Here is a 144,179-nt window from a genome sequence, read left to right as displayed (position 1 = left end):
GGATATGGACAGGTACACGGATAGGAAAGGTTTAGAGGGATACGGACAGGTACACGGATAGGAAAGGTTTAGAGGGATACGGACAGGGACACGGATAGGAAAGGTTTAGAGGGATACGGATAGGAAAGGTTTAGAGGGATACGGATAGGAAAGGTTTAGAGGGATACGGATAGGAAAGGTTTAGAGGGATACGGACGGGTACACAGATAGGAAAGGTTTAGAGGGATACGGACAGGGACACGGATAGGAAAGGTTCAGAGGGATATGGGCTATATTCATATTCCAATAACAAAAATGTCCTTTCCACATTAAAGTTCCGCACATTTGCTTGAGCAGTGAACCGCAATATTTCATGTCTAGCTGCCTGGAGCGCAAATGGATTTGACAATTCAGCCATCCTCCGATAGTCCGGCCTGATGCCGTGCTTTGTGACTCTGATTGGCCCGCATTGTTAAGCGGTGCCCCGACTGTGGGTCTGTCAAGGGGATCCCTGACCCGTTCGTTCCTGAGTCGGTTACATCCCTGCCCGGGTGTGTCTAGATAAGGAGCACGTGGTACGAAGGTTCCAGTTATTATCACGTTTATTAACGGTTTACAAAATTATGAGGGGGGAATAGATGGGGTAGGTAGAATCTTTTCCCCATTGTGCATTGTGATGTCCACGGGTACAATGGGGGATTTGTGGGAGTGGGGGCACCATGGCCACTTGAGGGCGTCCGTGGAAGAGGTGACTGTGTTCTGCCTTGAAGCCGTTGACCGGTGGAAGACTGCGGTGATGATGCTGTGGCACACCCCTCTTGGGAACAGGGCCCAGATGATCGGAGTTCCACTCTACCCAGCAACCGTAATGGAGGGGGAGTTTGCAGAGAATAGACAGCGGCCCCAGGAGTCTAACTCGCAAAGGGGGGGGGGGGGGTACAAGTAGGCCATTCGGCCCCATAAGCCTGCCTCTGCAATTCGACACACCCGTGGCTGATATACTCCAGGCCTCAACCCCACTTCTGCGCCAACTCCCGATCACACTGATCTCCCAAGGTCTGTGATTCTCATCCCGGGAACCAGCGTCCCCTCCATGGACTTGTCCACCCAAACAGACACACGACTGTCGGCAGAACTCGGCAGGTCTGGCAGCATCTATTCGGGTCGAGACCCCTCATTAGGATTCTGTTGTCTCTTCGCTTCCTGCTCCCTCAGTAAAGGGGGCAGCATAATCAAAGACCCCTCCCGCTTCGGTCGTTCTCTCTCCTCTTCTATCTCCCTCTTTAACCCCCCTCCTGTGATATCCCCTCCACAACCTTTCCGGGACAGAGACTTTTAGAGATTCCCAGGGCTGTCAGTCCCCAGACCAGAGACCCCGCCATCTCTCTCTTACTGCGTGTTTATTTAGCGGTTCCTGCAAGCCGCACTGCCCAGCAATGCTCCGGTTTAGCCCTAGCCGAGTCACGGGACAATTTACAATGACCACTTAACCTTCTGACCGGTACGTCTTTGGACTCTGCGTGGTAAGCGGAGCGCCCGGAGGAAGGCGCAAACTTGGCGACCCCGACGCCCGAGCTTCCCGCTCACCTGGCCTTTTTATTGGATTCAATTATCTCCACACCCGCAGCCCCACGTGAGGCCATTTATCCAACTGGCCGCTCCTCGCCTGAATTGCACAACAGCTTCTGCACCCCCTCCTTATTCACATCGGATTTCTCACCTCCATTTGCCTCCCATCGACCCGCTCTCGGCGCCTCGCGTGTCTCTGCTGGGGCGTTCGCAGGTCCTGTAAGGTCCCGCCACCTTTGCACATACTGGACCACACTCAGCGGCGCTTCTCCTTGCTTTCTGGCCAATCGGCAGCCACGCAACTTGGCCGCGCCACCCCGAGCGAGTCCCATTTGCCCGCGATTGCCCCGTACCCCTCTACACATTTCCTATCCGCCCATCTGCCTACATTGTTACGGTAGCCGCCTCTACCACCTCCGCGGGCAGCTCGTTCCACCTACCCACCACCCTCCGTGAGCACAACCGACCTCTCAGCTCGCCTTTAAATCTTCCATTTATGCGCTTTGGTTTTAGACTCCCCTACCCTGGGAGAAAGACTGTGGAGACATTGGTTCAGACACCGGGAGCGGGAGGCATGAACAGAGCTGATCTGAATCATCGATCACTACAGCAAAGCAACAGGCTCTTCGGCCCATCTAGTCTGTGCCGAATTGATATTTTTCCTAGTCCCATCGACCCTTTCCCATCCACGTACCCAAGCTTCTCTTCAGGATTACAATCGAACTGGCGGGACATTCCATACTCTCACCACTCTCCGACGGAAGAAGACCCCCCCCCCGGTTCCCTTTAAATATTTTACCTTTCACCGTCTACTTCAATTCTCACCCAACCTCAATGGGAAAATCATTTTCATTTACCCTATCGATACTCCTCATGATTTCGTATGCCTCTATGATAATTTTTAAACCTCTATCTTCCTCGTCCCAGGACCCATAGTCCTCCCCCCCTCCTCCTGATCTTCCAACAATGTATCTCCCTCCTCTTCAATGAACCTTCCTCCACAACCCTCCAGAGATTCCGCACTGGACCTCAGGAGCAGAATTAGGCCATTCGGCCCGTCGAGTCTGCTCCACCATTCCATCATGGCGACATTTCTATCCCTCTCAATCCCATTCTCCTGACTTTTCCCTGTAACTTTTGACACCCTGATTAATCGAGAACCTATCAATCTCCACTTCAAATACACCCAATGACTTGGCCTCCACAGCAACCTGTGGCAGTGACTTGGCCACAGATTCACCACTCTCTTGTATGATAAAATTGCTACAAGTCTCATTTGCCCCCTCTAACCTTGTAACTCTGACCATTTGTTGGAGACTCTCCCACTGGTGGAACCATCTCCAAGTTTTTAGCCATCTTATAGGTTTCAATAAAGTCATCCCCTATTCTTCTAAATTCCACAGAATATAGATTGATTTTTCTTCCAGCCTCTTGTGACAGGTCAAACTCTCTTTCCATCATCAAGAGGTCTCCCAGCAGAGAAAGGTTTGGGATTTTGGGTGAGAGCTGGAATGCATATCGGGGGTTTGGACATCTTTGGCTTGTCTCCTGATTGTCGATTCCTCCTCACTCCCCCCACCCCCACCCCGCGTCCCCAAGCCCCACCGCCCTGAATCTCATGAGTGAGGGGTACCAGAGGCACCCTGGGCATCCTCCTCCATCCACCTGTCCAGGCTGCGGCGCCGAGAGTTCATGAAGAAGTTGGCGACTGTGGAGAGCTCCAGTCCAAGCTGCCGGGCGATGCTGGCCTGGAGCTCCCTGTTGGGACGAGGATTCTCCCTGAAGATAGCGAGCAGGGTCCGCCGCTGGACATCAGTGAAGACCAGCCGGTGCTTCTTGGGCAAGCGGTGGTGATCGTCCTTGGTCTGTTCGTGTCCTTTCTGTCTGCAGGCTTTGGTGTCAGGACAGAGATGCAGTGAGGGTGGGATGCAAAAAACAAAGAGAACATTGAACCAGAAATTGGTTAGTGGGCTCATTATGGTTACAAACACCCATTGGCACTTTATTAGGTATACCTGTATCAATGTAATCAGCCAATCATCTAGCAGAAACTCAATGCATGAAAACATGTAGACATGGTCAAGAGGTTCAGTTGTGGCTCAGATTAAATATCAGAATGAGGAATAAATGTGACCTAAGTGACTTTGACTGTGGAATGGTCCCTGGTGCCAGACGGTGTGGAGCATCTCAGAAACTGCCGATTTTCACACACAACCTTCTCTAGAATCTGCATAGAGTGGCGCAAAAAGTAAAAAAAAAACAACAAAATCCAGAGAGTGGCCGCCCTGTGGTTAATGAGAGAGGTCGGGGGAAAGCCACCACACTCATTCAAGCAGGCAACAGTAGAGTCCCAGCAGGGGCATCTCCAGAAGCGGAAGGGACACGGCAGAAGACCACCAACGTACATTCAGTGGCCACTTTATTGGGTAAAGGGGGTACTTAATAAAATGGCCATTGAGAATTCAATCATAGACTATTAGAACGCAGAAACTGGCGATTCGGTCCATCTAGTCCATGCTGAACCCAGTTCCATTGAACTGCAGCTGGACCACAGCCCTCCGTAACCCTCCCATCCATGTACTTAACCAGACTTCCGTTAAGTGTCGCAATCGAACCCGCACCCGCCACGTCCAGTGGCATCTCGTTGCACAGAGTGAGCACCCTCTGACTGAAGAAATCTTTACTTCACCATCTACCTCGTCGTACCCCTCGCCCGTTCCCGCTGCACTTCCGCTGTAATTGTAATACTTTATCCTGCATTCTGCTTTTGTTTTTCTGATCTGTACCGGCAGGACGCTTCTCACTGCATCTCGGTACAGGTGACAATAATAAACCAACTTAAACAGCAATCAGAGTCTTGGCCCGAACAATGGCATTCAGCTTGCCCCGCCTTTTATTGTGCAGCATTTCACCACTCTGACAACCGACCCTCACAGCAACCTTGACCCTACCCTCTTAGGAATTCTCTTTGTTCTACCCATTCCTACTAGATCAGCTCCACTAATTAGTACTAATTTGTTCTCTCCCTCTCTCCTCTCTCTTACACTCACTTGCTCAGCCGTTCTCTCCTCCCCATTCTCTTTTATTTTATTTTTTTATTCCGAGAGATACAGTGTAGAACAGGACCGGACCGGACCTGAAGGGTCCAATGAGCTGTACCAGCCAGAAACTGACGTACTTAACCCGCAGGGTAATTTACAATGACCATCTGACCTGCTAATCTATAAGTCTTTGGAGTGTGGGCGGAAACCAGAGCGTCCAGAGGAAACCTACGTGGACACGGACACGGGGGAGAGCGTGCAAACTCCTTACAGACAGCTCTGAACTCTGACACCCGAGTGTCAGTGTCCTGACGTCACGGCAACCTCTGTGCCAGCTCTGATGGAGGGTCATCGCCCGAAACATTCAGTTTGTCCCTCCCTCCAAAGATGCTGCCTGACCTGCTGAGTGTTAAAACCATTTTTTTTGTTTGCTTTTGGATCAGACTGCCCACACCTTCGACAATAAAACCAAATAATATGATCCTGAGAAACCATGCACAGAATCAACACCCCACTGTGTCATGCACAGAACACGCCACTGTTTCACGCACACAATCAAGACCACACTGTGACACGCACACAATCAACACCCTGCTGTGTCACGCACAGAATCAACACCCCACTGTGTCACGCACACAATCAACACGCCACTGTGTCACGCACAGAATCAACACCCCGCTGTGTCACGCACAGAATCAACACCCCACTGTGTCACGCAGAGAATCAACACCCTGCTGTGTCACGCACAGAATCAACACACCGCTGTTTCCCGCACACAATCAACACACCATTGTGTCACGCACAGAATCAACACCCCACTGTGTCACGCACAGAATCAACACACCGCTGTTTCACACACACAATCAACACCCCGCTGTATCACGCACACAATCAAAACCACACTGTGTCACACATACAATCAACACCCCGCCGTGTGACGCACAGAATCAACACCCCACTGTGTCATGCACACAATCAACACCCCGCTGTGTCACGCACACAATCAACACCCTGCTGTGTCACGCACAGAATCAACACCCCGTTGTGTCACGCAGAGAATCAACAACCCGCTGTGTCATGCACAGAATCAACACACCACTGTGTCACGCACACAATGAAGACCACACTGTGTCGCGCACACTATCAACACCCCGCTGTGTCACGCACAGAATCAACACCCAACTGTGTCACGAACACAATCAACAGCCCACTGTGTCCCGCACAGAATCAACACCCCGCTGTTTGACGCACACAATGAACACCCCACTGTCTCATGCACAGAATCAACACCCCGCTGTTCCATGCACACAATCAACACACAACAGTGTCACGCACTGAATCAACACCCCACTGTTTTTACGCAGACAATCAACACACCGGTTTCACGCACAGAATCAACAACCCACTGTTTCATGCACAGAATCAACACCCCGCTGTGTCATGCGCAGAATCCACTCCCCACTGTGTCATGCACAGAATCAACACCCTACTGTGTCACGAACACAATCAACAGCCCACTGTGTCCCGCACAGAATCAACACCCCAGTGTGTCACGCATACAATCATCACCCCACTGTTTCACGCACAGAATCAACACCCACTGTTTCACGCACACAATCAACACCCCGCTGTTTCATGCACAGAATCAACACCCCGCTGTGTCATGCGCAGAATCCACTCCCCACTGTGTCATGCACAGAATCAACACCCTACTGTGTCACGCACAGAATCAACACCCCTATGTGACACGCACAGAATCAACACTCCGCAGTGTCACGCACACAAACACCCCACTGTGTCACGCACAGAATCAACACCCCGCTGTGTCACGCACAGAATCAACTCCGCTGTTTCACGCACAGAATCAACACCCCGCTGTTCCATGCACACAATCAACACACAACAGTGTCACGCACTGAATCAACACCCCACTGTTTTTACGCACACAATCAACACACCGCTGTTTCACGCACAGAATCAACAACCCACTGTTTCATGCACAGAATCAACACCCCGCTGTGTCATGCGCAGAATCCACTCCCCACTGTGTCATGCACAGAATCAACACCCTACTGTGTCACGAACACAATCAACAGCCCACTGTGTCCCGCACAGAATCAACACCCCACTGTGTCACGCATACAATCATCACCCCACTGTTTCATGCACAGAATCAACACCCCGCTGTGTCATGCGCAAAATCCACTCCCCACTGTGTCATGCACAGAATCAACACCCAACTGTGTCACGAACACAATCAACAGCCCACTGTGTCCCGCACAGAATCAACACCCCGCTGTTTGACGCACACAATGAACACCCCACTGTCTCATGCACAGAATCAACACCCCGCTGTTCCATGCACACAATCAACACACAACAGTGTCACGCACTGAATCAACACCCCACTGTTTTTACGCAGACAATCAACACACCGGTTTCACGCACAGAATCAACAACCCACTGTTTCATGCACAGAATCAACACCCCGCTGTGTCATGCGCAGAATCCACTCCCCACTGTGTCATGCACAGAATCAACACCCTACTGTGTCACGAACACAATCAACAGCCCACTGTGTCCCGCACAGAATCAACACCCCACTGTGTCACGCATACAATCATCACCCCACTGTTTCACGCACAGAATCAACACCCACTGTTTCACGCACACAATCAACACCCCGCTGTTTCATGCACAGAATCAACACCCCGCTGTGTCATGCGCAGAATCCACTCCCCACTGTGTCATGCACAGAATCAACACCCTACTGTGTCACGAACACAATCAACAGCCCACTGTGTCCCGCACAGAATCAACACCCCGCTGTTTGACGCACACAATGAACACCCCACTGTCTCATGCACAGAATCAACAACCCGCTGTGTCACACACAGAAACAACAGCCCACTGTGCCACGCACACAATCAACACCCCACTGTGTCACGCACACAAACAACTCCCCGCTGGGTCATGCACAGAATCAACAACCCACTGTGTCACGCACAGAATCAGCACCCCACTGTGTCTCGCACACAAACAACACACAACTGTGCCACGCACAGAATCAACATCCCACTGTGTCACGCACACAATCAACAACCCACCGTGTCAGAGAATCAACACCCCGCTGTTTCACGCACACAATCAACACCCCGCTGTGTCACGCACAGAAACAACACCCCACTGTGTCACGAACACAATCAACACCCCACTGTGTCACGCATACAATCAATACCCCACTGTTTCACGCACACAATCAACACCACACTGTCACGCACACAATCAACACCCCACTGTTTCATGCACAAAATCAACACAACACTGTGTTACGCACACAATCAACACCCCGCTGTTTGACGCACACAATCAACACCCCACTGTCTCATGCACAGAATCAACAACCCGCTGTGTCACACACAGAAACAACAGCCCACTGTGCCACGCACACAATCAACACCCCACTGTGTCACGCACACAAACAACTCCCCGCTGGGTCATGCACAGAATCAACACCCCACTGTGTCACGCACAGAATCAACACCACACTGTGTCATGCACAGAATCAACACCCCACTGTGTCACGCACACAATCAACACGCCACTGTGTCACGCACAGAATTCACACCCCACTGTGTCACGCACAGAATTCACACCCCACCGTGTAACACACAGAATCCACACCCCACTGTGTCACGCACACATTCAACACCCCGCTGTGTCACGCACAGAATCAACACCCCACTGTGTTACGCACAGAATCAACACCCCACCGTGTCACGCACAGAATCAACACCCCGTTGTGTCGCGCACAGAATCAATACACCGCAGTGTCACGCACACAAACACCCCACTGTGTCACGCACAGAATCAACACCCCGCTGTGTCACGCACAGAATCAACACACCGCTGTTTCACGCACAGAATCAACAACCCACTGTTTCATGCACAGAATCAACACCCCGCTGTGTCATGCGCAGAATCCACTCCCCACTGTGTCATGCACAGAATCAACACCCTACTGTGTCACGAACACAATCAACAGCCCACTGTGTCCCGCACAGAATCAACACCCCACTGTGTCACGCATACAATCATCACCCCACTGTTTCATGCACAGAATCAACACCCCGCTGTGTCATGCGCAAAATCCACTCCCCACTGTGTCATGCACAGAATCAACACCCAACTGTGTCACGAACACAATCAACAGCCCACTGTGTCCCGCACAGAATCAACACCCCGCTGTTTGACGCACACAATGAACACCCCACTGTCTCATGCACAGAATCAACACCCCGCTGTTCCATGCACACAATCAACACACAACAGTGTCACGCACTGAATCAACACCCCACTGTTTTTACGCAGACAATCAACACACCGGTTTCACGCACAGAATCAACAACCCACTGTTTCATGCACAGAATCAACACCCCGCTGTGTCATGCGCAGAATCCACTCCCCACTGTGTCATGCACAGAATCAACACCCTACTGTGTCACGAACACAATCAACAGCCCACTGTGTCCCGCACAGAATCAACACCCCACTGTGTCACGCATACAATCATCACCCCACTGTTTCACGCACAGAATCAACACCCACTGTTTCACGCACACAATCAACACCCCGCTGTTTCATGCACAGAATCAACACCCCGCTGTGTCATGCGCAGAATCCACTCCCCACTGTGTCATGCACAGAATCAACACCCTACTGTGTCACGAACACAATCAACAGCCCACTGTGTCCCGCACAGAATCAACACCCCGCTGTTTGACGCACACAATGAACACCCCACTGTCTCATGCACAGAATCAACAACCCGCTGTGTCACACACAGAAACAACAGCCCACTGTGCCACGCACACAATCAACACCCCACTGTGTCACGCACACAAACAACTCCCCGCTGGGTCATGCACAGAATCAACAACCCACTGTGTCACGCACAGAATCAGCACCCCACTGTGTCTCGCACACAAACAACACACAACTGTGCCACGCACAGAATCAACATCCCACTGTGTCACGCACACAATCAACAACCCACCGTGTCAGAGAATCAACACCCCGCTGTTTCACGCACACAATCAACACCCCGCTGTGTCACGCACAGAAACAACACCCCACTGTGTCACGAACACAATCAACACCCCACTGTGTCACGCATACAATCAATACCCCACTGTTTCACGCACACAATCAACACCACACTGTCACGCACACAATCAACACCCCACTGTTTCATGCACAAAATCAACACAACACTGTGTTACGCACACAATCAACACCCCGCTGTTTGACGCACACAATCAACACCCCACTGTCTCATGCACAGAATCAACAACCCGCTGTGTCACACACAGAAACAACAGCCCACTGTGCCACGCACACAATCAACACCCCACTGTGTCACGCACACAAACAACTCCCCGCTGGGTCATGCACAGAATCAACACCACACTGTGTCACGCACAGAATCAACACCACACTGTGTCATGCACAGAATCAACACCCCACTGTGTCACGCACACAATCAACACGCCACTGTGTCACGCACAGAATTCACACCCCACTGTGTCACGCACAGAATTCACACCCCACCGTGTAACACACAGAATCCACACCCCACTGTGTCACGCACACATTCAACACCCCGCTGTGTCACGCACAGAATCAACACCCCACTGTGTTACGCACAGAATCAACACCCCACCGTGTCACGCACAGAATCAACACCCCGTTGTGTCGCGCACAGAATCAATACACCGCAGTGTCACGCACACAAACACCCCACTGTGTCACGCACAGAATCAACACCCCGCTGTGTCACGCACAGAATCAACTCCGCTGTTTCACGCACAGAATCAACACCCCGCTGTTCCATGCACACAATCAACACACAACAGTGTCACGCACTGAATCAACACCCCGCAGTGTCACGCACACAATCAACACACCGCTGTTTCACGCACAGAATCAACAACCCACTGTTTCATGCACAGAATCAACACCCCGCTGTGTCATGCGCAGAATCCACTCCCCACTGTGTCATGCACAGAATCAACACCCTACTGTGTCACGAACACAATCAACAACCCACTGTGTCCCGCGCAGAATCAACACCCCACTGTGTCACGCACACAAACAACTCCCCGCTGGGTCATGCACAGAATCAACAACCCACTGTGTCACGCACAGAATCAGCACCCCACTGTGTCACGCACACAATCAACACACAACTGTGCCACGCACAGAATCAACATCCCACTGTGTCACGCACACAATCAACAACCCACCGTGTCAGAGAATCAACACCCTGCTGTTTCACGCACACAATCAACACCCCACTGTGTCACGCACAGAAACAACACCCCACTGTGTCACGAACACAATCAACACCCCACTGTGTTACGCACACAATCAACACCCCGCTGTTTAACGCACACAATCAACACCCCACTGTCTCATGCACAGAATCAACAACCCGCTGTGTCACACACCGTAACAACAGCCCACTGTGCCACGCACACAATCAACATCCCACTGTGTCACGCACACAATCAAAACACAACTGTGCCAAGCACAGAATCAACATCCCACTGTGTCACGCACACAATCAACAACCCACCGTGTCAAACAGAGAATCAAAACCCCGCTGTTTCACGCACACAATCAACACCCCGCTGTGTCACGCACACAATCAACACCCCACTGTGTCACGCACACAAACAACTCCCCGCTGGGTCATGCACAGAATCAACACCCCACTGTTTTTACGCACACAATCAACACACCGCTGTTTCACGCACAGAATCAACAACCCACTGTTTCATGCACCGAATCAACACCCCGCTGTGTCACGCACACAATAAATTCCCCGCTGGGTCATGCACAGAATCAACACCCTACTGTGACACGCACACAATCAACACCCTACTGTGTCACGCACAGAATCAACACCCCACTGTGTCACGCACACAATCAACACGCCACTGTGTCACGCACAGAATTCACACACCACTGTGTCACGCACAGAATTCACACCCCACTGTGTCACACACAGAATCCACCAGAATCCACACCCCACTGTGTCACGCACACATTCGACACCCCGCTGTGTCACGCACAGAATCAACACCCCACCGTGTCACGCACAGAATCAACATCCCACTGTGTCACGCACACAATCAACAACCCACCGTGTCAAACAGAGAATCAAAACCCCGCTGTTTCACGCACACAATCAACACCCCGCTGTGTCACGCACTGAATCAACACCCCTCTGTTTCACGCACAGAATCAAAACCCCGTTGTGTCGCGCACAGAATCAATACACCGCTGTGTCACGCACACGATCAACACACCGCTGTGTCACGCACACAATCAACACACCGCTGTGTCACACACACAATCAACACCCCGATGTTTCACGCACAGAATCAAAACACCACTGTGTCACGCACAGAATCAACACCCAACTGTTTCACGCACACAATCAACACGCCGCTGTGTCACGCACAGAAAAAACACCCCACTGTATCACGCACAGAATCAACACCACACTGTTTCACGCACACAATCAACACCCCGCTGTGTCACTCACAGAATCAACACCCCGCTGTGTCACGCACACAATCAACACGCCGCTGTGACATGCACAGAATCAACACCCCAATGTTTCACGCACATAATCAACACCCCGCTGTGTCACACACAGAATCAACACCCCTCTGTTTCACGCACAGAATCAACACCCCACGGTGTCACACACAGATTCAACACCCCGCTGTATCACGCACAGAATCAACACCCCACTGTGTCACGCACAGAATCAACACCCCGCAGTGTCACGCACAGAATCAACACCGCACTGTGTCACGCACTGAATCAGCACACTGCTGTGTCACGCACAGAATCAACACCCCGCTGTGTCACACACACAATCAACAGCCCAATGTTTCATGCACAGAATCAACACCCCACTGTGTCACGCACAGAATCAACACCCAACTGTTTCACGCACACAATCAACACGCCGCTGTGTCACGCACAGTAACAACATCCTGCTGTGTCACGCACAGAATCAACACCCCACTGTGTCACGCACGGAATCAACTCCGCTGTTTCACCCACACAATCAACACCACACTGTTTCACGCACACAATCAACACCCCACTGTGTCACACACTGAATCAAAACCGCACTGTCTCATGCACAGAATCAACAACCCGCTGTGTCACACACAGAAACAACAGCCCACTGTGCCACGCACACAATCAACACCCCACTGTGTCACGCACACAAACAACTCCCCGCTGGGTCATGCACAGAATCAACAACCCACTGTGTCACGCACAGAATCAGCACCCCACTGTGTCTCGCACACAAACAACACACAACTGTGCCACGCACAGAAACAACATCCCACTGTGTCACGCACACAATCAACAACCCACCGTGTCAGAGAATCAACACCCCGCTGTTTCACGCACACAATCAACACCCCGCTGTGTCACGCACAGAAACAACACCCCACTGTGTCACGAACACAATCAACACCCCACTGTGTCACGCATACAATCAATACCCCACTGTTTCACGCACACAATCAACACCACACTGTCACGCACACAATCAACACCCCACTGTTTCATGCACAAAATCAACACAACACTGTGTTACGCACACAATCAACACCCCGCTGTTTGACGCACACAATCAACACCCCACTGTCTCATGCACAGAATCAACAACCCGCTGTGTCACACACAGAAACAACAGCCCACTGTGCCACGCACACAATCAACACCCCACTGTGTCACGCACACAAACAACTCCCCGCTGGGTCATGCACAGAATCAACACCCCACTGTGTCACGCACAGAATCAACACCACACTGTGTCATGCACAGAATCAACACCCCACTGTGTCACGCACACAATCAACACGCCACTGTGTCACGCACAGAATTCACACCCCACTGTGTCACGCACAGAATTCACACCCCACCGTGTAACACACAGAATCCACACCCCACTGTGTCACGCACACATTCAACACCCCGCTGTGTCACGCACAGAATCAACACCCCACTGTGTTACGCACAGAATCAACACCCCACCGTGTCACGCACAGAATCAACACCCCTATGTGACACGCACAGAATCAACACTCCGCAGTGTCACGCACACAAACACCCCACTGTGTCACGCACAGAATCAACACCCCGCTGTGTCACGCACAGAATCAACTCCGCTGTTTCACGCACAGAATCAACACCCCGCTGTTCCATGCACACAATCAACACACAACAGTGTCACGCACTGAATCAACACCCCACTGTTTTTACGCACACAATCAACACACCGCTGTTTCACGCACAGAATCAACAACCCACTGTTTCATGCACAGAATCAACACCCCGCTGTGTCATGCGCAGAATCCACTCCCCACTGTGTCATGCACAGAATCAACACCCTACTGTGTCACGAACACAATCAACAGCCCACTGTGTCCCGCACAGAATCAACACCCCACTGTGTCACGCATACAATCATCACCCCACTGTTTCACGCACAGAATCAACACCCACTGTTTCACGCACACAATCAACACCCCGCTGTTTCATGCACAGAATCAACACCCCGCTGTGTCATGCGCAAAATCCACTCCCCACTGTGTCATGCACAGAATCAACACCCTACTGTGTCACGAACACAATCAACAGCCCACTGTGTCCCGCACAGAATCAACACCCCGCTGTTTGACGCACACAATGAACACCCCACTGTCTCATGCACAGAATCAACACCCCGCTGTTCCATGCACACAATCAACACACAACAGTGTCACGCACTGAATCAACACCCCACTGTTTTTACGCACACAATCAACACACCGGTTTCACGCACAGAATCAACAACCCACTGTTTCATGCACAGAATCAACACCCCGCTGTTCCATGCACACAATCAACACACAACAGTGTCACGCACAGAATCAACACCCACTGTTTCACGCACACAATCAACACCCCGCTGTTTCATGCACAGAATCAACATCCCGCTGTGTCATGCGCAGAATCCACTCCCCACTGTGTCATGCACAGAATCAACACCCTACTGTGTCACGAACACAATCAACAGCCCACTGTGTCCCGCACAGAATCAACACCCCGCTGTTTGACGCACACAATGAACACCCCACTGTCTCATGCACAGAATCAACAACCCGCTGTGTCACACACAGAAACAACAGCCCACTGTGCCACGCACACAATCAACACCCCACTGTGTCACGCACAGAATCAACACCCCACTGTGTCACGCACACAATCAACACGCCACTGTGTCACACACAGAATTCACACCCCACTGTGTCACGCACAGAATTCACACCCCACCATGTAACACACAGAATCCACACCCCACTGTGTCACGCACACATTCAACACCCCGCTGTGTCACGCACACAATCAACACCCCACTGTGTTACGCACAGAATCAACACCCCACCGTGTCACGCACAGAATCAACACACCTATGTGTCACGCACAGAATCAACACTCCGCAGTGTGACGCACACAAACACCCCACTGTGTCACGCACAGAATCAACACCCACTGTTTCACGCACACAATCAACACCCCGCTGTTTCATGCACAGAATCAACACCCCGCTGTGTCACGCACAGAATTAACACCCCGCTGTGTCACGCACTGAATCAACACCCCAACGTGTCACGCACAGAATCAAAACCCCGTTGTGTCGCGCACAGAATCAATACACCACTGTGTCACGCACACGATCAACACACCGCTGTGTCACGCACACAATCAACACACCGCTGTGCCACGCGCAGAAACAACACCCCACTGTTTCACGCACGGAATCAAAACCCCACTGTCTCATGCACAGAATCAACAACCCGCTGTGTCACACACAGAAACAACAGCCCACTGTGCCACGCACACAATCAACACCCCACTGTGTCACGCACACAAACAACTCCCCGCTGGGTCATGCACAGAATCAACAACCCGTTGTGTCACGCGTTGAATCAACAACCCACTGGGTCACGCAAAGAATCAACACGCCACTGTGTCACGCACAGAATCAACACCCTGCCTTTTCACGCACAGAAACAACACCCCACTGTGTCACGCACAGAATCAACACACTGCTGTTTCACGGATACAACCAACACCCCACTGTGTCACGCACACCATCAACACCCCGCTGTGTCATGCACAGAATGAACACCTCACTCTGTTACGCACTGAATCAACACACCACTGTGTCACGCGCACAATCAACACCCCTCTGTGTCACGCACACAATCAATACACTGCTGTTTCACGCACTGAATCAACAACCCAGTGTTTCATGCACAGAATCAACACCCCACTGTGTCATGCACAGAATCCACACCCAAATGTGTCACGCACAGAATCAACACACCCCTGTGTCACGAACACTATCAACAGCCCACTGTGTCCCGCGCAGAATCAACACCCCACTGTGTCGCGCACACAATAATCACCCCACTGTTTCACGCACAGAATCAACACCCCACTCTTTCACGCACACAATCAACACCCCGCTGTTTCATGCACAGAATCAACACCCCGCTGTGTTACGCACAGAATCAACACCCCATTGTGTCACGTGCACAATCAACACCCCACTGTGTCACGCACACAAACAACTCCCCGCTGGGTCATGCACAGAATCAACACCCCACTGTGTCACGCACACAATCAACACCCCACTGTGTCACGCACACAAACAACTCCCCGCTGGGTCATGCACAGAATCAACACCCACTGTGTCACGCACAGAATCAACACCACACTGTGTCATGCACAGAATCAACACCCCACTGTGTCACGCACAGAATTCACACCCCACTGTGTCACGCACAGAATTCACACCCCACCGTGTAACACACAGAATCCACACCCCACTGTGTCACGCACACATTCAACACCCCGCTGTGTCACGCACAGAATCAACACCCCACTGTGTTACGCACAGAATCAACACCCCACCGTGTCACGCACAGAATCAACACCCCTATGTGACACGCACAGAATCAACACTCCGCAGTGTCACGCACACAAACACCCCACTGTGTCACGCACAGAATCAACACCCCGCTGTGTCACGCACAGAATCAACTCCGCTGTTTCACGCACAGAATCAACACCCCGCTGTTCCATGCACACAATCAACACACAACAGTGTCACGCACTGAATCAACACCCCACTGTTTTTACGCACACAATCAACACACCGCTGTTTCACGCACAGAATCAACAACCCACTGTTTCATGCACAGAATCAACACCCCGCTGTGTCATGCGCAGAATCCACTCCCCACTGTGTCATGCACAGAATCAACACCCTACTGTGTCACGAACACAATCAACAGCCCACTGTGTCCCGCACAGAATCAACACCCCACTGTGTCACGCATACAATCATCACCCCACTGTTTCACGCACAGAATCAACAACCCACTGTTTCATGCACAGAATCAACACCCCGCTGTTTCACGCACACAATCAACACCCCGCTGTGTCACGCACAGAAACAACACCCCACTGTGTCACGAACACAATCAACACCCCACTGTGTCACGCATACAATCAATACCCCACTGTTTCACGCACACAATCAACACCACACTGTCACGCACACAATCAACACCCCACTGTTTCATGCACAAAATCAACACAACACTGTGTTACGCACACAATCAACACCCCGCTGTTTGACGCACACAATCAACACCCCACTGTCTCATGCACAGAATCAACAACCCGCTGTGTCACACACAGAAACAACAGCCCACTGTGCCACGCACACAATCAACACCCCACTGTGTCACGCACACAAACAACTCCCCGCTGGGTCATGCACAGAATCAACACCCCACTGTGTCACGCACAGAATCAACACCACACTGTGTCATGCACAGAATCAACACCCCACTGTGTCACGCACACAATCAACACGCCACTGTGTCACGCACAGAATTCACACCCCACTGTGTCACGCACAGAATTCACACCCCACCGTGTAACACACAGAATCCACACCCCACTGTGTCACGCACACATTCAACACCCCGCTGTGTCACGCACAGAATCAACACCCCACTGTGTTACGCACAGAATCAACACCCCACCGTGTCACGCACAGAATCAACACCCCTATGTGACACGCACAGAATCAACACTCCGCAGTGTCACGCACACAAACACCCCACTGTGTCACGCACAGAATCAACACCCCGCTGTGTCACGCACAGAATCAACTCCGCTGTTTCACGCACAGAATCAACACCCCGCTGTTCCATGCACACAATCAACACACAACAGTGTCACGCACTGAATCAACACCCCACTGTTTTTACGCACACAATCAACACACCGCTGTTTCACGCACAGAATCAACAACCCACTGTTTCATGCACAGAATCAACACCCCGCTGTGTCATGCGCAGAATCCACTCCCCACTGTGTCATGCACAGAATCAACACCCTACTGTGTCACGAACACAATCAACAGCCCACTGTGTCCCGCACAGAATCAACACCCCACTGTGTCACGCATACAATCATCACCCCACTGTTTCACGCACAGAATCAACACCCACTGTTTCACGCACACAATCAACACCCCGCTGTTTCATGCACAGAATCAACACCCCGCTGTGTCATGCGCAAAATCCACTCCCCACTGTGTCATGCACAGAATCAACACCCTACTGTGTCACGAACACAATCAACAGCCCACTGTGTCCCGCACAGAATCAACACCCCGCTGTTTGACGCACACAATGAACACCCCACTGTCTCATGCACAGAATCAACACCCCGCTGTTCCATGCACACAATCAACACACAACAGTGTCACGCACTGAATCAACACCCCACTGTTTTTACGCACACAATCAACACACCGGTTTCACGCACAGAATCAACAACCCACTGTTTCATGCACAGAATCAACACCCCGCTGTTCCATGCACACAATCAACACACAACAGTGTCACGCACAGAATCAACACCCACTGTTTCACGCACACAATCAACACCCCGCTGTTTCATGCACAGAATCAACATCCCGCTGTGTCATGCGCAGAATCCACTCCCCACTGTGTCATGCACAGAATCAACACCCTACTGTGTCACGAACACAATCAACAGCCCACTGTGTCCCGCACAGAATCAACACCCCGCTGTTTGACGCACACAATGAACACCCCACTGTCTCATGCACAGAATCAACAACCCGCTGTGTCACACACAGAAACAACAGCCCACTGTGCCACGCACACAATCAACACCCCACTGTGTCACGCACAGAATCAACACCCCACTGTGTCACGCACACAATCAACACGCCACTGTGTCACACACAGAATTCACACCCCACTGTGTCACGCACAGAATTCACACCCCACCATGTAACACACAGAATCCACACCCCACTGTGTCACGCACACATTCAACACCCCGCTGTGTCACGCACACAATCAACACCCCACTGTGTTACGCACAGAATCAACACCCCACCGTGTCACGCACAGAATCAACACACCTATGTGTCACGCACAGAATCAACACTCCGCAGTGTGACGCACACAAACACCCCACTGTGTCACGCACAGAATCAACACCCACTGTTTCACGCACACAATCAACACCCCGCTGTTTCATGCACAGAATCAACACCCCGCTGTGTCACGCACAGAATTAACACCCCGCTGTGTCACGCACTGAATCAACACCCCAACGTGTCACGCACAGAATCAAAACCCCGTTGTGTCGCGCACAGAATCAATACACCACTGTGTCACGCACACGATCAACACACCGCTGTGTCACGCACACAATCAACACACCGCTGTGCCACGCGCAGAAACAACACCCCACTGTTTCACGCACGGAATCAAAACCCCACTGTCTCATGCACAGAATCAACAACCCGCTGTGTCACACACAGAAACAACAGCCCACTGTGCCACGCACACAATCAACACCCCACTGTGTCACGCACACAAACAACTCCCCGCTGGGTCATGCACAGAATCAACAACCCGTTGTGTCACGCGTTGAATCAACAACCCACTGGGTCACGCAAAGAATCAACACGCCACTGTGTCACGCACAGAATCAACACCCTGCCTTTTCACGCACAGAAACAACACCCCACTGTGTCACGCACAGAATCAACACACTGCTGTTTCACGGATACAACCAACACCCCACTGTGTCACGCACACCATCAACACCCCGCTGTGTCATGCACAGAATGAACACCTCACTCTGTTACGCACTGAATCAACACACCACTGTGTCACGCGCACAATCAACACCCCTCTGTGTCACGCACACAATCAATACACTGCTGTTTCACGCACTGAATCAACAACCCAGTGTTTCATGCACAGAATCAACACCCCACTGTGTCATGCACAGAATCCACACCCAAATGTGTCACGCACAGAATCAACACACCCCTGTGTCACGAACACTATCAACAGCCCACTGTGTCCCGCGCAGAATCAACACCCCACTGTGTCGCGCACACAATAATCACCCCACTGTTTCACGCACAGAATCAACACCCCACTCTTTCACGCACACAATCAACACCCCGCTGTTTCATGCACAGAATCAACACCCCGCTGTGTTACGCACAGAATCAACACCCCATTGTGTCACGTGCACAATCAACACCCCACTGTGTCACGCACACAAACAACTCCCCGCTGGGTCATGCACAGAATCAACACCCCACTGTGTCACGCACACAATCAACACCCCACTGTGTCACGCACACAAACAACTCCCCGCTGGGTCATGCACAGAATCAACACCCACTGTGTCACGCACAGAATCAACACCACACTGTGTCATGCACAGAATCAACACCCCACTGTGTCACGCACAGAATTCACACCCCACTGTGTCACGCACAGAATTCACACCCCACCGTGTAACACACAGAATCCACACCCCACTGTGTCACGCACACATTCAACACCCCGCTGTGTCACGCACAGAATCAACACCCCACTGTGTTACGCACAGAATCAACACCCCACCGTGTCACGCACAGAATCAACACCCCTATGTGACACGCACAGAATCAACACTCCGCAGTGTCACGCACACAAACACCCCACTGTGTCACGCACAGAATCAACACCCCGCTGTGTCACGCACAGAATCAACTCCGCTGTTTCACGCACAGAATCAACACCCCGCTGTTCCATGCACACAATCAACACACAACAGTGTCACGCACTGAATCAACACCCCACTGTTTTTACGCACACAATCAACACACCGCTGTTTCACGCACAGAATCAACAACCCACTGTTTCATGCACAGAATCAACACCCCGCTGTGTCATGCGCAGAATCCACTCCCCACTGTGTCATGCACAGAATCAACACCCTACTGTGTCACGAACACAATCAACAGCCCACTGTGTCCCGCACAGAATCAACACCCCACTGTGTCACGCATACAATCATCACCCCACTGTTTCACGCACAGAATCAACACCCACTGTTTCACGCACACAATCAACACCCCGCTGTTTCATGCACAGAATCAACATCCCGCTGTGTCATGCGCAGAATCCACTCCCCACTGTGTCATGCACAGAATCAACACCCTACTGTGTCACGAACACAATCAACAGCCCACTGTGTCCCACACAGAATCAACACCCCACTGTGTCACGCACAGAATCAACACCCCACTGTGTCACGCACACAATCAACACACCACTGTGTCACACACAGAATTCACACCCCACTGTGTCACGCACAGAATTCACACCCCACCATGTAACACACAGAATCCACACCCCACTGTGTCACGCACACATTCAACACCCCGCTGTGTCACGCACACAATCAACACCCCACTGTGTTACGCACAGAATCAACACCCCACCGTGTCACGCACAGAATCAACACACCTATGTGTCACGCACAGAATCAACACTCCGCAGTGTGACGCACACAAACACCCCACTGTGTCACGCACAGAATCAACACCCACTGTTTCACGCACACAATCAACACCCCGCTGTTTCATGCACAGAATCAACATCCCGCTGTGTCACGCACAGAATTAACACCCCGCTGTGTCACGCACTGAATCAACACCCCAACGTGTCACGCACAGAATCAAAACCCCGTTGTGTCGCGCACAGAATCAATACACCGCTGTGTCACGCACACGATCAACACACCGCTGTGTCACGCACACAATCAACACACCGCTGTGCCACGCGCAGAAACAACACCCCACTGTTTCACGCACGGAATCAAAACCCCACTGTCTCATGCACAGAATCAACAACCCGCTGTGTCACACACAGAAACAACAGCCCACTGTGCCACGCACACAATCAACACCCCACTGTGTCACGCACACAAACAACTCCCCGCTGGGTCATGCACAGAATCAACAACCCACTGGGTCACGCACAGAATCAACACGCCACTGTGTCACGCACAGAATCAACACCCTGCCTTTTCACGCACAGAAACAACACCCCACTGTGTCACGCACAGAATCAACACACCGCTGTTTCACGGATACAACCAACACCCCACTGTGTCACGCACACCATCAACACCCCGCTGTGTCATGCACAGAATGAACACCTCACTCTGTTACGCACTGAATCAACACACCACTGTGTCACGCGCACAATCAACACCCCTCTGTGTCACGCACACAATCAATACACTGCTGTTTCACGCACTGAATCAACAACCCAGTGTTTCATGCACAGAATCAACACCCCACTGTGTCATGCACAGAATCCACACCCAAATGTGTCACGCACAGAATCAACACACCCCTGTGTCACGAACACTATCAACAGCCCACTGTGTCCCGCGCAGAATCAACACCCCACTGTGTCGCGCACACAATAATCACCCCACTGTTTCACGCACAGAATCAACACCCCACTGTTTCACGCACACAATCAACACCCCGCTGTTTCATGCACAGAATCAACACCCCGCTGTGTTACGCACAGAATCAACACCCCGTTGTGTCACGTGCACAATCAACACCCCACTGTGTCACGCACAGAATCAACACCCCGCTGTGTCACGCACAAAATCAACACCCCACTGTGTCACGCACTGAATCAACACCCCAACGTGTCACGCACAGAATCAACACCCCGTTGTGTCGCGCACAGAATCAATACACCGCTGTGTCACGCACACAATCAACACACCGCTGTGTCACGCACACAATCAACACACCGCTGTGCCACGCGCAGAAACAACACCCCACTGTTTCACGCTCGGAATCAAAACCCCACTGTCTCATGCACAGAATCAACAACCCACTGTGTCACACACAGAAACAACAGCCCACTGTGCCACGCACACAATCAACACCCCACTGTGTCACGCACACAAACAACTCCCTGCTGGGTCATGCACAGAATCAACAACCCACTGTGTCACGCACAGAATCAGCACCCCACTGTGTTTCGCACACAATCAACACACAACTGTGCCACGCACAGAATCAACATCCCACTGTGTCACGCACACAATCAACAACCCACCGTGTCAGAGAATCAACACCCCGCTGTGTCACACACAGAAACAACACCCCACTGTGTCACGAACACAATCAACACAACACTGTGTCACGCATACAATCAATACCCCACTGTTTCACGCACACAATCAACACCAAACTGTCACGCACACAATCAACACCCCACTGTTTCATGCACACAATCAACACAACACTGTGTTACGCACACAATCAACACCCCGCTGTTTGACGCACACAATCAACACCCCACTGTCTCATGCACAGAATCAACAACCCGCTGTGTCACACACAGAAACAACAGCCCACTGTGCCATGCACACAATCAACACCCCACTGTGTCATGCACACAAACAACTCCCCGCTGGATCATGCACAGAATCAACACCCCACTGTGTCACGCACAGAATCAACACCCCACTGTGTCATGCACAGAATCAACACCCCACTGTGTTACGCACAGAATCAACACCCCACCGTGTCACGCACAGAATCAACACCCCTATGTGACACGCACAGAATCAACACTCCGCAGTGTCACGCACACAAACACCCCACTGTGTCACGCACAGAATCAACACCCCGCTGTGTCACGCACAGAATCAACTCCGCTGTTTCACGCACAGAATCAACACCCCACAGTGTCACGCACAGAATCAACACCCCGCTGTTCCATGCACACAATCAACACACGACAGTGTCACGCACTGAATCAACACCCCACTGTTTTTACGCACACAATCAACACACCGCTGTTTCACGCACAGAATCAACAACCCACTGTTTCATGCACAGAATCAACACCCCGCTGTGTCATGCGCAGAATCCACTCCCAACTGTGTCATGCACAGAATCAACACCCTACTGTGTCACGAACACAATCAACAGCCCACTGTGTCCCACACAGAATCAACACCCCACTGTGTCACGCATACAATCATCACCCCACTGTTTCACGCACAGAATCAACACCCACTGTTTCAGGCACACAATCAACACCCCGCTGTTTCATGCACAGAATCAACACCCCGCTGTGTCACGCACAGAATTAACACCACGCTGTGTCAAGCAAAGAATCAATACCCCTCTCTGTCACGCACAGAATCAACACCCTTCTGTGTTAAGCAAAGAATCAACACCCCACTGTGTCACGCACAGAATCAACACCCCACTGTGTCACGCGTTGAATCAACACCCCACTGTTTCACGCACAGAATCAACACGCCACTGTGTCACGCACAGAATCAACACCCTGCCTTTTCACGCACAGAAACAACACCCCACTGTGTCACGCACAGAATCAACACACCGCTGTTTCACTGATACAACCAACACCCCACTGTGTCACGCACACAATCAACACCCCGCTGTGTCATGCACAGAATGAACACCTCACTCTGTTACGCACTGAATCAACACACCACTGTGTCACGCGCACAATCAACACCCCTCTGTGTCACGCACACAATCAATACACTGCTGTTTCACGCACTGAATCAACAACCCAGTGTTTCATGCACAGAATCAACACCCCACTGTGTCATGCACAGAATCCACACCCAAATGTGTCACGCACAGAATCAACACACCCCTGTGTCACGAACACTATCAACAGCCCACTGTTTCACGCACAGAATCAACACCCCACTGTTTCACGCACACAATCAACACCCCGCTGTTTCATGCACAGAATCAACACCCCGCTGTGTTACGCACAGAATCAACACCCCTTTGTGTCACGTGCACAATCAACACCCCACTGTGTCACGCACAGAATCAACACCCCGCTGTGTCACGCACAAAATCAACACCCCACTGTGTCACGCACTGAATCAACACCCCAACGTGTCACGCACAGAATCAACACCCCGTTGTGTCGCGCACAGAATCAATACACCGCTGTGTCACGCACACAATCAACACACCGCTGTGTCACGCACACAATCAACACACCGCTGTGCCACGCGCAGAAACAACACCCCACTGTTTCACGCACGGAATCAAAACCCCACTGTCTCATGCACAGAATCAACAACCCACTGTGTCACACACAGAAACAACAGCCCACTGTGTCACGCACACAATCAACAACCCACCGTGTCAGAGAATCAACACCCCGCTGTGTCACACACAGAAACAACACCCCACTGTGTCACAAACACAATCAACACAACACTGTGTCACGCATACAATCAATACCCCACTGTTTCACGCACACAATCAACACCAAACTGTCACGCACACAATCAACACCCCACTGTTTCATGCACACAATCAACACAACACTGTGTTACGCACACAATCAACACCCCGCTGTTTGACGCACACAATCAACACCCCACTGTCTCATGCACAGAATCAACAACCCGCTGTGTCACACACAGAAACAACAGCCCACTGTGCCACGCACACAATCAACACCCCACTGTGTCATGCACACAAACAACTCCCCGCTGGGTCATGCACAGAATCAACACCCCACTGTGTCACGCACAGAATCAACACCCCACTGTGTCATGCACAGAATCAACACCCCACTGTGTTACGCACAGAATGAACACCCCACCGTGTCACGCACAGAATCAACACCCCTATGTGACACGCACAGAATCAACACTCCGCAGTGTCACGCACACAAACACCCCACTGTGTCACGCACAGAATCAACACCCCGCTGTGTCACGCACAGAATCAACTCCGCTGTTTCACGCACAGAATCAACACCCCACAGTGTCACGCACAGAATCAACACCCCGCTGTTCCATGCACACAATCAACACACAACAGTGTCACGCACTGAATCAACACCCCACTGTTTTTTCGCACACAATCAACACACCGCTGTTTCACGCACAGAATCAACAACCCACTGTTTCATGCACAGAATCAACACCCCGCTGTGTCATGCGCAGAATCCACTCCCCACTGTGTCATGCACAGAATCAACACCCTACTGTGTCACGAACACAATCAACAGCCCACTGTGTCCCACACAGAATCAACACCCCACTGTGTCACGCATACAATCATCACCCCACTGTTTCACGCACAGAATCAACACCCACTGTTTCACGCACACAATCAACACCCCGCTGTGCCATGCACAGAATCAACACCCCGCTGTGTCACGCACAGAATTAACACCACGCTGTGTCAAGCAAAGAATCAATACCCCTCTCTGTCACGCACAGAATCAACACCCTTCTGTGTTAAGCACAGAATCAACACCCCACTGTGTCACGCACAGAATCAACACCCCACTGTGTCACGCGTTGAATCAACACCCCACTGTGTCACGCACAGAATCAACACGCCACTGTGTCACGCACAGAATCAACACCCTGCCTTTTCACGCACAGAAACAACACCCCACTGTGTCACGCACAGAATCAACACACCGCTGTTTCACTGATACAACCAACACCCCACTGTGTCACGCACACAATCAACACCCCGCTGTGTCATGCACAGAATGAACACCTCACTCTGTTACGCACTGAATCAACACACCACTGTGTCACGCGCACAATCAACACCCCTCTGTGTCACGCACACAATCAATACACTGCTGTTTCACGCACTGAATCAACAACCCAGTGTTTCATGCACAGAATCAACACCCCACTGTGTCATGCACAGAATCCACACCCAAATGTGTCACGCACAGAATCAACACACCCCTGTGTCACGAACACTATCAACAGCCCACTGTTTCACGCACAGAATCAACACCCCACTGTTTCACGCACACAATCAACACCCCGCTGTTTCATGCACAGAATCAACACCCCGCTGTGTTACGCACAGAATCAACACCCCTTTGTGTCACGTGCACAATCAACACCCCACTGTGTCACGCACAGAATCAACACCCCGCTGTGTCACGCACAAAATCAACACCCCACTGTGTCACGCACTGAATCAACACCCCAACGTGTCACGCACAGAATCAACACCCCGTTGTGTCGCGCACAGAATCAATACACCGCTGTGTCACGCACACAATCAACACACCGCTGTGTCACGCACACAATCAACACACCGCTGTGCCACGCGCAGAAACAACACCCCACTGTTTCACGCTCGGAATCAAAACCCCACTGTCTCATGCACAGAATCAACAACCCACTGTGTCACACACAGAAACAACAGCCCACTGTGCCACGCACACAATCAACACCCCACTGTGTCACGCACACAAACAACTCCCTGCTGGGTCATGCACAGAATCAACAACCCACTGTGTCACGCACAGAATCAGCACCCCACTGTGTTTCGCACACAATCAACACACAACTGTGCCACGCACAGAATCAACATTCCACTGTGTCACGCACACAATCAACAACCCACCGTGTCAGAGAATCAACACCCCGCTGTGTCACACACAGAAACAACACCCCACTGTGTCACGAACACAATCAACACCCCACTGTGTCACGCATACAATCAATACCCCACTGTTTCACGCACACAATCAACACCACACTGTCACGCACACAATCAACACCCCACTGTTTCATGCACACAATCAACACAACACTGTGTTACGCACACAATCAACACCCCACTGTCTCATGCACAGAATCAACAACCCGCTGTGTCACACACAGAAACAACAGCCCACTGTGCCACGCACACAATCAACACCCCACTGTCTCATGCACAGAATCAACAACCCGCTGTGTCACACACAGAAACAACAGCCCACTGTGCCACGCACACAATCAACACCCCACTGTGTCACGCACACAAACAACTCCCCACTGGGTCATGCACAGAATCAATACCCCACTGTGTCACGCACAGAATCAACACCCCACTGTTTCACGCACAGAATCAACACCCACTGTTTCACGCACACAATCAACACCCCGCTGTTTCATGCACAGAATCAACACCCCGCTGTGTCACGCACAGAATTAACACCACGCTGTGTCAAGCAAAGAATCAATACCCCTCTCCGTCACGCACAGAATCAACACCCTTCTGTGTTAAGCACAGAATCAACACCCCACTGTGTCACGCACAGAATCAACACCCCACTGTGTCACGCGCTGAATCAACACCCCACTGTGTCACGCACACAATCAACACGCCACTGTGTCGCGCACAGAATTCACACCCCACCGTGTAACACACAGAATCCACACCCCACTGTGTCACACACACATTCAACACCCCGCTGTGTCACGCACAGAATCAACACCCCACTGTATTACGCACAGAATCAACACCCCACCGTGTCACGCACAGAATCAACACCCCTATGTGTCACGCACAGAATCAACACTCCGCAGTGTCACGCACACAAGCACCCCACTGTGTCACGCACAGAATCAACACCCTGCTGTGTCACGCACAGAATCAAATCCGCTGTTTCACGCACAGAATCAACACCCCACTGTGTCACGCGCACAAACAACACCCCTCTGTTTTTACGCACACAATCAACACACCGCTGTTTCACGCACAGAATCAACAACCCACTGTTTCATGCACCGAATCAACACCCCGCTGTGTCACGCACACAATAAATTCCCCGCTGGGTCATGCACAGAATCAACACCCTACTGTGACACGCACACAATCAACACCCTACTGTGTCACGCACAGAATCAACACCCCACTGTGTCACGCACACAATCAACACGCCACTGTGTCACGCACAGAATTCACACACCACTGTGTCACGCACAGAATTCACACCCCACTGTGTCACACACAGAATCCACCAGAATCCACACCCCACTGTGTCACGCACACATTCGACACCCCGCTGTGTCACGCACAGAATCAACACCCCACCGTGTCACGCACAGAATCAACACCCCTATGTGTCACGCACAGAATCAACACCCCACTGTGTCACGCACAGAATCAACACTCCGCTGTGTCACGCACAGAATCAACACCCCGCTGTGTCACGCACAGAATCAACTCCGCTGTTTCACGCACAGAATCAACACCCCACTGTGTCACGCACAGAGTCAACACCCCGCTGTTCCATGCACACAATCAACACACAATAGTGTGACGCACTGAATCAACACCCCACTTTGTCACGCGCACAATCAACACCCCTCTGTTTTTATGCACACAATCAACACACCGCTGTTTCACGCACAGAATCAACAACCCACTGTTTCATGCACAGAATCAACACCCCGCTGTGTCATGCGCAGAATCCACTCCCCACTGTGTCATGCACAGAATCAAAACCCTACTGTGTCACGAACACAATCAACAACCCACTGTGTCCCGCGCAGAATCAACACCCCACTGTGTCACGCACACAAACAACTCCCCGCTGGGTCATGCACAGAATCAACAACCCACTGCGTCACGCACAGAATCAGCACCCTACAGTGTCACGCACACAATCAACACACAACTGTGCCACGCACAGAATCAACATCCCACTGTGTCACGCACACAATCAACAACCCACCGTGTCAGAGAATCAACACCCCGCTGTTTCACGCACACAATCAACACCCCGCTGTGTCACGCACAGAAACAACACCCCACTGTGTCACGAACACAATCAACACCCCACTGTGTCACGCATACAATCAATACCCCACTGTTTCACGCATACAATCAACACCACACTGTCACGCACACAATCAACACCCCACTGTTTCATGCCCACAATCAACACAACACTGTGTTACGCACACAATCAACACCCCGCTGTTTGACGTACACAATCAACACCCCACTGTCTCATGCACAGAATCAACAACCCGCTGTGTCACACACCGTAACAACAGCCCTCTGTGCCACGCACACAATCAACACCCCACTGTGTCACGCACACAATCAAAACACAACTGTGCCACGCACAGAATCAACATCCCACTGTGTCACGCACACAATCAACAACCCACCGTGTCAAACAGAGAATCAACACCCCGCTGTTACACGCACACAATCAACACCCCACTGTGTCATGCACACAAACAACTCCCCGCTGGGTCATGCACAGAATCAACACCCCACTGTGTCACGCACAGAATCAACACCCCACTGTGTCATGCACAGAATCAACACCCCACTGTGTTACGCACAGAATCAACACCCCACCGTGTCACGCACAGAATCAACACCCCTATGTGACACGCACAGAATCAACACTCCGCAGTGTCACGCACACAAACACCCCACTGTGTCACGCACAGAATCAACACCCCGCTGTGTCACGCACAGAATCAACTCCGCTGTTTCACGCACAGAATCAACACCCCACAGTGTCACGCACAGAATCAACACCCCGCTGTTCCATGCACACAATCAACACACAACAGTGTCACGCACTGAATCAACACCCCACTGTTTTTACGCACACAATCAACACACCGCTGTTTCACGCACAGAATCAACAACCCACTGTTTCATGCACAGAATCAACACCCCGCTGTGTCATGCGCAGAATCCACTCCCCACTGTGTCATGCACAGAATCAACACCCTACTGTGTCACGAACACAAACAACTCCCCGCTGGGTCATGCACAGAATCAACAACCCACTGCGTCACGCACAGAATCAGCACCCTACAGTGTCACGCACACAATCAACACACAACTGTGCCACGCACAGAATCAACATCCCACTGTGTCACGCACACAATCAACAACCCACCGTGTCAGAGAATCAACACCCCGCTGTTTCACGCACACAATCAACACCCCGCTGTGTCACGCACAGAAACAACACCCCACTGTGTCACGAACACAATCAACACCCCACTGTGTCACGCATACAATCAATACCCCACTGTTTCACGCATACAATCAACACCACACTGTCACGCACACAATCAACACCCCACTGTTTCATGCCCACAATCAACACAACACTGTGTTACGCACACAATCAACACCCCGCTGTTTGACGTACACAATCAACACCCCACTGTCTCATGCACAGAATCAACAACCCGCTGTGTCACACACCGTAACAACAGCCCTCTGTGCCACGCACACAATCAACACCCCACTGTGTCACGCACACAATCAAAACACAACTGTGCCACGCACAGAATCAACATCCCACTGTGTCACGCACACAATCAACAACCCACCGTGTCAGAGAATCAACACCCCGCTGTTTCACGCACACAATCAACACCCCGCTGTGTCACGCACAGAAACAACACCCCACTGTGTCACGAACACAATCAACACCCCACTGTGTCACGCATACAATCAATACCCCACTGTTTCACGCATACAATCAACACCACACTGTCACGCACACAATCAACACCCCACTGTTTCATGCCCACAATCAACACAACACTGTGTTACGCACACAATCAACACCCCGCTGTTTGACGTACACAATCAACACCCCACTGTCTCATGCACAGAATCAACAACCCGCTGTGTCACACACCGTAACAACAGCCCTCTGTGCCACGCACACAATCAACACCCCACTGTGTCACTCACACAATCAAAACACAACTGTGCCACGCACAGAATCAACATCCCACTGTGTCACGCACACAATCAACAACCCACCGTGTCAAACAGAGAATCAACACCCCGCTGTTACACGCACACAATCAACACCCCACTGTGTCATGCACACAAACAACTCCCCGCTGGGTCATGCACAGAATCAACACCCCACTGTGTCACGCACAGAATCAACACCCCACTGTGTCATGCACAGAATCAACACCCCACTGTGTTACGCACAGAATCAACACCCCACCGTGTCACGCACAGAATCAACACCCCTATGTGACACGCACAGAATCAACACTCCGCAGTGTCACGCACACAAACACCCCACTGTGTCACGCACAGAATCAACACCCCGCTGTGTCACGCACAGAATCAACTCCGCTGTTTCACGCACAGAATCAACACCCCACAGTGTCACGCACAGAATCAACACCCCGCTGTTCCATGCACACAATCAACACACAACAGTGTCACGCACTGAATCAACACCCCACTGTTTTTACGCACACAATCAACACACCGCTGTTTCACGCACAGAATCAACAACCCACTGTTTCATGCACAGAATCAACACCCCGCTGTGTCATGCGCAGAATCCACTCCCCACTGTGTCATGCACAGAATCAACACCCTACTGTGTCACGAACACAATCAACAGCCCACTGTGTCCCACACAGAATCAACACCCCACTGTGTCACGCATACAATCATCACCCCACTGTTTCACGCACAGAATCAACACCCACTGTTTCACGCACACAATCAACACCCCGCTGTTTCATGCACAGAATCAACACCCCGCTGTGTCACGCACAGAATTAACACCACGCTGTGTCAAGCAAAGAATCAATACCCCTCTCTGTCACGCACAGAATCAACACCCTTCTGTGTTAAGCACAGAATCAACACCCCACTGTGTCACGCACAGAATCAACACCCCACTGTGTCACGCGTTGAATCAACACCCCACTGTGTCACGCACAGAATCAACACGCCACTGTGTCACGCACAGAATCAACACCCTGCCTTTTCACGCACAGAAACAACACCCCACTGTGTCACGCACAGAATCAACACACCGCTGTTTCACTGATACAACCAACACCCCACTGTGTCACGCACACAATCAACACCCCGCTGTGTCATGCACAGAATGAACACCTCACTCTGTTACGCACTGAATCAACACACCACTGTGTCACGCGCACAATCAACACCCCTCTGTGTCACGCACACAATCAATACACTGCTGTTTCACGCACTGAATCAACAACCCAGTGTTTCATGCACAGAATCAACACCCCACTGTGTCATGCACAGAATCCACACCCAAATGTGTCACGCACAGAATCAACACACCCCTGTGTCACGAACACTATCAACAGCCCACTGTTTCACGCACAGAATCAACACCCCACTGTTTCACGCACACAATCAACACCCCGCTGTTTCATGCACAGAATCAACACCCCGCTGTGTTACGCACAGAATCAACACCCCTTTGTGTCACGTGCACAATCAACACCCCACTGTGTCACGCACAGAATCAACACCCCGCTGTGTCACGCACAAAATCAACACCCCACTGTGTCACGCACTGAATCAACACCCCAACGTGTCACGCACAGAATCAACACCCCGTTGTGTCGCGCACAGAATCAATACACCGCTGTGTCACGCACACAATCAACACACCGCTGTGTCACGCACACAATCAACACACCGCTGTGCCACGCGCAGAAACAACACCCCACTGTTTCACGCTCGGAATCAAAACCCCACTGTCTCATGCACAGAATCAACAACCCACTGTGTCACACACAGAAACAACAGCCCACTGTGCCACGCACACAATCAACACCCCACTGTGTCACGCACACAAACAACTCCCTGCTGGGTCATGCACAGAATCAACAACCCACTGTGTCACGCACAGAATCAGCACCCCACTGTGTTTCGCACACAATCAACACACAACTGTGCCACGCACAGAATCAACATCCCACTGTGTCACGCACACAATCAACAACCCACCGTGTCAGAGAATCAACACCCCGCTGTGTCACACACAGAAACAACACCCCACTGTGTCACGAACACAATCAACACCCCACTGTGTCACGCATACAATCAATACCCCACTGTTTCACGCACACAATCAACACCACACTGTCACGCACACAATCAACACCCCACTGTTTCATGCACACAATCAACACAACACTGTGTTACGCACACAATCAACACCCCACTGTCTCATGCACAGAATCAACAACCCGCTGTGTCACACACAGAAACAACAGCCCACTGTGCCACGCACACAATCAACACCCCACTGTCTCATGCACAGAATCAACAACCCGCTGTGTCACACACAGAAACAACAGCCCACTGTGCCACGCACACAATCAACACCCCACTGTGTCACGCACACAAACAACTCCCCACTGGGTCATGCACAGAATCAATACCCCACTGTGTCACGCACAGAATCAACACCCCACTGTTTCACGCACAGAATCAACACCCACTGTTTCACGCACACAATCAACACCCCGCTGTTTCATGCACAGAATCAACACCCCGCTGTGTCACGCACAGAATTAACACCACGCTGTGTCAAGCAAAGAATCAATACCCCTCTCCGTCACGCACAGAATCAACACCCTTCTGTGTTAAGCACAGAATCAACACCCCACTGTGTCACGCACAGAATCAACACCCCACTGTGTCACGCGCTGAATCAACACCCCACTGTGTCACGCACACAATCAACACGCCACTGTGTCGCGCACAGAATTCACACCCCACCGTGTAACACACAGAATCCACACCCCACTGTGTCACACACACATTCAACACCCCGCTGTGTCACGCACAGAATCAACACCCCACTGTATTACGCACAGAATCAACACCCCACCGTGTCACGCACAGAATCAACACCCCTATGTGTCACGCACAGAATCAACACTCCGCAGTGTCACGCACACAAGCACCCCACTGTGTCACGCACAGAATCAACACCCTGCTGTGTCACGCACAGAATCAAATCCGCTGTTTCACGCACAGAATCAACACCCCACTGTGTCACGCGCACAAACAACACCCCTCTGTTTTTACGCACACAATCAACACACCGCTGTTTCACGCACAGAATCAACAACCCACTGTTTCATGCACCGAATCAACACCCCGCTGTGTCACGCACACAATAAATTCCCCGCTGGGTCATGCACAGAATCAACACCCTACTGTGACACGCACACAATCAACACCCTACTGTGTCACGCACAGAATCAACACCCCACTGTGTCACGCACACAATCAACACGCCACTGTGTCACGCACAGAATTCACACACCACTGTGTCACGCACAGAATTCACACCCCACTGTGTCACACACAGAATCCACCAGAATCCACACCCCACTGTGTCACGCACACATTCGACACCCCGCTGTGTCACGCACAGAATCAACACCCCACCGTGTCACGCACAGAATCAACACCCCTATGTGTCACGCACAGAATCAACACCCCACTGTGTCACGCACAGAATCAACACTCCGCTGTGTCACGCACAGAATCAACACCTCGCTGTGTCACGCACAGAATCAACTCCGCTGTTTCACGCACAGAATCAACACCCCACTGTGTCACGCACAGAGTCAACACCCCGCTGTTCCATGCACACAATCAACACACAATAGTGTGACGCACTGAATCAACACCCCACTTTGTCACGCGCACAATCAACACCCCTCTGTTTTTATGCACACAATCAACACACCGCTGTTTCACGCACAGAATCAACAACCCACTGTTTCATGCACAGAATCAACACCCCGCTGTGTCATGCGCAGAATCCACTCCCCACTGTGTCATGCACAGAATCAAAACCCTACTGTGTCACGAACACAATCAACAACCCACTGTGTCCCGCGCAGAATCAACACCCCACTGTGTCACGCACACAAACAACTCCCCGCTGGGTCATGCACAGAATCAACAACCCACTGCGTCACGCACAGAATCAGCACCCTACAGTGTCACGCACACAATCAACACACAACTGTGCCACGCACAGAATCAACATCCCACTGTGTCACGCACACAATCAACAACCCACCGTGTCAGAGAATCAACACCCCGCTGTTTCACGCACACAATCAACACCCCGCTGTGTCACGCACAGAAACAACACCCCACTGTGTCACGAACACAATCAACACCCCACTGTGTCACGCATACAATCAATACCCCACTGTTTCACGCATACAATCAACACCACACTGTCACGCACACAATCAACACCCCACTGTTTCATGCCCACAATCAACACAACACTGTGTTACGCACACAATCAACACCCCGCTGTTTGACGTACACAATCAACACCCCACTGTCTCATGCACAGAATCAACAACCCGCTGTGTCACACACCGTAACAACAGCCCTCTGTGCCACGCACACAATCAACACCCCACTGTGTCACGCACACAATCAAAACACAACTGTGCCACGCACAGAATCAACATCCCACTGTGTCACGCACACAATCAACAACCCACCGTGTCAAACAGAGAATCAACACCCCGCTGTTACACGCACACAATCAACACCCCACTGTGTCATGCACACAAACAACTCCCCGCTGGGTCATGCACAGAATCAACACCCCACTGTGTCACGCACAGAATCAACACCCCACTGTGTCATGCACAGAATCAACACCCCACTGTGTTACGCACAGAATCAACACCCCACCGTGTCACGCACAGAATCAACACCCCTATGTGACACGCACAGAATCAACACTCCGCAGTGTCACGCACACAAACACCCCACTGTGTCACGCACAGAATCAACACCCCGCTGTGTCACGCACAGAATCAACTCCGCTGTTTCACGCACAGAATCAACACCCCACAGTGTCACGCACAGAATCAACACCCCGCTGTTCCATGCACACAATCAACACACAACAGTGTCACGCACTGAATCAACACCCCACTGTTTTTACGCACACAATCAACACACCGCTGTTTCACGCACAGAATCAACAACCCACTGTTTCATGCACAGAATCAACACCCCGCTGTGTCATGCGCAGAATCCACTCCCCACTGTGTCATGCACAGAATCAACACCCTACTGTGTCACGAACACAAACAACTCCCCGCTGGGTCATGCACAGAATCAACAACCCACTGCGTCACGCACAGAATCAGCACCCTACAGTGTCACGCACACAATCAACACACAACTGTGCCACGCACAGAATCAACATCCCACTGTGTCACGCACACAATCAACAACCCACCGTGTCAGAGAATCAACACCCCGCTGTTTCACGCACACAATCAACACCCCGCTGTGTCACGCACAGAAACAACACCCCACTGTGTCACGAACACAATCAACACCCCACTGTGTCACGCATACAATCAATACCCCACTGTTTCACGCATACAATCAACACCACACTGTCACGCACACAATCAACACCCCACTGTTTCATGCCCACAATCAACACAACACTGTGTTACGCACACAATCAACACCCCGCTGTTTGACGTACACAATCAACACCCCACTGTCTCATGCACAGAATCAACAACCCGCTGTGTCACACACCGTAACAACAGCCCTCTGTGCCACGCACACAATCAACACCCCACTGTGTCACGCACATAATCAAAACACAACTGTGCCACGCACAGAATCAACATCCCACTGTGTCACGCACACAATCAACAACCCACCGTGTCAAACAGAGAATCAACACCCCGCTGTTACACGCACACAATCAACACCCCACTGTGTCATGCACACAAACAACTCCCCGCTGGGTCATGCACAGAATCAACACCCCACTGTGTCACGCACAGAATCAACACCCCACTGTGTCATGCACAGAATCAACACCCCACTGTGTTACGCACAGAATCAACACCCCACCGTGTCACGCACAGAATCAACACCCCTATGTGACACGCACAGAATCAACACTCCGCAGTGTCACGCACACAAACACCCCACTGTGTCACGCACAGAATCAACACCCCGCTGTGTCACGCACAGAATCAACTCCGCTGTTTCACGCACAGAATCAACACCCCACAGTGTCACGCACAGAATCAACACCCCGCTGTTCCATGCACACAATCAACACACAACAGTGTCACGCACTGAATCAACACCCCACTGTTTTTACGCACACAATCAACACACCGCTGTTTCACGCACAGAATCAACAACCCACTGTTTCATGCACAGAATCAACACCCCGCTGTGTCATGCGCAGAATCCACTCCCCACTGTGTCATGCACAGAATCAACACCCTACTGTGTCACGAACACAATCAACAGCCCACTGTGTCCCACACAGAATCAACACCCCACTGTGTCACGCATACAATCATCACCCCACTGTTTCACGCACAGAATCAACACCCACTGTTTCACGCACACAATCAACACCCCGCTGTTTCATGCACAGAATCAACACCCCGCTGTGTCACGCACAGAATTAACACCACGCTGTGTCAAGCAAAGAATCAATACCCCTCTCTGTCACGCACAGAATCAACACCCTTCTGTGTTAAGCACAGAATCAACACCCCACTGTGTCACGCACAGAATCAACACCCCACTGTGTCACGCGTTGAATCAACACCCCACTGTGTCACGCACAGAATCAACACGCCACTGTGTCACGCACAGAATCAACACCCTGCCTTTTCACGCACAGAAACAACACCCCACTGTGTCACGCACAGAATCAACACACCGCTGTTTCACTGATACAACCAACACCCCACTGTGTCACGCACACAATCAACACCCCGCTGTGTCATGCACAGAATGAACACCTCACTCTGTTACGCACTGAATCAACACCCCACAGTGTCACGCACAGAATCAACACCCCGCTGTTCCATGCACACAATCAACACACAACAGTGTCACGCACTGAATCAACACCCCACTGTTTTTACGCACACAATCAACACACCGCTGTTTCACGCACAGAATCAACAACCCACTGTTTCATGCACAGAATCAACACCCCGCTGTGTCATGCGCAGAATCCACTCCCCACTGTGTCATGCACAGAATCAACACCCTACTGTGTCACGAACACAATCAACAGCCCACTGTGTCCCACACAGAATCAACACCCCACTGTGTCACGCATACAATCATCACCCCACTGTTTCACGCACAGAATCAACACCCACTGTTTCACGCACACAATCAACACCCCGCTGTTTCATGCACAGAATCAACACCCCACTGTGTCACGCACACAATCAACACCCCGCTGTGTCATGCACAGAATGAACACCTCACTCTGTTACGCACTGAATCAACAACCCAGTGTTTCATGCACAGAATCAACACCCCACTGTGTCATGCACAGAATCCACACCCAACTGTTTCACGCACACAATCAACACGCCGCTGTGTCACGCACAGAAAAAACACCCCACTGTATCACGCACAGAATCAACACCACACTGTTTCACGCACACAATCAACACCCCGCTGTGTCACTCACAGAATCAACACCCCGCTGTGTTACGCGCACAATCAACACGCCGCTGTGACATGCACAGAATCAACACCCCGATGTTTCACGCACATAATCAACACCCCGCTGTGTCACACACAGAATCAACACCCCTCTGTTTCACGCACAGAATCAACACCCCACGGTGTCACACACAGAATCAACACCCCGCTGTATCACGCACAGAATCAACACCCCACTGTGTCACGCACAGAATCAACACCCCGCAGTGTCACGCACAGAATCAACACCGCACTGTGTCACGCACTGAATCAGCACACTGCTGTGTCACGCACAGAATCAACACCCCGCTGTGTCACACACACAATCAACAGCCCAATGTTTCATGCACAGAATCAACACCCCACTGTGTCACGCACAGAATCAACACCCCACTGTGTCATGCACAGAATCAACACCCCACTGTGTTACGCACAGAATCAACACCCCACCGTGTCACGCACAGAATCAACACCCCTATGTGACACGCACAGAATCAACACTCCGCAGTGTCACGCACACAAACACCCCACTGTGTCACGCACAGAATCAACACCCCGCTGTGTCACGCACAGAATCAACTCCGCTGTTTCACGCACAGAATCAACACCCCACAGTGTCACGCACAGAATCAACACCCCGCTGTTCCATGCACACAATCAACACACAACAGTGTCACGCACTGAATCAACACCCCACTGTTTTTACGCACACAATCAACACACCGCTGTTTCACGCACAGAATCAACAACCCACTGTTTCATGCACAGAATCAACACCCCGCTGTGTCATGCGCAGAATCCACTCCCCACTGTGTCATGCACAGAATCAACACCCTACTGTGTCACGAACACAATCAACAGCCCACTGTGTCCCACACAGAATCAACACCCCACTGTGTCACGCATACAATCATCACCCCACTGTTTCACGCACAGAATCAACACCCACTGTTTCACGCACACAATCAACACCCCGCTGTTTCATGCACAGAATCAACACCCCGCTGTGTCACGCACAGAATTAACACCACGCTGTGTCAAGCAAAGAATCAATACCCCTCTCTGTCACGCACAGAATCAACACCCTTCTGTGTTAAGCACAGAATCAACACCCCACTGTGTCACGCACAGAATCAACACCCCACTGTGTCACGCGTTGAATCAACACCCCACTGTGTCACGCACAGAATCAACACGCCACTGTGTCACGCACAGAATCAACACCCTGCCTTTTCACGCACAGAAACAACACCCCACTGTGTCACGCACAGAATCAACACACCGCTGTTTCACTGATACAACCAACACCCCACTGTGTCACGCACACAATCAACACCCCGCTGTGTCATGCACAGAATGAACACCTCACTCTGTTACGCACTGAATCAACACCCCACAGTGTCACGCACAGAATCAACACCCCGCTGTTCCATGCACACAATCAACACACAACAGTGTCACGCACTGAATCAACACCCCACTGTTTTTACGCACACAATCAACACACCGCTGTTTCACGCACAGAATCAACAACCCACTGTTTCATGCACAGAATCAACACCCCGCTGTGTCATGCGCAGAATCCACTCCCCACTGTGTCATGCACAGAATCAACACCCTACTGTGTCACGAACACAATCAACAGCCCACTGTGTCCCACACAGAATCAACACCCCACTGTGTCACGCATACAATCATCACCCCACTGTTTCACGCACAGAATCAACACCCACTGTTTCACGCACACAATCAACACCCCGCTGTTTCATGCACAGAATCAACACCCCACTGTGTCACGCACACAATCAACACCCCGCTGTGTCATGCACAGAATGAACACCTCACTCTGTTACGCACTGAATCAACAACCCAGTGTTTCATGCACAGAATCAACACCCCACTGTGTCATGCACAGAATCCACACCCAACTGTTTCACGCACACAATCAACACGCCGCTGTGTCACGCACAGAAAAAACACCCCACTGTATCACGCACAGAATCAACACCACACTGTTTCACGCACACAATCAACACCCCGCTGTGTCACTCACAGAATCAACACCCCGCTGTGTTACGCGCACAATCAACACGCCGCTGTGACATGCACAGAATCAACACCCCGATGTTTCACGCACATAATCAACACCCCGCTGTGTCACACACAGAATCAACACCCCTCTGTTTCACGCACAGAATCAACACCCCACGGTGTCACACACAGAATCAACACCCCGCTGTATCACGCACAGAATCAACACCCCACTGTGTCACGCACAGAATCAACACCCCGCAGTGTCACGCACAGAATCAACACCGCACTGTGTCACGCACTGAATCAGCACACTGCTGTGTCACGCACAGAATCAACACCCCGCTGTGTCACACACACAATCAACAGCCCAATGTTTCATGCACAGAATCAACACCCCACTGTGTCACGCACAGAATCAACACCCCACTGTGTCATGCACAGAATCAACACCCCACTGTGTTACGCACAGAATCAACACCCCACCGTGTCACGCACAGAATCAACACCCCTATGTGACACGCACAGAATCAACACTCCGCAGTGTCACGCACACAAACACCCCACTGTGTCACGCACAGAATCAACACCCCGCTGTGTCACGCACAGAATCAACTCCGCTGTTTCACGCACAGAATCAACACCCCACAGTGTCACGCACAGAATCAACACCCCGCTGTTCCATGCACACAATCAACACACAACAGTGTCACGCACTGAATCAACACCCCACTGTTTTTACGCACACAATCAACACACCGCTGTTTCACGCACAGAATCAACAACCCACTGTTTCATGCACAGAATCAACACCCCGCTGTGTCATGCGCAGAATCCACTCCCCACTGTGTCATGCACAGAATCAACACCCTACTGTGTCACGAACACAATCAACAGCCCACTGTGTCCCACACAGAATCAACACCCCACTGTGTCACGCATACAATCATCACCCCACTGTTTCACGCACAGAATCAACACCCACTGTTTCACGCACACAATCAACACCCCGCTGTTTCATGCACAGAATCAACACCCCGCTGTGTCACGCACAGAATTAACACCACGCTGTGTCAAGCAAAGAATCAATACCCCTCTCTGTCACGCACAGAATCAACACCCTTCTGTGTTAAGCACAGAATCAACACCCCACTGTGTCACGCACAGAATCAACACCCCACTGTGTCACGCGTTGAATCAACACCCCACTGTGTCACGCACAGAATCAACACGCCACTGTGTCACGCACAGAATCAACACCCTGCCTTTTCACGCACAGAAACAACACCCCACTGTGTCACGCACAGAATCAACACACCGCTGTTTCACTGATACAACCAACACCCCACTGTGTCACGCACACAATCAACACCCCGCTGTGTCATGCACAGAATGAACACCTCACTCTGTTACGCACTGAATCAACACCCCACAGTGTCACGCACAGAATCAACACCCCGCTGTTCCATGCACACAATCAACACACAACAGTGTCACGCACTGAATCAACACCCCACTGTTTTTACGCACACAATCAACACACCGCTGTTTCACGCACAGAATCAACAACCCACTGTTTCATGCACAGAATCAACACCCCGCTGTGTCATGCGCAGAATCCACTCCCCACTGTGTCATGCACAGAATCAACACCCTACTGTGTCACGAACACAATCAACAGCCCACTGTGTCCCACACAGAATCAACACCCCACTGTGTCACGCATACAATCATCACCCCACTGTTTCACGCACAGAATCAACACCCACTGTTTCACGCACACAATCAACACCCCGCTGTTTCATGCACAGAATCAACACCCCACTGTGTCACGCACACAATCAACACCCCGCTGTGTCATGCACAGAATGAACACCTCACTCTGTTACGCACTGAATCAACAACCCAGTGTTTCATGCACAGAATCAACACCCCACTGTGTCATGCACAGAATCCACACCCAACTGTTTCACGCACACAATCAACACGCCGCTGTGTCACGCACAGAAAAAACACCCCACTGTATCACGCACAGAATCAACACCACACTGTTTCACGCACACAATCAACACCCCGCTGTGTCACTCACAGAATCAACACCCCGCTGTGTTACGCGCACAATCAACACGCCGCTGTGACATGCACAGAATCAACACCCCGATGTTTCACGCACATAATCAACACCCCGCTGTGTCACACACAGAATCAACACCCCTCTGTTTCACGCACAGAATCAACACCCCACGGTGTCACACACAGAATCAACACCCCGCTGTATCACGCACAGAATCAACACCCCACTGTGTCACGCACAGAATCAACACCCCGCAGTGTCACGCACAGAATCAACACCGCACTGTGTCACGCACTGAATCAGCACACTGCTGTGTCACGCACAGAATCAACACCCCGCTGTGTCACACACACAATCAACAGCCCAATGTTTCATGCACAGAATCAACACCCCACTGTGTCACGCACAGAATCAACACCCAACTGTTTCACGCACACAATCAACACGCCGCTGTGTCACGCACAGTAACAACATCCTGCTGTGTCACGCACAGAATCAACACCCCACTGTGTCACGCACGGAATCAACTCCGCTGTTTCACCCACACAATCAACACCACACTGTTTCACGCACACAATCAACACCCCACTGTGTCACGCACTGAATCAAAACCGCACTGTCTCATGCACAGAATCAACAACCCGCTGTGTCACACACAGAAACAACAGCCCACTGTGCCACGCACACAATCAACACCCCACTGTGTCACGCACACAAACAACTCCCCGCTGGGTCATGCACAGAATCAACAACCCACTGTGTCACGCACAGAATCAGCACCCCACTGTGTCTCGCACACAAACAACACACAACTGTGCCACGCACAGAATCAACATCCCACTGTGTCACGCACACAATCAACAACCCACCGTGTCAGAGAATCAACACCCCGCTGTTTCACGCACACAATCAACACCCCGCTGTGTCACGCACAGAAACAACACCCCACTGTGTCACGAACACAATCAACACCCCACTGTGTCACGCATACAATCAATACCCCACTGTTTCACGCACACAATCAACACCACACTGTCACGCACACAATCAACACCCCACTGTTTCATGCACAAAATCAACACAACACTGTGTTACGCACACAATCAACACCCCGCTGTTTGACGCACACAATCAACACCCCACTGTCTCATGCACAGAATCAACAACCCGCTGTGTCACACACAGAAACAACAGCCCACTGTGTCACGCACAGAATCCACACCCCACTGTGTCACGCACACAATCAACACCCCACTGTGTCACGCACACAAACAACTCCCCGCTGGGTCATGCACAGAATCAACACCCCACTGTGTCACGCACACAATCAACACCCCACTGTGTCACGCACACAAACAACTCCCCGCTGGGTCATGCACAGAATCAACACCCCACTGTGTCACGCACAGAATCAACACCACACTGTGTCATGCACAGAATCAACACCCCACTGTGTCACGCACAGAATTCACACCCCACTGTGTCACGCACAGAATTCACACCCCACCGTGTAACACACAGAATCCACACCCCACTGTGTCACGCACACATTCAACACCCCGCTGTGTCACGCACAGAATCAACACCCCACTGTGTTACGCACAGAATCAACACCCCACCGTGTCACGCACAGAATCAACACCCCTATGTGACACGCACAGAATCAACACTCCGCAGTGTCACGCACACAAACACCCCACTGTGTCACGCACAGAATCAACACCCCGCTGTGTCACGCACAGAATCAACTCCGCTGTTTCACGCACAGAATCAACAGCCCGCTGTTCCATGCACACAATCAACACACAACAGTGTCACGCACTGAATCAACACCCCACTGTTTTTACGAACACAATCAACACACCGCTGTTTCACGCACAGAATCAACAAACCACTGTTTCATGCACAGAATCAACACCCCGCTGTGTCATGCGCAGAATCCACTCCCCACTGTGTCATGCACAGAATCAACACCCTACTGTGTCACGAACACAATCAACAGCCCACTGTGTCCCGCACAGAATCAACACCCCACTGTGTCACGCATACAATCATCACCCCACTGTTTCACGCACAGAATCAACACCCACTGTTTCACGCACACAATCAACACCCCGCTGTTTCATGCACAGAATCAACATCCCGCTGTGTCATGCGCAGAATCCACTCCCCACTGTGTCATGCACAGAATCAACACCCTACTGTGTCACGAACACAATCAACAGCCCACTGTGTCCCACACAGAATCAACACCCCACTGTGTCACGTACAGAATCAACACCCCACTGTGTCACGCACGCAATCAACACACCACTGTGTCACACACAGAATTCACACCCCACTGTGTCTCGCACAGAATTCACACCCCACCATGTAACACACAGAATCCACACCCCACTGTGTCACGCACACATTCAACACCCCGCTGTGTCACGCACACAATCAACACCCCACTGTGTTACGCACAGAATCAACACCCCACCGTGTCACGCACAGAATCAACACACCTATGTGTCACGCACAGAATCAACACTCCGCAGTGTGACGCACACAAACACCCCACTGTGTCACGCACAGAATCAACACCCACTGTTTCACGCACACAATCAACACCCCGCTGTTTCATGCACAGAATCAACACCCCGCTGTGTCACGCACAGAATTAACACCCCGCTGTGTCACGCACTGAATCAACACCCCAACGTGTCACGCACAGAATCAAAACCCCGTTGTGTCGCGCACAGAATCAATACACCGCTGTGTCACGCACACGATCAACACACCGCTGTGTCACGCACACAATCAACACACCGCTGTGCCACGCGCAGAAACAACACCCCACTGTTTCACGCACGGAATCAAAACCCCACTGTCTCATGCACAGAATCAACAACCCGCTGTGTCACACACAGAAACAACAGCCCACTGTGCCACGCACACAATCAACACCCCACTGTGTCACGCACACAAACAACTCCCCGCTGGGTCATGCACAGAATCAACAACCCACTGGGTCACGCACAGAATCAACACGCCACTGTGTCACGCACAGAATCAACACCCTGCCTTTTCACGCACAGAAACAACACCCCACTGTGTCACGCACAGAATCAACACACCGCTGTTTCACGGATACAACCAACACCCCACTGTGTCACGCACACCATCAACACCCCGCTGTGTCATGCACAGAATGAACACCTCACTCTGTTACGCACTGAATCAACACACCACTGTGTCACGCGCACAATCAACACCCCTCTGTGTCACGCACACAATCAATACACTGCTGTTTCACGCACTGAATCAACAACCCAGTGTTTCATGCACAGAATCAACACCCCACTGTGTCATGCACAGAATCCACACCCAAATGTGTCACGCACAGAATCAACACACCCCTGTGTCACGAACACTATCAACAGCCCACTGTGTCCCGCGCAGAATCAACACCCCACTGTGTCGCGCACACAATAATCACCCCACTGTTTCACGCACAGAATCAACACCCCACTGTTTCACGCACACAATCAACACCCCGCTGTTTCATGCACAGAATCAACACCCCGCTGTGTTACGCACAGAATCAACACCCCGTTGTGTCACGTGCACAATCAACACCCCACTGTGTCACGCACAGAATCAACACCCCGCTGTGTCACGCACAAAATCAACACCCCACTGTGTCACGCACTGAATCAACACCCCAACGTGTCATGCACAGAATCAACACCCCGTTGTGTCGCGCACAGAATCAATACACCGCTGTGTCACGCACACAATCAACACACCGCTGTGTCACGCACACAATCAACACACCGCTGTGCCACGCGCAGAAACAACACCCCACTGTTTCACGCACGGAATCAAAACCCCACTGTTTCATGCACAGAATCAACAACCCGCTGTGTCACACACAGAAACAACAGCCCACTGTGCCACGCACACAATCAACACCCTACTGTGTCACTCACACAAACAACTCCCTGCTGGGTCATGCACAGAATCAACAACCCACTGTGTCACGCACAGAATCAGCACCCCACTGTGTCTCGCACACAATCAACACACAACTGTGCCACGCACAGAATCAACATCCCACTGTGTCACGCACACAATCAACAACCCACCGTGTCAGAGAATCAACACCCCGCTGTGTCACACACAGAAACAACACCCCACTGTGTCACGAACACAATCAACACAACACTGTGTCACGCATACAATCAATACCCCACTGTTTCACGCACACAATCAACACCAAACTGTCACGCACACAATCAACACCCCACTGTTTCATGCACACAATCAACACAACACTGTGTTACGCACACAATCAACACCCCGCTGTTTGACGCACACAATCAACACCCCACTGTCTCATGCACAGAATCAACAACCCGCTGTGTCACACACAGAAACAACAGCCCACTGTGCCACGCACACAATCAACACCCCACTGTGTCATGCACACAAACAACTCCCCGCTGGGTCATGCACAGAATCAACACCCCACTGTGTCACGCACAGAATCAACACCCCACTGTGTCATGCACAGAATCAACACCCCACTGTGTTACGCACAGAATCAACACCCCACCGTGTCACGCACAGAATCAACACCCCTATGTGACACGCACAGAATCAACACTCCGCAGTGTCACGCACACAAACACCCCACTGTGTCACGCACAGAATCAACACCCCGCTGTGTCACGCACAGAATCAACTCCGCTGTTTCACGCACAGAATCAACACCCCACAGTGTCACGCACAGAATCAACACCCCGCTGTTCCATACACACAATCAACACACAACAGTGTCACGCACTGAATCAACACCCCACTGTTTTTACGCACACAATCAACACACCGCTGTTTCACGCACAGAATCAACAACCCACTGTTTCATGCACAGAATCAACACCCCGCTGTGTCATGCGCAGAATCCACTCCCCACTGTGTCATGCACAGAATCAACACCCTACTGTGTCACGAACACAATCAACAGCCCACTGTGTCCCGCACAGAATCAACACCCCACTGTGTCACGCATACAATCATCACCCCACTGTTTCACGCACAGAATCAACACCCACTGTTTCACGCACACAATCAGCACCCCGCTGTTTCATGCACAGAATCAACATCCCGCTGTGTCATGCGCAGAATCCACTCCCCACTGTGTCATGCACAGAATCAACACCCTACTGTGTCACGAACACAATCAACAGCCCACTGTGTCCCACACAGAATCAACACCCCACTGTGTCACGCACAGAATCAACACCCCACTGTGTCACGCACACAATCAACACACCACTGTGTCACACACAGAATTCACACCCCACTGTGTCTCGCACAGAATTCACACCCCACCATGTAACACACAGAATCCACACCCCACTGTGTCACGCACACATTCAACACCCCGCTGTGTCACGCACACAATCAACACCCCACTGTGTTACGCACAGAATCAACACCCCACCGTGTCACGCACAGAATCAACACACCTATGTGTCACGCACAGAATCAACACTCCGCAGTGTGACGCACACAAACACCCCACTGTGTCACGCACAGAATCAACACCCACTGTTTCACGCACACAATCAACACCCCGCTGTTTCATGCACAGAATCAACACCCCGCTGTGTCACGCACAGAATTAACACCCCGCTGTGTCACGCACTGAATCAACACCCCAACGTGTCACGCACAGAATCAAAACCCCGTTGTGTCGCGCACAGAATCAATACACCGCTGTGTCACGCACACGATCAACACACCGCTGTGTCACGCACACAATCAACACACCGCTGTGCCACGCGCAGAAACAACACCCCACTGTTTCACGCACGGAATCAAAACCCCACTGTCTCATGCACAGAATCAACAACCCGCTGTGTCACACACAGAAACAACAGCCCACTGTGCCACGCACACAATCAACACCCCACTGTGTCACGCACACAAACAACTCCCTGCTGGGTCATGCACAGAATCAACAACCCACTGTGTCACGCACAGAATCAGCACCCCACTGTGTCTCGCACACAATCAACACACAACTGTGCCACGCACAGAATCAACATCCCACTGTGTCACGCACACAATCAACAACCCACCGTGTCAGAGAATCAACACCCCGCTGTGTCACACACAGAAACAACACCCCACTGTGTCACGAACACAATCAACACAACACTGTGTCACGCATACAATCAATACCCCACTGTTTCACGCACACAATCAACACCAAACTGTCACGCACACAATCAACACCCCACTGTTTCATGCACACAATCAACACAACACTGTGTTACGCACACAATCAACACCCCGCTGTTTGACGCACACAATCAACACCCCACTGTCTCATGCACAGAATCAACAACCCGCTGTGTCACACACAGAAACAACAGCCCACTGTGCCACGCACACAATCAACACCCCACTGTGTCACGCACACAAACAACTCCCCGCTGGGTCATGCACAGAATCAACAACCCACTGGGTCACGCACAGAATCAACACGCCACTGTGTCACGCACAGAATCAACACCCTGCCTTTTCACGCACAGAAACAACACCCCACTGTGTCACGCACAGAATCAACACCCCGCTGTGTCACGCACAGAATCAACTCCGCTGTTTCACGCACAGAATCAACACCCCACAGTGTCACGCACAGAATCAACACCCCGCTGTTCCATGCACACAATCAACACACAACAGTGTCACGCACTGAATCAACACCCCACTGTTTTTACGCACACAATCAACACACCGCTGTTTCACGCACAGAATCAACAACCCACTGTTTCATGCACAGAATCAACACCCCGCTGTGTCATGCGCAGAATCCACTCCCCACTGTGTCATGCACAGAATCAACACCCTACTGTGTCACGAACACAATCAACAGCCCACTGTGTCCCGCACAGAATCAACACCCCACTGTGTCACGCATACAATCATCACCCCACTGTTTCACGCACAGAATCAACACCCACTGTTTCACGCACACAATCAACACCCCGCTGTTTCATGCACAGAATCAACATCCCGCTGTGTCATGCGCAGAATCCACTCCCCACTGTGTCATGCACAGAATCAACACCCTACTGTGTCACGAACACAATCAACAGCCCACTGTGTCCCACACAGAATCAACACCCCACTGTGTCACGCACAGAATCAACACCCCACTGTGTCACGCACACAATCAACACACCACTGTGTCACACACAGAATTCACACCCCACTGTGTCTCGCACAGAATTCACACCCCACCATGTAACACACAGAATCCACACCCCACTGTGTCACGCACACATTCAACACCCCGCTGTGTCACGCACACAATCAACACCCCACTGTGTTACGCACAGAATCAACACCCCACCGTGTCACGCACAGAATCAACACACCTATGTGTCACGCACAGAATCAACACTCCGCAGTGTGACGCACACAAACACCCCACTGTGTCACGCACAGAATCAACACCCACTGTTTCACGCACACAATCAACACCCCGCTGTTTCATGCACAGAATCAACACCCCGCTGTGTCACGCACAGAATTAACACCCCGCTGTGTCACGCACTGAATCAACACCCCAACGTGTCACGCACAGAATCAAAACCCCGTTGTGTCGCGCACAGAATCAATACACCGCTGTGTCACGCACACGATCAACACACCGCTGTGTCACGCACACAATCAACACACCGCTGTGCCACGCGCAGAAACAACACCCCACTGTTTCACGCACGGAATCAAAACCCCACTGTCTCATGCACAGAATCAACAACCCGCTGTGTCACACACAGAAACAACAGCCCACTGTGCCACGCACACAATCAACACCCCACTGTGTCACGCACACAAACAACTCCCCGCTGGGTCATGCACAGAATCAACAACCCACTGGGTCACGCACAGAATCAACACGCCACTGTGTCACGCACAGAATCAACACCCTGCCTTTTCACGCACAGAAACAACACCCCACTGTGTCACGCACACCATCAACACCCCGCTGTGTCATGCACAGAATGAACACCTCACTCTGTTACGCACTGAATCAACACACCACTGTGTCACGCGCACAATCAACACCCCTCTGTGTCACGCACACAATCAATACACTGCTGTTTCACGCACTGAATCAACAACCCAGTGTTTCATGCACAGAATCAACACCCCACTGTGTCATGCACAGAATCCACACCCAAATGTGTCACGCACAGAATCAACACACCCCTGTGTCACGAACACTATCAACAGCCCACTGTGTCCCGCGCAGAATCAACACCCCACTGTGTCACGCACACAATAATCACCCCACTGTTTCACGCACAGAATCAACACCCCACTGTTTCACGCACACAATCAACACCCCGCTGTTTCATGCACAGAATCAACACCCCGCTGTGTTACGCACAGAATCAACACCCCGTTGTGTCACGTGCACAATCAACACCCCACTGTGTCACGCACAGAATCAACACCCCGCTGTGTCACGCACAAAATCAACACCCCACTGTGTCACGCACTGAATCAACACCCCAACGTGTCATGCACAGAATCAACACCCCGTTGTGTCGCGCACAGAATCAATACACCGCTGTGTCACGCACACAATCAACACACCGCTGTGTCACGCACACAATCAACACACCGCTGTGCCACGCGCAGAAACAACACCCCACTGTTTCACGCACGGAATCAAAACCCCACTGTTTCATGCACAGAATCAACAACCCGCTGTGTCACACACAGAAACAACAGCCCACTGTGCCACGCACACAATCAACACCCTACTGTGTCACTCACACAAACAACTCCCTGCTGGGTCATGCACAGAATCAACAACCCACTGTGTCACGCACAGAATCAGCACCCCACTGTGTCTCGCACACAATCAACACACAACTGTGCCACGCACAGAATCAACATCCCACTGTGTCACGCACACAATCAACAACCCACCGTGTCAGAGAATCAACACCCCGCTGTGTCACACACAGAAACAACACCCCACTGTGTCACGAACACAATCAACACAACACTGTGTCACGCATACAATCAATACCCCACTGTTTCACGCACACAATCAACACCAAACTGTCACGCACACAATCAACACCCCACTGTTTCATGCACACAATCAACACAACACTGTGTTACGCACACAATCAACACCCCGCTGTTTGACGCACACAATCAACACCCCACTGTCTCATGCACAGAATCAACAACCCGCTGTGTCACACACAGAAACAACAGCCCACTGTGCCACGCACACAATCAACACCCCACTGTGTCATGCACACAAACAACTCCCCGCTGGGTCATGCACAGAATCAACACCCCACTGTGTCACGCACAGAATCAACACCCCACTGTGTCATGCACACAAACAACTCCCCGCTGGGTCATGCACAGAATCAACACCCCACTGTGTTACGCACAGAATCAACACCCCACCGTGTCACGCACAGAATCAACACCCCTATGTGACACGCACAGAATCAACACTCCGCAGTGTCACGCACACAAACACCCCACTGTGTCACGCACAGAATCAACACCCCGCTGTGTCACGCACAGAATCAACTCCGCTGTTTCACGCACAGAATCAACACCCCACAGTGTCACGCACAGAATCAACACCCCGCTGTTCCATGCACACAATCAACACACAACAGTGTCACGCACTGAATCAACACCCCACTGTTTTTACGCACACAATCAACACACCGCTGTTTCACGCACAGAATCAACAACCCACTGTTTCATGCACAGAATCAACACCCCGCTGTGTCATGCGCAGAATCCACTCCCCACTGTGTCAAGCACAGAATCAACACCCTACTGTGTCACGAACACAATCAACAGCCCACTGTGTCCCACACAGAATCAACACCCCACTGTGTCACGCATACAATCATCACCCCACTGTTTCACGCACAGAATCAACACCCACTGTTTCACGCACACAATCAACACCCCGCTGTTTCATGCACAGAATCAACACCCCGCTGTGTCACGCACAGAATTAACACCACGCTGTGTCAAGCAAAGAATCAATACCCCTCTCCGTCACGCACAGAATCAACACCCTTCTGTGTTAAGCACAGAATCAACACCCCACTGTGTCACGCACAGAATCAACACCCCACTGTGTCACGCGCTGAATCAACACCCCACTGTGTCACGCACACAATCAACACGCCACTGTGTCGCGCACAGAATTCACACCCCACCGTGTAACACACAGAATCCACACCCCACTGTGTCACACACACATTCAACACCCCGCTGTGTCACGCACAGAATCAACACCCCACTGTATTACGCACAGAATCAACACCCCACCGTGTCACGCACAGAATCAACACCCCTATGTGTCACGCACAGAATCAACACTCCGCAGTGTCACGCACACAAGCACCCCACTGTGTCACGCACAGAATCAACACCCTGCTGTGTCACGCACAGAATCAACACCCCACTGTGTTACGCACAGAATCAACACCCCACCGTGTCACGCACAGAATCAACACCCCTATGTGTCACGCACAGAATTAACACCACGCTGTGTCAAGCAAAGAATCAATACCCCTCTCTGTCACGCACAGAATCAACACCCTTCTGTGTTAAGCACAGAATCAACACCCCACTGTGTCACGCACAGAATCAACACCCCACTGTGTCACGCGTTGAATCAACACCCCACTGTTTCACGCACAGAATCAACACGCCACTGTGTCACGCACAGAATCAACACCCTGCCTTTTCACGCACAGAAACAAGACCCCACTGTGTCACGCACAGAATCAACACACCGCTGTTTCACTGATACAACCAACACCCCACTGTGTCACGCACACAATCAACACCCCGCTGTGTCATGCACAGAATGAACACCTCACTCTGTTACGCACTGAATCAACACACCACTGTGTCACGCGCACAATCAACACCCCTCTGTGTCACGCACACAATCAATACACTGCTGTTTCACGCACTGAATCAACAACCCAGTGTTTCATGCACAGAATCAACACCCCACTGTGTCATGCACAGAATCCAAACCCAAATGTGTCACGCACAGAATCAACACACCCCTGTGTCACGAACACTATCAACAGCCCACTGTTTCACGCACAGAATCAACACCCCACTGTTTCACGCCCACAATCAACACCCCGCTGTTTCATGCACAGAATCAACACCCCGCTGTGTTACGCACAGAATCAACACCCCTTTGTGTCACGTGCACAATCAACACCCCACTGTGTCACGCACAGAATCAACACCCCGCTGTGTCACGCACAAAATCAACACCCCACTGTGTCACGCACTGAATCAACACCCCAACGTGTCACGCACAGAATCAACACCCCGTTGTGTCGCGCACAGAATCAATACACCGCTGTGTCACGCACACAATCAACACACCGCTGTGTCACGCACACAATCAACACACCGCTGTGCCACGCGCAGAAACAACACCCCACTGTTTCACGCACGGAATCAAAACCCCACTGTCTCATGCACAGAATCAACAACCCACTGTGTCACACACAGAAACAACAGCCCACTGTGCCACGCACACAATCAACACCCCACTGTGTCACGCACACAAACAACTCCCTGCTGGGTCATGCACAGAATCAACAACCCACTGTGTCACGCACAGAATCAGCACCCCACTGTGTCTCGCACACAATCAACACACAACTGTGCCACGCACAGAATCAACATCCCACTGTGTCACGCACACAATCAACAACCCACCGTGTCAGAGAATCAACACCCCGCTGTGTCACACACAGAAACAACACCCCACTGTGTCACAAACACAATCAACACAACACTGTGTCACGCATACAATCAATACCCCACTGTTTCACGCACACAATCAACACCAAACTGTCACGCACACAATCAACACCCCACTGTTTCATGCACACAATCAACACAACACTGTGTTACGCACACAATCAACACCCCGCTGTTTGACGCACACAATCAACACCCCACTGTCTCATGCACAGAATCAACAACCCGCTGTGTCACACACAGAAACAACAGCCCACTGTGCCACGCACACAATCAACACCCCACTGTGTCATGCACACAAACAACTCCCCGCTGGGTCATGCACAGAATCAACACCCCACTGTGTCACGCACAGAATCAACACCCCACTGTGTCATGCACAGAATCAACACCCCACTGTGTTACGCACAGAATCAACACCCCACCGTGTCACGCACAGAATCAACACCCCTATGTGACACGCACAGAATCAACACTCCGCAGTGTCACGCACACAAACACCCCACTGTGTCACGCACAGAATCAACACCCCGCTGTGTCACGCACAGAATCAACTCCGCTGTTTCACGCACAGAATCAACACCCCACAGTGTCACGCACAGAATCAACACCCCGCTGTTCCATGCACACAATCAACACACAACAGTGTCACGCACTGAATCAACACCCCACTGTTTTTACGCACACAATCAACACACCGCTGTTTCACGCACAGAATCAACAACCCACTGTTTCATGCACAGAATCAACACCCCGCTGTGTCATGCGCAGAATCCACTCCCCACTGTGTCATGCACAGAATCAACACCCTACTGTGTCACGAACACAATCAACAGCCCACTGTGTCCCACACAGAATCAACACCCCACTGTGTCACGCATACAATCATCACCCCACTGTTTCACGCACAGAATCAACACCCACTGTTTCACGCACACAATCAACACCCCGCTGTTTCATGCACAGAATCAACACCCCGCTGTGTCACGCACAGAATTAACACCACGCTGTGTCAAGCAAAGAATCAATACCCCTCTCTGTCACGCACAGAATCAACACCCTTCTGTGTTAAGCACAGAATCAACACCCCACTGTGTCACGCACAGAATCAACACCCCACTGTGTCACGCGTTGAATCAACACCCCACTGTGTCACGCACAGAATCAACACGCCACTGTGTCACGCACAGAATCAACACCCTACCTTTTCACGCACAGAAACAACACCCCACTGTGTCACGCACAGAATCAACACACCGCTGTTTCACTGATACAACCAACACCCCACCGTGTCACGCACAGAATCAACACCCCTATGTGACACGCACAGAATCAACACTCCGCAGTGTCACGCACACAAACACCCCACTGTGTCACGCACAGAATCAACACCCCGCTGTGTCACGCACAGAATCAACTCCGCTGTTTCACGCACAGAATCAACACCCCACAGTGTCACGCACAGAATCAACACCCCGCTGTTCCATGCACACAATCAACACACAACAGTGTCACGCACTGAATCAACACCCCACTGTTTTTACGCACACAATCAACACACCGCTGTTTCACGCACAGAATCAACAACCCACTGTTTCATGCACAGAATCAACACCCCGCTGTGTCATGCGCAGAATCCACTCCCCACTGTGTCATGCACAGAATCAACACCCTACTGTGTCACGAACACAATCAACAGCCCACTGTGTCCCACACAGAATCAACACCCCACTGTGTCACGCATACAATCATCACCCCACTGTTTCACGCACAGAATCAACACCCACTGTTTCACGCACACAATCAACACCCCGCTGTTTCATGCACAGAATCAACACCCCGCTGTGTCACGCACAGAATTAACACCACGCTGTGTCAAGCAAAGAATCAATACCCCTCTCTGTCACGCACAGAATCAACACCCTTCTGTGTTAAGCACAGAATCAACACCCCACTGTGTCACGCACAGAATCAACACCCCACTGTGTCACGCGTTGAATCAACACCCCACTGTGTCACGCACAGAATCAACACGCCACTGTGTCACGCACAGAATCAACACCCCGCTGTGTCACGCACAGAATTAACACCACGCTGTGTCAAGCAAAGAATCAATACCCCTCTCTGTCACGCACAGAATCAACACCCTTCTGTGTTAAGCACAGAATCAACACCCCACTGTGTCACGCACAGAATCAACACCCCACTGTGTCACGCGTTGAATCAACACCCCACTGTGTCACGCACAGAATCAACACGCCACTGTGTCACGCACAGAATCAACACCCTGCCTTTTCACGCACAGAAACAACACCCCACTGTGTCACGCACAGAATCAACACCCCGCTGTTCCATGCACACAATCAACATACAACAGTGTCACGCACTGAATCAACACCCCACTGTTTTTACGCACACAATCAACACACCGCTGTTTCACGCACAGAATCAACAACCCACTGTTTCATGCACAGAATCAACACCCCGCTGTGTCATGCGCAGAATCCACTCCCCACTGTGTCATGCACAGAATCAACACCCTACTGTGTCACGAACACAATCAACAGCCCACTGTGTCCCACACAGAATCAACACCCCACTGTGTCACGCATACAATCATCACCCCACTGTTTCACGCACAGAATCAACACCCACTGTTTCACGCACACAATCAACACCCCGCTGTTTCATGCACAGAATCAACACCCCGCTGTGTCACGCACAGAATTAACACCACGCTGTGTCAAGCAAAGAATCAATACCCCTCTCTGTCACGCACAGAATCAACACCCTTCTGTGTTAAGCACAGAATCAACACCCCACTGTGTCACGCACAGAATCAACACCCCACTGTGTCACGCGTTGAATCAACACCCCACTGTGTCACGCACAGAATCAACACGCCACTGTGTCACGCACAGAATCAACACCCTACCTTTTCACGCACAGAAACAACACCCCACTGTGTCACGCACAGAATCAACACACCGCTGTTTCACTGATACAACCAACACCCCACCGTGTCACGCACAGAATCAACACCCCTATGTGACACGCACAGAATCAACACTCCGCAGTGTCACGCACACAAACACCCCACTGTGTCACGCACAGAATCAACACCCCGCTGTGTCACGCACAGAATCAACTCCGCTGTTTCACGCACAGAATCAACACCCCACAGTGTCACGCACAGAATCAACACCCCGCTGTTCCATGCACACAATCAACACACAACAGTGTCACGCACTGAATCAACACCCCACTGTTTTTACGCACACAATCAACACACCGCTGTTTCACGCACAGAATCAACAACCCACTGTTTCATGCACAGAATCAACACCCCGCTGTGTCATGCGCAGAATCCACTCCCCACTGTGTCATGCACAGAATCAACACCCTACTGTGTCACGAACACAATCAACAGCCCACTGTGTCCCACACAGAATCAACACCCCACTGTGTCACGCATACAATCATCACCCCACTGTTTCACGCACAGAATCAACACCCACTGTTTCACGCACACAATCAACACCCCGCTGTTTCATGCACAGAATCAACACCCCGCTGTGTCACGCACAGAATTAACACCACGCTGTGTCAAGCAAAGAATCAATACCCCTCTCTGTCACGCACAGAATCAACACCCTTCTGTGTTAAGCACAGAATCAACACCCCACTGTGTCACGCACAGAATCAACACCCCACTGTGTCACGCGTTGAATCAACACCCCACTGTGTCACGCACAGAATCAACACGCCACTGTGTCACGCACAGAATCAACACCCCGCTGTGTCACGCACAGAATTAACACCACGCTGTGTCAAGCAAAGAATCAATACCCCTCTCTGTCACGCACAGAATCAACACCCTTCTGTGTTAAGCACAGAATCAACACCCCACTGTGTCACGCACAGAATCAACACCCCACTGTGTCACGCGTTGAATCAACACCCCACTGTGTCACGCACAGAATCAACACGCCACTGTGTCACGCACAGAATCAACACCCTGCCTTTTCACGCACAGAAACAACACCCCACTGTGTCACGCACAGAATCAACACACCGCTGTTTCACTGATACAACCAACACCCCACTGTGTCACGCACACAATCAACACCCCGCTGTGTCATGCACAGAATGAACACCTCACTCTGTTACGCACTGAATCAACACACCACTGTGTCACGCGCACAATCAACACCCCTCTGTGTCACGCACACAATCAATACACTGCTGTTTCACGCACTGAATCAACAACCCAGTGTTTCATGCACAGAATCAACACCCCACTGTGTCATGCACAGAATCCACACCCAAATGTGTCACGCACAGAATCAACACACCCCTGTGTCACGAACACTATCAACAGCCCACTGTTTCATGCACAGACTCAACACCCCACTGTTTCACGCACACAATCAACACCCCGCTGTTTCATGCACAGAATCAACACCCCGCTGTGTTACGCACAGAATCAACACCCCTTTGTGTCACGTGCACAATCAACACCCCACTGTGTCACGCACAGAATCAACACCCGGCTGTGTCACGCACAAAATCAACACCCCACTGTGTCACGCACTGAATCAACACCCCAACGTGTCACGCACAGAATCAACACCCCGTTGTGTCGCGCACAGAATCAATACACCGCTGTGTCACGCACACAATCAACACACCGCTGTGTCACGCACACAATCAACACACCGCTGTGCCACGCGCAGAAACAACACCCCACTGTTTCACGCACGGAATCAAAACCCCACTGTCTCATGCACAGAATCAACAACCCACTGTGTCACACACAGAAACAACAGCCCACTGTGCCACGCACACAATCAACACCCTACTGTGTCACGCACACAAACAACTCCCTGCTGGGTCATGCACAGAATCAACAACCCACTGTGTCACGCACAGAATCAGCACCCCACTGTGTTTCGCACACAATCAACACACAACTGTGCCACGCACAGAATCAACATCCCACTGTGTCACGCACACAATCAACAACCCACCGTGTCAGAGAATCAACACCCCGCTGTGTCACACACAGAAACAACACCCCACTGTGTCACGAACACAATCAACACCCCACTGTGTCACGCATACAATCAATACCCCACTGTTTCACGCACACAATCAACACCACACTGTCACGCACACAATCAACACCCCACTGTTTCATGCACACAATCAACACAACACTGTGTTACGCACACAATCAACACCCCACTGTCTCATGCACAGAATCAACAACCCGCTGTGTCACACACAGAAACAACAGCCCACTGTGCCACGCACACAATCAACACCCCACTGTCTCATGCACAGAATCAACAACCCGCTGTGTCACACACAGAAACAACAGCCCACTGTGCCACGCACACAATCAACACCCCACTGTGTCACGCACACAAACAACTCCCCACTGGGTCATGCACAGAATCAATACCCCACTGTGTCACGCACAGAATCAACACCCCACTGTTTCACGCACAGAATCAACACCCACTGTTTCACGCACACAATCAACACCCTGCTGTTTCATGCACAGAATCAACACCCCGCTGTGTCACGCACAGAATTAACACCACGCTGTGTCAAGCAAAGAATCAATACCCCTCTCCGTCACGCACAGAATCAACACCCTTCTGTGTTAAGCACAGAATCAACACCCCACTGTGTCACGCACAGAATCAACACCCCACTGTGTCACGCGCTGAATCAACACCCCACTGTGTCACGCACACAATCAACACGCCACTGTGTCGCGCACAGAATTCACACCCCACCGTGTAACACACAGAATCCACACCCCACTGTGTCACACACACATTCAACACCCCGCTGTGTCACGCACAGAATCAACACCCCACTGTATTACGCACAGAATCAACACCCCACCGTGTCACGCACAGAATCAACACCCCTATGTGTCACGCACAGAATCAACACTCCGCAGTGTCACGCACACAAGCACCCCACTGTGTCACGCACAGAATCAACACCCTGCTGTGTCACGCACAGAATCAAATCCGCTGTTTCACGCACAGAATCAACACCCCACTGTGTCACGCGCACAAACAACACCCCTCTGTTTTTACGCACACAATCAACACACCGCTGTTTCACGCACAGAATCAACAACCCACTGTTTCATGCACCGAATCAACACCCCGCTGTGTCACGCACACAATAAATTCCCCGCTGGGTCATGCACAGAATCAACACCCTACTGTGACACGCACACAATCAACACCCTACTGTGTCACGCACAGAATCAACACCCCACTGTGTCACGCACACAATCAACACGCCACTGTGTCACGCACAGAATTCACACACCACTGTGTCACGCACAGAATTCACACCCCACTGTGTCACACACAGAATCCACCAGAATCCACAACCCACTGTGTCACGCACACATTCGACACCCCGCTGTGTCACGCACAGAATCAACACCCCACCGTGTCACGCACAGAATCAACACCCCTATGTGTCACGCACAGAATCAACACCCCACTGTGTCACGCACAGAATCAACACTCCGCTGTGTCACGCACAGAATCAACACCCCGCTGTGTCACGCACAGAATCAACTCCGCTGTTTCACGCACAGAATCAACACCCCACTGTGTCACGCACAGAGTCAACACCCCGCTGTTCCATGCACACAATCAACACACAATAGTGTGACGCACTGAATCAACACCCCACTTTGTCACGCGCACAATCAACACCCCTCTGTTTTTATGCACACAATCAACACACCGCTGTTTCACGCACAGAATCAACAACCCACTGTTTCATGCACAGAATCAACACCCCGCTGTGTCATGCGCAGAATCCACTCCCCACTGTGTCATGCACAGAATCAAAACCCTACTGTGTCACGAACACAATCAACAACCCACTGTGTCCCGCGCAGAATCAACACCCCACTGTGTCACGCACACAAACAACTCCCCGCTGGGTCATGCACAGAATCAACAACCCACTGCGTCACGCACAGAATCAGCACCCCACTGTGTCACGCACACAATCAACACACAACTGTGCCACGCACAGAATCAACATCCCACTGTGTCACGCACACAATCAACAACCCACCGTGTCAGAGAATCAACACCCCGCTGTTTCACGCACACAATCAACACCCCGCTGTGTCACGCACAGAAACAACACCCCACTGTGTCACGAACACAATCAACACCCCACTGTGTCACGCATACAATCAATACCCCACTGTTTCACGCATACAATCAACACCACACTGTCACGCACACAATCAACACCCCACTGTTTCATGCCCACAATCAACACAACACTGTGTTACGCACACAATCAACACCCCGCTGTTTGACGTACACAATCAACACCCCACTGTCTCATGCACAGAATCAACAACCCGCTGTGTCACACACCGTAACAACAGCCCACTGTGCCACGCACACAATCAACACCCCACTGTGTCACGCACACAATCAAAACACAACTGTGCCACGCACAGAATCAACATCCCACTGTGTCACGCACACAATCAACAACCCACCGTGTCAGAGAATCAACACCCCGCTGTTTCACGCACACAATCAACACCCCGCTGTGTCACGCACAGAAACAACACCCCACTGTGTCACGAACACAATCAACACCCCACTGTGTCACGCATACAATCAATACCCCACTGTTTCACGCATACAATCAACACCACACTGTCACGCACACAATCAACACCCCACTGTTTCATGCCCACAATCAACACAACACTGTGTTACGCACACAATCAACACCCCGCTGTTTGACGTACACAATCAACACCCCACTGTCTCATGCACAGAATCAACAACCCGCTGTGTCACACACCGTAACAACAGCCCACTGTACCACGCACACAATCAACACCCCACTGTGTCACGCACACAATCAAAACACAACTGTGCCACGCACAGAATCAACATCCCACTGTGTCACGCACACAATCAACAACCCACCGTGTCAAACAGAGAATCAACACCCCGCTGTTACATGCACACAATCAACACCCCACTGTGTCATGCACACAAACAACTCCCCGCTGGGTCATGCACAGAATCAACACCCCACTGTGTCACGCACAGAATCAACACCCCACTGTGTCATGCACAGAATCAACACCCCACTGTGTTACGCACAGAATCAACACCCCACCGTGTCACGCACAGAATCAACACCCCTATGTGACACGCACAGAATCAACACTCCGCAGTGTCACGCACACAAACACCCCACTGTGTCACGCACAGAATCAACACCCCGCTGTGTCACGCACAGAATCAACTCCGCTGTTTCACGCACAGAATCAACACCCCACAGTGTCACGCACAGAATCAACACCCCGCTGTTCCATGCACACAATCAACACACAACAGTGTCACGCACTGAATCAACACCCCACTGTTTTTACGCACACAATCAACACACCGCTGTTTCACGCACAGAATCAACAACCCACTGTTTCATGCACAGAATCAACACCCCGCTGTGTCATGCGCAGAATCCACTCCCCACTGTGTCATGCACAGAATCAACACCCTACTGTGTCACGAACACAATCAACAGCCCACTGTGTCCCACACAGAATCAACACCCCACTGTGTCACGCATACAATCATCACCCCACTGTTTCACGCACAGAATCAACACCCACTGTTTCACGCACACAATCAACACCCCGCTGTTTCATGCACAGAATCAACACCCCGCTGTGTCACGCACAGAATTAACACCACGCTGTGTCAAGCAAAGAATCAATACCCCTCTCTGTCACGCACAGAATCAACACCCTTCTGTTAAGCACAGAATCAACACCCCACTGTGTCACGCACAGAATCAACACCCCACTGTGTCACGCGTTGAATCAACACCCCACTGTGTCACGCACAGAATCAACACGCCACTGTGTCACGCACAGAATCAACACCCTGCCTTTTCACGCACAGAAACAACACCCCACTGTGTCACGCACAGAATCAACACACCGCTGTTTCACTGATACAACCAACACCCCACTGTGTCACGCACACAATCAACACCCCGCTGTGTCATGCACAGAATGAACACCTCACTCTGTTACGCACTGAATCAACACACCACTGTGTCACGCGCACAATCAACACCCCTCTGTGTCACGCACACAATCAATACACTGCTGTTTCACGCACTGAATCAACAACCCAGTGTTTCATGCACAGAATCAACACCCCACTGTGTCATGCACAGAATCCACACCCAAATGTGTCACGCACAGAATCAACACACCCCTGTGTCACGAACACTATCAACAGCCCACTGTTTCACGCACAGAATCAACACCCCACTGTTTCACGCACACAATCAACACCCCGCTGTTTCATGCACAGAATCAACACCCCGCTGTGTTACGCACAGAATCAACACCCCTTTGTGTCACGTGCACAATCAACACCCCACTGTGTCACGCACAGAATCAACACCCCGCTGTGTCACGCACAAAATCAACACCCCACTGTGTCACGCACTGAATCAACACCCCAACGTGTCACGCACAGAATCAACACCCCGTTGTGTCGCGCACAGAATCAATACACCGCTGTGTCACGCACACAATCAACACACCGCTGTGTCACGCACACAATCAACACACCGCTGTGCCACGCGCAGAAACAACACCCCACTGTTTCACGCACGGAATCAAAACCCCACTGTCTCATGCACAGAATCAACAACCCACTGTGTCACACACAGAAACAACAGCCCACTGTGCCACGCACACAATCAACACCCCACTGTGTCACGCACACAAACAACTCCCTGCTGGGTCATGCACAGAATCAACAACCCACTGTGTCACGCACAGAATCAGCACCCCACTGTGTCTCGCACACAATCAACACACAACTGTGCCACGCACAGAATCAACATCCCACTGTGTCACGCACACAATCAACAACCCACCGTGTCAGAGAATCAACACCCCGCTGTGTCACACACAGAAACAACACCCCACTGTGTCACGAACACAATCAACACAACACTGTGTCACGCATACAATCAATACCCCACTGTTTCACGCACACAATCAACACCAAACTGTCACGCACACAATCAACACCCCACTGTTTCATGCACACAATCAACACAACACTGTGTTACGCACACAATCAACACCCCGCTGTTTGACGCACACAATCAACACCCCACTGTCTCATGCACAGAATCAACAACCCGCTGTGTCACACACAGAAACAACAGCCCACTGTGCCACGCACACAATCAACACCCCACTGTGTCATGCACACAAACAACTCCCCGCTGGGTCATGCACAGAATCAACACCCCACTGTGTCACGCACAGAATCAACACCCCACTGTGTCATGCACAGATTCAACACCCCACTGTGTTACGCACAGAATCAACACCCCACCGTGTCACGCACAGAATCAACACCCCTATGTGACACGCACAGAATCAACACTCCGCAGTGTCACGCACACAAACACCCCACTGTGTCACACACAGAATCAACACCCCGCTGTGTCACGCACAGAATCAACTCCGCTGTTTCACGCAAAGAATCAACACCCCACAGTGTCACGCACAGAATCAACACCCCGCTGTTCCATGCACACAATCAACACACAACAGTGTCACGCACAGAATCAACACCCCACTGTGTCACGCGTTGAATCAACACCCCACTGTGTCACGCACAGAATCAACACGCCACTGTGTCACGCACAGAATCAACACCCTGCCTTTTCACGCACAGAAACAACACCCCACTGTGTCACGCACAGAATCAACACACCGCTGTTTCACTGATACAACCAACACCCCACTGTGTCACGCACACAATCAACACCCCGCTGTGTCATGCACAGAATGAACACCTCACTCTGTTACGCACTGAATCAACACACCACTGTGTCACGCGCACAATCAACACCCCTCTGTGTCACGCACACAATCAATACACTGCTGTTTCACGCACTGAATCAACAACCCAGTGTTTCATGCACAGAATCAACACCCCACTGTGTCATGCACAGAATCCACACCCAAATGTGTCACGCACAGAATCAACACACCCCTGTGTCACGAACACTATCAACAGCCCACTGTTTCACGCACAGAATCAACACCCCACTGTTTCACGCACACAATCAACACCCCGCTGTTTCATGCACAGAATCAACACCCCGCTGTGTTACGCACAGAATCAACACCCCTTTGTGTCACGTGCACAATCAACACCCCACTGTGTCACGCACAGAATCAACACCCCGCTGTGTCACGCACAAAATCAACACCCCACTGTGTCACGCACTGAATCAACACCCCAACGTGTCACGCACAGAATCAACACCCCGTTGTGTCGCGCACAGAATCAATACACCGCTGTGTCACGCACACAATCAACACACCGCTGTGTCACGCACACAATCAACACACCGCTGTGCCACGCGCAGAAACAACACCCCACTGTTTCACGCACGGAATCAAAACCCCACTGTCTCATGCACAGAATCAACAACCCACTGTGTCACACACAGAAACAACAGCCCACTGTGCCACGCACACAATCAACACCCCACTGTGTCACGCACACAAACAACTCCCTGCTGGGTCATGCACAGAATCAACAACCCACTGTGTCACGCACAGAATCAGCACCCCACTGTGTTTCGCACACAATCAACACACAACTGTGCCACGCACAGAATCAACATCCCACTGTGTCACGCACACAATCAACAACCCACCGTGTCAGAGAATCAACACCCCGCTGTGTCACACACAGAAACAACACCCCACTGTGTCACGAACACAATCAACACCCCACTGTGTCACGCATACAATCAATACCCCACTGTTTCACGCACACAATCAACACCACACTGTCACGCACACAATCAACACCCCACTGTTTCATGCACACAATCAACACAACACTGTGTTACGCACACAATCAACACCCCACTGTCTCATGCACAGAATCAACAACCCGCTGTGTCACACACAGAAACAACAGCCCACTGTGCCACGCACACAATCAACACCCCACTGTCTCATGCACAGAATCAACAACCCGCTGTGTCACACACAGAAACAACAGCCCACTGTGCCACGCACACAATCAACACCCCACTGTGTCACGCACACAAACAACTCCCCACTGGGTCATGCACAGAATCAATACCCCACTGTGTCACGCACAGAATCAACACCCCACTGTTTCACGCACAGAATCAACACCCACTGTTTCACGCACACAATCAACACCCCGCTGTTTCATGCACAGAATCAACACCCCGCTGTGTCACGCACAGAATTAACACCACGCTGTGTCAAGCAAAGAATCAATACCCCTCTCCGTCACGCACAGAATCAACACCCTTCTGTGTTAAGCACAGAATCAACACCCCACTGTGTCACGCACAGAATCAACACCCCACTGTGTCACGCGCTGAATCAACACCCCACTGTGTCACGCACACAATCAACACGCCACTGTGTCGCGCACAGAATTCACACCCCACCGTGTAACACACAGAATCCACACCCCACTGTGTCACACACACATTCAACACCCCGCTGTGTCACGCACAGAATCAACACCCCACTGTATTACGCACAGAATCAACACCCCACCGTGTCACGCACAGAATCAACACCCCTATGTGTCACGCACAGAATCAACACTCCGCAGTGTCACGCACACAAGCACCCCACTGTGTCACGCACAGAATCAACACCCTGCTGTGTCACGCACAGAATCAAATCCGCTGTTTCACGCACAGAATCAACACCCCACTGTGTCACGCGCACAAACAACACCCCTCTGTTTTTACGCACACAATCAACACACCGCTGTTTCACGCACAGAATCAACAACCCACTGTTTCATGCACCGAATCAACACCCCGCTGTGTCACGCACACAATAAATTCCCCGCTGGGTAATGCACAGAATCAACACCCTACTGTGACATGCACACAATCAACACCCTACTGTGTCACGCACAGAATCAACACCCCACTGTGTCACGCACACAATCAACACGCCACTGTGTCACGCACAGAATTCACACACCACTGTGTCACGCACAGAATTCACACCCCACTGTGTCACACACAGAATCCACCAGAATCCACACCCCACTGTGTCACGCACACATTCGACACCCCGCTGTGTCACGCACAGAATCAACACCCCACCGTGTCTCGCACAGAATCAACACCCCTATGTGTCACGCACAGAATCAACACCCCACTGTGTCACGCACAGAATCAACACTCCGCTGTGTCACGCACAGAATCAACACCCCGCTGTGTCACGCACAGAATCAACTCCGCTGTTTCACGCACAGAATCAACACCCCACTGTGTCACGCACAGAGTCAACACCCCGCTGTTCCATGCACACAATCAACACACAATAGTGTGACGCACTGAATCAACACCCCACTTTGTCACGCGCACAATCAACACCCCTCTGTTTTTATGCACACAATCAACACACCGCTGTTTCACGCACAGAATCAACAACCCACTGTTTCATGCACAGAATCAACACCCCGCTGTGTCATGCGCAGAATCCACTCCCCACTGTGTCATGCACAGAATCAAAACCCTACTGTGTCACGAACACAATCAACAACCCACTGTGTCCCGCGCAGAATCAACACCCCACTGTGTCACGCACACTAACAACTCCCCGCTGGGTCATGCACAGAATCAACAACCCACTGCGTCACGCACAGAATCAGCACCCCACTGTGTCACGCACACAATCAACACACAACTGTGCCACGCACAGAATCAACATCCCACTGTGTCACGCACACAATCAACAACCCACTGTGTCAGAGAATCAACACCCCGCTGTTTCACGCACACAATCAACACCCCGCTGTGTCACGCACAGAAACAACACCCCACTGTGTCACGAACACAATCAACACCCCACTGTGTCACGCATACAATCAATACCCCACTGTTTCACGCATACAATCAACACCACACTGTCACGCACACAATCAACACCCCACTGTTTCATGCCCACAATCAACACAACACTGTGTTACGCACACAATCAACACCCCGCTGTTTGACGTACACAATCAACACCCCACTGTCTCATGCACACAATCAACACCCCACTGTGTCACGCACACAATCAAAACACAACTGTGCCACGCACAGAATCAACATCCCACTGTGTCATGCACACAATCAACAACCCACCGTGTCAAACAGAGAATCAACACCCCGCTGTTACACGCACACAATCAACACCCCGCTGTGTCACGCACAGAAACAACACCCCACTGTGTCACGAACACAATCAACACCCCACTGTGTCACGCATACAATCAATACCCCACTGTTTCACGCATACAATCAACACCCCACTGTGTCACGCATACAATCAATACCCCACTGTTTCACGCACACAATCAACACCACACTGTCACGCACACAACCAACACCCCACTGTTTCATGCACACAATCAACACAACACTGTGTTACGCACACAATCAACACCACACTGTCACGCACACAATCAACACCCCACTGTTTCATGCACACAATCAACACAACACTGTGTTACGCACACAATCAACACCCCGCTGTTTGACACACACAATCAACACCCCACTGTCTCATGCACAGAATCAACAACCCGCTGAGTCACACACAGAAACAACAGCCCATTGTGCCACGCACACAATCAACACCCCACTGTGTCATGCACACAAACAACTCCCCGCTGGGTCATGCACAGAATCAACACCCCACTGTGTCACGCACACAATCAACACGCCACTGTGTCACGCACACAAACAACTCCCCACTGGGTCATGCACAGAATCAATACCCCACTGTGTCACGCACAGAATCAACACCGCACTGTTTCACGCACAGAATCAACACCCACTGTTTCACGCACACAATCAACACCCCGCTGTTTCATGCACAGAATCAACACCCCGCTGTGTCACGCACAGAATTAACACCACGCTGTGTCAAGCAAAGAATCAATACCCCTCTCCGTCACGCACAGAATCAACACCCTTCTGTGTTAAGCATAGAATCAACACCCCACTGTGTCACGCACAAAATCAACACCCCACTGTGTCACGCGCTGAATCAACACCCCACTGTGTCACGCACACAATCAACACGCCACTGTGTCACGCACAGAATTCACACCCCACCGTGTAACACACAGAATCCACACCCCACTGTGTCACACACACATTCAACACCCCGCTGTGTCACGCACAGAATCAACACCCCACTGTATTACGCACAGAATCAACACCCCACCGTGTCACGCACAGAATCAACACCCCTATGTGTCACGCACAGAATCAACACTCCGCAGTGTCACGCACACAAGCACCCCACTGTGTCACGCACAGAATCAACACCCCGCTGTGTCACGCACAGAATCAAATCCGCTGTTTCACGCACAGAATCAACACCCCACTGTGTCACGCGCACAAACAACACCCCTCTGTTTTTACGCACACAATCAACACACCGCTGTTTCACGCACAGAATCAACAACCCACTGTTTCATGCACCGAATCAACACCCCGCTGTGTCACGCACACAATAAATTCCCCGCTGGGTCATGCACAGAATCAACACCCTACTGTGACACGCACACAATCAACACCCTACTGTGTCACGCACAGAATCAACACCCCACTGTGTCACGCACACAATCAACACGCCACTGTGTCACGCACAGAATTCACACACCACTGTGTCACGCACAGAATTCACACCCCACTGTGTCACACACAGAATCCACCAGAATCCACACCCCACTGTGTCACGGACACATTCGACACCCCGCTGTGTCACGCACAGAATCAACACCCCACCGTGTCACGCACAGAATCAACACCCCTATGTGTCACGCACAGAATCAACACCCCACTGTGTCACGCACAGAATCAACACTCCGCTGTGTCACGCACAGAATCAACACCCTGCTGTGTCACGCACAGAATCAACTCCGCTGTTTCACGCACAGAATCAACACCCCACTGTGTCACGCACAGAGTCAACACCCCGCTGTTCCATGCACACAATCAACACACAATAGTGTGACGCACTGAATCAACACCCCACTTTGTCACGCGCACAATCAACACCCCTCTGTTTTTATGCACACAATCAACACACCGCTGTTTCACGCACAGAATCAACAACCCACTGTTTCACGCACACAATCAACAACCCACCGTGTCAGAGAATCAACACCCCGCTGTTTCACGCACACAATCAACACCCTACTGTGTCACGAACACAATCAACAACCCACTGTGTCACGAACACAATCAACACCCCACTGTGTCACGCATACAATCAATACCCCACTGTTTCACGCATACAATCAACACCACACTGTCACGCACACAATCAACACCACACTGTTTCATGCCCACAATCAACACAACACTGTGTTACGCACACAATCAACACCCCACTGTTTCATGCACACAATCAACACAACACTGTGTTACGCACACAATCAACACCCCGCTGTTTGACACACACAATCAACACCCCACTGTCTCATGCACACAATCAACACCACACTGTGTCACGCACACAATCAAAACACAACTGTGCCACGCACAGAATCAACATCCCACTGTGTCACGCACACAATCAACAACCCACCGTGTCAAACAGAGAATCAACACCCCGCTGTTACACGCACACAATCAACACCCCGCTGTGTCACGCACAGAAACAACACCCCACTGTGTCACGAACACAATCAACACCCCACTGTGTCACGCATACAATCAATACCCCACTGTTTCACGCATACAATCAACACCCCACTGTGTCACGCATACAATCAATACCCCACTGTTTCACGCACACAATCAACACCACACTGTCACGCACACAACCAACACCCCACTGTTTCATGCACACAATCAACACAACACTGTGTTACGCACACAATCAACACCCCACTGTTTCATGCACACAATCAACACAACACTGTGTTACGCACACAATCAACACCCCGCTGTTTGACACACACAATCAACACCCCACTGTCTCATGCACAGAATCAACAACCCGCTGAGTCACACACAGAAACAACAGCCCATTGTGCCACGCACACAATCAACACCCCACTGTGTCATGCACACAAACAACTCCCCGCTGGGTTATGCACAGAATCAACACCCCACTGTGTCACGCACAGAATCAACACCCCGCTGTGTCATGCACAGAATCAACACCCCACTGTGTCACGCACACAATCAACACGCCACTGTGTCACGCACAGAATTCACACCCCACTGTGTCACGCACAGAATTCACACCCCACCGTGTAACAAACAGAATCCACACCCCACTGTGTCACGCACACATTCAACACCCCGCTGTGTCACGCACAGAATCAACACCCCACTGTGTTACGCACAGAATCAACACCCCACCGTGTCACGCACAGAATCAACACCCCTATGTGACACGCACAGAATCAACACTCTGCAGTGTCACGCACACAAACACCCCACTGTGTCACGCACAGAATCAACACCCTGCTGTGTCACGCACAGAATCAACTCCGCTGTTCCATGCACACAATCAACACACAACAGTGTCATGCACTGAATCAACACCCCAGTTTTTACGCACACAATCAACACACCGCTGTTTCACGCACAGAATCAACAACCCACTGTTTCATGCACAGAATCAACACCCCGCTGTGTCATGCGCAGAATCCACTCCCCACTGTGTCATGCACAGAATCAACACCCTACTGTGTCACGAACACAATCAACAGCCCACTGTGTCCCACACAGAATCAACACCCCACTGTGTCACGCATACAATCATCACCCCACTGTTTCACGCACAGAATCAACACCCACTGTTTCACGCACACAATCAACACCCCGCTGTTTCATGCACAGAATCAACACCCCGCTGTGTCACGCACAGAATTAACACCACGCTGTGTCAAGCAAAGAATCAATACCCCTCTCTGTCACGCACAGAATCAACACCCTTCTGTGTTAAGCACAGAATCAACACCCCACTGTGTCACGCACAGAATCAACACCCCACTGTGTCACGCGTTGAATCAACACCCCACTGTGTCACGCACAGAATCAACACGCCACTGTGTCACGCACAGAATCAACACCCTGCCTTTTCACGCACAGAAACAACACCCCACTGTGTCACGCACAGAATCAACACACCGCTGTTTCACTGATACAACCAACACCCCACTGTGTCACGCACACAATCAACACCCCGCTGTGTCATGCACAGAATGAACACCTCACTCTGTTACGCACTGAATCAACACACCACTGTGTCACGCGCACAATCAACACCCTCTGTGTCACGCACACAATCAATACACTGCTGTTTCACGCACTGAATCAACAACCCAGTGTTTCATGCACAGAATCAACACCCCACTGTGTCATGCACAGAATCCACACCCAAATGTGTCACGCACAGAATCAACACACCCCTGTGTCACAAACACTATCAACAGCCCACTGTTTCACGCACAGAATCAACACCCCACTGTTTCACGCACACAATCAACACCCCGCTGTTTCATGCACAGAATCAACACCCCGCTCTGTTACGCACAGAATCAACACCCATTTGTGTCACGTGCACAATCAACACCCCACTGTGTCACGCACAGAATCAACACCCCGCTCTGTTACGCACAGAATCAACACCCATTTGTGTCACGTGCACAATCAACACCCCACTGTGTCACGCACAGAATCAACACCCCGCTGTGTCACGCACAAAATCAACACCCCACTGTGTCACGCACTGAATCAACACCCCAACGTGTCACGCACACAATCAACACACCGCTGTGTCACGCACACAATCAACACACCGCTGTGCCACGCGCAGAAACAACACCCCACTGTTTCACGCACGGAATCAAAACCCCACTGTCTCATGCACAGAATCAACAACCCACTGTGTCACACACAGAAACAACAGCCCACTGTGCCACGCACACAATCAACACCCCACTGTGTCACGCACACAAACAACTCCCTGCTGGGTCATGCACAGAATCAACAACCCACTGTGTCACGCACAGAATCAGCACCCCACTGTGTCTTGCACACAATCAACACACAACTGTGCCACGCACAGAATCAACATCCCACTGTGTCACGCACACAATCAACAACCCACCGTGTCAGAGAATTAACACCCCGCTGTGTCACACACAGAAACAACACCCCACTGTGTCACGAACACAATCAACACCCCACTGTGTCACGCATACAATCAATACCCCACTGTTTCACGCACACAATCAACACCACACTGTCACGCACACAATCAACACCCCACTGTTTCATGCACACAATCAACACAACACTGTGTTACGCACACAATCAACACCCCGCTGTTTGACGCACACAATCAACACCCCACTGTCTCATGCACAGAATCAACAACCCGCTGTGTCACACACAGAAACAACAGCCCACTGTGCCACGCACACAATCAACACCCCACTGTGTCACGCACACAAACAACTCCCCGCTGGGTCATGCACAGAATCAATACCCCACTGTGTCACGCACAGAATCAACACCCGACTGTTTCACGCACAGAATCAACACCCACTGTTTCACGCACACAATCAACACCCCGCTGTTTCATGCACAGAATCAACACCCCGCTGTGTCACGCACAGAATTAACACCACGCTGTGTCAAGCAAAGAATCAATACCCCTCTCCGTCACGCACAGAATCAACACCCTTCTGTGTTAAGCACAGAATCAACACCCCACTTTGTCACGCGCACAAACAACACCCCTCTGTTTTTACGCACACAATCAACACACCGCTGTTTCACGCACAGAATCAACAACCCACTGTTTCATGCACCGAATCAACACCCCGCTGTGTCACGCACACAATAAATTCCCCGCTGGGTCATGCACAGAATCAACACCCTACTGTGACACGCACACAATCAACACCCTACTGTGTCACGCACAGAATCAACACCCCACTGTGTCACGCACAGAATCAACACCCCACCGTGTCACGCACAGAATCAACACCCCTATGTGACACGCACAGAATCAACACTCCGCAGTGTCACGCACACAATCACCCCACTGTGTCACGCACAGAATCAACACCCCGCTGTGTCACGCACAGAATCAACTCCGCTGTTCCATGCACACAATCAACACACAACAGTGTCACGCACTGAATCAACACCCCACTGTGTTACGCGCACAAACAACACCCCTCTGTTTTTACGCACACAATCAACACACCGCTGTTTCACGCACAGAATCAACAACCCACTGTTTCATGCACAGAATCAACACCCCGCTGTGTCATGCGCAGAATCCACTCCCCACTGTGTCATGCACAGAATCAACACCCTACTGTGTCACGAACACAATCAACAGCCCACTGTGTCACGCACACAAACAACTCCCCGCTGGGTCACGCACACAAACTACTCCCCGCTGGGTCATGCACAGAATCAACACCCCACTGTGTCACGCACAGAATCAACACCCCGCTGTGTCATGCACGGAATCAACACCCCACTGTGTCACGCACACAATCAACACGCCACTGTGTCACGCACAGAATTCACACCCCACTGTGTAACACACAGAATCCACACCCCACTGTGTCACGCACACATTCAACACCCCGCTGTGTCACGCACAGAATCAACACCCCACTGTGTTACGCACAGAATCAACACCCCACCGTGTCACGCACAGAATCAACACCCCTATGTGACACGCACAGAATCAACACTCCGCAGTGTCACGCACACAAACACCCCACTGTGTCACGCACAGAATCAACACCCCAACGTGTCACGCACACAATCAACACACCGCTGTGTCACGCACACAATCAACACACCGCTGTGCCACGCGCAGAAACAACACCCCACTGTTTCACGCACGGAATCAAAACCCCACTGTCTCATGCACAGAATCAACAACCCACTGTGTCACACACAGAAACAACAGCCCACTGTGCCACGCACACAATCAACACCCCACTGTGTCACGTACACAAACAACTCCCTGCTGGGTCATGCACAGAATCAACAACCCACTGTGTCACGCACAGAATCAGCACCCCACTGTGTCTCGCACACAATCAACACACAACTGTGCCACGCACAGAATCAACATCCCACTGTGTCACGCACACAATCAACAACCCACCGTGTCAGAGAATTAACACCCCACTGTGTCACACACAGAAACAACACCCCACTGTGTCACGAACACAATCAACACCCCACTGTGTCACGCATACAATCAATACCCCACTGTTTCACGCACACAATCAACACCACACTGTCACGCACACAATCAACACCCCACTGTTTCATGCACACAATCAACACAACACTGTGTTACGCACACAATCAACACCCCGCTGTTTGACGCACACAATCAACACCCCACTGTCTCATGCACAGAATCAACAACCCGCTGTGTCACACACAGAAACAACAGCCCACTGTGCCACGCACACAATCAACACCCCACTGTGTCACGCACACAAACAACTCCCCGCTGGGTCATGCACAGAATCAATACCCCACTGTGTCACGCACAGAATCAACACCCGACTGTTTCACGCACAGAATCAACACCCACTGTTTCACGCACACAATCAACACCCCGCTGTTTCATGCACAGAATCAACACCCCGCTGTGTCACGCACAGAATTAACACCACGCTGTGTCAAGCAAAGAATCAATACCCCTCTCCGTCACGCACAGAATCAACACCCTTCTGTGTTAAGCACAGAATCAACACCCCACTTTGTCACGCGCACAAACAACACCCCTCTGTTTTTACGCACACAATCAACACACCGCTGTTTCACGCACAGAATCAACAACCCACTGTTTCATGCACCGAATCAACACCCCGCTGTGTCACGCACACAATAAATTCCCCGCTGGGTCATGCACAGAATCAACACCCTACTGTGACACGCACACAATCAACACCCTACTGTGTCACGCACAGAATCAACACCCCACTGTGTCACGCACACAATCAACACGCCACTGTGTCACGCACAGAATTCACACACCACGGTGTCACGCACAGAATTCACACCCCACTGTGTCACACACAGAATCCACCAGAATCCACACCCCACTGTGTCACGCACACATTCGACACCCCGCTGTGTCACGCACAGAATCAACACCCCACCGTGTCACGCACAGAATCAACACCCCTATGTGTCACGCACAGAATCAACACCCCACTGTGTCACGCACAGAATCAACACTCCGCTGTGTCACGCACAGAATCAACACCCCGCTGTGTCACGCACAGAATCAACTCCGCTGTTTCACGCACAGATTCAACACCCCACTGTGTCACGCACAGAGTCAACACCCCGCTGTTCCATGCACACAATCAACACACAATAGTGTGACGCACTGAATCAACACCCCACTTTGTCACGCGCACAATCAACACCCCTCTGTTTTTATGCATACAATCAACACACCGCTGTTTCACGCACAGAATCAACAACCCACTGTTTCATGCACAGAATCAACACCCCTCTGTGTCATGCGCAGAATCCACTCCCCACTGTGTCATGCACAGAATCAACACCCTAATGTGTCACGAACACAATCAACAACCCACTGTGTCCCGCGCAGAATCAACACCCCACTGTGTCACGCACACAAACAACTCCCCGCTGGGTCATGCACAGAATCAACAACCCACTGCGTCACGCACAGAATCAGCACCCCACTGTGTCACGCACACAATCAACACACAACTGTGCCACGCACAGAATCAACATCCCACTGTGTCACGCACACAATCAACAACCCACCGTGTCAGAGAATCAACACCCCGCTGTTTCACGCACACAATCAACACCCCGCTGTGTCACGCACAGAAACAACACCCCACTGTGTCACGAACACAATCAACACCCCACTGTGTCACGCATACAATCAATACCCCACTGTTTCACGCATACAATCAACACCACACTGTCACGCACACAATCAACACCCCACTGTTTCATGCCCACAATCAACACAACACTGTGTTACGCACACAATCAACACCCCGCTGTTTGACGTACACAATCAACACCCCACTGTCTCATGCACAGAATCAACAACCCGCTGTGTCACACACCGTAACAACAGCCCACTGTGCCACGCACACAATCAACACCCCACTGTGTCACGCACAGAATCAAAACACAACTGTGCCACGCACAGAATCAACATCCCACTGTGTCACGCACACAATCAACAACCCACCGTGTCAAACAGAGAATCAACACCCCGCTGTTACACGCACACAATCAACACCCCGCTGTGTCACGCACAGAAACAACACCCCACTGTGTCACGAACACAATCAATACCCCACTGTTTCACGCATACAATCAACACCCCACTGTGTCACGCATACAATCAATACCCCACTGTTTCACGCACACAATCAACACCACACTGTCACGCACACAATCAACACCCCACTGTTTCATGCACACAATCAACACAACACTGTGTTACGCACACAATCAACACCCCGCTGTTTGACACACACAATCAACACCCCACTGTCTCATGCACAGAATCAACAACACGCTGAGTCACACACAGAAACAACAGCCCATTGTGCCACACACACAATCAACACCCCACTGTGTCATGCACACAAACAACTCCCCGCTGGGTCATGCACAGAATCAACACCCCACTGTGTCACGCACAGAATCAACACCCCGCTGTGTCATGCACAGAATCAACACCCCACTGTGTCACGCACACAATCAACACGCCACTGTGTCACGCACAGAATTCACACCCCACTGTGTCACGCACAGAATTCACACCCCACCGTGTAACAAACAGAATCCACACCCCACTGTGTCACGCACACATTCAACACCCCGCTGTGTCACGCACAGAATCAACACCCCACTGTGTTACGCACAGAATCAACACCCCACCGTGTCACGCACAGAATCAACACCCCTATGTGACACGCACAGAATCAACACTCCGCAGTGTCACGCACACAATCACCCCACTGTGTTACGCACAGAATCAACACCCCGCTGTGTCACGCACAGAATCAACTCCGCTGTTCCATGCACACAATCAACACACAACAGTGTCACGCACTGAATCAACACCCCACTGTGTTACGCGCACAAACAACACCCCTCTGTTTTTACGCACACAATCAACACACCGCTGTTTCACGCACAGAATCAACAACCCACTGTTTCATGCACAGAATCAACACCCCGCTGTGTCATGCGCAGAATCCACTCCCCACTGTGTCATGCACAGAATCAACACCCTACTGTGTCACGAACACAATCAACAGCCCACTGTGTCACGCACACAAACAACTCCCCGCTGGGTCACGCACACAAACTACTCCCCGCTGGGTCATGCACAGAATCAACACCCCACTGTGTCACGCACAGAATCAACACCCCGCTGTGTCATGCACGGAATCAACACCCCACTGTGTCACGCACACAATCAACACGCCACTGTGTCACGCACAGAATTCACACCCCACTGTGTCACGCACAGAATTCACACCCCACCGTGTAACACACAGAATCCACACCCCACTGTGTCACGCACACATTCAACACCCCGCTGTGTCACGCACAGAATCAACACCCCACTGTGTTACGCACAGAATCAACACCCCACCGTGTCACGCACAGAATCAACACCCCTATGTGACATGCACAGAATCAACACTCCGCAGTGTCACGCACACAAACACCCCACTGTGTCACGCACAGAATCAACACCCCGCTGTGTCACGCACAGAATCAACTCCGCTGTTCCATGCACACAATCAACACACAACAGTGTCACGCACTGAATCAACACCCCACTGTGTTACGCGCACAAACAACACCCCTCTGTTTTTACGCACACAATCAACACACCGCTGTTTCACGCACTGAATCAACAACCCACTGTTTCATGCACAGAATCAACACCCCGCTGTGTCATGCGCAGAATCCACTCCCCACTGTGTCATGCACAGAATCAACACCCTACTGTGTCACGAACACAATCAACAGCCCACTGTGTCACGCACACAAACAACTCCCCGCTGGGTCACGCACACAAACAACTCCCCGCTGGGTCATGCACAGAATCAACACCCCACTGTGTCACGCACAGAATCAACACCCCGCTGTGTCATGCACAGAATCAACACCCCACTGTGTCACGCACACAATCAACATGCCACTGTGTCACGCACAGATTTCACACCCCACTGTGTCACGCACAGAATTCACACCCCACCGTGTAACACACAGAATCCACACCCCACTGTGTCACGCACACATTCAACACCCCGCTGTGTCATGCACAGAATCAATACCCCACTGTGTTACGCACAGAATCAACACCCCACCGTGTCACGCACAGAATCAACACCCCTATGTGACACGCACAGAATCAACACTCCGCAGTGTCACGCACACAAACACCCCACTGTGTCACGCACAGAATCAACACCCCGCTGTGTCACGCACAGAATCAACTCCGCTGTTCCATGCACACAATCAACACACAACAGTGTCACGCACTGAATCAACACCGCACTGTGTTACGCGCACAAACAACACCCCTCTGTTTTTACGCACACAATCAACACACCGCTGTTTCACGCACAGAATCAACAACCCACTGTTTCATGCACAGAATCAACACCCCGCTGTGTCATGCGCAGAATCCACTCCCCACTGTGTCATGCACAGAATCAACACCCTACTGTGTCACGAACACAATCAACAGCCCACTGTGTCCCGCACAGAATCATCACCCCACTGTTTCACGCACAGAATCAACACCCTACTGTGTCACGCACACAATCAACACTCTACTGTGTCACGCACAGAATCAACACCCCACTGTGTACGCACACAATCAACACGCCACTGTGTCACGCACAGAATTCACACACCACTGTGTCACGCACAGAATTCACACCCCACTGTGTCACACACAGAATCCACCAGAATCCACACCCCACTGTGTCACGCACACATACGACACCCCGCTGTGTCACGCACAGAATCAACACCCCACCGTGTAACGCACAATCAACACCCCTATGTGTTACGCACAGAATCAACACTCCGCAGTGTCACGCACACAAGCACCCCACTGTCACGCACAGAATCAACACCCCGCTGTGTCATGCACAGAATCAACTCCGCTGTTTCACGCACAGAATCAACACTCCACTGTGTCACGCACATAGTCAACCCCCACTGTTCCATGCACACAATCAACACACAATAGTGTGACGCACTGAATCAACACCCCATTTTGTCACGCGCACAATCAACACCCCTCTGTTTTTATGCACACAATCAACACACCGCTGTTTCACGCACAGAATCAACAACCCACTGTTTCATGCACAGAATCAACACTCCGCTGTGTCATGCGCAGAATCCACTCCCCACTGTGTCATGCACAGAATCAACACCCTACTGTGTCACGAACACAATCAACAACCCACTGTGTCTCGCGCAGAATCAACACCCCACTGTGTTACGCACACAATCAACACCCCGCTGTTTGACGCACACAATCAACACCCCACTGTCTCATGCACAGAATCAACAACCCGCTGTGTCACACACAGAAACAACAGCCCACTGTGCCACGCACACAATCAACACCCCACTGTGTCACGCACACAAACAACTCCCCGCTGGGTCATGCACAGAATCAACACCCCACTGTGTCACGCACAGAATCAACACCCCGCTGTGTCATGCACAGAATCAACACCCCACTGTGTCACGCACACAATCAACACGCCACTGTGTCACGCACAGAATTCACACCCCACTGTGTCACGCACAGAATTCACACCCCACCGTGTAACACACAGAATCCACACCCCACTGTGTCACGCACACATTCAGCACCCCGCTGTGTCACGCACAGAATCAACACCCCACTGTGTTACGCACAGAATCAACACCCCACCGTGTCACGCACAGAATCAACACCCCTATGTGACACGCACAGAATCAACACTCCGCAGTGTCACGCACACAAACACCCCACTGTGTCACGCACAGAATCAACACCCCGCTGTATCACGCACAGAATCAACTCCGCTGTTCCATGCACACAATCAACACACAACAGTGTCATGCACTGAATCAACACCCCACTGTGTTACGCGCACAAACAACACCCCTCTGTTTTTACGCACACAATCAACACACCGCTGTTTCACGCACAGAATCAACAACCCACTGTTTCATGCACAGAATCAACACCCCGCTGTGTCATGCGCAGAATCCACTCCCCACTGTGTCATGCACAGAATCAACACCCTACTGTGTCACGAACACAATCAACAGCCCACTGTGTCACGCACACAAACAACTCCCCGCTGGGTCACGCACACAAACAACTCCCCGCTGGGTCATGCACAGAATCAACACCCCACTGTGTCACGCACAGAATCAACACCCCGCTGTGTCATGCACAGAATCAACACCCCACTGTGTCACGCACACAATCAACATGCCACTGTGTCACGCACAGATTTCACACCCCACTGTGTCACGCACAGAATTCACACCCCACCGTGTAACACACAGAATCCACACCCCACTGTGTCACGCACACATTCAACACCCCGCTGTGTCACGCACAGAATCAACACCCCACTGTGTTACGCACAGAATCAACACCCCACCGTGTCACGCACAGAATCAACACCCCTATGTGACACGCACAGAATCAACACTCCGCAGTGTCACGCACACAAACACCCCACTGTGTCACGCACAGAATCAACACCCCGCTGTGTCACGCACAGAATCAACTCCGCTGTTCCATGCACACAATCAACACACAACAGTGTCACGCACTGAATCAACACCCCACTGTGTTACGCGCACAAACAACACCCCTCTGTTTTTACGCACACAATCAACACACCGCTGTTTCACGCACAGAATCAACAACCCACTGTTTCATGCACAGAATCAACACCCCGCTGTGTCATGCGCAGAATCCACTCCCCACTGTGTCATGCACAGAATCAACACCCTACTGTGTCACGAACACAATCAACAGCCCACTGTGTCCCGCACAGAATCATCACCCCACTGTTTCACGCACAGAATCAACACCCTACTGTGTCACGCACACAATCAACACCCTACTGTGTCACGCACAGAATCAACACCCCACTGTGTCACGCACACAATCAACACGCCACTGTGTCACGCACAGAATTCACACACCACTGTGTCACGCACAGAATTCACACCCCACTGTGTCACACACAGAATCCACCAGAATCCACACCCCACTGTGTCACGCACACATACGACACCCCGCTGTGTCACGCACAGAATCAACACCCCACCGTGTCACGCACAATCAACACCCCTATGTGTTACGCACAGAATCAACACTCCGCAGTGTCACGCACACAAGCACCCCACTGTCACGCACAGAATCAACACCCCGCTGTGTCACGCACAGAATCAACTCCGCTGTTTCACGCACAGAATCAACACTCCACTGTCTCACGCACAGAGTCAACACCCCACTGTTCCATGCACACAATCAACACACAATAGTGTGACGCACTGAATCAACACCCCATTTTGTCACGCGCACAATCAACACCCCTCTGTTTTTATGCACACAATCAACACACCGCTGTTTCACGCACAGAATCAACAACCCACTGTTTCATGCACAGAATCAACACCCCGCTGTGTCATGCGCAGAATCCACTCCCCACTGTGTCATGCACAGAATCAACACCCTACTGTGTCACGAACACAATCAACAGCCCACTGTGTCCCGCACAGAATCAACACCCCACTGTGTCACGCATACAATCATCACCCCACAGTTTCACGCACAGAATCAACATCCCACTGTGTCACGCACACAATCAACAACCCACCGTGTCAGAGAATCAACACCCCGCTGTTTCACGCACACAATCAACACCCCGCTGTGTCACGCACAGAAACAACACCCCACTGTGTCACGAACACAATCAACACCCCACTGTGTCACGCATACAATCAATACCCCACTGTTTCACGCACACAATCAACACCACACTGTCACGCACACAATCAACACCCCACTGTTTCATGCACACAATCAACACAACACTGTGTTACGCACACAATCAACACCCCGCTGTTTGACGCACACAATCAACACCCCACTGTCTCATGCACAGAATCAACAACCCACTGTGTCACACACAGAAACAACAGCCCACTGTGCCACGCACACAATCAACACCCCATTGTGTCACGCACACAAACAACTCCCCGCTCGGTCATGCACAGAATCAACACCCCACTGTGTCACGCAAAGAATCAACACCCCGCTGTGTCATGCACAGAATCAACACCCCACTGTGTCACGCACACAATCAACACGCCACTGTGTCACGCACAGAATTCACACGCCACTGTGTCACGCACAGAATTCACACCCCACCGTGTAACACACAGAATCCACACCCCACTGTGTTACGCACACATTCAACACCCCGCTGTGTCACGCACAGAATCAACACCCCACTGTGTTACGTACAGAATCAACACCCCACCGTGTCACGCACAGAATCAACACCCCTATGTGACACGCACAGAATCAACACTCCGCAGTGTCACGCACAGAATCAACACCCCACTCACGCACACAATCAACACGCCACTGTGTCACGCACAGAATTCACACCCCACTGTGTCACGCACAGAATTCACACCCCACCGTGTAACACACAGAATCCACACCACACTGTGTCACGCACACATTCAACACCCCGCTGTGTCACGCACAGAATCAACACCCCACTGTGTTACGCACAGAATCAACACCCCACCGTGTCACGCACAGAATCAACACCCCTATGTGACACGCACAGAATCAACACTCCGCAGTGTCACGCACACAAACACTCCACTGTGTCACGCACAGAATCAACACCCTGCTGTGTCACGCACAGAATCAACACCCCGCTGTTTCACGCACAGAATCAACACCCCACAGTGTCACGCACAGAATCAACACCCCGCTGTTCCATGCACACAATCAACACACAACAGTGTCACGCACTGAATCAACACCCCACTGTTTTTACGCACACAATCAACACACCGCTGTTTCACGCACAGAATCAACAACCCACTGTGTCACGCGCACAAACAACACCCCTCTGTTTTTACGCACAGAATCAACACACCGCTGTTTCACGCACAGAATCAACAACCCACTGTTTGATGCACCGAATCAACACCCCGCTGTGTCACGCACACAATCAATTCCCTGCTGGGTCATGCACAGAATCAACACCCTATTGTGTCACGCACACAATCAACACCCTACTGTGTCACGCACAGAATCAACACCCCACTGTGTCACGCACACAATCAACACGCCACTGTGTCACGCACAGAATTCACACACCACTGTGTCACGCACAGAATTCACACCCCACTGTGTCACACACAGAATCCACCAGAATCCACACCCCACTGTGTCACGCACAGAATCAACACCCCACCGTGTCACGCACAGAATCAACACCCCTATGTGTCACGCACAGAATCAACACCCCACTGTGTCACGCACAGAATCAACACTCCGCTGTGTCACGCAAAGAATCAACACCCCGCTGTGTCACGCACAGAATCAACTCCGCTGTTTCACGCACAGAATCAACACCCCACTGTGTCACGCACAGAGTCAACACCCCGCTGTTCCATGCACACAATCAACACACAATAGTGTGACGCACTGAATCAACACCCCACTTTGTCACGCGCACAATCAACACCCCTCTGTTTTTATGCACACAATCAACACACCGCTGTTTCACGCACAGTATCAACAACCCACTGTTTCATGCACAGAATCAACACCCCGCTGTGTCATGCGCAGAATCCACTCCCCACTGTGTCATGCACATAATCAACACCCTACTGTGTCACGAACACAATCAACAGCCCACTGTGTCCCGCACAGAATCAACACCCCACTGTGTCACGCACACAATCAACACGCCACTGTGTCACGCACAGAATTCACACCCCACTGTGTCACGCACAGTATTCACACCCCACTGTGTCACACACAGAATCCACACCCCGCTGTTTCACGCACACAATCAACACCCCACTGTTTGACGCACACAATCAAAACCCCACTGTCACATGCACAGAATCAACAACCCGCTGTGTCACACACAGAAACAACAGTCCACTGTGCCACGCACACAATCAACACCCCACTGGGTCAAGCACAGAATCAGTAACCCAATCTGTCACGCACAGAATCAACACCCCGTTGTGTCCAGCACAGAAGCAACAACCCACTGTTTCACGCACACAATCAACACCCCACTGGGTCAAGCACAGAATCAATACCCCACGCTGTCACGCACAGAATCAACACCCCGCAGTGTCCCGCAGAGAATCAACACCCCACTGTTTCACGCAAAGAATCAACACCCCGCTGTGTCACGCACACAATCAACACCCCGCTGTGTCACGCAGAGAATCAATACCCCGCTTTGTCACACAGAGAATCAACACCCCACTGTGTCACGCACAGAATCAACACACCACTGTGTCACGCACACAATCAAAACCCCGCTGTGTCACGCACAGAATCAACAACCCATTGTGTCAGGCACAGAATCAACACCCTGCTGTGTCACACACAGAATCAACACCCCACTGTGTCACGCACAGAATCAACAACCCGCAGTGTCACGCACAGAAACAACACCCCACTGTTTCACGCACAGAATCAACACCCCACTGTTTCACGCAGAGAATCAACACCCCACTGTTTCATGCACACAATCAACACCCCGCTGTGTCACGCACACAATCAACACCCCGCTGTTTCAGGCACAGAATCAACACCCCACTGAGTCACGCACACAATCAACAACCCACCGTGTCAAACAGAGGATCAACACCCCGCTGTTTCACGCACACAATCAGCACCCTGCTGTGTCACGCACAGAAACAACACCCCACTGTGTCACGAACACAATCAACACCCCACTGTGTCACGCATACAATCAATATCGCACTGTTTCACGCACACAATCCACACCCCACTGTGTCACGCACAGAATTCACACCCCACTGTGTCACACACAGAATCCACACCCTGCTGTTTCACGCACACAATCAAATCCCCACTGTCTCATGCACAGAATCAACAACCCGCTGTGTCACACACAGAAACAACAGCCCACTGTGCCACGCACACAATCAACACCCCACTGTGTCACGCACACAATCAACACCCCACTGGGTCAAGCACAGAATCAGTACCCCAATCTGTCACGCTCAGAATCAACACCCCGTTGTGTCCAGCACAGAATCAACACCCCACTGTTTCACGCACACAATCAACACCCCACTGGGTCAAGCACAGAATCAATACCCCACGCTGTCACGCACAGAATCAACACCCCGCAGTGTCCCGCACAGAATCAACACCCCACTGTTTCACGCAAAGAATCAACACCCCGCTGTGTCACGCACACAATCAACACCCCGCTGTTTCAGGCACAGAATCAACACCCCGCTGTGTCACGCAGAGAATCAATACCCCGCTTTGTCACACAGAGAATCAACACCCCACTGTGTCACGCACAGAATCAACACACCACTGTGTCACGCACACAATCAAAACCCCGCTGTGTCACGCACAGAATCAACAACCCATTGTGTCAGGCACAGAATCAACACCCCGCTGTGTCACGCACAGAGTCAACACCCCACTGTGTCATGCACAGAATCAACACCCCACTGGGTCAAGCACAGTATCAATAACCCAATCTGTCATGCACAGAATCAACACCCCGTTGTGTCCAGCACAGAATCAACACCCCACTGTTTCACGCACACAATCAACACCCCACTGGGTCAAGCACAGAATCAATACCCAACGCTGTCACGCACAGAATCAACACCCCGCAGTGTCCCGCACAGAATCAACATCCCACTGTTTCACGCAAAGAATAAACACCCTGCTGTGTCACGCACACAATCAACACCCCGCTGTTTCAGGCACAGAATCAACACCCCGCTGTGTCACGCAGAGAATCAATACCCCGCTTTGTCACACAGAGAATCAACACCCCACTGTGTCACGCACAGAATCAACACACCACTGTGTCACGCACACAATCAACACCCCGCTGTCTCATGCACAGAATCAGCAACCCGCTGTGTCACACACAGAAACAACAGCCCACTGTGGCAAGCACTCAATCAACACCCCACTGTGTCACGCACACAATCAACACCCTACTGTGTCACGCACAGAATCAACACCCCACTGTCACGCACACAATCAACACGCCACTGTGTCACGCACAGAATTCACACCCCACTGTGTCACGCACAGTATTCACACCCCACTGTGTCACACACAGAATCCACACCCCGCTGTTTCACGCACACAATCAACACCCCACTGTTTGACGCACACAATCAAAACCCCACTGTCACATGCACAGAATCAACAACCCGCTGTGTCACACACAGAAACAACAGTCCACTGTGCCACGCACACAATCAACACCCCACTGTGTCACGCACACAATCAACACCCCACTGGGTCAAGCACAGAATCAGTAACCCAATCTGTCACGCACAGAATCAACACCCCGTTGTGTCCAGCACAGAATCAACAACCCACTGTTTCACGCACACAATCAACACCCCACTGGGTCAAGCACAGAATCAATACCCCACGCTGTCACGCACAGAATCAACACCCCGCAGTGTCCCGCAGAGAATCAACACCGCACTGTTTCACGCAAAGAATCAACACCCCGCTGTGTCACGCACACAATCAACACCCCGCTGTGTCACGCAGAGAATCAATACCCCGCTTTGTCACACAGAGAATCAACACCCCACTGTGTCACGCACAGAATCAACACACCACTGTGTCACGCACACAATCAAAACCCCGCTGTGTCACGCACAGAATCAACAACCCATTGTGTCAGGCACAGAATCAACACCCTGCTGTGTCACACACAGAATCAACACCCCACTGTGTCACGCACAGAATCAACAACCCGCAGTGTCACGCACAGAAACAACACCCCACTGTTTCACGCACAGAATCAACACCCCACTGTTTCACGCAGAGAATCAACACCCCACTGTTTCATGCACACAATCAACACCCCGCTGTGTCACGCACACAATCAACACCCCGCTGTTTCAGGCACAGAATCAACACCCCACTGTGTCACGCACACAATCAACAACCCACCGTGTCAAACAGAGGATCAACACCCCGCTGTTTCACGCACACAATCAGCACCCTGCTGTGTCACGCACAGAAACAACACCCCACTGTGTCACGAACACAATCAACACCCCACTGTTTCACGCACACAATCCACACCCCACTGTGTCACGCACAGAATTCACACCCCACTGTGTCACACACAGAATCCACACCCCGCTGTTTCACGCACACAATCAAAACCCCACTGTCTCATGCACAGAATCAACAACCCGCTGTGTCACACACAGAAACAACAGCCCACTGTGCCACGCACACAATCAACACCCCACTGTGTCACGCACACAATCAACACCCCACTGGGTCAAGCACAGAATCAGTACCCCAATCTGTCACGCTCAGAATCAACACCCCGTTGTGTCCAGCACAGAATCAACACCCCACTGTTTCACGCACACAATCAACACCCCACTGGGTCAAGCACAGAATCAATACCCCACGCTGTCACGCACAGAATCAACACCCCGCAGTGTCCCGCACAGAATCAACACCCCACTGTTTCACGCAAAGAATCAACACCCCGCTGTGTCACGCACACAATCAACACCCCGCTGTTTCAGGCACAGAATCAACACCCCGCTGTGTCACGCAGAGAATCAATACCCCGCTTTGTCACACAGAGAATCAACACCCCACTGTGTCACGCACAGAATCAACACACCACTGTGTCACGCACACAATCAAAACCCCGCTGCGTCACGCACAGAATCAACAACCCATTGTGTCAGGCACAGAATCAACACCCCGCTGTGTCACGCACAGAGTCAACACCCCACTGTGTCATGCACAGAATCAACAACCCGTAGTGTCACGCACAGAAACAACACCCCACTGTTTCACGCACAGAATCAACACCCCACTGTTTCACGCAGAGAATCAACACCCCACTGTTTCATGCACACAATCAACACCCCGCTGTGTCACGCACACAATCAACACCCCGCTGTGTTCCGCACAGAATCAACACCCCGCTGTCTCACGCACAGAATCAACAACCCGCTGTGTCACGCAGACAATCAACACACCACTGTGTCACGCACAGAATCAACACCCCGCTGTGTCACGCACAGAATCAACACCCCACTGTGTCACACACAGAAACAACAGCCCACTGTGCCACGCACACAATCAACTCCCCACTGTGTCACGCACACAAACAACTCTCTGCTGGGTCATGCACAGAATCAACACCCCGCTGTGTCACGCACAGAATCAACACCCCACTGTGTCACACACAGAAACAAAAGCCCACTGTGCCACGCACACAATCAACTCCCCACAGTGTCACGCACACAAACAACTCTCCGCTGGGTCATGCACAGAAACAACACCCCACTGTGTCACGAACACAATCAACACCCCACTGTGTCACGCATACAATCAATACCCCACTGTTTCACGCACACAATCAACACCACACTGTGTCACGCGCACAATCAACACCCCACTGTTTCATGCACAGAATCAGCAACCCGCAGTGTCACACACAGAAACAACAGCCCACTGTGCCAAGCACTCAATCAACACCCCACTGTGTCACGCACACAATCAACACCCTACTGTGTCACGCACAGAATCAACACCCCACTGTCACGCACACAATCAACACGCCACTGTGTCACGCACAGAATTCACACCCCACTGTGTCACGCACAGAATTCACACCCCACTGTGTCACACACAGAATCCACACCCCGCTGTTTCACGCACACAATCAACACCCCACTGTTTGACGCACTCAATCAAAACCCCACTGTCTCATGCACAGAATCAACAACCCGCTGTGTCACACACAGAAACAACAGCCCACTGTGCCACGCACACAATCAACACCCCACTGTGTCACGCACACAATCAACACCCCACTGGGTCAAGCACAGAATCAGTACCCCAATCTGTCACGCTCAGAATCAACACCCCGTTGTGTCCAGCACAGAATCAACACCCCACTGTTTCACGCAAAGAATCAACACCCCGCTGTGTCACGCACACAATCAACACCCCGCTGTTTCAGGCACAGAATCAACACCCCGCTGTGTCACGCAGAGAATCAACACCCCACTGTGTCACGCACAGAATCAACACACCACTGTGTCACGCACACAATCAAAACCCCGCTGTGTCACGCACAGAATCAACAACCCATTGTGTCAGGCACAGAATCAACACCCTGCTGTGTCACGCACAGAGACAACACCCCACTGTGTCACGCACAGAATCAACAACCCGCAGTGTCACGCACAGAAACAACACCCCACTGTTTCACGCACAGAATCAACACCCCACTGTTTCACGCAGAGAATCAACACCCCACTGTTTCATGCACACAATCAACACCCCGCTGTGTCACGCACACAATCAACACCCCGCTGTGTTCCGCACAGAATCAACACCCCGCTGTCTCACGCACAGAATCAACAACCCGCTGTGTCACGCAGACAATCAACACACCACTGTGTCACGCACAGAATCAACACCCCGCTGTGTCACGCACAGAATCAACACCCCACTGTGTCACACACAGAAACAACAGCCCACTGTGCCACGCACACAATCAACTCCCCACTGTGTCACGCACACAAACAACTCTCTGCTGGGTCATGCACAGAATCAACACCCCGCTGTGTCACGCACAGAATCAACACCCCACTGTGTCACACACAGAAACAAAAGCCCACTGTGCCACGCACACAATCAACTCCCCACAGTGTCACGCACACAAACAACTCTCCGCTGGGTCATGCACAGAAACAACACCCCACTGTGTCACGAACACAATCAACACCCCACTGTGTCACGCATACAATCAATACCCCACTGTTTCACGCACACAATCAACACCACACTGTGTCACGCGCACAATCAACACCCCACTGTGTCACGCACAGAATCAACACCCCACTGTGTCACACACAGAATCAACACCCCGCTGTGTCACGCACAGAATCAACACCCCACTGTGTCACACACAGAAACAACAGCCCACTGTGCCACGCACACAATCAACACCCCGCTGTTTCACGCACACAATCAACACCCCGCTGTGTCACGCAAAGAAACAACACCCCACTGTGTCACGAACACAATCAACACCCCACTGTGTCACGCATACAATCAATACCCCACTGTTTCACGCACACCATCAACACCACACTGTGTCACGCAGAGAATCAACACCCCACTGTGTCACGCACAGAATCAACACACCACTGTGTCACGCACACAATCAAAACCCCGCTGTGTCACGCACAGAATCAACAACCCATTGTGTCAGGCACAGAATCAACACCCCGCTGTGTCACGCACAGAGTCAACACCCCACTGTGTCATGCACAGAATCAACAACCCGCAGTGTCACGCACAGAAACAACACCCCACTGTTTCACGCACAGAATCAACACCCCACTGTTTCACGCAGAGAATCAACACCCCACTGTTTCATGCACACAATCAACACCCCGCTGTGTCACGCACCCAATCAACACCCCGCTGTGTTCCGCACAGAATCAACAACCCGCTGTGTCACGCAGACAATCAACACACCACTGTGTCACGCACAGAATCAACACCCCGCTGTGTCACGCACAGAATCAACACCCCACTGTGTCACACACAGAAACAAAAGCCCACTGTGCCACGCACACAATCAACTCCCCACAGTGTCACGCACACAAACAACTCTCCGCTGGGTCATGCACAGAAACAACACCCCACTGTGTCACGAACACAATCAACACCCCACTGTGTCACGCATACAATCAATACCCCACTGTTTCACGCACACAATCAACACCACACTGTGTCACGCGCACAATCAACACCCCACTGTGTCACGCACAGAATCAACACCCCACTGTGTCACACACAGAATCAACACCCCGCTGTGTCACGCACAGAATCAACACCCCACTGTGTCACACACAGAAACAACAGCCCACTGTGCCACGCACACAATCAACACCCCGCTGTTTCACGCACACAATCAACACCCCGATGTGTCACGCAAAGAAACAACACCCCACTGTGTCACGAACACAATCAACACCCCACTGTGTCACGCATACAATCAATACCCCACTGTTTCACGCACACCATCAACACCACACTGTGTCACGCAGAGAATCAATACCCCGCTGTGTCACACAGAGAATCAACACCCTGCTGTGTCACGCACACAATCAACACCCCGCTGTTTCAGGCACAGAATCAACACCCCGCTGTGTCACGCAGAGAATCAATACCCCACTTTGTCACACAGAGAATCAACACCCCACTGTGTCACGCACAGAATCAACAACCCGCTGTGTCACACACAGAAACAACAGCCCACTGTGCCAAGCACTCAATCAACACCCCACTGTGTCACGCACACAATCAACACCCTACTGTGTCACGCACAGAATCAACACCCCACTGTCACGCACACAATCAACACGCCACTGTGTCACGCACAGAATTCACACCCCACTGTGTCACGCACAGAATTCACACCCCACTGTGACACACACAGAATCCACACCCCGCTGTTTCATGCACACAATCAACACCCCACTGTTTGACGCACACAATCAAAACCCCACTGTCACATGCACAGAATCAACAACCCGCTGTGTCACGCACACAATCAACACCCCACTGGGTCAAGCACAGAATCAGTACCCCAATCTGTCACGCACAGAATCAACACCCCGCTTTGTCACACAGAGAATCAACACCCCACTGTTTCACGCAGAGAATCAACACCCCACTGTTTCATGCACACAATCAACACACCGCTGTGTCACGCACACAATCAACACCCCGGTGTTTCAGGCACAGAATCAACACCCCACTGTGTCACGCACACAATCAACAACCCACCGTGTCAAACAGAGGATCAACACCCCGCTGTTTCACGCACACAATCAACACCCTGCTGTGTCACGCACAGAAACAACACCCCACTGTGTCACGAACACAATCAACACCCCACTGTGTCACGCATACAATCAATACCCCACTGTTTCACGCACACAATCCACACCCCACTGTGTCACGCACAGAATTCACACCCCACTGTGTCACACACAGAATCCACACCCCGCTGTTTCACGCACACAATCAACACCCCACTGTTTGACGCACACAATCAAAACCCCACTGTCTCATGCACAGAATCAACAACCCGCTGTGTCACACACAGAAACAACAGCCCACTGTGCCACGCACACAATCAACACCCCACTGTGTCACGCACACAATCAACACCCCACTGGGTCAAGCACAGAATCAGTACCCCAATCTGTCACGCTCAGAATCAACACCCCGTTGTGTCCAGCACAGAATCAACACCCCACTGTTTCACGCACACAATCAACACCCCACTGGGTCAAGCACAGAATCAATACCCCACGCTGTCACGCACAGAATCAACACCCCGCAGTGTCCCGCACAGAATCAACACCCCACTGTTTCACGCAAAGAATCAACACCCCGCTGTGTCACGCACACAATCAACACCCCGCTGTTTCAGGCAGAGAATCAACACCCCGCTGTGTCACGCAGAGAATCAATACCCCGCTTTGTCACACAGAGAATCAACACCCCACTGTGTCACGCACAGAATCAACACACCACTGTGTCACGCACACAATCAAAACCCCGCTGTGTCACGCACAGAATCAACAACCCATTGTGTCAGGCACAGAATCAACACCCCGCTGTGTCACGCACAGAGTCAACACCCCACTGTGTCATGCACAGAATCAACAACCCGTAGTGTCACGCACAGAAACAACACCCCACTGTTTCACGCACAGAATCAACACCCCACTGTTTCACGCAGAGAATCAACACCCCACTGTTTCATGCACACAATCAACACCCCGCTGTGTCACGCACACAATCAACTCCCCGCTGTGTTCCGCACAGAATCAACACCCCGCTGTCTCACGCACAGAATCAACAACCCGCTGTGTCACGCAGACAATCAACACACCACTGTGTCACGCACAGAATCAACACCCCGCTGTGTCACGCACAGAATCAACACCCCACTGTGTCACACACAGAAACAACAGCCCACTGTGCCACGCACACAATCAACTCCCCACTGTGTCACGCACACAAACAACTCTCTGCTGGGTCATGCACAGAATCAACACCCCGCTGTGTCACGCACAGAATCAACACCCCACTGTGTCACACACAGAAACAAAAGCCCACTGTGCCACGCACACAATCAACTCCCCACAGTGTCACGCACACAAACAACTCTCTGCTGGGTCATGCACAGAATCAACACCCCGCTGTGTCACGCACAGAATCAACACCCCGCTGTGTCACGCACAGAATCAACACCCCACTGTGTCACACACAGAAACAACAGCCCACTGTGCCACGCACACAATCAACTCCCCACTGTGTCACGCACACAAACAACTCTCTGCTGGGTCATGCACAGAATCAACACCCCGCTGTGTCACGCACAGAATCAACACCCCACTGTGTCACACACAGAAACAAAAGCCCACTGTGCCACGCACACAATCAACTCCCCACAGTGTCACGCACACAAACAACTCTCCGCTGGGTCATGCACAGAAACAACACCCCACTGTGTCACGAACACAATCAACACCCCACTGTGTCACGCATACAATCAATACCCCACTGTTTCACGCACACAATCAACACCACACTGTGTCACGCGCACAATCAACACCCCACTGTTTCATGCACAGAATCAGCAACCCGCTGTGTCACACACAGAAACAACAGCCCACTGTGCCAAGCACTCAATCAACACCCCACTGTGTCACGCACACAATCAACACCCTACTGTGTCACGCACAGAATCAACACCCCACTGTCACGCACACAATCAACACGCCACTGTGTCACGCACAGAATTCACACCCCACTGTGTCACGCACAGAATTCACACCCCACTGTGTCACACACAGAATCCACACCCCGCTGTTTCACGCACACAATCAACACCCCACTCTTTGACGCACACAATCAAAACCCCACTGTCTCATGCACAGAATCAACAACCCGCTGTGTCACACACAGAAACAACAGCCCACTGTGCCACGCACACAATCAACACCCCACTGTGTCACGCACACAATCAACACCCCACTGGGTCAAGCACAGAATCAATACCCCACGCTGTCACGCACAGAATCAACATCCCGCAGTGTCCCGCACAGAATCAACACCCCACTGTTTCACGCAAAGAATCAACACCCCGCTGTGTCACGCACACAATCAACACCCCGCTGTTTCAGGCACAGAATCAACACCCCGCTGTGTCACGCAGAGAATCAACACCCCACTGTGTCACGCACAGAATCAACACACCACTGTGTCATGCACACAATCAAAACCCCGCTGTGTCACGCACAGAATCAACAACCCATTGTGTCAGGCACAGAATCAACACCCAGCTGTGTCACGCACAGAGTCAACACCCCACTGTGTCACGCAGAGAATCAATACCCCGCTTTGTCACACAGAGAATCAACACCCCACTGTGTCACGCACAGAATCAACAACCCGCTGTGTCACACACAGAAACAACAGCCCACTGTGCCAAGCACTCAATCAACACCCCACTGTGTCACGCACACAATCAACACCCCACTGTGTCACGCACAGAATCAACACCCCACTGTCACGCACACAATCAACACGCCACTGTGTCACGCACAGAATTCACACCCCACTGTGTCACGCACAGAATTCACACCCCACTGTGTCACACACAGAATCCACACCCCGCTGTTTCACGCACACAATCAACACCCCACTGTTTGACGCACACAATCAAAACCCCACTGTCTCATGCACAGAATCAACAACCCGCTGTGTCACACACACAATCAACACCCCGCTGTTTCAGGCACAGAATCAACACCCCACTGTGTCACGCACACAATCAACAACCCACCGTGTCAAACAGAGGATCAACACCCCGCTGTTTCACGCACACAATCAACACCCTGCTGTGTCACGCACAGAAACAACACCCCACTGTGTCACGAACACAATCAACACCCCACTGTGTCACGCATACAATCAATACCCCACTGTTTCACGCACACAATCCACACCACACTGTGTCACGCACACGATCAAAACCCCACTGTTTCATGCACACAATCAACACAACACTGTGTTACGCACACAATCAACACCCCGCTGTTTCACGCACAGAATCAACACCCCACTGTTTGACGCACACAATCAAAACCCCACTGTCTCATGCACAGAATCAACAACCCGCTGTGTCACACACAGAAACAACAGCCCACTGTGCCAAGCACTCAATCAACACCCCACTGTGTCACGCACACAATCAACACCCTACTGTGTCACGCACAGAATCAACACCCCACTGTCACGCACACAATCAACACCCCACTGTGTCACGCACACAATCAACACCCCACTGGGTCAAGCACAGAATCAACAACCCACTGTTTCACGCACACAATCAACACCCCACTGTTTCACGCAGAGAATCAACACCCCACTGTTTCATGCACACAATCAACACCCCGCTGTGTCACGCACACAATCAACACCCCGCTGTGTTCCGCACAGAATCAACACCCCGCTGTCTCACGCACAGAATCAACAACCCACTGTGTCACGCAGACAATCAACACACCACTGTGTCACGCACAGAATCAACACCCCGCTGTGTCACGCACAGAATCAACACCCCACTGTGTCACACACAGAAACAACAGCCCACTGTGCCACGCACACAATCAACTCCCCACTGTGTCACGCACACAAACAACTCTCTGCTGGGTCATGCACAGAATCAACACCCCGCTGTGTCACGCACAGAATCAACACCCCACTGTGTCACACACAGAAACAAAAGCCCACTGTGCCACGCACACAATCAACTCCCCACAGTGTCACGCACACAAACAACTCTCTGCTGGGTCATGCACAGAATCAACACCCCGCTGTGTCACGCACAGAATCAACACCCCGCTGTGTCACGCACAGAATCAACACCCCACTGTGTCACACACAGAAACAACAGCCCACTGTGCCACGCACACAATCAACTCCCCACTGTGTCACGCACACAAACAACTCTCTGCTGGGTCATGCACAGAATCAACACCCCGCTGTGTCACGCACAGAATCAACACCCCACTGTGTCACACACAGAAACAAAAGCCCACTGTGCCACGCACACAATCAACTCCCCACAGTGTCACGCACACAAACAACTCTCCGCTGGGTCATGCACAGAAACAACACCCCACTGTGTCACGAACACAATCAACACCCCACTGTGTCACGCATACAATCAATACCCCACTGTTTCACGCACACAATCAACACCACACTGTGTCACGCGCACAATCAACACCCCACTGTTTCATGCACAGAATCAGCAACCCGCTGTGTCACACACAGAAACAACAGCCCACTGTGCCAAGCACTCAATCAACACCCCACTGTGTCACGCACACAATCAACACCCTACTGTGTCACGCACAGAATCAACACCCCACTGTCACACACACAATCAACACGCCACTGTGTCACGCACAGAATTCACACCCCACTGTGTCACGCACAGAATTCACACCCCACTGTGTCACACACAGAAACAACAGCCCACTGTGCCACGCACACAATCAACACCCCACTGTGTCACGCACACAATCAACACCCCACTGGGTCAAGCACAGAATCAATACCCCACGCTGTCACGCACAGAATCAACATCCCGCAGTGTCCCGCACAGAATCAACACCCCACTGTTTCACGCAAAGAATCAACACCCCGCTGTGTCACGCACACAATCAACACCCCGCTGTTTCAGGCACAGAATCAACACCCCGCTGTGTCACGCAGAGAATCAACACCCCACTGTGTCACGCACAGAATCAACACACCACTGTGTCATGCACACAATCAAAACCCCGCTGTGTCACGCACAGAATCAACAACCCATTGTGTCAGGCACAGAATCAACACCCTGCTGTGTCACGCACAGAGTCAACACCCCACTGTGTCACGCAGAGAATCAATACCCCGCTTTGTCACACAGAGAATCAACACCCCACTGTGTCACGCACAGAATCAACAACCCGCTGTGTCACACACAGAAACAACAGCCCACTGTGCCAAGCACTCAATCAACACCCCACTGTGTCACGCACACAATCAACACCCCACTGTGTCACGCACAGAATCAACACCCCACTGTCACGCACACAATCAACACGCCACTGTGTCACGCACAGAATTCACACCCCACTGTGTCACGCACAGAATTCACACCCCACTGTGTCACACACAGAATCCACACCCCGCTGTTTCACGCACACAATCAACACCCCACTGTTTGACGCACAATCAAAACCCCACTGTCTCATGCACAGAATCAACAACCCGCTGTGTCACACACACAATCAACACCCCGCTGTTTCAGGCACAGAATCAACACCCCACTGTGTCACGCACACAATCAACAACCCACCGTGTCAAACAGATGATCAACACCCCGCTGTTTCACGCACACAATCAACACCCTGCTGTGTCACGCACAGAAACAACACCCCACTGTGTCACGAACACAATCAACACCCCACTGTGTCACGCATACAATCAATACCCCACTGTTTCACGCACACAATCCACACCACACTGTGTCACGCACACGATCAAAACCCCACTGTTTCATGCACACAATCAACACAACACTGTGTTACGCACACAATCAACACCCCGCTGTTTCACGCACAGAATCAACACCCCACTGTTTGACGCACACAATCAAAACCCCACTGTCTCATGCACAGAATCAACAACCCGCTGTGTCACACACAGAAACAACAGCCCACTGTGCCAAGCACTCAATCAACACCCCACTGTGTCACGCACACAATCAACACCCTACTGTGTCACGCACAGAATCAACACCCCACTGTCACGCACACAATCAACACCCCACTGTGTCACGCACACAATCAACACCCCACTGGGTCAAGCACAGAATCAACAACCCACTGTTTCACGCACACAATCAACACCCCACTGGGTCAAGCACAGAATCAATACCCCACGCTGTCACGCACAGAATCAACAACCCGCAGTGTCACGCACAGAAACAACACCCCACTGTTTCACGCACAGAATCAACACCCCACTGTTTCACGCAGAGAATCAACACCCCACTGTTTCATGCACACAATCAACACCCCGCTGTGTCACGCACACAATCAACACCCCGCTGTTTCAGGCACAGAATCAACACCCCACTGTGTCACGCACACAATCAACAACCCACCGTGTCAAACAGAGGATCAACACCCCGCTGTTTCACGCACACAATCAACACCCTGCTGTGTCACGCACAGAAACAACACCCCACTGTGTCACGAACACAATCAACACCCCACTGTGTCACGCATACAATCAATACCCCACTGTTTCACGCACACAATCCACACCACACTGTGTCACGCACACGATCAACACCCCACTGTTTCATGCACACAATCAACACAACACTGTGTTACGCACACAATCAACACCCCGCTGTTTCACGCACAGAATCAACACCCCACTGTTTGACGCACACAATCAAAACGCCACTGTCTCATGCACAGAATCAACAACCCGCTGTGTCACACACAGAAACAACAGCCCACTGTGCCAAGCACTCAATCAACACCCCACTGTGTCACGCACACAATCAACACCCTACTGTGTCACGCACAGAATCAACACCCCACTGTCACGCACACAATCAACACGCCACTGTGTCACGCACAGAATTCACACCCCACTGTGTCACGCACAGAATTCACACCCCACTGTGTCACACACAGAATCCACACCCCGCTGTTTCACGCAAACAATCAACACCCCACTGTTTGTCGCACACAATCAAAACCCCGCTGTCACATGCACAGAATCAACAACCCGCTGTGTCACACACAGAAACAACAGTCCACTGTGCCACGCACACAATCAACACCCCACTGTGTCACGCACACAATCAACACCCCACTGGGTCAAGCACAGAATCAGTACCCCAATCTGTCACGCACAGAATCAACACCCCGTTGTGTCCAGCACAGAATCAACAACCCACTGTTTCACGCACACAATCAACACCCCACTGGGTCAAGCACAGAATCAATACCCCACGCTGTCACGCACAGAATCAACACCCCGCAGTGTCCCGCAGAGAATCAACACCCCACTGTTTCACGCAAAGAATCAACACCCCGCTGTGTCACGCACACAATCAACACCCCGCTGTGTCACGCAGAGAATCAATACCCCGCTTTGTCACACAGAGAATCAACACCCCACTGTGTCACGCACAGAATCAACACACCACTGTGTCACGCACACAATCAAAACCCCGCTGTGTCACGCACAGAATCAACAACCCATTGTGTCAGGCACAGAATCAACACCCCGCTGTGTCACACACAGAATCAACACCCCACTGTTTCACGCAGAGAATCAACACCCCACTGTTTCATGCACACAATCAACACGCCGCTGTGTCACGCACACAATCAACACCCCGCTGTTTCAGGCACAGAATCAACACCCCACTGTGTCACGCACACAATCAACAACCCACCGTGTCAAACAGAGGATCAACACCCCGCTGTTTCACGCACACAATCAACACCCTGCTGTGTCACGCACAGAAACAACACCCCACTGTGTCACGAACACAATCAACACCCCACTGTGTCACGCATACAATCAATACCCCACTGTTTCACGCACACAATCCACACCACACTGTGTCACGCACACGATCAACACCCCACTGTTTCATGCACACAATCAACACAACACTGTGTTACGCACACAATCAACACCCCGCTATTTCACGCACAGAATCAACACCCCACTGTTTGACGCACACAATCAAAACCCCACTGTCTCATGCACAGAATCAACAACCCGCTGTGTCACACACAGAAACAACAGCCCACTGTGCCAAGCACTCAATCAACACCCCACTGTGTCACGCACACAATCAACACCCTACTGTGTCACGCACAGAATCAACACCCCACTGTCACGCACACAATCAACACGCCACTGTGTCACGCACAGAATTCACACCCCACTGTGTCACGTACAGAATTCACACCCCACTGTGTCACACACAGAATCCACACCCCGCTGTTTCACGCAAACAATCAACACCCCACTGTTTGACGCACACAATCAAAACCCCACTGTCTCATGCACAGAATCAACAACCCGCTGTGTCACACACAGAAACAACAGCCCACTGTGCCACGCACACAATCAACACCCCACTGTGTCACGCACACAATCAACACCCCACTGGGTCAAGCACAGTATCAATACCCCAATCTGTCATGCACAGAATCAACACCCCGTTGTGTCCAGCACAGAATCAACACCCCACTGTTTCACGCACACAATCAACACCCCACTGGGTCAAGCACAGAATCAATACCCAACGCTGTCACGCACAGAATCAACACCCCGCAGTGTCCCGCACAGAATCAACATCCCACTGTTTCACGCAAAGAATAAACACCCTGCTGTGTCACGCACACAATCAACACCCCGCTGTGTCACGCACACAATCAACACCCCGCTGTGTCACGCAGAGAATCAATACCCCGCTTTGTCACACAGAGAATCAACACCCCACTGTGTCACGCACAGAATCAACACACCACTGTGTCACGCACACAATCAAAACCCCGCTGTGTCACGCACAGAATCAACAACCCATTGTGTCAGGCACAGAATCAACACCCCGCTGTGTCACACACAGAATCAACACCCCACTGTTTCACGCAGAGAATCAACACCCCACTGTTTCATGCACACAATCAACACGCCGCTGTGTCACGCACACAATCAACACCCCGCTGTTTCAGGCACAGAATCAACACCCCACTGTGTCACGCACACAATCAACAACCCACCGTGTCAAACAGAGGATCAACACCCCGCTGTTTCACGCACACAATCAACACCCTGCTGTGTCACGCACAGAAACAACACCCCACTGTGTCACGAACACAATCAACACCCCACTGTGTCACGCATACAATCAATACCCCACTGTTTCACGCACACAATCCACACCACACTGTGTCACGCACACGATCAACACCCCACTGTTTCATGCACACAATCAACACAACACTGTGTTACGCACACAATCAACACCCCGCTATTTCACGCACAGAATCAACACCCCACTGTTTGACGCACACAATCAAAACCCCACTGTCTCATGCACAGAATCAACAACCCGCTGTGTCACACACAGAAACAACAGCCCACTGTGCCAAGCACTCAATCAACACCCCACTGTGTCACGCACACAATCAACACCCTACTGTGTCACGCACAGAATCAACACCCCACTGTCACGCACACAATCAACACGCCACTGTGTCACGCACAGAATTCACACCCCACTGTGTCACGTACAGAATTCACACCCCACTGTGTCACACACAGAATCCACACCCCGCTGTTTCACGCAAACAATCAACACCCCACTGTTTGACGCACACAATCAAAACCCCACTGTCTCATGCACAGAATCAACAACCCGCTGTGTCACACACAGAAACAACAGCCCACTGTGCCACGCACACAATCAACACCCCACTGTGTCACGCACACAATCAACACCCCACTGGGTCAAGCACAGTATCAATACCCCAATCTGTCATGCACAGAATCAACACCCCGTTGTGTCCAGCACAGAATCAACACCCCACTGTTTCACGCACACAATCAACACCCCACTGGGTCAAGCACAGAATCAATACCCAACGCTGTCACGCACAGAATCAACACCCCGCAGTGTCCCGCACAGAATCAACATCCCACTGTTTCACGCAAAGAATAAACACCCTGCTGTGTCACGCACACAATCAACACCCCGCTGTTTCAGGCACAGAATCAACACCCCGCTGTGTCACGCAGAGAATCAATACCCCGCTTTGTCACACAGAGAATCAACACCCCACTGTGTCACGCACAGAATCAACACACCACTGTGTCACGCACACAATCAACACCCCGCTGTCTCATGCACAGAATCAGCAACCCGCTGTGTCACACACAGAAACAACAGCCCACTGTGCCAAGCACTCAATCAACACCCCACTGTGTCACGCACACAATCAACACCCTACTGTGTCACGCACAGAATCAACACCCCACTGTCACGCACACAATCAACACGCCACTGTGTCACGCACAGAATTCACACCCCACTGTGTCACGCACAGAATTCACACCCCACTGTGTCACACACAGAATCCACACCCCGCTGTTTCACGCACACAATCAACACCCCACTCTTTGACGCACACAATCAAAACCCCACTGTCTCATGCACAGAATCAACAACCCGCTGTGTCACACACAGAAACAACAGCCCACTGTGCCACGCACACAATCAACACCCCACTGTGTCACGCACACAATCAACACCCCACTGGGTCAAGCACAGAATCAGTACCCCAATCTGTCACGCACAGAATCAACACCCCGTTGTGTCCAGCACAGAATCAACACCCCACTGTTTCACGCACACAATCAACACCCCACTGGGTCAAGCACAGAATCAATACCCCACGCTGTCACGCACAGAATCAACACCCCGCAGTGTCCCGTACAGAATCAACACCCCACTGTTTCACGCAAAGAATCAACACCCCGCTGTGTCACGCAGACAATCAATACCCCGCTGTTTCACGCAAAGAAACAACACCCCACTGTGTCATGCACACAATCAACACCCCACTGTGTCACACACAGAATTCACACCCCACTGTGTCACGCACAGAATTCACACCCCACTGTGTCACACACAGAATCCACACCCCGCTGTTTCACGCAAACAATCAACACCCCACTGTTTGACGCACACAATCAAAACCCCACTGTCTCATGCACAGAATCAACAACCCGCTGTGTCACACACAGAAACAACAGCCCACTGTGCCACGCACACAATCAACACCCCACTGTGTCACGCACACAATCAACACCCCACTGGGTCAAGCACAGTATCAATACCCCAATCTGTCATGCACAGAATCAACACCCCGTTGTGTCCAGCACAGAATCAACACCCCACTGTTTCACGCACACAATCAACACCCCATTGGGTCAAGCACAGAATCAATACCCAACGCTGTCACGCACAGAATCAACACCCCGCAGTGTCCCGCACAGAATCAACATCCCACTGTTTCACGCAAAGAATAAACACCCTGCTGTGTCACGCACACAATCAACACCCCGCTGTTTCAGGCACAGAATCAACACCCCGCTGTGTCACGCAGAGAATCAATACCCCGCTTTGTCACACAGAGAATCAACACCCCACTGTGTCACGCACACAATCAACACCCCGCTGTCTCATGCACAGAATCAGCAACCCGCTGTGTCACACACAGAAACAACAGCCCACTGTGGCAAGCACTCAATCAACACCCCACTGTGTCACGCACACAATCAACACCCTACTGTGTCACGCACAGAATCAACACCCCACTGTCACGCACACAATCAACACGCCACTGTGTCACGCACAGAATTCACACCCCACTGTGTCACGCACAGAATTCACACCCCACTGTGTCACACACAGAATCCACACCCCGCTGTTTCACGCACACAATCAACACCCCACTCTTTGACGCACACAATCAAAACCTCACTGTCTCATGCACAGAATCAACAACCCGCTGTGTCACACACAGAAACAACAGCCCACTGTGCCACGCACACAATCAACACCCCACTGTGTCACGCACACAATCAACACCCCACTGGGTCAAGCACAGAATCAGTACCCCAATCTGTCACGCACAGAATCAACACCCCGTTGTGTCCAGCACAGAATCATCACCCCACTGTTTCACGCACACAATCAACACCCCACTGGGTCAAGCACAGAATCAATACCCCACGCTGTCACGCACAGAATCAACACCCCGCAGTGTCCCGCACAGAATCAACACCCCACTGTTTCACGCAAAGAATCAACACCCCGCTGTGTCACGCACACAATCAACACCCCGCTGTTTCAGGCACAGAATCAACACCCCGCTGTGTCACGCAGAGAATCAATACCCCGCTTTGTCACACAGAGAATCAACACCCCACTGTGTCACGCACAGAATCAACACACCACTGTGTCACGCACACAATCAAAACCCCGCTGTGTCACGCACAGAATCAACAACCCATTGTGTCAGGCACAGAATCAACACCCCGCTGTGTCACGCACAGAGTCAACACCCCACTGTGTCATGCACAGAATCAACAACCCGCAGTGTCACGCACAGAAACAACACCCCACTGTTTCACGCACAGAATCAACACCCCACTGTTTCACGCAGAGAATCAACACCCCACTGTTTCATGCACACAATCAACACCCCGCTGTGTCACGCACACAATCAACACCCCGCTGTGTTCCGCACAGAATCAACACCCCGCAGTCTCACGCACAGAATCAACAACCCGCTGTGTCACGCAGACAATCAACACACCACTGTGTCACGCACAGAATCAACACCCCGCTGTGTCACGCACAGAATCAACACCCCACTGTGTCACACACAGAAACAACAGCCCACTGTGCCACGCACACAATCAACTCCCCACTGTGTCACGCACACAAACAACTCTCTGCTGGGTCATGCACAGAATCAACACCCCGCTGTGTCACGCACAGAATCAACACCCCACTGTGTCACACACAGAAACAAAAGCCCACTGTGCCACGCACACAATCAACTCCCCACAGTGTCACGCACACAAACAACTCTCCGCTGGGTCATGCACAGAAACAACACCCCACTGTGTCACGAACACAATCAACACCCCACTGTGTCACGCATACAATCAATACCCCACTGTTTCACGCACACCATCAACACCACACTGTGTCACGCAGAGAATCAACACCCCACTGTGTCACACACAGAATCCACACCCCGCTGTTTCACGCAAACAATCAACACCCCACTGTTTGACGCACACAATCAAAACCCCACTGTCTCATGCACAGAATCAACAACCCGCTGTGTCACACACAGAAACAACAGCCCACTGTGCCACGCACACAATCAACACCCCACTGTGTCACGCACACAATCAACACCCCACTGGGTCAAGCACAGTATCAATACCCCAATCTGTCATGCACAGAATCAACACCCCGTTGTGTCCAGCACAGAATCAACACCCCACTGTTTCACGCACACAATCAACACCCCACTGGGTCAAGCACAGAATCAATACCCAACGCTGTCACGCACAGAATCAACACCCCGCAGTGTCCCGCACAGAATCAACATCCCACTGTTTCACGCAAAGAATAAACACCCTGCTGTGTCACGCACACAATCAACACCCCGCTGTTTCAGGCACAGAATCAACACCCCGCTGTGTCACGCAGAGAATCAATACCCCGCTTTGTCACACAGAGAATCAACACCCCACTGTGTCACGCACAGAATCAACACACCACTGTGTCACGCACACAATCAACACCCCGCTGTCTCATGCACAGAATCAGCAACCCGCTGTGTCACACACAGAAACAACAGCCCACTGTGCCAAGCACTCAATCAACACCCCACTGTGTCACGCACACAATCAACACCCTACTGTGTCACGCACAGAATCAACACCCCACTGTCACGCACACAATCAACACGCCACTGTGTCACGCACAGAATTCACACCCCACTGTGTCACGCACAGAATTCACACCCCACTGTGTCACACACAGAATCCACACCCCGCTGTTTCACGCACACAATCAACACCCCACTCTTTGACGCACACAATCAAAACCCCACTGTCTCATGCACAGAATCAACAACCCGCTGTGTCACACACAGAAACAACAGCCCACTGTGCCACGCACACAATCAACACCCCACTGTGTCACGCACACAATCAACACCCCACTGGGTCAAGCACAGAATCAGTACCCCAATCTGTCACGCACAGAATCAACACCCCGTTGTGTCCAGCACAGAATCAACACCCCACTGTTTCACGCACACAATCAACACCCCACTGGGTCAAGCACAGAATCAATACCCCACGCTGTCACGCACAGAATCAACACCCCGCAGTGTCCCGTACAGAATCAACACCCCACTGTTTCACGCAAAGAATCAACACCCCGCTGTTTCAGGCACAGAATCAACACCCCGCTGTGTCACGCAGAGAATCAATACCCCGCTTTGTCACACAGAGAATCAACACCCCACTGTGTCACGCACACAATCAACACCCCGCTGTCTCATGCACAGAATCAGCAACCCGCTGTGTCACACACAGAAACAACAGCCCACTGTGGCAAGCACTCAATCAACACCCCACTGTGTCACGCACACAATCAACACCCTACTGTGTCACGCACAGAATCAACACCCCACTGTCACGCACACAATCAACACGCCACTGTGTCACGCACAGAATTCACACCCCACTGTGTCACGCACAGAATTCACACCCCACTGTGTCACACACAGAATCCACACCCCGCTGTTTCACGCACACAATCAACACCCCACTCTTTGACGCACACAATCAAAACCTCACTGTCTCATGCACAGAATCAACAACCCGCTGTGTCACACACAGAAACAACAGCCCACTGTGCCACGCACACAATCAACACCCCACTGTGTCACGCACACAATCAACACCCCACTGGGTCAAGCACAGAATCAGTACCCCAATCTGTCACGCACAGAATCAACACCCCGTTGTGTCCAGCACAGAATCATCACCCCACTGTTTCACGCACACAATCAACACCCCACTGGGTCAAGCACAGAATCAATACCCCACGCTGTCACGCACAGAATCAACACCCCGCAGTGTCCCGCACAGAATCAACACCCCACTGTTTCACGCAAAGAATCAACACCCCGCTGTGTCACGCACACAATCAACACCCCGCTGTTTCAGGCACAGAATCAACACCCCGCTGTGTCACGCAGAGAATCAATACCCCGCTTTGTCACACAGAGAATCAACACCCCACTGTGTCACGCACAGAATCAACACACCACTGTGTCACGCACACAATCAAAACCCCGCTGTGTCACGCACAGAATCAACAACCCATTGTGTCAGGCACAGAATCAACACCCCGCTGTGTCACGCACAGAGTCAACACCCCACTGTGTCATGCACAGAATCAACAACCCGCAGTGTCACGCACAGAAACAACACCCCACTGTTTCACGCACAGAATCAACACCCCACTGTTTCACGCAGAGAATCAACACCCCACTGTTTCATGCACACAATCAACACCCCGCTGTGTCACGCACACAATCAACACCCCGCTGTGTTCCGCACAGAATCAACACCCCGCAGTCTCACGCACAGAATCAACAACCCGCTGTGTCACGCAGACAATCAACACACCACTGTGTCACGCACAGAATCAACACCCCGCTGTGTCACGCACAGAATCAACACCCCACTGTGTCACACACAGAAACAACAGCCCACTGTGCCACGCACACAATCAACTCCCCACTGTGTCACGCACACAAACAACTCTCTGCTGGGTCATGCACAGAATCAACACCCCGCTGTGTCACGCACAGAATCAACACCCCACTGTGTCACACACAGAAACAAAAGCCCACTGTGCCACGCACACAATCAACTCCCCACAGTGTCACGCACACAAACAACTCTCCGCTGGGTCATGCACAGAAACAACACCCCACTGTGTCACGAACACAATCAACACCCCACTGTGTCACGCATACAATCAATACCCCACTGTTTCACGCACACCATCAACACCACACTGTGTCACGCAGAGAATCAACACCCCACTGTGTCACACACAGAATCCACACCCCGCTGTTTCACGCAAACAATCAACACCCCACTGTTTGACGCACACAATCAAAACCCCACTGTCTCATGCACAGAATCAACAACCCGCTGTGTCACACACAGAAACAACAGCCCACTGTGCCACGCACACAATCAACACCCCACTGTGTCACGCACACAATCAACACCCCACTGGGTCAAGCACAGTATCAATACCCCAATCTGTCATGCACAGAATCAACACCCCGTTGTGTCCAGCACAGAATCAACACCCCACTGTTTCACGCACACAATCAACACCCCACTGGGTCAAGCACAGAATCAATACCCAACGCTGTCACGCACAGAATCAACACCCCGCAGTGTCCCGCACAGAATCAACATCCCACTGTTTCACGCAAAGAATAAACACCCTGCTGTGTCACGCACACAATCAACACCCCGCTGTTTCAGGCACAGAATCAACACCCCGCTGTGTCACGCAGAGAATCAATACCCCGCTTTGTCACACAGAGAATCAACACCCCACTGTGTCACGCACAGAATCAACACACCACTGTGTCACGCACACAATCAACACCCCGCTGTCTCATGCACAGAATCAGCAACCCGCTGTGTCACACACAGAAACAACAGCCCACTGTGCCAAGCACTCAATCAACACCCCACTGTGTCACGCACACAATCAACACCCTACTGTGTCACGCACAGAATCAACACCCCACTGTCACGCACACAATCAACACGCCACTGTGTCACGCACAGAATTCACACCCCACTGTGTCACGCACAGAATTCACACCCCACTGTGTCACACACAGAATCCACACCCCGCTGTTTCACGCACACAATCAACACCCCACTCTTTGACGCACACAATCAAAACCCCACTGTCTCATGCACAGAATCAACAACCCGCTGTGTCACACACAGAAACAACAGCCCACTGTGCCACGCACACAATCAACACCCCACTGTGTCACGCACACAATCAACACCCCACTGGGTCAAGCACAGAATCAGTACCCCAATCTGTCACGCACAGAATCAACACCCCGCTGTGTCACGCAGAGAATCAATACCCCGCTTTGTCACACAGAGAATCAACACCCCACTGTGTCACGCACACAATCAACACCCCGCTGTCTCATGCACAGAATCAGCAACCCGCTGTGTCACACACAGAAACAACAGCCCACTGTGGCAAGCACTCAATCAACACCCCACTGTGTCACGCACACAATCAACACCCTACTGTGTCACGCACAGAATCAACACCCCACTGTCACGCACACAATCAACACGCCACTGTGTCACGCACAGAATTCACACCCCACTGTGTCACGCACAGAATTCACACCCCACTGTGTCACACACAGAATCCACACCCCGCTGTTTCACGCACACAATCAACACCCCACTCTTTGACGCACACAATCAAAACCTCACTGTCTCATGCACAGAATCAACAACCCGCTGTGTCACACACAGAAACAACAGCCCACTGTGCCACGCACACAATCAACACCCCACTGTGTCACGCACACAATCAACACCCCACTGGGTCAAGCACAGAATCAGTACCCCAATCTGTCACGCACAGAATCAACACCCCGTTGTGTCCAGCACAGAATCATCACCCCACTGTTTCACGCACACAATCAACACCCCACTGGGTCAAGCACAGAATCAATACCCCACGCTGTCACGCACAGAATCAACACCCCGCAGTGTCCCGCACAGAATCAACACCCCACTGTTTCACGCAAAGAATCAACACCCCGCTGTGTCACGCACACAATCAACACCCCGCTGTTTCAGGCACAGAATCAACACCCCGCTGTGTCACGCAGAGAATCAATACCCCGCTTTGTCACACAGAGAATCAACACCCCACTGTGTCACGCACAGAATCAACACACCACTGTGTCACGCACACAATCAAAACCCCGCTGTGTCACGCACAGAATCAACAACCCATTGTGTCAGGCACAGAATCAACACCCCGCTGTGTCACGCACAGAGTCAACACCCCACTGTGTCATGCACAGAATCAACAACCCGCAGTGTCACGCACAGAAACAACACCCCACTGTTTCACGCACAGAATCAACACCCCACTGTTTCACGCAGAGAATCAACACCCCACTGTTTCATGCACACAATCAACACCCCGCTGTGTCACGCACACAATCAACACCCCGCTGTGTTCCGCACAGAATCAACACCCCGCAGTCTCACGCACAGAATCAACAACCCGCTGTGTCACGCAGACAATCAACACACCACTGTGTCACGCACAGAATCAACACCCCGCTGTGTCACGCACAGAATCAACACCCCACTGTGTCACACACAGAAACAACAGCCCACTGTGCCACGCACACAATCAACTCCCCACTGTGTCACGCACACAAACAACTCTCTGCTGGGTCATGCACAGAATCAACACCCCGCTGTGTCACGCACAGAATCAACACCCCACTGTGTCACACACAGAAACAAAAGCCCACTGTGCCACGCACACAATCAACTCCCCACAGTGTCACGCACACAAACAACTCTCCGCTGGGTCATGCACAGAAACAACACCCCACTGTGTCACGAACACAATCAACACCCCACTGTGTCACGCATACAATCAATACCCCACTGTTTCACGCACACCATCAACACCACACTGTGTCACGCAGAGAATCAACACCCCACTGTGTCACACACAGAATCCACACCCCGCTGTTTCACGCAAACAATCAACACCCCACTGTTTGACGCACACAATCAAAACCCCACTGTCTCATGCACAGAATCAACAACCCGCTGTGTCACACACAGAAACAACTCTCCGCTGGGTCATGCACAGAATCAACACACCACTGTGTCACGCACAGAATCAACACCCCGCTGTGTCACGCACAGAATCAACACGCCACTGTGTCACACACAGAAACAACAGCCCACTGTGCCATGCACACAATCAACACCCCGCTGTTTCACGCACACAATCTACACCCCGCTGTGTCACGCACAGAAACAACACCCCACTGTGTCACGAACACAATCAACACCCCACTGTGTCACGCATACAATCAATACCCCACTGTTTCACGCACACCATCAACACCACACTGTGTCACGCAGAGAATCAATACCCCGCTGTGTGACACAGAGAATCAACACCCCACTGTGTCATGCACAGAATCAACACACCACTGTGTCACGCACACAATCAACACCCCGCTGTTTCATGCACAGAATCAACACCCCGCTGTGTTATGCACAGAACCAACACCCCGCTGTGTCACGCGCACAATCAACACCCCACTGTGTCACGCACAGAATCAACACCCCGCTGTGTCAAGCACACAATCAACACCCCGCTGTTTCATGCACAGAATCAACACCCCGCTGTGTTACGCATAGAATCAACACCCTGCTGTGTCACGCACACAATCAACACCCCACAGTGTCCCGCACAGAAACAATACCCCACTATTTCACGCACAGAATCAACACCCCACTGTTTCACGCACAGAATCAACACCCCGCAGTGTCACGCAGAGAATCAATACCCCGCAGTGTTCCGCACAGAATCAACCCTCCGCTGTGTCACGCACAGAATCAATAACCCGCTGTGTCACACACACAATCAACACACCACTGTGTCACGCACAAAATCAACACCCCGCTGGGTCACGCACAGAATCAACACCCCACTGTGTCACGCACACAGTCATCACCCCGCTGTGTCACTCACAAAATCAACACCCCGCTGGGTCACGCACAGAATCAACACCCCACTGTGTCACGCACACAGTCAACACCCCACTGTGTCACGCACAGAATCAACACACCACTTTGTCACGCACACAATCACACCCCACTGTGTCACGCCCAGAATTTACACCCCGCTGTGTCACGCACACAATCAACACCCCACTGTGTCACGCACACAAACAACTCCCCGATGTGTCACGCACAGAAACAACACCCCACTGTGTCACGAACACAATCAACACCCCACTGTGTCACGCTTACATTCAATACCCCACTGTTTCAAGCACACAATCAACACCCCACTCTTTGACGCACACAATCAAAACCTCACTATCTCATGCACAGAATCAACAACCCGCTGTGTCACACACAGAAACAACAGCCCACTGTGCCACGCACACAATCAACACCCCACTGTGTCACGCACACAATCAACACCCCACTGGGTCAAGCACAGAATCAGTACCCCAATCTGTCACGCACAGAATCAACACCCCGTTGTGTCCAGCACAGAATCATCACCCCACTGTTTCACGCACACAATCAACACCCCACTGGGTCAAGCACAGAATCAATACCCCACGCTGTCACGCACAGAATCAACACCCCGCAGTGTCCCGCACAGAATCAACACCCCACTGTTTCACGCAAAGAATCAACACCCCGCTGTGTCACGCACACAATCAACACCCCGCTGTTTCAGGCACAGAATCAACACCCCGCTGTGTCACGCAGAGAATCAATACCCCTCTTTGTCACACAGAGAATCAACACCCCACTGTGTCACGCACAGAATCAACACACCACTGTGTCACGCACACAATCAAAACCCCGCTGTGTCACGCACAGAATCAACAACCCATTGTGTCAGGCACAGAATCAACACCCCGCTGTGTCACACACAGAAACAACAGCCCACTGTGCCACGCACACAATCAACTCCCCACTGTGTCACGCACACAAACAACTCTCTGCTGGGTCATGCACAGAATCAACACCCCGCTGTGTCACGCACAGAATCAACACCCCACTGTGTCAAACACAGAAACAAAAGCCCACTGTGCCACGCACACAATCAACTCCCCACAGTGTCACGCACACAAACAACTCTCCGCTGGGTCATGCACAGAAACAACACCCCACTGTGTCACGAACACAATCAACACCCCACTGTGTCACGCATACAATCAATACCCCACTGTTTCACGCACACCATCAACACCACACTGTGTCACGCAGAGAATCAATACCCCGCTGTGTCACACAGAGAATCAACACCCCACTGTTTCACGCACACAATCAACACCACACTGTGTCACGCGCACAATCAACACCCCACTGTTTCATGCACACAATCAACTCCCCACTGTGTCACGCACACAAACAACTCTCCGCTGGGTCATGCACAGAATCAACACACCACTGTGTCACGCACAGAATCAACACCCCGCTGTGTCACGCACAGAATCAACACCCCACTGTGTCACACACAGAAACAACAGCCCACTGTGCCATGCACACAATCAACACCCCGCTGTTTCACGCACACAGTCTACACCCCGCTGTGTCACGCACAGAAACAACACCCCACTGTGTCACGAACACAATCAACACCCCACTGTGTCACGCATACAATCAATACCCCACTGTTTCACGCACACCATCAACACCACACTGTGTCACGCAGAGAATCAATACCCCGCTGTGTCACACAGAGAATCAACACCCCACTGTGTCATGCACAGAATCAACACACCACTGTGTCACGCACACAATCAACACCCCGCTGTTTCATGCACAGAATCAACACCCCGCTGTGTTATGCACAGAACCAACACCCCGCTGTGTCACGCGCACAATCAACACCCCACTGTGTCACGCACAGAATCAACACCCCGCTGTGTCAAGCACACAATCAACACCCCGCTGTTTCATGCACAGAATCAACACCCCGCTGTGTTACGCATAGAATCAACACCCTGCTGTGTCACGCACACAATCAACACCCCACAGTGTCCCGCACAGAAACAATACCCCACTATTTCACGCACAGAATCAACACCCCACTGTTTCACGCACAGAATCAACACCCCGCAGTGTCACGCAGAGAATCAATACCCCGCAGTGTTCCGCACAGAATCAACCCTCCGCTGTGTCACGCACAGAATCAATAACCCGCTGTGTCACGCACACAATCAACACACCACTGTGTCACGCACAAAATCAACACCCCGCTGGGTCACGCACAGAATCAACACCACACTGTGTCACGCACACAGTCATCACCCCGCTGTGTCACTCACAAAATCAACACCCCGCTGGGTCACGCACAGAATCAACACCCCACTGTGTCACGCACACAGTCAACACCCCACTGTGTCACGCACAGAATCAACACACCACTTTGTCACGCACACAATCACACCCCACTGTGTCACGCCCAGAATTTACACCCCGCTGTGTCACGCACACAATCAACACCCCACTGTGTCACGCACACAAACAACTCCCCGATGTGTCACGCACAGAAACAACACCCCACTGTGTCACGAACACAATCAACACCCCACTGTGTCACGCTTACATTCAATACCCCACTGTTTCATGCACACAATCAACACCCCACTGTTTGACGCACACAATCAAAACTCCACTGTCTCATGCACAGAATCAACAACCCGCTGTGTCACACACAGAAACAACAGCCCACTGTGCCACGCACTCAATCAACACCCCACTGTGTCACGCACACAAACAACTCCCCGCTGGGTCATGCACAGAATCAACACCCCACTGTGTCACGCACACAATCAACACACCACTGTGTCATGCACACAATCAACACCCCGCTGTGTCACGCACAGAATCAACAACCCGTTGTGTCACGCACAGAATCAAGACCCCGCTGTGTCACACACAGAATCAACACACCACAGTGTCACGCACAGAATCAACAACCCGTTGTGTCATGCACAGAAACAACACCCTGCAGTGTCCCGCACAGAATCAACAGCCCACTGTTTCACGCACAGAATCAACACCCCACTGTTTCACGGACACAACCAACACCCCACTGTGTCACGCACACAATCAACACCCCGCTGTGTCATGCACAGAATGAACACCTCACTCTGTTAAGCACTGAATCAACATACCACTGTGTCACGCACACAATCAACACCCCTCTGTGTCACGCACACAATCAATACAACGCTGTTTCACGCACACAATCAACACCCCACTGTTTCATGCACAGAATCAACACCCCGCAGTGTCATGCACAGAATCAACACCCCACTGTTTCACGCACACAATCAACACCCCACTTGATCAAGCACACAATCAATACCCCACTCTGTCACGCACAGAATCAACACCCCGCAGTGTCCCGCAGAGAATCAACACCCCACTGTTTCACGCAAAGAATCAACACCCCGCTGTGTCATGCACACAATCAACACCCTGCTGTTTCATGCACAGAATCAACACCCCGCTGTGTCACGCAGAGAATCAATACCCCGCTGTGTCACACAGAGAATCAACACCCCACTGTGTCACGCACAGAATCAACACACCACTGTGTCACGCACACAATCAACACTCCACTGTGTCACGCACAGAATCAACAACCCGTTGTGTCACGCACAGAATCAAGACCCCGCTGTGTCACATACAGAATCAACACACCACAGTGTCACGCACAGAATCAACAACCCGTTGTCTCATGCACAGAAACAACACCCTGCAGTGTCCCGCACAGAATCAACAGCCCACCGTTTCACGCACAGAATCAACACCCCACTGTTTCACGCACACAATCAACACCCCGCTGTTTCATGCACAGAATCAACACCCCGCTGTGTCACGCAGAGAATCAATACCCCGCTGTGTCACACAGAGAATCAACACCCCACCATTTCACGCACAGAATCAATAACCCGCTGTGTCACGCACACAATCAACACACCACTGTGTCACGCACAAAATCAACACCCCGCTGGGTCACGCACAGAATCAACACCACACTGTGTCACGCACACAGTCATCACCCCGCTGTGTCACTCACAAAATCAACACCCCGCTGGGTCACGCACAGAATCAACACCCCACTGTGTCACGCACACAGTCAACACCCCACTGTGTCACGCACAGAATCAACACACCACTTTGTCACGCACACAATCACACCCCACTGTGTCACGCCCAGAATTTACACCCCGCTGTGTCACGCACACAATCAACACCCCACTGTGTCACGCACACAAACAACTCCCCGATGTGTCACGCACAGAAACAACACCCCACTGTGTCACGAACACAATCAACACCCCACTGTGTCACGCTTACATTCAATACCCCACTGTTTCATGCACACAATCAACACCCCACTGTTTGACGCACACAATCAAAACTCCACTGTCTCATGCACAGAATCAACAACCCGCTGTGTCACACACAGAAACAACAGCCCACTGTGCCACGCACTCAATCAACACCCCACTGTGTCACGCACACAAACAACTCCCCGCTGGGTCATGCACAGAATCAACACCCCACTGTGTCACGCACACAATCAACACACCACTGTGTCATGCACACAATCAACACCCCGCTGTGTCACGCACAGAATCAACAACCCGTTGTGTCACGCACAGAATCAAGACCCCGCTGTGTCACACACAGAATCAACACACCACAGTGTCACGCACAGAATCAACAACCCGTTGTGTCATGCACAGAAACAACACCCTGCAGTGTCCCGCACAGAATCAACAGCCCACTGTTTCACGCACAGAATCAACACCCCACTGTTTCACGGACACAACCAACACCCCACTGTGTCACGCACACAATCAACACCCCGCTGTGTCATGCACAGAATGAACACCTCACTCTGTTAAGCACTGAATCAACATACCACTGTGTCACGCACACAATCAACACCCCTCTGTGTCACGCACACAATCAATACAACGCTGTTTCACGCACACAATCAACACCCCACTGTTTCATGCACAGAATCAACACCCCGCAGTGTCATGCACAGAATCAACACCCCACTGTTTCACGCACACAATCAACACCCCACTTGATCAAGCACACAATCAATACCCCACTCTGTCACGCACAGAATCAACACCCCGCAGTGTCCCGCAGAGAATCAACACCCCACTGTTTCACGCAAAGAATCAACACCCCGCTGTGTCATGCACACAATCAACACCCTGCTGTTTCATGCACAGAATCAACACCCCGCTGTGTCACGCAGAGAATCAATACCCCGCTGTGTCACACAGAGAATCAACACCCCACTGTGTCACGCACAGAATCAACACACCACTGTGTCACGCACACAATCAACACTCCACTGTGTCACGCACAGAATCAACAACCCGTTGTGTCACGCACAGAATCAAGACCCCGCTGTGTCACACACAGAATCAACACACCACAGTGTCACGCACAGAATCAACAACCCGTTGTCTCATGCACAGAAACAACACCCTGCAGTGTCCCGCACAGAATCAACAGCCCACCGTTTCACGCACAGAATCAACACCCCACTGTTTCACGCACACAATCAACACCCCGCTGTTTCATGCACAGAATCAACACCCCGCTGTGTCACGCAGAGAATCAATACCCCGCTGTGTCACACAGAGAATCAACACCCCACTGTGTCACGCACAGAATCAACACCCCGCTATGTCGCGCACAGATTCAACACCCCACAGTGTAATGCACAGAATCAACACACCACTGTGTCACGCACACAATCAACACCCCGCTGTTTCACACACAGAATCAACACACCGCTTTGTCACGCAGCGAATCAACACTCCGCTATGTCACGCAGCGAATCAACACCCCACTGTTTCACGCACAGAATCAACAACCCACTGTGTCACACACAGAATCAACACTCCACTGTGACACGCACACAATCAACTCACCACTGTGTCATGCACACAATCACACCCCACTTTGTCACGCACAGAATGTACACCCCGCTGTGTCACGCACAGAATCAACACCCCACTGGGTCAAGCACAGAATCAATACCCAACTCTGTCACACACAGAATCAACACACCGTTGTGTCCCGCACAGAATCAACACCCTGCCTTTTCACGCACAGAAACAACACCCCACTGTGTCACGCACAGAATCAACACACTGCTGTTTCACGGACACAACCAACACCCCACTGTGTCACGCACACAATCAACACCCCGCTGTGTCATGCACAGAATGAACACCTCACTCTGTTACGCACTGAATCAACATACCACTGTGTCACGCACACAATCAACACCCCTCTGTGTCACGCACACAATCAATACAACGCTGTTTCACGCACAGAATCAACAACCCAGTGTTTCATGCACAGAATAAACACCCCACTGTGTCATGCGCAGAATCCACACCCAAATGTGTCACGCACAGAATCAACACCCTACTGTGTCACGAACACTATCAACAGCCAACTGTCCCGCGCAGAATCAACACCCCACTGTTTCACGAAAACAATCAACACCCCACTGTTTCATGCACAGAATCAACAACCCGCTGTGTCACACACAGAAACAACAGCCCACTGTGCGACGCACACAATCAACACCCCACTGTGTCAAGCACACAATCAACTCCCCGCTGGGTCATGCACAGAATCAACACCCCACTGTGTCACGGACACAATCAACACCCTACTGTGTCATGCACAGAATCAACACCCCACTGTGTCAAGCACACAATCAACACGCCACTGTGTCATGCACAGAATTCACACCCCACTGTGTCACGCACAGAATTCACACCCCACTGTGTCGCACACAGAATCCACACCCCGCTGTTTCACGCACACAATCAAAACCTGACTGTCTCATGCACAGAATCAACAACCCGCTGTGTCACACACAGAAACAACAGCCCACTGTGCCACGCACACAATCAACACCCCACTGTGTCACGAACACAATCAACACCCCACTGGGTCAAGCACAGAATCAATACCCCACTCTGTCACGCACAGAATCAACACCCCGCTGTGTCACGCAGAGATTCAACACTCCACTTGTCACGTTCAGAATAAACAGCCCACTGTGTCACGCACAGAATCAACACCCCACTTTTCACGTTCAGAATAAACAGCCCGCTGTTTCATGCACAGAACACCCCACTGTTTCACGCACACAATCAACACCCCACTGGGTCAAGCACAGAATCAATACCCCACTTTGTCATGCACAGGATCAACACCCCGTTGTGTCCCGCACAGAATCAACACACCACTGTTTCACGCAAAGAATCAACACACCGCTGTGTCACGCACAGAAACAACACCCCGCTGTGTCGCGCACACAATCAACACCTCTCTGTTTCACGCACACAATCAACACCCCACTGTTTCATGCACAGAATCAACACCCCGCAGTGTCATGCACAGAACACCCCACTGTTTCACGCACACAATCAACACCCCACTGGATCAAGCACACAATCAATACCCCACTCTGTCACGCACAGAATCAACACCCCGCAGTGTCCCGCAGAGAATAAACACACCACTGTTTCATGCAAAGAATCAACACCCCGCTGTGTCACGCACACAATCAACACCCTGCTGTTTCATGCACAGAATCAACACCCCGCTGTGTCACGCAGAGAATCAATACCCCGCTGTGTCACACAGAGAATCAACACCCCACTGTGTCACGCACAGAATCAACACACCACTGTGTCACGCACACAATCAACACCCCGCTGTGTCACGCACAGAATCAACAACCCGTTGTGTCACGCACAGAATCAAGACCCCGCTGTGTCACACACAGAATCAACACACCACAGTGTCACGCACAGAATCAACAACCCGTTGTGTCATGCACAGAAACAACACCCTGCAGTGTCCCGCACAGAATCAACAGCCCACTGTTTCACGCACAGAATCAACACCCCACTGTTTCACGCACACAATCAACACCCCGCTGTTTCATGCACAGAATCAACACCCCGCTGTGTCACGCAGAGAATCAATACCCCGCTGTGTCACACAGAGAATCAACACCCCACTGTGTCACGCACAGAATCAACACCCCGCTATGTCGCGCACAGAATCAACACCCCACTGTTTGACGCACACAATCAAAACCCCACTGTCTCATGCACAGAATCAACAACCCGCTGTGTCACACACAGAAACAACAGCCCACTGTGCCACGCACACAATCAACACCCCACTGTGTCACGCACACAATCAACACCCCACTGGGTCAAGCACAGTATCAATACCCCAATCTGTCATGCACAGAATCAACACCCCGTTGTGTCCAGCACAGAATCAACACCCCACTGTTTCACGCACACAATCAACACCCCACTGGGTCAAGCACAGAATCAATACCCAACGCTGTCACGCACAGAATCAACACCCCGCAGTGTCCCGCACAGAATCAACATCCCACTGTTTCACGCAAAGAATAAACACCCCACTGTTTCACGCACACAATCAACACCCCGCTGTTTCATGCACAGAATCAACACCCCGCTGTGTCACGCAGAGAATCAATACCCCGCTGTGTCACACAGAGAATCAACACCCCACTGTGTCACGCACAGAATCAACACCCCGCTATGTCGCGCACAGATTCAACACCCCACAGTGTAATGCACAGAATCAACACACCACTGTGTCACGCACACAATCAACACCCCGCTGTTTCACGCACAGAATCAACACACCGCTTTGTCACGCAGAGAATCAATACCCCGCTGTGTCACACAGAATCAACACCCCACTGTGTCACGCACAGAATCAACACCCCGCTATGTCGCGCACAGATTCAACACCCCACAGTGTAATGCACAGAATCAACACACCACTGTGTCACGCACACAATCAACACCCCGCTGTTTCACGCACAGAATCAACACACCGCTTTGTCACGCAGCGAATCAACACTCCGCTGTGTCACGCAGCGAATCAACACCCCACTGTTTCACGCACAGAATCAACAACCAACTGTGTCACACACAGAATCAACACCCCACTGTGACACGCACACAATCAACACACCACTGTGTCATGCACACAATCACACCCCACTTTGTCACGCACAGAATGTACAGCCCGCTGTGTCACGCACAGAATCAACACCCCACTGGGTCAAGCACAGAATCAATACCCCACTCTGTCACACACAGAATCAACACACCGTTGTGTCCCGCACAGAATCAACACCCTGCCTTTTCACGCACAGAAACAACACCCCACTGTGTCACGCACAGAATCAACACACTGCTGTTTCACGGACACAACCAACACCCCACTGTGTCACGCACACAATCAACACCCCGCTGTGTCATGCACAGAATGAACACCTCACTCTGTTACGCACTGAATCAACATACCACTGTGTCACGCACACAATCAACACCACTCTGTGTCACGCACACAATCAATACAACGCTGTTTCACGCACAGAATCAACAACCCAGTGTTTCATGCACAGAATAAACACCCCACTGTGTCATGCGCAGAATCCACACCCAAATGTGTCACGCACAGAATCAACACCCTACTGTGTCACGAACACTATCAACAGCCAACTGTCCCGCGCAGAATCAACACCCCACTGTTTCACGCACACAATCAACACCCCACTGTTTCATGTACAGAATCAACAACCCACTGTGTCACACACAGAAACAACAGCCCACTGTGCGACGCACACAATCAACACCCCACTGTGTCAAGCACACAATCAACTCCCCGCTGGGTCATGCACAGAATCAACACCCCACTGTGTCACGGACACAATCAACACCCTACTGTGTCACGCACAGAATCAACACCCCACTGGATCAAGCACACAATCAATACCCCACTCTGTCACGCACAGAATCAACACCCCGCAGTGTCCCGCAGAGAATCAACACCCCACTGTTTCACGCAAAGAATCAACACCCCGCTGTGTCACGCACACAATCAACACCCTGCTGTTTCATGCACAGAATCAACACCCTGCTGTGTCACGCAGAGAATCAATACCCCGCTGTGTCACACAGAGAATCAACACCCCACTGTGTCACGCACAGAATCAACACACCACTGTGTCACGCACACAATCAACACTCCACTGTGTCACGCACAGAATCAACAACCCGTTGTGTCACGCACAGAATCAAGACCCCGTTGTGTCACACACAGAATCAACACACCACAGTGTCACGCACAGAATCAACAACCCGTTGTGTCATGCACAGAAACAACACCCTGCAGTGTCCCGCACAGAATCAACAGCCCACCGTTTCACGCACAGAATCAGCACCCCACTGTTTCACGCACACAATCAAAACCCCGCTGTTTCATGCACAGAATCAACACCCCGCTGTGTCACGCAGAGAATCAATACCCCGCTGTGTCACACAGAGAATCAACACCCCACTGTGTCACGCACAGAATCAACACCCCGTTATGTCGCGCACAGATTCAACACCCCACAGTGTAATGCACAGAATCAACACACCACTGTGTCACGCACACAATCAACACCCCGCTGTTTCACACACAGAATCAACACACCGCTTTGTCACGCAGCGAATCAACACTCCGCTATGTCACGCAGCGAATCAACACCCCACTGTTTCACGCACAGAATCAACAACCCACTGTGTCACACACAGAATCAACACCCCACTGTGACACGCACACAATCAACTCACCACTGTGTCATGCACACAATCACACCCCACTTTGTCACGCACAGAATGTACACCCCGCTGTGTCACGCACAGAATCAACACCCCACTGGGTCAAGCACAGAATCAATACCCAACTCTGTCACACACAGAATCAACACACCGTTGTGTCCCGCACAGAATCAACACCCTGCCTTTTCACGCACAGAAACAACACCCCACTGTGTCACGCACAGAATCAACACACTGCTGTTTCACGGACACAACCAACACCCCACTGTGTCACGCACACAATCAACACCCCGCTGTGTCATGCACAGAATGAACACCTCACTCTGTTACGCACTGAATCAACATACCACTGTGTCACGCACACAATCAACACCCCTCTGTGTCACGCACACAATCAATACAACGCTGTTTCACGCACAGAATCAACACCCTACTGTGTCACGAACACTATCAACAGCCAACTGTCCCGCGCAGAATCAACACCCCACTGTTTCACGAAAACAATCAACACCCCACTGTTTCATGCACAGAATCAACAACCCGCTGTGTCACACACAGAAACAACAGCCCACTGTGCGACGCACACAATCAACACCCCACTGTGTCAAGCACACAATCAACTCCCCTCTGGGTCATGCACAGAATCAACACCCCACTGTGTCACGGACACAATCAACACCCTACTGTGTCATGCACAGAATCAACACCCCACTGTGTCAAGCACACAATCAACACGCCACTGTGTCATGCACAGAATTCACACCCCACTGTGTCACGCACAGAATTCACACCCCACTGTGTCGCACACAGAATCCACACCCCGCTGTTTCATCGCACACAATCAAAACCTGACTGTCTCATGCACAGAATCAACAACCCGCTGTGTCACACACAGAAACAACAGCCCACTGTGCCACGCACACAATCAACACCCCACTGTGTCACGCAGAGAATCAGTACCCCAATCTGTCATGCACAGAATCAACACCCCATTGTGTCCAGCACAGAATCAACACCCCACTGTTTCACGCACACAATCAACACCCCACTGGGTCAAGCACAGACTCAATACCCCACTCTGTCACGCACAGAATCAACACCCCGCTGTGTCACGCAGAGATTCAACACTCCACTTGTCACGTTCAGAATAAACAGCCCACTGTGTCACGCACAGAATCAACACCCCACTTTTCACGTTCAGAATAAACAGCCCGCTGTTTCATGCACAGAACACCCCACTGTTTCACGCACACAATCAACACCCCACTGGGTCAAGCACAGAATCAATACCCCACTTTGTCATGCACAGGATCAACACCCCGTTGTGTCCCGCACAGAATCAACACACCACTGTTTCACGCAAAGAATCAACACACCGCTGTGTAACGCACAGAAACAACACCCCGCTGTGTCGCGCACACAATCAACACCTCTCTGTTTCACGCACACAATCAACACCCCACTGTTTCATGCACAGAATCAACACCCCGCAGTGTCATGCACAGAACACCCCACTGTTTCACGCACACAATCAACACCCCACTGGATCAAGCACACAATCAATACCCCACTCTGTCACGCACAGAATCAACACCCCGCAGTGTCCCGCAGAGAATCAACACACCACTGTTTCATGCAAAGAATCAACACCCCGCTGTGTCACGCACACAATCAACACCCTGCTGTTTCATGCACAGAATCAACACCCCGCTGTGTCACGCAGAGAATCAATACCCCGCTGTGTCACACAGAGAATCAACACCCCACTGTGTCACGCACAGAATCAACACACCACTGTGTCACGCACACAATCAACACCCCGCTGTGTCACGCACAGAATCAACAACCCGTTGTGTCACGCACAGAATCAAGACCCCGCTGTGTCACACACAGAATCAACACACCACAGTGTCACGCACAGAATCAACAACCCGTTGTGTCATGCACAGAAACAACACCCTGCAGTGTCCCGCACAGAATCAACAGCCCACTGTTTCACGCACAGAATCAACACCCCACTGTTTCACGCACACAATCAACACCCCGCTGTTTCATGCACAGAATCAACACCCCGCTGTGTCACGCAGAGAATCAATACCCCGCTGTGTCACACAGAGAATCAACACCCCACTGTGTCACGCACAGAATCAACACCCCGCTATGTCGCGCACAGATTCAACACCCCACAGTGTAATGCACAGAATCAACACACCACTGTGTCACGCACACAATCAACACCCCGCTGTTTCACGCACAGAATCAACACACCGCTTTGTCACGCAGAGAATCAATACCCCGCTGTGTCACACAGAATCAACACCCCACTGTGTCACGCACAGAATCAACACCCCGCTATGTCGCGCACAGATTCAACACCCCACAGTGTAATGCACAGAATCAACACACCACTGTGTCACGCACACAATCAACACCCCGCTGTTTCACGCACAGAATCAACACACCGCTTTGTCACGCAGCGAATCAACACTCCGCTGTGTCACGCAGCGAATCAACACCCCACTGTTTCACGCACAGAATCAACAACCAACTGTGTCACACACAGAATCAACACCCCACTGTGACACGCACACAATCAACACACCACTGTGTCATGCACACAATCACACCCCACTTTGTCACGCACAGAATGTACAGCCCGCTGTGTCACGCACAGAATCAACACCCCACTGGGTCAAGCACAGAATCAATACCCCACTCTGTCACACACAGAATCAACACACCGTTGTGTCCCGCACAGAATCAACACCCTGCCTTTTCACGCACAGAAACAACACCCCACTGTGTCACGCACAGAATCAACACACTGCTGTTTCACGGACACAACCAACACCCCACTGTGTCACGCACACAATCAACACCCCGCTGTGTCATGCACAGAATGAACACCTCACTCTGTTACGCACTGAATCAACATACCACTGTCACGCACACAATCAACACCACTCTGTGTCACGCACACAATCAATACAACGCTGTTTCACGCACAGAATCAACAACCCAGTGTTTCATGCACAGAATAAACACCCCACTGTGTCATGCGCAGAATCCACACCCAAATGTGTCACGCACAGAATCAACACCCTACTGTGTCACGAACACTATCAACAGCCAACTGTCCCGCGCAGAATCAACACCCCACTGTTTCACGCACACAATCAACACCCCACTGTTTCATGTACAGAATCAACAACCCACTGTGTCACACACAGAAACAACAGCCCACTGTGCGACGCACACAATCAACACCCCACTGTGTCAAGCACACAATCAACTCCCCGCTGGGTCATGCACAGAATCAACACCCCACTGTGTCACGGACACAATCAACACCCTACTGTGTCACGCACAGAATCAACACCCCACTGGATCAAGCACACAATCAATACCCCACTCTGTCACGCACAGAATCAACACCCCGCAGTGTCCCGCAGAGAATCAACACCCCACTGTTTCACGCAAAGAATCAACACCCCGCTGTGTCACGCACACAATCAACACCCTGCTGTTTCATGCACAGAATCAACACCCCGCTGTGTCACGCAGAGAATCAATACCCCGCTGTGTCACACAGAGAATCAACACCCCACTGTGTCACGCACAGAATCAACACACCACTGTGTCACGCACACAATCAACACTCCACTGTGTCACGCACAGAATCAACAACCCGTTGTGTCACGCACAGAATCAAGACCCCGCTGTGTCACACACAGAATCAACACACCACAGTGTCACGCACAGAATCAACAACCCGTTGTGTCATGCACAGAAACAACACCCTGCAGTGTCCCGCACAGAATCAACAGCCCACCGTTTCACGCACAGAATCAACACCCCACTGTTTCACGCACACAATCAACACCCCGCTGTTTCATGCACAGAATCAACACCCCGCTGTGTCACGCAGAGAATCAATACCCCGCTGTGTCACACAGAGAATCAACACCCCACTGTGTCACGCACAGAATCAACACCCCGTTATGTCGCGCACAGATTCAACACCCCACAGTGTAATGCACAGAATCAACACACCACTGTGTCACGCACACAATCAACACCCCGCTGTTTCACACACAGAATCAACACACCGCTTTGTCACGCAGCGAATCAACACTCCGCTATGTCACGCAGCGAATCAACACCCCACTGTTTCACGCACAGAATCAACAACCCACTGTGTCACACACAGAATCAACACCCCACTGTGACACGCACACAATCAACTCACCACTGTGTCATGCACACAATCACACCCCACTTTGTCACGCACAGAATGTACACCCCGCTGTGTCACGCACAGAATCAACACCCCACTGGGTCAAGCACAGAATCAATACCCAACTCTGTCACACACAGAATCAACACACCGTTGTGTCCCGCACAGAATCAACACCCTGCCTTTTCACGCACAGAAACAACACCCCACTGTGTCACGCACAGAATCAACACACTGCTGTTTCACGGACACAACCAACACCCCACTGTGTCACGCACACAATCAACACCCCGCTGTGTCATGCACAGAATGAACACCTCACTCTGTTACGCACTGAATCAACATACCACTGTGTCACGCACACAATCAACACCCCTCTGTGTCACGCACACAATCAATACAACGCTGTTTCACGCACAGAATCAACACCCTACTGTGTCACGAACACTATCAACAGCCAACTGTCCCGCGCAGAATCAACACCCCACTGTTTCACGAAAACAATCAACACCCCACTGTTTCATGCACAGAATCAACAACCCGCTGTGTCACACACAGAAACAACAGCCCACTGTGCGACGCACACAATCAACACCCCACTGTGTCAAGCACACAATCAACTCCCCGCTGGGTCATGCACAGAATCAACACCCCACTGTGTCACGGACACAATCAACACCCTACTGTGTCATGCACAGAATCAACACCCCACTGTGTCAAGCACACAATCAACACGCCACTGTGTCATGCACAGAATTCACACCCCACTGTGTCACGCACAGAATTCACACCCCACTGTGTCGCACACAGAATCCACACCCCGCTGTTTCATCGCACACAATCAAAACCTGACTGTCTCATGCACAGAATCAACAACCCGCTGTGTCACACACAGAAACAACAGCCCACTGTGCCATGCACACAATCAACACCCCACTGTGTCACGAACACAATCAACACCCCACTGGGTCAAGCACAGAATCAGTACCCCAATCTGTCATGCACAGAATCAACACCCCATTGTGTCCAGCACAGAAACAACACCCCACTGTTTCACGCACACAATCAACACCCCACTGGGTCAAGCACAGACTCAATACCCCACTCTGTCACGCACAGAATCAACACCCCGCTGTGTCACGCAGAGATTCAACACTCCACTTGTCACGTTCAGAATAAACAGCCCACTGTGTCACGCACAGAATCAACACCCCACTTTTCACGTTCAGAATAAACAGCCCGCTGTTTCATGCACAGAACACCCCACTGTTGCACGCACACAATCAACACCCCACTGGGTCAAGCACAGAATCAATACCCCACTGTGTCACGCACACAAACAACTCCCCGCTGGGTCATGCACAGAATCAACACCCCACTGTGTCACGCACACAATCAACACACCACTGTGTCACGCACACAATCAACACCCCGCTGTGTCACGCACAGAATCAACAACCCGTTGTGTCACGCACAGAATCAAGACCCCACTGTGTCACACACAGAATCAACACACCACAGTGTCACGCACAGAATCAACAACCCGTTGTGTCATGCACAGAAACAACACCCTGCAGTGTCCCGCACAGAATCAACAGCCCACCGTTTCACGCACAGAATCAACACCCCACTGTTTCACGCACACAATCAACACCCCGCTGTTTCATGCACAGAATCAACACCCCGCTGTGTCACGCAGAGAATCAATACCCCGCTGTGTCACACAGAGAATCAACACCCCACTGTGTCACGCACAGAATCAACACCCCGTTATGTCGCGCACAGATTCAACACCCCACAGTGTAATGCACAGAATCAACACACCACTGTGTCACGCACACAATCAACACCCCGCTGTTTCACACACAGAATCAACACACCGCTTTGTCACGCAGCGAATCAACACTCCGCTATGTCACGCAGCGAATCAACACCCCACTGTTTCACGCACAGAATCAACAACCCACTGTGTCACACACAGAATCAACACCCCACTGTGACACGCACACAATCAACTCACCACTGTGTCATGCACACAATCACACCCCACTTTGTCACGCACAGAATGTACACCCCGCTGTGTCACGCACAGAATCAACACCCCACTGGGTCAAGCACAGAATCAATACCCAACTCTGTCACACACAGAATCAACACACCGTTGTGTCCCGCACAGAATCAACACCCTGCCTTTTCACGCACAGAAACAACACCCCACTGTGTCACGCACAGAATCAACACACTGCTGTTTCACGGACACAACCAACACCCCACTGTGTCACGCACACAATCAACACCCCGCTGTGTCATGCACAGAATGAACACCTCACTCTGTTACGCACTGAATCAACATACCACTGTGTCACGCACACAATCAACACCCCTCTGTGTCACGCACACAATCAATACAACGCTGTTTCACGCACAGAATCAACACCCTACTGTGTCACGAACACTATCAACAGCCAACTGTCCCGCGCAGAATCAACACCCCACTGTTTCACGAAAACAATCAACACCCCACTGTTTCATGCACAGAATCAACAACCCGCTGTGTCACACACAGAAACAACAGCCCACTGTGCGACGCACACAATCAACACCCCACTGTGTCAAGCACACAATCAACTCCCCGCTGGGTCATGCACAGAATCAACACCCCACTGTGTCACGGACACAATCAACACCCTACTGTGTCATGCACAGAATCAACACCCCACTGTGTCAAGCACACAATCAACACGCCACTGTGTCATGCACAGAATTCACACCCCACTGTGTCACGCACAGAATTCACACCCCACTGTGTCGCACACAGAATCCACACCCCGCTGTTTCATCGCACACAATCAAAACCTGACTGTCTCATGCACAGAATCAACAACCCGCTGTGTCACACACAGAAACAACAGCCCACTGTGCCATGCACACAATCAACACCCCACTGTGTCACGAACACAATCAACACCCCACTGGGTCAAGCACAGAATCAGTACCCCAATCTGTCATGCACAGAATCAACACCCCATTGTGTCCAGCACAGAATCAACACCCCACTGTTTCACGCACACAATCAACACCCCACTGGGTCAAGCACAGAATCAATACCCCACTCTGTCACGCACAGAATCAACACCTCGCTGTGTCACGCAGAGATTCAACACTCCACTTGTCACGTTCAGAATAAACAGCCCACTGTGTCACGCACAGAATCAACACCCCACTTTTCACATTCAGAATAAACAGCCCGCTGTTTCACGCACAGAACACCCCACTGTTTCACGCACACAATCAACACCCCACTGGGTCAAGCACAGAATCAATACCCCACTTTGTCATGCACAGGATCAACACCACGTTGTGTCCCGCACAGAATCAACACCCCACTGTTTCACGCAAAGAATCAACACACCGCTGTGTCACGCACAGAAACAACACCCCGCTGTGTCGCGCACACAATCAACACCTCTCTGTTTCACGCACACAATCAACACCCCACTGTTTCATGCACAGAATCAACACCCCGCAGTGTCATGCACAGAACACCCCACTGTTTCACGCACACAATCAACACCCCACTGGATCAAGCACACAATCAATACCCCACTCTGTCACGCACAGAATCAACACCCCGCAGTGTCCCGCAGAGAATCAACACCCCACTGTTTCACGCAAAGAATCAACACCCCGCTGTGTCACGCACACAATCAACACCCTGCTGTTTCATGCACAGAATCAACACCCCGCTGTGTCACGCAGAGAATCAATACCCCGCTGTGTCACACAGAGAATCAACACCCCACTGTGTCACGCACACAATCAACACACCACTGTGTCACGCACACAATCAACACCCCGCTGTGTCACGCACAGAATCAACAACCCGTTGTGTCACGCACAGAATCAAGACCCCGCTGTGTCACACACAGAATCAACACACCACAGTGTCACGCACAGAATCAACAACCCGTTGTGTCATGCACAGAAACAACACCCTGCAGTGTCCCGCACAGAATCAACAGCCCACTGTTTCACGCACAGAATCAACACCCCACTGTTTCACGCACACAATCAACACCCCGCTGTTTCATGCACAGAATCAACACCCCGCTGTGTCATGCAGAGAATCAATACCCCGCTGTGTCACACAGAGAATCAACACCCCACTGTGTCACGCACAGAATCAACACCCCGCTATGTCGCGCACAGATTCAACACCCCACAGTGTAATGCACAGAATCAACACACCACTGTGTCACGCACACAATCAACACCCCGCTGTTTCACGCACAGAATCAACACACCGCTTTGTCACGCAGCGAATCAACACTCCGCTATGTCACGCAGCGAATCAACACCCCACTGTTTCACGCACAGAATCAACAACCCACTGTGTCACACACAGAATCAACACCCCACTGTGACACGCACACAATCAACACACCACTGTGTCACGCACAAAATCAACTCCCCGCTGGGTCACGCACAGAATCAACACCCCACTGTGTCACACACAGAATCAACACCCCGCTGTGTCACGCACAGAATCAACACCCCACTTTGTCATGCACACAATCACACCCCACTTTGTCACGCACAGAATGTACACCCCGCTGTGTCACGCACAGAATCAACACCCCACTGGGTCAAGCACAGAATCAATACCCCACTGTGTCGCGCACAGAATCCACACCCAAATGTGTCACGCACAGAATCAACACCCCACTGTGTCACGAACACTATCAACTGCCCACTCTGTCCCGCACAGAATCAAAACCCCACTGTGTCACGCACAGAATCAACACTCCGCTGTGTCACGCACAGGATCAACAACCCACTGTGTCACACACAGAATCAACACCCCACTGTGTCACACACAGAATCAACACCCCACTGTTTCATGCAGACAATCAACACCCCACTGTTTTATGCACCGAATCAACAATCCGCTGTGTCAAAAACAGAAACAACAGCCCTCTGTGCCACGCACACAATCAACACCCCACTGTGTCACGCACACAAACAACTCCCCGCTGGGTCATGCACAGAATCAAAACCCCACTGTGTCACGCACAGAATCAACACCCCGCTGTGTCACGCGCACAATCAACACCCCACTGTGTCACGCACAGAATCAACACCCCGCTGTGTCATGCACAAAATCAACACCCCACTGTGTCATGCACTGAATCAACACCCCAACGTGTCACGCACAGAATCAACACCCCGTTGTGTCGCGCACAGAATCAATACATCGCTGTGTCACGCACACAATCAACACACCGCTGTGCCACGTGCAGAAACAACACCCCACTGTTTCACGCACGGAATCAACACCCCACTGTCTCATGCACAGAATCAACAATCCGCTGTGTCAAAAACAGAAACAACAGCCCTCTGTGCCACGCACACAATCAACACCCCACTGTGTCACGCACACAAACAACTCCCCGCTGGGTCATGCACAGAATCAAAACCCCACTGTGTCACGCACAGAATCAACACCCCACTGTGTCACGCACACAATCAACACACAACTGTGCCACGCACAGAATCAACATCCCACTGTGTCATGCACACAATCAACAACCCACCGTATCAAACAGAGAATCAACACACCGCTGTTTCACGCACACAATCAACACCGGGATGTGTCACGCGCAGAAACAACACCCCACTGTGTCACGAACACAATCAACACACCACTGTGTCACGCTTACATTCAATACCCCACTGTTTCATGCACACAATCAACACAACACTGTGTTACGCACACAATCAACACCCCGCTGTTTCACGCACACAATCAACACCCCACTGTTTGACGCACACAATCAAAACCCCACTGTCTCATGCACAGAATCAACAACCCGCTGTGTCACACACAGAAACAACAGCCCACTGTGCCACGCACTCAATCAACACCCCACTGTGTCACGCACACAAACAACTCCCCGCTGGGTCATGCACAGAATCAACACCCCACTGTGTCACGCACACAATCAACACACCACTGTGTCACGCACACAATCAACACCCCGCTGTGTCACGCACAGAATCAACAACCCGTTGTGTCACGCACAGAATCAAGACCCCACTGTGTCACACACAGAATCAACACACCACAGTGTCACGCACAGAATCAACAACCCGTTGTGTCATGCACAGAAACAACACCCTGCAGTGTCCCGCACAGAATCAACAGCCCACTGTTTCACGCACAGTATCAACACCCCACTGTTTCACGCACACAATCAACACCCCGCTGTTTCATGCACAGAATCAACACCCCGCTGTGTCATGCAGAGAATCAATACCCCGCTGTGTCACACAGAGAATAAACACCCCACTGTGTCACGCACAGAATCAACACCCCGCTATGTCGCGCACAGATTCAACACCCCACAGTGTAATGCACAGAATCAACACACCACTGTGTCACGCACACAATCAACACCCCGCTGTTTCACGCACAGAATCAACACACCGCTTTGTCACGCAGCGAATCAACACTCCGCTATGTCACGCAGCGAATCAACACCCCACTGTTTCACGCACAGAATCAACAACCCACTGTGTCACACACAGAATCAACACCCCACTGTGACACGCACACAATCAACACACCACTGTGTCACGCACAAAATCAACTCCCCGCTGGGTCACGCACAGAATCAACACCCCACTGTGTCGCGCACAGAATCCACACCCAAATGTGTCACGCACAGAATCAACACCCCACTGTGTCACGAACACTATCAACTGCCCACTCTGTCCCGCACAGAATCAAAACCCCACTGTGTCACGCACAGAATCAACACTCCGCTGTGTCACGCACAGGATCAACAACCCACTGTGTCACACACAGAATCAACACCCCACTGTGTCACACACAGAATCAACACCCCACTGTTTCATGCAGACAATCAACACCCCACTGTTTTATGCACCGAATCAACACCCTGCTGTGTTACGCACGGAATCAACACCCCGCTGTGTCACGCGCACAATCAACACCCCGCTGTGTCACGCACAGAATCAACAACCCGTTGTGTCACGCACAGAATCAAGACCCCGCTGTGTCACACACAGAATCAACACACCACAGTGTCACGCACAGAATCAACAACCCGTTGTGTCATGCACAGAAACAACACCCTGCAGTGTCCCGCACAGAATCAACAGCCCACTGTTTCACGCACAGAATCAACACCCCACTGTTTCACGCACACAATCAACACCCCGCTGTGTCATGCAGAGAATCAATACCCCGCTGTGTCACACAGAGAATCAACACCCCACTGTGTCACGCACAGAATCAACACCCCACAGTGTAATGCACAGAATCAACACACCACTGTGTCACGCACACAATCAACACCCCGCTGTTTCACGCACAGAATCAACACACCGCTTTGTCACGCAGCGAATCAACACTCCGCTATGTCACGCAACGAATCAACACCCCACTGTTTCACGCACAGAATCAACAACCCACTGTGTCACACACAGAATCAACACCCCACTGTGACACGCACACAATCAACACACCACTGTGTCACGCACAAAATCAACTCCCCGCTGGGTCACGCACAGAATCAACACCCCACTGTGTCACACACAGAATCAACACCCCGCTGTGTCACACACAGAATCAACACCCCACTTTGTCATGCACACAATCACACCCCACTTTGTCACGCACAGAATGTACACCCCGCTGTGTCACGCACAGAATCAACACCCCACTGGGTCAAGCACAGAATCAATACCCCACTGTGTCGCGCACAGAATCCACACCCAAATGTGTCACGCACAGAATCAACACCCCACTGTGTCACGAACACTATCAACTGCCCACTCTGTCCCGCACAGAATCAAAACCCCACTGTGTCACGCACAGAATCAACACTCCGCTGTGTCACGCACAGGATCAACAACCCACTGTGTCACACACAGAATCAACACCCCACTGTGTCACACACAGAATCAACACCCCACTGTTTCATGCAGACAATCAACACCCCACTGTTTTATGCACCGAATCAACACCCTGCTGTGTTACGCACGGAATCAACACCCCGCTGTGTCACGCGCACAATCAACACCCCACTGTGTCACGCACAGAATCAACACCCCGCTGTGTCATGCACAAAATCAACACCCCACTGTGTCATGCACTGAATCAACACCCCAACGTGTCACGCACAGAATCAACACCCCGTTGTGTCGCGCACAGAATCAATACATCGCTGTGACACGCACACAATCAACACACCGCTGTGCCACGTGCAGAAACAACACCCCACTGTTTCACGCACGGAATCGACACCCCACTGTCTCATGCACAGAATCAACAACCCGCTGTGTCAAAAACAGAAACAACAGCCCTCTGTGCCACGCACACAATCAACACCCCACTGTGTCACGCACACAAACAACTCCCCGCTGGGTCATGCACAGAATCAACACAACACTGTGTTACGCACACAATCAACACCCCACTGTTTGACGCACACAATCAAAACCCCACTGTCTCATGCACAGAATCAACAACCCGCTGTGTCACACACAGAAACAACAGCCCACTGTGCCACGCACTCAATCAACACGCCACTGTGTCACGCACACAAACAACTCCCCGCTGGGTCATGCACAGAATCAACACCCCACTGTGTCACGCACACAATCAACACACCACTGTGTCACGCACACAATCAACACCCCGCTGTGTCACGCACAGAATCAACAACTCGTTGTGTCACGCAGAGAATCAATACCCCGCTGTGTCACACAGAGAATCAACACTCCACTGTGTCACGCACAGAATCAACACCCCGCTATGTCGCGCACAGATTCAACACCCCACAGTGTAATGCACAGAATCAACACACCACTGTGTCACGCACACAATCAACACCCCGCTGTTTCACGCACAGAATCAACAGTCCGCTTTGTCATGCAGCGAATCAACACTCCGCTATGTCACGCAGCGAATCAACACCCCACTGTTTCACGCACAGAATCAACAACCCACTGTGTCACACACAGAATCAACACCCCACTGTGACACGCACACAATCAACACACCACTGTGTCACGCACAAAATCAACTCCCCACTGGGTCATGCACAGAATCAACACCCCGCTGTGTTACGCACGAATCAACACCCCACTGTGTCACGCGTACAATGAACACCCCACTGTGTCACGCACAGAATCAACACCCCGCTGTGTCATGCACAAAATCAACACCCCACTGTGTCATGCACTGAATCAACACCCCAACGTGTCACGCACAGAATCAACACCCTGTTGTGTCGCGCACAGAATCAATACACCACTGTGTCACGCACACAATCAACACACCGCTGTGTCATGCACACAATCAACACACCGCTGTGCCACGTGCAGAAACAACACCCCACTGTTTCACGCACGGAATCAACACCCCACTGTCTCTTGCACAGAATCAACAACCCGCTGTGTCAAAAACAGAAACAACAGCCCTCTGTGCCACGCACACAATCAACACCCCACTGTGTCACGCACACAAACAACTCCCCGCTGGGTCATGCACAGAATCAACACCCCACTGTGTCACGCACAGAATCAACACCCCACTGTGTCACGCACACAATCAACACACAACTGTGCCACGCACAGAATCAACATCCCACTGTGTCATGCACACAATCAACAACCCACCGTATCAAACAGAGAATCAACACCACGCTGTTTCATGCACACAATCAACACCCCGCTGTGTCACGCACAAAAACAACACCCCACTGTGTCACGAACACAATCAACACCCCACTGTGTCACCCTTACATTCAATACCCCACTGTTTCATGCACACAATCAACACAACACTGTGTTACGCACACAATCAACACCCCGCTGTTTCACGCACACAATCAACACAACACTGTGTTACGCACACAATCAACACCCCGCTGCTTCACGCACACAATCAACACCCCACTGTGTCACGCACAGAATCAACACCCCACTGTGTCACGCACACAATCAACACACAACTGTGCCACGCACAGAATCAACATTCCACTGTGTCACGCACACAATCAAAACCCCACTGTCTCATGCACAGAATCAACAACCCGTTGTGTCACACACAGAAACAACAGCCCACTGTGCCACGCACACAATCAATACCCCACTGTGTCACGCACACAATCAACTCCCCGCTGGGTCATGCACAGAATCAACACCCCACCGTGTCACGCACAGAATCAACACCCCACTGGGTCAAGCACAGAATCAATACCCCACTTTGTCATGCACAGGATCAACACCCCGTTGTGTCCCACACAGAATCAACACCCCACTGTTTCACGCAAAGAATCAACACCCCGCTGTGTCACGCACAGAAACAACACCTCTCTGTTTCACGCACACAATCAACACCCCACTGTTTCATGCACAGAATCAACACCCCGCAGTGTCATGCACAGAATCAACACCCCACTGTTTCACGCACACAATCAACACACCACTGGGTCAAGCACACAATCAATACCCCACTCTGTCACACACAGAATCAATACCCCGCAGTGTCCCGCACAGAATCAACACCCCACTGTTTCACGCAAAGAATCAACACCCCGCTGTGTCACGCACACAATCAACACCCCGCTGTTTCATGCACAGAATCAACACCCCGCTGTGTCACACAGAGAATCAACACCCCACTGTGTCACGCACAGAATCAACACACCACTGTGTCACGCACATAATCAACACCCCGCTGTGTCACGCAGTGAATCAACAACCCGTTGTGTCACGCACAGAATCAAAACCCCGCTGTGTCACACACAGAATCAACACACCACAGTGTCACGCACAGAATCAACAACCCGTTGTGTCATGCACAGAAACAACACCCTGCAGTGTCTCGCACAGAATCAACACCCCACTGTTTCACGCACAGAATCAACACCCCACTGTTTCACGCACACAATCAACACCCCGCTGTTTCATGCACTGAATCAACACCCCGCTGTGTCACACAGAGAATCAACACTCCACTGTGTCACGCACAGAATCAACACCCCGCTATGTCGCGCACAGATTCAACACCCCACAGTGTAATGCACAGAATCAACACACCACTGTGTCACGCACACAATCAACACCCCGCTGTTTCACGCACAGAATCAACAGTCCGCTTTGTCATGCAGCGAATCAACACTCCGCTATGTCACGCAGCGAATCAACACCCCACTGTTTCACGCACAGAATCAACAACCCACTGTGTCACACACAGAATCAACACCCCACTGTGACACGCACACAATCAACACACCACTGTGTCACGCACAAAATCAACTCCCCGCTGGGTCATGCACAGAATCAACACCCCACTGTGTCACGCACACAGTCAACACCCCACTGTGTCACACACAGAATCAACACCCCGCTGTGTCATGCACAGAATCAACACCCCACTTTGTCATGCACGCAATCACACCCCACTTTGTCACGCACAGAATGTACACCCCGCTGTGTCACGCACAGAATCAACACCCCACTGGGTCAAGCACAGAATCAATACCCCATTCTGTCACACACAGAATCAACACACCATTGTGTCCCGCACAGAATCAACACCCTGCCTTTTAATGCACAGAAACAACACCCCACTGTGTCACGCACAGAATCAACACACCACTGTTTCACGGACACAATCAACACCCCGCTGTGTCATGCACAGAATGAACACCTCACTCTGTTACGCACTGAATCAACACACCACTGTGTCACGCACACAATCAACACCCCTCTGTGTCTGCACACAATCAATACAACGCTGTTTCACGCACAGAATCAACACCCCAGTGTTTCATGCCCAGAATCAACACCCCACTGTGTCATGCGCAGAATCCACACCCAAATGTGTCCCGCGCAGAATCAACACCCCACTGTGTCGCGCACACAATAATCACACCAATGTTTCACGCACAGAATCAACACCCCACTGTTTCACGCACACAATCAACACCCCACTGTTTCATGCACAGAATCAACACCCCACTGTGTTACACACAGAATCAACACCCCGCTGTGTCACACGCACAATCAACACCCCACTGTGTCACGAACACAACCAACAGCCCACTGTGTCCCGCGCAGAATCAACACCCCACTGTGTCACGCACAGAATCAACACCCCACTGTGTCACGCACACAATCAACAACCCACCGTATCAAACAGAGAATCAATACCCCGCTGTTTCACGCACACAATCAACACCCCGCTGTGTCACGCACAGAAACAACACCCCACTGTGTCACGAACACAATCAACACCCCACTGTGTCACGCTTACATTCAATACCCCACTGTTTCACGCACACAATCAACACCACACTGTATCACGCACACAATCAACACCCCACTGTTTCATGCACACAATCAACACAACACTGTGTTACGCACACAATCAACACCCCGCTGTTTCACGCACACAATCAACACCCCACTGCGTCTCGCACAGAATCAACACCCCACTGTGTCACGCACACAATCAACACACAACTGTGCTACGTACAGAATCAACATCCCACTGTGTCACGCACACAATCAAAACCCCACTGTCTCATGCACAGAATCAACAACCCGTTGTGTCACACACAGAAACAACAGCCCACTGTGCCACGCACACAATCAACACCCCACTGTGTCACGCACACAATCAACACCCCACTGTATCACGCACACAATCAACACCCCACTGTTTCATGCACACAATCAACACAACACTGTGTTACGCACACAATCAACACCCCGCTGTTTCACGCACACAATCAACACCCCACTGCGTCTCGCACAGAATCAACACCCCACTGTGTCACGCACACAATCAACACACAACTGTGCTACGTACAGAATCAACATCCCACTGTGTCACGCACACAATCAAAACCCCACTGTCTCATGCACAGAATCAACAACCCGTTGTGTCACACACAGAAACAACAGCCCACTGTGCCACGCACACAATCAACACCCCACTGTGTCACGCACACAATCAACACCCCACTGTTTCATGCACAGAATCAACACCACGCTGTGTTACGCACAGAATCAACACCCCGCTGTGTCACGTGCACAATCAACAACCCACTGTGTCACGCACAGAATCAACGCCCCGCTGTGTCATGCACAGAATCAACACCCCACTGTGTCATGCACTGAATCAACACCCCAACGTGTCACGCATAGAATCAACACCCCGTTGTGTCGCGCACAGAATCAATACACCGCTGTGTCACGCACACAATCAACACACCGCTGTGTCACGCACACAATCAACACACCGCTGTGCCACGTGCAGAAACAAGACCCCACTGTTTCACGCACGGAATCAACACCCCACTGTCTCATGCACAGAATCAACAACCTGCTGTGTCAAAAACAGAAACAACAGCCCACTGTGCCACGCACACAATCAATACCCCACTGTGTCACGCACAGAAACAACTCCCCGCTGGGTCATGCACAGAATCAACACACCACTGTGTCACGCACACAATCAACACACAACTGTGCCACGCACAGAATCAACATCCCACTGTGTCATGCACACAATCAACAACCCACCGTATCAAACAGAGAATCAGCACCCCGCTGTTTCACGCACACAATCAACACCCCGCTGTGTCACGCACAGAAACAACACCCCACTGTGTCACGAACACAATCAACACCCCACTGTGTCACGCTTACATTCAATACCCCACTGTTTCACGCACACAATCAACACCACACTGTGTCACGCACACAATCAACACCCCACTGTTTCATGCACACAATCAACACAACACTGTGTTACGCACACAATCAACACCCCGCTGCTTCACGCACACAATCAACACCCCACTGTGTCACGCACAGAATCAACACCCCACTGTGTCACGCACACATTCAACACACAACTGTGCCACGCACAGAATCAACATCCCACTGTGTCACGCACACAATCAAAACCCCACTGTCTCATGCACAGAATCAACAACCCGTTGTGTCACACACAGAAACAACAGCCCACTGTGCCACGCACACAATCAATACCCCACTGTGTCACGCACACAATCAACTCCCCGCTGGGTCATGCACAGAATCAACACCCCACCGTGTCACGCACAGAATCAACACCCCTATGTGTCACGCACAGAATCAACACCCCGCTGTGTCACGCACAGAATCAACTCTGCTGCTTCACGCACAAAATCAACACCCCACTGTATCACGCACAGAATCAACACCCCGCTGTTCCATGCACACAATCAACACACAACAGTGTCACACACTGAATCAACACCCCACTGTGTCACGCGCACAATCAACACCCCTCTGTTTTTACGCACACAATCAACACACCGCTGTTTTACGCACAGAATCAACAACCCACTGTTTCATGCACAGAATCAACACCCCGCTGTGACATGCGCAGAATCCACTCCCCACTGTGTCATGCACAGAATCAACACCCTCCTGTGTCACGAATACAATCAACAGCCCACTGTGTCCCGCGCAGAATCAACACCCCACTGTGTCACGCACACAATCATCAGCCCACTGTTTCACGCACAGAATCAACACCCACTGTTTCACGCACACAATCAACACCCCGCTGTTTCATGCACAGAATCAACACCCCGCAGTGTCACGCACAGAATTAACACCCCGCTGTGTCAAGCACAGAATCAATACCCCACTCTGTCTCGCACAGAATCAACACCCTGCTGTGTTAAGCACAGA

Source organism: Hypanus sabinus, chromosome 9, assembly GCF_030144855.1.
Source record: "Hypanus sabinus isolate sHypSab1 chromosome 9, sHypSab1.hap1, whole genome shotgun sequence".
Classification (NCBI taxonomy): Eukaryota; Metazoa; Chordata; class Chondrichthyes; order Myliobatiformes; family Dasyatidae; genus Hypanus; species Hypanus sabinus.
The sequence above is the reverse complement of the archived record's forward strand: the minus strand, read 5'-3'. Positions refer to the sequence as shown.